Source organism: Lissotriton vulgaris, chromosome 9, assembly GCF_964263255.1.
Source record: "Lissotriton vulgaris chromosome 9, aLisVul1.2, whole genome shotgun sequence".
Taxonomy (NCBI): Eukaryota; Metazoa; Chordata; class Amphibia; order Caudata; family Salamandridae; genus Lissotriton; species Lissotriton vulgaris.
Window position 1 is genome coordinate 852,812,102 of NC_141697.1, and position 121,896 is coordinate 852,933,997.

The 121,896-nt window shown below is 42.3% G+C and overlaps 1 pseudogene; it reads left to right on the plus strand.

Annotated features, from left to right (window-relative positions):
• Window positions 1–55,487: 55,487 nt before the first annotated feature.
• On the plus strand, window positions 55,488–111,713 carry LOC147692359 (uncharacterized; annotated as a pseudogene).
• Window positions 111,714–121,896: the final 10,183 nt, after the last annotated feature.

Below are 121,896 nucleotides of genomic sequence, written 5' to 3' on the forward strand. Positions count from 1 at the left end.
GTTATTCCAAAATCGATTTTTGGGTGCAATTGATTGGTATTTGCATTTGGCCCTTTTTTATGATTGCCTTGTGCAGCTACTGCATCACTTTAAACATGGGTAATAAGTGACGCACTGGTGGCGCAAGGCCTTCATAAATAAGGCCCTGAGTTTGTTTGATGATATTGAGTGGTTGTACATATGTTCTGCGCAGTGTTTCTTACATGTTATTCAAAAATCGATTTTTGGGTGCAATTGATTGGTATTTGCATTTGGCCCTTATTTATGATTGCCATGTGCAGCTGGTGCATTACTTTAAACATGGGTAATAAGTGATGCACTGGTGGCGCAAGGCCTTTATAAATAAAGCCATGAGTTCCTATTGTATAAACTTAAATACGTTGCAATTTATTGTATATATTGTTTGCTTTTTAACATTACTTTGTTGTTTGCTAATAGTGGTCTTTCATGTGTTTTTTTAACAGAACAACAGATTCAAATCAACTTCTGAAAAGGACGCAAAAATGCCTTCAAAGCAAAGAAATATCAAAAATAACATACGGAAAAGGAGAACATCAACAACAGAGTTTATGGAATCCTCTTCAACAAGTACTTCAAAAAACACCAGAAAAGCTTCTGGTAAGCCAATTAAGTCTTTTCTTCGCAACATATGTCGTAGAAAAAAAAATGATATTGCTAATGTGAATATACAGAAAAAGTCAACAAATCTAAAAAGGAAAGAGAAGCCCACAAAAAATGTTTCCATTGGAGCAGGAGAGAAGAGAATGGATAGCAATAGAAGGGTAAATGTTTTTAGGGACATTCGTAGGCGAATTTTTCGCAATAGGGTAGTTTTAAATTTGCTAAAAAATGATAAGAAAAGTAAACTAAAAGCTGCTTTTTACAAGAAAAAGAAAAGTGTAGAAAAGATTGTTGATCAGGCTTTTGAAGTTAAGAAAAAATTATTTATTTTAATAATCAATAGAATTAGGATACTTAATAAGGCAATTGATGTTTTCAAATCGAACAGTAGATGGAAAAGAATTATTAATCGGAGTAATTTTTGTGAAGTATTTTCTGGTGAATGGATGCATAGTTCAAGTTCTGAGCCTTTTTTCAATGAGGAGAGTTACTTTCAGGAAAATGATTTGGTGCATGCAGTTGACACCAGTGGTCGTGCATATGAGGTGAAAGATAGTTGTGTGATGGAAAAAGAGAAACTTGTATCTAGAGATGCAGAAGAGGTGTTAGCTGATGAAGTTTTAGGGAGACGTACTAAGGGTCCAGTGTACACATGGAAATGCAGTAGTATTTGTAGTGTGCGACAGGAATCAATCGATTTGCTTCGAAATTTCTTACGTACATATAGTAAAAAAAGTCTCAAACAAAAAATGAAGATCCTGCAAGAGTTAGATCCTTGCAGAGTGAGAGAAAGCACAGGTTTGCAAGGGCATTCACTAGCTTGTCTTTCTAGAAAAGTTTGTCGGAGTGTTTTTCATCATTTTAGGATGTTAGCAGTGCATCATAATAACGTAAGGAAATTAGTGAGAAAGTTATATTATGCAAAAAGTCCTGCACTTAAGCTTAAACAGTTAAATAGTGCTATTTTGCATGGATCTGAAGTGGATGTGAAGACTATTTGTGAAGAAATTGAGTTTTGTTATTTTGGGAACAAAGAGGACAGTGTAGAAATAGATATAGTAATGGATGGTAATGCAGAAGATAATGGACAAATTTCAAGTATTGAAAAGTTTGATGAGGAAATTATCAAGTTTAAGGTGAAATCAAGTGAGAGGCCTAATTTAACTTGTGTGTGTTGTCGACGGACTCATTATAAAATTCAGACTAGGTTAGTTGATTTATATGCAAAAAGTGAATTGGAAAATAATAGTGAATGGGAGGATTTTGTAAGTTATTTGTTGGTGGAGAATTCTTTTGATTTGAGTTTGGATCAGCGTATTTGTAGTTATTGTTTGAAAAAATTAAATGAAAATAGAATGCCTGCTAGAGCAGTTTATAATAATCTTCAGTTGATAGATATTCCTTCTGAATTGATGGATCTAAATACTTATGAATCTATTTTGATTCAATGTATCCATCCTTTTCAGGCTATTGTACGCATGGAGCCTAAGACAGGGAAATTGCCTCCATCAGATTTACTGAGAGGATTAAAGGGAAGAGTTGTTTATTTGCCTCTAGATATAAAGAAAAATATTAATACAATTGGTGTAGAAAGAGTAGAAGAAGATCCTTTAGTTATTCTAGTTAATGGGGTTCCAACAAAGAGTAAGAAAATTTGGCAAGATTTAGTGGATGTTAAAAAAGTCAAGAAGGCAACGTTGTATTTGGTCAAAAACAATGAGTACTACAAAGATGTAAGTGTTGGAGCAGAGGAAACAGCTATAGAAGAAGATAGTGATTCTTCAGTTGGTCAAATTGAAAAAGTTGATGTGTCTAGAACTGAAGATATATATGAACATTATACTGTTCATCCTTTGCATTCCAAAGAAGTAATGGGAAATGCAATTGACTTGTTTCAAATGAAAGCAGCAAAAGGAAGTCCCATTAGTGTATGGGAAGAAAGTTTGGAAGCTCGTTGTTTTCCACAATTATTTCCAACAGGTTGTGGTGGACGATATGATGATCGACCAGTTCAAATTCCTGCAGCTGAATACCGGACTCTAAGATTATATGCAGAAGATCCAAGGTTTCGTCAATGCATTCCATATTTATTTCATCTACTGTTTGAAAGTGATTTGTCTGGGCTTTCTTATGCAGTTAATCATATATTAAAAAGTGGACCTCATTTGCAGAATGTTTGTGCAAGGGACTTTATGGAGAAAGTTAATCTGCAAGACAGTATTTTGGAATCTCAGCTAATCAATCTCATGGCATGTCAACGTGGAACCAACGAGTATTGGTTTCGTCGTCATGGAGAATTGAAATGTATGCTAAGAAACTTAGGAACTCCTACATGGTTCCTCACTCTTAGCTGTGCTGAGTATGCATGGGACGATTTACTTCAATTTCTACGTGCGGCAAATGAAAACATACCAAATATAGAATTGAAAACACCAGGAGAACTGTGTTCTTTAGATCCAGTGAATGTTTGCAGATATTTTAATCATAGATTTGAAGCTATGATGTCTTTTATTACCAACAAAAAAAATCCTCCCCTTGGAGAGGTTTTGGATTTCTTTTGGAGGAAGGAATATCAAGCGAGAGGTGCTCCTCATATACATATGTTGTTGTGGATTAAAGATGCACCCAAATTTGGATCAGATTCAGATGAAACAGTGATGAGTTTCATTGAAGAGTATTCAACATGTGCTGTTCCAAAATCTACTGAAGAAAACAATTTAAGGCAACAAGTTTTACGTTTTCAATCTCATCGTTGTGGAAAGTACTGTCGTCGAAAATTTAAAAACAAGGAAAAGTACTACACGAAATGTCGTTTTGCATTTCCTCGACCAGTGATTTCTAAGGGAAGAGTAAATAATTTGATGTCATCTCTACGACATACTGTGACGAGGAAATCTCCCAAAAATACATATAATTTGAAAAGAAATGAAGAATCTAAGTACATCAACGATTACAACCCAGTGATTTTGTCCATGTGGAATGCTAACATGGATATTCAGTTCGTTGCTGACAACTCTATTGCTGTGGCTCTATATGTGACATCTTACATCACGAAAAAAGAAAAGACAGAATTGAAGGAAATGTGGGAGGACATTTCACATGAAAAGAGTCTAAGCAAGAAATTATACAGTTTCAGTCTGAAGATGTTGTCGCATCGAGAAATTGGAGCATATGAATGTTCTGATCGGTTATCATCAGCAAGTCTCTATGCCAAATCAAGAACAATCATTTGGGTGAGTCTTGGTCTTGCTGCAACACGAAACCGAGTTTTGAAATCTGTACAAGAAATTGAATATTTGGCGGAAAAAGAACCGAACAGTACAGATATTTTGAAGACAAATATGTTGGATACATACTATCCAAATAGAAGTACTCACCTTGAGAACACATGTTTGTATGAAGTTCTTCAAAACTACAGTTATAAGAGGAACATCACAGAAGATATCAATAATGGAAAATATGCACTCATTGGCTATGAAGGATGTCTAGTGAAGCAGAAAAAAGGCCATTTGATTAATCATCGAAAATTGAGTTGTGAAGTTCCAGACAAAAGAGAATTTTACTATTTAGCTCTTTTGCAACTCTTTAAGCCATGGCGTACAGAAGAGGAACTACTTGGAGATTTTCTCTGTTATGAAGACTCTTTTAATGCAACTAAGGATACCATAGAATGTCCTATTTTTCTAAATTATCTGCAAATGTTGAATGAAGAAATGGAGCAAGAAACTACAATTGCTGAAGAGATAGCTAGAAACAGTTCTCAAGATAGTCAGAGTTCTACTTCATTGAGCCAGGATCCACTAGGAGGACCAATTATCCAAAATGAAGCTGCCACTGCCATGGATGAGGTGGAAAGAGCTATGGAACAAGCTCAGGAGGATGGAGTTAACTTAGAAGATTTGGTAAAGCAACTAAACATTGAGCAGAAAAAGATATATGATGAAGTCACAGAGCAGATTGAACATGGATTCAAACATGAGAAAAAAGAGTGCTCATGTATATTATTTGACCCTGTCCGATTGTACGTAAGTGGAGAAGCGGGGACAGGAAAAAGTTTTCTAATTAAAGCCGTTGCAAGTTATCTGCAGAAAAGGACTGATTCACCACTGTCTTGTGTTGTAACTGCTCCAACTGGTCTGGCAGCACATAACATTAAAGGGATTACTCTACATCGTTTATTGATGCTGCCAGTTGAACATGATAATAAATTGCATTACAACAAGCTATCTGGAAAGGGGCGACCATTCGGTCCCCCCGAACGTATGGCGGAGTACCACGATGCCCCCGGGAAGCCATCTTGGGCGGGAGGCGTGTCTCGGCTGGTATGCCCGAAGCGGCGTAGCCGGGGCGCGCCTTTTCCCGCCCTGGAGTGGGCTGGCCTAGACACTGACGCGGCCGGCCACGCCCCAGGGGCAGGCAGGGGCGGGTTTACGCCCGCCCTGAAGACGGATAAAAGGAGCAACAAGCCAAGGAAGCATCCTCTTGTTCCTGTGCTCTGAAGCTGCACCACCTCGCTGCACGTGAGCTCGAGACAGAACGAAGAGCCAATTTTGAGCGTTGTAATCTTTCTTGTTTGTTTTGCAGATACTCTGTCGGAGAATGCCCAAGAAGGCGGGAAAGCGAATGACTACCGACCAGATGCTGCGTGTTCTTATGAAAGAGGTGACCGACCTAAAGAGGCGAATGGCGGATAAAGACGAGGAAGGGGGGCCGAAACGTCCTTTGGCAGGAGCAGCTCCAGGAGGAAAAGGCAAGAGGCCCAGAAGGGGAGCAGCTGGGGGAGACATCCCGGTTCCCTGTACCCCACTCGAAGCACCAACTCCCGTGCCGGAGGAAGGGAATCCGATTCCCGTGGTGGTCACCCCCGTGTCCGGGGAGGATATGCCGCCCGAGCTGGCAGCACAATTAGCAGCGTGGTTGGGTAAAGGTAGCAAGGGCGCCACGGCTGACGACGCGCAGGTGTTGATGAAGCAACTGCGTGAAACAAGGGAAGCGACGAAGGCACCATCGCCGGCTGCGGCAGTAGAGAAACCACCTGGGACAGGTCCAGTCGCAGATACAGCTTCCGGTTCAGGTAAGCGGCCATTGCCGATTGCGAGGGATGAGTCTGCACCCTCACGAAGGGAAAAGTTGGGTCAACATGTCCCTCTGGCTATCAAAGAGAAGATATGGGCAGAGGAGTATATAAACATCTTCTCGTTGCTTACCGATCATTATGAGATGGAGCATGTTAAGAGCCAGAAGGAGCTCATGCATCCGAGTGTTTGGCGCGCAAAGATGGCCGCCTTTAAGGTAAATGAAAACAGTGGCAATTGGGGCAAAGCATGGGGGATTTTTACATCCATCATGGGTGAACGTAGGCCCGAATTGCTGTCCGAATTGCCGATTTATCAGTCACGGATCATGGGGTATTCTGTATCACACGAGGGCAATCAATGGTTCTGTTACGATAATATTTTCAGAAAAGCGAAAGAACATGATAAAAACTTAACTTGGGATTGTTATGATTCTGTGTCTTGGTCCAAAATGGAAGATACTGGTATGTTGAAGTTGCCATTGGTAGGGAGTAGCGTGGGTGAATCCTCCCGCCAATATGCTGGGACGCCCTTTCGATCAGGTACGAGTAACGACAACCACTCAAGGCCAATCGGCAACGCAGGAAAAAGGGGGATTTGTTGGAACTTTAACAGGGGTAAATGTACCAGGCCCCAGGGGTCATGCAAATTTAGGCACGAATGTGGTGGGTGTGGGCAATCATCCCATCCTGAGTCCATGTGCAGAGCCAAAACAGGTGATAACGGGGGTAGAGGAGGCGCCAAACAGGTCTGACATAGTCCGAGGGGCGCCTTTACCTACTCCGATTGATACCATGGCAATGATTCCCTGGCTCAGCGAATACCCGGATCACGCTTCCGCTGGGGTGTTGCGGAACGGGTTTTCATATGGTTTCCGCATCCCAGTGGGGGAGTTTCAGGGTATAGCGAAATGTAAAAACCAGATATCGGTCTTGCAGCATACGACCGTGGTACAGGAAAAGATCGGGAAAGAGGTTACTCGAGGTCGAGTCGCCGGTCCATTTAATGTGCCACCAGTTGCTAACTTTGTTTGTTCCCCTTTAGGGGTGGTCCCCAAGAAGGACCCGGGTGAGTTTCGGCTGATACATAATTTATCAGCCCCACGTGGTCTTTCCGTAAACGATGCGATAGACCCGGAAGTGTGTTCGGTGCGGTACGCATCCTTCGATGAGGCCGTAGCCATATTGAATCGCCTGGGGCCCGGTGCGCTGATGGCAAAATCTGATATCGAGTCAGCGTTCCGGTTGCTCCCGGTACATCCAGACGATCAGCGTCTCCTTGGTTTCATGTTTCAGGGTCACTATTACATGGATAGGTGTATGCCGATGGGGTGCTCTATATCTTGTGCCTATTTTGAAAAGTTCAGTTGTTTCCTGCAATGGGTCTTCACAAAGAAGACGGGGTTTCAACATGTTATGCATTATCTCGATGACTTTTTGTTTCTGGGGGCAGCCGGGGATCCGGAATGTGGACGGGCTTTGACCGAATTTTGTGTCTTGATGAATCAGTTTGGCGTGCCATTGGCACCAGGTAAGACTGTGGGTCCCTCGACTTGCCTCGAGTTTCTGGGGATCGAGCTCGACTCCGAAGAAGGTTGTTTTAGTTTACCAGGTGACAAAGTGTTAAGATTCAGGGCATCCCTGCAAATGTGTATAAATGAGTCTAAGGTTAAGCTACATCAATTACAACAATTGGTGGGACAGTTGAATTTTGCCCTAAGAGTAATAGCGATGGCCCGCCCCTTTTCCCGCTCGATCGCTCAAGCCATGGTCGGCCTGAAGGAGGGTCATCATCGCACAAGGCTCTCGGCAGAGGTTCGCCAGGACATGCGCATTTGGTTGGCATTTCTGGCGGATTTCAATGGTCGAATTGTCTGGAACAAACCGGCGGTGTCCTCTGAGGAGCTGGGGCTGTGGACAGATTCGTCAGGGAGCATTGGTTTTGGTGCCATATTCGGCACTCAGTGGTCGGCACAAAAATGGCCGTCATGGTGGCATGATAGTGGACTGACAAGTAACATTGCTTTCCTGGAACTTTTCCCCATTCTGGTGGCCCTGAGAACTTGGCCCGAGGGGTTCAGAGATCACTCTGTGGTATTCTGGTCTGATAACATGACCGTGGTTGAGTGTATCAATGGCCAGGCAGCACGATGCAAATGGATTCTGAGATTGCTCAAGGAAATTGTATTACTGTGTATGCAATTGAATGTGCTATTTAAGGCAAGACATGTCCCGGGGGTGATGAACCAGGCGGCTGATGCGCTTTCTCGTTTTCGTATGCAGGCCTTCTGGGGTTTTCTGCCCACAGCGGACCCGGTGGCGGCACCCTTTCCCGAAGCTCTCTGGTCTCTCGGTGCCCCGAACTTCGTAACCTCGTGGGAGAGAGTTTAGCACCCAGGACGAGGAAGGCATATGAAGGGGCGTTCCGTTCCTATTGGGCCTTTTTGGGGGCTGCTAGAGGGGAGCTTTGGGGCCAGGAGGAGTGGGTAGTGAAATTCCTGCTGTCTTTACATCAGGCAGGCAAATCAGTGGCTACGGCCCAGAGGCATCGGGCCGCCATTTCCTTTGTTGCTAGGGCTCATGGGATCCGGGACCCGACAGCGTCTTTCGTTGTGCAAAAGGCGCTACGTGGGTGGCAACGCCTTGAGGGTCGCAGAGTAGATGAAAGGCGCCCGATAGGTTTGGATAGGTTGGCCCTGTTATTATCCGTACAACCTGCAACGTGTTCATCCAAGTATGAAACAGTGTTATTCCGAGCCGCTTTTACGCTGGCATTCCATGGGGCTATGCGGGTAAGCGAATTAGTGGCAAGGAACAAGCAGGATGTGATGGGGGGACTGTGCCGAGAGCACGTTCAGGTCAGAGGGGGGACAATGACTGTCTCGTTTGCCAGGTCCAAGACCGATCAGGGTGCGATGGGTGATTGCATAATCATACAAAGGATTCCCGAGTCCTCCATGTGCCCGGTGAGTTGTGTAGAGGAATATTTAGCACAAAGGGTGGCATCATGGGGGGGCACCTTGTTGAGACACGCTGACGCCACCCCACTGACGAGGTTTCAGTTTCAGCGGGTGCTTGCGATGTCGATTGCCGCTGCGGGCTTGAACCCGGGCGAGTTTGGGACCCATTCCTTTCGGATAGGGGCTGCTACAGAGGCTACAGCCAGGGGTCTGAATGTCGAACAAGTTAAACGTGTGGGGCGTTGGTCCTCCAATTGTTATAAAAGGTATGTGCGGTTGCACATGTTGTGAAGCTGTATGATGTACTCACGCTTCTTGTTTTTGTTTGGTTTCAGTTGCGCAAGCCTGCGAGGCGGGGCGGACTATGCAGTCGACCCATCACCGGGCCAGCGGTCAGACATCACCGGCTGTGAAAAAGGAGGTGTGGGTCGTGGGCCACTCATACGTGAGGCGTGCCGCGGACGTATTCAAAGCAGGTGACATGATTCACGTGGCTGGGGAATACGGGTACAGTGTGTCCTTCTACGGAAGGGGCGGACTCTGTATTGACCAGTTTAAATCATTTTTCGAGGGTTTACTAGGGCGGACAAGGTCACCGCCGTCTATAGTCATAGTACATCTTGGGGGCAATGATTTGGTCACCACTGGTAGACGACTGCTTCTTGAGGCGATGCTTTCCACTGTAAGTTGGTTAGCAAGAAGAGTTCCAGGGTGCACAATTGCATGGTCCCATATGATCCCACGAAAAGTATGGCGGGGGGCTATTTCTGTTTCTGCTGTGAATCATTCAGTAAGGAAAGTTAATAACAAAGTGAGTAGATTGTTCCGTTCCAATACACTGCATTCTATTTCGCATGGTTGTATTACTGGTGACAGTATGTATTTGGGGGATGGTGTTCATTTGTCCCGGGTGGGGAACGAGTTACTCATAGTAGACTTGATAGCTTGGCTAAAGACTTTAAGACATGACCTTTAGGTAGGAGTGTTGTGGGGGGTCCGGATAGCCGGTCAACTATCCGGCCTGTGGGGGTAAGGTCATGATCGGTGAGCACTAATTGGAAGATCCCTATGAGTGGGTGTCACCCATTACGGATGGGAGCGCTCGAGGGAGGTGGCCATTGGACCCTCAACGGGGAGGCGGTCCCTTCTAAGGATGGGCCGCCGAAAAGGAAAGGAAAGGCGGTCAAGGCCCCTTCCTGGGTAGGAGGGGCTACAGCCCCCTCCTGGAGAATTTCCCGGGGCCAGGACATCTGCGACGGCAGATGTGGTAAGTTGTGTGGGGTTTGGGGGGGGTCTACGCTACCTTCTAGATACCTCACACGAGTCCTCGGACGACCTTTAAGTGGCGTCGAGTTTATTGGGGCCCCCGTCAAGTCAAGGGAAATTGGTAGTTGCACTTGAGGTACACCTCTGTGCGGTCGCCCCTCACAAGTGAGGGGGATATTTCTGGTTTAGGGATCTTGACACCGGTTACGACCTTGCCGTTGGCCCTTAAACGTTAGGATGTACAATTTCAAAAATTTTAAGTTAAATGTTTTGTAGGATGTTAGTTCGGCTAGGAGAACCTTTGTATTAGAGAATATGTTAAGGTTAGCCAAACATCGCAATGTGGTAATGAAATTGTACATAATATGAAACTGTTATTTTAATGTTTTAATTTTGTTTCATATTTTAATAAATACGGCCGGGAGGGTCACTCCCTCCCGTCTTCCAAAAGTTCAGAACTGTTTCCGGTTTCCCATCCTTGGGGATTGTGTTGAGAGGGGGTGGCGGGTATCTCAGCCATATGGAAAGGGGTGACCATTCGGTCCCCCCGAACGTATGGCGGAGTACCACGATCCCCCCGGGAAGCCATCTTGGGCGGGAGGCGTGTCTCGGCTGGTATGCCCGAAGCGGCGTAGCCGGGGCGCGCCTTTTCCCGCCCTGGAGTGGGCTGGCCTAGACACTGACGCGGCCGGCCACGCCCCAGGGGCAGGCAGGGGCGGGTTTACGCCCGCCCTGAAGACGGATAAAAGGAGCAACAAGCCAAGGAAGCATCCTCTTGTTCCTGTGCTCTGAAGCTGCACCACCTCGCTGCACGTGAGCTCGAGACAGAACGAAGAGCCAATTTTGACCCACCCACCAGCCCCTGAGGACAGCAAGTGGTTTTGAATAAAGTTTGATGTGGTAACTCTAATTTTGTTTACAGGTTCGGATTACTATCGTGATAACTTTGAATATGCAATAAAGAATGGTCAATTTGTGGTATGTTTTGCAAATAAAGTAATCCTGCTATAGTGTTGATCAGTAAGCATGCTTTTAATAAAGTTGTTGTGTTACTGTCTTTTAAGTAAATTAGTCATTTAGTTTAGAATTGTCGTATTTATTTTGGTCGGGCGGTAAGGTCATGATCGGTGAGCACTAATTGGAAGATCCCTATGAGTGGGCGTCACCCATTACGGATGGGAGCGCTCGAGGGAGGTGGCCATTGGCCCCTCAACGGGGAGGCGGTCCCTTCTAAGGATGGGCCGCCGAAAAGGAAAGGAAAGGCGGTCAAGGCCCCTTCCTGGGTAGGAGGGGCTACAGCCCCCTCCTGGAGAATTTCCCGGGGCCAGGACATCTGCGACGGCAGATGTGGTAAGTTGTGTGGGGTTTGGGGGGGGTCTACGCTACCTTCTAGATACCTCACACGAGTCCTCGGACGACCTTTAAGTGGCGTCGAGTTTATTGGGGCCCCCGTCAAGTCAAGGGAAATTGGTAGTTGCACTTGAGGTACACCTCTGTGCGGTCGCCCCTCACAAGTGAGGGGGATATTTCTGGTTTAGGGATCTTGACACCGGTTACGACCTTGCCGTTGGCCCTTAAACATTAGGATGTACAATTTCAAAAATTTCAAGTTAAATGTTTTGTAGGATGTTAGTTCGGCTAGGAGAACCTTTGTATTAGAGAATATGTTAAGGTTAGCCAAACATCGCAATGTGGTAATGAAATTGTACATAATATGAAACTGTTATTTTAATGTTTTAATTTTGTTTCATATTTTAATAAATACGGCCGGGAGGGTCACTCCCTCCCGTCTTCCAAAAGTTCAGAACTGTTTCCGGTTTCCCATCCTTGGGGATTGTGTTGAGAGGGGGTGGCGGGTATCTCAGCCATATGGAGATGCGTGTTCTGAAGTTTCAAGAGTCTTGAAGAAAATGAAACTTCTTATCATAGATGAAGTAAGCATGGTCTCAAATCTAATGCTTGCTTTTGTGCATTTGAGAATGCAAGAAATTCTTAAAACAGACTATGATGTGTTATTTGGAGGAAAACACATTATTGTTTTTGGAGATCTATTGCAGTTGACTCCAGTAAAAGGACAACCAGTGTTTAAAATGCTCACGCATGAAGATACCAGGAAGTCCCTTGGAAGCATTGGAAATGTTAATATATGGCTAAATTTTAAATATGCTGAACTGCTTCAAAATATGCGACAGGCCAAGGATGAAGATTATAAAAATATTCTACAAGATGTAAGAATTGGAAAAGTGACTGAGAAAGGGAAAAAAGCTTTGCATAGTCGATTAATTTCAAATTTGTATCCAAACGAAAACATTCTTCCAGAGAATATTTTTAAAAAAATGACTGAGAAGAAATCTGGGATATGTTTGATGCCAACTCTGCAAGAATGTTCCATCTTCAACCAAAAAATGTTAGACTTAGAAAATGAAGAGATTGTGAAACTGGAAGCAATAGATAAAATAGAGCATATGGGTGCAACAATTGTTTTGTCAGAAAATTTGAAAACTAAATTGGATTCATTGGAGAAAAGTATTTCAAAAACAGCTGGTTTTGAAAAGACTCTGAATGTGTGTTTAAATTGTCGTATCATTTTGAGAAGGAATTTAAATGTTGAAAGCGGTCTGGTAAATGGAGCAATGGGTTATGTTGTTGATTTTGTGAATTACAGAAATAGAGATGGAATTGAATTTTTAAAAATAAAATTTGATGGCATTGAACAAGTACAACAAATAAGTCGTTGTTCTGCTAGATTTTTACTTGTAAAAGACTTATATGTTCGCCGAAAACAGTTTCCTGTTTGTTTGGCGTATGCGGTGACAATTCATAAATCTCAAGGTTTAAGTGTAGATAGTGCTTTGGTGAACATTGGAAGATCTGTGTTTAAAGAGGGTATGGCATATGTGGCATTATCTCGAGTCAGAACTTTATCAGGATTGTACTTGATTGCGTGTGATGAGACAAAGATTTCTGCAGATCTAGATTGTGTTAAAGAATACAATAGGTTAAGAAGAGAGTATGCTCCACATTTGCCTCAATATCCTCTGTTTGAAAAACGTGTTTTAGGCCGAAAAAGAAGAAATGAGGATAATTGTAGTGAGGTAGTTGCAAAAAGACAAAAAGTAGAGAAAACTGTAATTGAAAACAGGAAGAAAAAGAATTGTGGAGAAAATGTTGTTGGATTTCAGTTTGAAAATAGTTCTGGTGTCAACTGCTATGCTAATGTAGTGGTTAATGTTGTTTTTTTTCTTAAAAGTTTACAAGAACAGATTGTTGAAAATCGGGATCAAAGATTGTGTGGTTTATTGAATTCTGTGTTTCAGAAATGTAGCAGTGGTACAGCACAAATAGAAAGTGTAACAGAAATTCGAAATATTTTAGATTTGTGTTCTGGTCAAGATAAATTTTCACAGAACATTCAGCAGGATTGTCAGGAATTTTTAATGTATATGTTTGGTGTTTTGGAAGATGAAGGTGTAGATGTAGATAATCTTTTCAGTCTTTCTTATCAATGGCAGCATGACTGCCACAATTGTAGTTTATCAAGTACTACTAGAATAGACACTGAAAGATTTATATATTTGAGTTTACCAGACTGTAAATCAGTGTCTTTTAAAAATCTAGTTAAAGCAGCAGATCATAATATGGTGTGTACCCAATGTAACTGTACAATGCTGTCCACATTATTTATACAAAGGTATGGGCAGTATATCATTTTAGTTTTCCAACGATGTAGACCTGATGGAACTAAATTGACAACTTCTATCAAAAATTTTGTGGCTTCTCAGTTATCAATTTCTGGAAGACCTTTACAACTGAAGCTATTATTTATCATGATGGATCTTCGACAACCTCAGGACATTATACATGCTACTTAAAATCTGAAAATGGATGGAGTTACTGCAATGATTCTCATTTAACTTATAAACAACGTTTGCCTTATGACTCTACAAATTCTTATCTAGTGTTTTTAAAACCAAAGTTTTAGTAAAGGGAATTGGCCTTTGAAGACAGGAATAGATAATAAAAGTTAGTTAGTTAGTTAGTTAATCTAATATTTTAAATTATTAATCTCATGTAGATACTTTAAGTGGATCTCAAAGTAAAAAATACTGATATATCTGACACAAATTGGCCGTGAGGAAAGTGTAAGATATGATGTTGTTAGATCTTTTTTCATAGGAAGTCGATGAAATCGAAGTTATAGAGCACAGCAGACTTTTTTTCACTAAAAGGACCTTCACTATCTGCAATCTCATGTAGATACTTTAAGTGGATCTCAAAGTAAAAAATACTGATATATCTGACACAAATTGGCCGTGAGGAAAGTGTAAGATATGATGTTGTTAGATCTTATTTCATAGGAAGTCGATGAAATGGAAGTTATAGAGCACAGCAGACTTTTTTCCACCAAAAGGACCTTCACTATCTGCAATTTGGTTTCACGGAAAAGTAAGTGAATCAAAGATTAGTGTACTTATATGAGATGTATGTTTGAATGGGTTTTTTTAAACACAATCTTTTAGATTGTGTTTTTTTTTTCCCGCTGTTATATGATGAAGACTTTGATCTCACTAATTTAAGTGAAATTCAATATATTCTGAGAACAGCAAAAATAAATAATGTAACATATTGTAGAAGTTATTGTGTAGTTTGCATTGTGTAATTTATATTGTGTTCACATTGTCTTACACTCATTTTCTTTTTCACCCTTATTTACCTCTCTTTACTAATTTACACTCTTTTTTCATCGCTGTTTCTTTAGTGCACTTCATTCACAACTTCTCAATCTAATAGGAACTGTCTGCATTTCCTCTGTTCCTTCCACCACTTTTTATCTTTTTCATATTCTCACAGTACCACTGCTTTAGTTTCCTAACCCTCTCTTTCTTTTTCTCCATTTTTTTTTCTTTCGCACCCATTGTACTGTAGTTCACTTAGTTCTTCCTTTTGTCTTTCTGTGTACTTACTCTCTCACTCCTGTTTTATCCATCGTTCTATACTAACTTCATTCCTTTCATCCCTTCACTCTGTGACTTTACTTCACTCACTCTCAATCATCTTCTATTCCTCTTTTTTATTTATAGTTTCTCAATCAGACTTCTCTCCTTTTCACTCATTTTTCTTTTATTTTCTTATCTTTACTGATTTTGATTTGATATCTTACATTCTTTTAGTATCTTATTTATCTTTAGGAATTTGTTTTCTTTCTATTTCTTTTTCCTTTTTTTTTCTCTTTCTACATTACTTTCTTTCTGTTTTTGTATCCTTCACTATTGCATCATTTCTTAGTAAACTTTTGTAGATTTTTAAATCTCATGAACTGTTGCTTCTATTTTATTATATATTTTTAAGTAATTATAACGTGTTTTTTCTTTTATCTTTCATAGATACAAGTTTGCATTGATTATATGGTAAGTGTGTTTACAAAATCTTTTTTGTTATCACCTTTGGTTTTATTTTCACTATTTTTCTCTCACCCTATCTCACCCCTGTTTCCTTACTTTGCTTTTCTCACTTATTCTTTTCTTCCATGTTTACTTCCTACCACATTCAACTTCTTTCAGTACCTCTGTCTATGCACACTCCTTCACTTACCTTTTTTACTGGTTCACTTAGTTCCTTTGTGACACTCCTTCTTTTACTCTCTTTCTTCTTTCGCTCTATTATTCCCCATGTCTTACCCTTATTCACTTACATGTACCCTGTTTCACCCCTCTTTGCTTATATTCACTGCTATTTACTTTCCCTCCATCACTACTATTCCTTTTCTCTCATTCCGTCACTACCTGTCATTCACATGCTTAACTGTCCTTCCTTTTACTTTCATCATCCATTTACATTCTCCCAGAACCTCTGCTTTAGTCTTCTTCCTATTTCTTCTTTTCTTTTGCTCCCTTATTCATTTTTTTTTCTCAGTTATTTCCTCTTACACTTTTTATCTGTCTTACTATCTATTACACAGTCCCTCTGTGTTCCTCCCTTTAGCTCTCTTTCTCTTAACACCACTCTCTCTGTCCCCATTTCTTATGGTCACTCCTTCATTATTTTTTTTCTTTTTTTTGTTGATGCGCTGACGGTGCGCACACCCGGGCGTTTATCGGTATGCGCACCGGGAGCGCTCCAGAGTCAAATATAAAAAAAAAAGGAAAAAACTATTTTAAAATAAAAATAGTATCTTAATATACATTATAGGGTTCATTTTTAGAAAAACATACCTTTCTCAGGTAAAGACATTTGCGAACAAATAAGCTTAGAAATTCAATAAAACGTACATAGGTATGAAGCCCTACAAAAAGTTAAAAATTAGCATTAAAAAAACCTATGAAATTCACTGAAAAAACCATAGGTTTCACACCAGTTATAGTTAGGAATTAGCATTTAAAAAACCTATGAAATTCACTGAAAAAACCATAGGTTTCACACCAGTTATCGTTAGGAATTAGCATTTAAAAAACCTATTAAATTCACTGAAAAAACCATAGGTTTCACACCAGTTATAGTTAGCTGGAAATTTTACTGATATAAAACCATTGAAATTCCCTTGTTATAGTTAGTCGGACTCACTATAACTTGCGCGTGCAATGCACTGCTGATGACATCACATATTACATCACTCATGACATGGTCAGTGACATCACTCATGACATCACTGATGATACCGTCCTTGTGACAGAGTGACTGACCTCCTTTCACTGTAAAGTAACCCTTGAAACACATATTCAAAAATAGAAACTAACATTTTCAAAAAAGTGAAGATATCTATACCAGTTGCAACAACCAATTCAGTAATTCCACCATCTATATACACATCCACTCATTCATCAACAGTTCTAAATAGTCAGTCATACATATACTCACTCATCATATGTAGTGAGACACCTATACATCTGTTAACACACCGACAGTCTTCCAAAAGTTGCTCATACACATACTCACACATGCAAATAAACTATTGAACATCCAGGTGGGGCTTTCATCGTTTGGGGAAAAAAAATGTTTTAATCCAATGAAAAGTGTTAATTTTAGGTCACATGACCTAGTCTTACATAATTAGGAAAAGAAAAGTAAAATGAACCAATGAAAAGTTTTATTAACAAGTCACATGACCTGTTATGCTTACGTTACGCGCTGCGCGGCGCGCTCTGGATCGTTTCCGGGAAGCTGCGCCTTGCGCACCGGAGCACATCCGGGTGCGCTAACGCGTCGCGTCATATGACGCATTACGCGACAATGCAGGTGCAGAATATAGTCAAAATGTCTCCACCAACCATAGGGTTTGCCGTTATTTTGGGCGGTGTGGGTGGCGGAGTCGAGCTGTTTTGCAGCCCTCATGGTGTGGAGCTCAATTCATTTCACTATTTTCGTATTTCTCATGAAGGGTTATTCCTAATGTTTGTATTTTACCGAGGTTAAAAAGAGATCGAATTAGTGGTCTACTGATTTTGCTCGATTACTTTTATTTTTTTACACGATTTTTCACTATTTGCAAAGACTAAACAGAGTATTGCGACTTTGTGCTTGTTTGTAAATAGAGAATGATCCAAAGAGAACCAATTGTAAAACAGTAAATGCTTGGATAATAATCAATCAAATGGAGAGACAAGCAGGTACGACGGATTACAACAGGGGTAAAGGTCTGCGTTAACTACCGTTCACTATCTGCAAAGAGAGAGTACTACTAAAAGAAAGGAGGGGAGTGGGGGGGGGGCAGCGTTCAAAGCACATCAGCGTGCATAAACACGAAAACGTTTTTACCTATCACGTACTTGACATTTGACAGCTTTTGATGTTTGCTATTAAAAAACCATTGAAATTCACAGAAAAAACCATAGGTTATACTCCATATATAGTTAGGAATTTGCATTTACAAAACCTTGAAAATTCAATGAAAAAACCATTGGTTTTAGGCCATATATAGTTAGGGATTTGCATTTAGAAAACCTTATTTTACTCGCATAAAACCATTGAAATTCCATATATAGTTATAAGCGCTAACTATATATCGCGCACCCGCAATCCACTGCTGATGATGTCACATATTACATCATTCATGACATGGTTAGTGACATCACTGATGACATCACTGATGACATCTCAAATGACATCACTGATGACATCACTGATTACAACATCCAGTGACTGTATGTTTCTGTAAAGTTAAAATATGTTTTACATATTGAAGAATGAGTGGATATATAAGTGTCTGGATGAAGGATTTACTAGGTGCATGACTGACTGACTGATTGAGTGAGTGATTAAATGTGTCTCACTGAGTGCATGGGTTAGTGACTAAACTGTTTTAATTTGTGCATCATTATATCTGTTGTTCTACAAAGTGCTGCATATGTTGATCAGTAGCTATATGAGTAACTGTATGGGTTATTGATTGGTTGTCCAAGTATTTGTATGGGAAACTGAGTGTGTGTGTATGGGTGGCTGGAAGGTGTGTGACTCTGTACATAGATGTGTGAGTAGTTGATTCACTATATGTATAGATTCAAAAGTGCATGTGCAAACAGCTGTATGGGCGGTTGACTGTGCATGAGTGTATTAGTGAGTGAATGGATATCTCAGTGCTACATGTCAAATTAAGTACATATGTAAAACACAGTACATGTGAGAGTTGACATCTATAAATAACTGTGCATAAGAGCCAGTGAATGTGTGAGTGGCTGTATGGATCATTGTGAACATGTATCAGAGATTGTATAAGAGACTAAAGTAAATATGTGTTAGTATATGTTTGAATAAGTAAGGTGTGTATAACTGTATAGTTGAGAAAATGGAAGTGTGATTGATTTTTGGCATAACTGACTAGGTGTGTGAGTAACTCCATGGATGAGTGACAGTCTGTGACTGTCTGTTTACACTGATTGTATCTAAGGTTATATTAGAGTCTGAAGAGGTTCATGGTATTATCACATGAATGATATCATCAGTGATGTGATCAGTCATGTCAAATGAGATGTTATCAGTGATGTCATCAGTGATGTCATTTGAGATGTCATCAGTGATGTCATCAGTGATGTCACTAACCATGTCATGAATGATGTAATATGTGACATCATCAGCAGTGGATTGCGGGTGCGCGATATATAGTTAGCGCTTATAACTATATATGGAATTTCAATGGTTTTATGCGAGTAAAATAAGGTTTTCTAAATGCAAATCCCTAACTATATATGGCCTAAAACCAATGGTTTTTTCATTGAATATATATATATATATTACCTACTGGCGGTCGCCAGTAGGTAGTTATAGTTAGGATTTTTTTCAATGTTAAATCTCAAAATTCTATTTGGAATAACTTTGGCACCGGTTGACGAATCTGCCTGAAAATTTCATGAAAATGGCCTCGTCGAGCTCCGGTCCTTCCCTGAAAGTTTGGGGGGATACAATAAGCGGGGGCCGAGATAAAAGGGGGGTCCCAAAACGCGTTTTCCCCATGTTAATTTCCATAGGGCGGTCGATTTCACTTTTAGCCCGAACGGCTGAATGGATTTACACCAAACTTGGCAAAATTGTAGGGACTGGTAGCCCGATGTGCCTTTGCTATGTCTCAAGATATGTGCTCCAGTGGATTTTGAGTAATTTAGGTTCAAAAAAATATATATATCTATAGCAGCGCACCGGTGCGCGCACCAAGGAGCGCTCCGGGCGCGTGACGCGAGGTGCGCATGGAAAGCTGATTGGCTCTCGGGTGTCTGTAAACATTCCAAACAGTCCAGAGCGGTCGCCATCTTGTGTCTCGGTAAAATCGAGACATAAGAGGTGGCTAAAACAAAGTGGGAACTGACCATAAGGCGTCAGGGATAGACCCCTTTGACCCCCTAGGTTTGATGTGGGGGCTATAAAAGGGCCCCGCGGGGCATTTAAAATATTTTTTTTTTTTTCGTTTTGCGCGGGGGAAGCGCTCGGTGCGCGCACCAGGTAGCGCACCGGGGAGCGTAAAATGAGGGAAAAAGATGACAGAGTTTTAAAAAAATGAAGTTTTCATTTAGAAATTGGAGGTAGTTCTTAAAAGAACTTTTTTTTTTCTTCTTTTTGTTGTTTTATATTTTTTTTGTGTTTTTGGAACTTTTTGAACTTTTTTTGGCTTTTCAAAACAGTTTTATATTTTTTTTGTATTTTTTAGGGGGAGAAACAAAAAAAGGGAATTGAAACTGGCTCAACTGGAGCAAAAAAACAAAAAACCCAAAAAATTATTTCTTTTTGGGGCACTTGTGATTATCACCTGCAAGGACGATGAGCTTAATACTTTGTTCCCCATAGGAGATAAGCTTGCCACAAGCAGTGCAAGTAATTTTAAAATCAGCAAATCTCGGCTGAATGCAAGGCATCACCTCAGATGTTTCTGGTTGCGAGGAAGTGGGTTGGTTTCTTTGGGAGGGGGTCCTTGATGACTGGGGGAGGTTACTGGCCAGTTCCCGGAACTCTGCACGAGAGTAGTTGTTTGGATGCTTTCTTGTCATGTGCCGAATCATGGTATAGTTACCAAAAGAATATTTCTTGTTTGGGTTGCCCCGTGAAAGTTCATCATTGCAGATGAGGCAAGTCACCTTGGGAGCATTCACCTTTTTTTTCCCCTCTGGAATTGAAAAGAACTGCCAAACAATGTGTGGTTTGGGTTTGTAAGGTGTATTTTCTTCTGGCAGCCATCTTCTTCTCCCCTCCTCCTCTTCCTCTTCCTCCTCCTCCTGTTCTTGACCACCAATATAATTTGGAGCTGGTCCTCTTGGTGGTGGTGGTGGTGGTGGTGGGGCAGATGCACCAGCTGATGCCATTATTTGGAGCAAAAAAGTAGAGAGAGCAACAAACAGGTCTTCCTCAGTCAAAGGACAAAGTCAGAATAAGGAAAAAAGGTGGGGTCTTTCATCATTTAGAAAAAAAAACTGTCCTGAACCAATGAGAAGTGTTATTTTCAGGTCACAAGACCAGGGGCTTCATCATTATGAAACTAAAACTGTTATGAACCAATGAAAAGTGTTATTTTCTGCTCACATGACCCGACGCGCTTACGCTACGCGCACGGGGGCGCGCAGCGTAAGCGCGTCGGAAGTTTACGTTTTGCGATCGTATTCGCTCGAGTACTTCCGGGTGCGCTTACGCCGTGCGTATCACGCGGTCGCGGCTACGCGATACGTCACGATCATGTTTTCGTTTGCGATATTGGCGCTCACGAGACGCTCCCCGGAGCGCGCCCGGGGGCGCTTTTCAGAAATACGCTTTTCGGGGCGCACTCCGGGGCGCGCTCTGGGAGCGCTCCCCCCAAAAATTAAAAAAAAAAAATGGGATAATTGTAGAGACAGGTAGCCCTATTCTGAAGTGGTTTGTAAAAAAATTAACTTTATAAAAATATGTATTGTGCTACATTGGGCTTAATATATGTTAGAGCCAAAATGTAGCCCAAATGTAGCCCAAAGTAGCCCAATGTAGCCCAAAGATGGCCACCAGAGATCAAAAATTGTAAATGTAGCCCAAAATTCAACTAGATGTAGCCCAACTGTAGCCCAATGACAGAATGTACCAGAGTGTTAAAAAGAACAACTAGAGTGCTAACAGTCTTATTTATAAAGTGAAACTTATAGTTAGGAATTAGCATTAAAAAAACCTTTGAAATTCACTGAAAAAAACCATAGGTTTCACACCAGTTATAGTTAGGAATTAGCATTTAAAAAACCTATTAAATTCACTGAAAAAACCATAGGTTTCACACCAGTTATAGTTAGCTGGAAATTTTACTGATATAAAACCATTGAAATTCCCACGTTATAGTTAGTCGGACTCACTATAACTTGCGCGTGCAATGCACTGCTGATGACATCACATATTACATCACTCATGACATGTTCAGTGACATCACTCATGACATCACTGATGACACCATCCAGTGAATATGTGTCTTTCTGAAAAATAAATATTAGTGAGTTATGTTTAAATATTTAAATACATATATTAGTGTTTCACTTTGTGTATAAGTGGCTACATGTGTTGATAAGTAGCTACATGCGTATGTATATGGGTTATTTGATATTTTTAGTAGTATCAGTATGAGTGTCTATATGGTTTGGTGGAGGTATTACTTAGCACATAGATGCATGAGTGACTGACTCTTTGTTTGTATGTGTTTTGAAGACAGCATATGTACAGGACTGTATGGGTGGATGAGTGTCTATATGTGTTTGTTAGTGAGTGAATGACTGTCTCACTAGTGTCTTTATCAGTAACTACATATGTTTTAATCTAGTATATATGAATATTGATGTATATAAGTGAGTATATGTGAGAGTAAGAGATTGTAAGATTTCCTGTTTAAATAAGTATGTGTTTCTATAAGTGATTGTTTAAGAGAATAAATATGTGTAATTTTCAGTAGAAGTAAGGTGGAAGTGTGTGTATAACTCTATATTCAAATAAATGGTTGTTCAATAGTTTATTTGCACGTGTGAATATGTGTGTGAGTAACTTTTGGATGAATGTCGGTGTGTAACAGGATATATAGGTGTATCTCTTCATATGATGAGTGAGTATATGTATGAGTGACTATATAGAACTGTTGGTGAATGAGTGGATGTGTATATAGATAGTGGAAGTACAGAATTGCTTGTTGTAACTGATATAGGTATGTCCATTTTTTAAAAATTTCAGTTTCTATTTTTGAATATGTGTCTCAAGGGTTACTTTACACTGAGAGGAGGTCTGTGACTGTGTCACAAGGATGGTGTCATCAGTGATGTCATGAGTGATGTCACTGACCATGTCATGAGTGATGTAATATGTGATGTCATCAGCAGTGCATTGCACGCGCAAGTTATAGTGAGTCCGACTAACTATAGCGTGGGAATTTCAATGGTTTTATATCAGTAAAATTTCCAGCTAACTATAACTGGTGTGAAACCTATGGTTTTTTCAGTGAATTTAATAGGTTTTTTAAATGCTAGTTCCTAACTATAACTGGTGTGAAACCTATGGTTTTTTTCAGTGAATATATATATATATATATATATATATATATATATATATATATATATATATATATATATATATATATATATATATATATATTTATATATATATATATATATATATATATATATATATATATATATATATATATATATATATATATATATATATATATATATTACCTACTGGCTATCGCCAGTAGGTATATATAGTTAGGATTAATTCCCTATGGGATTTCTGAAAATTCTATGTCTAATAACTTTGGCGTTTGTGGACGGAATCGGCTGAAATTTTCAGGAAAATGGCACATTTTGTTTCTGAGCAGCCCCTGAAAATTTGGTGGGGTTTCGTCAAGGGGGGGCTGAGAAAAAAGGGGGGTCCCAAAACGCGTTTTTCCCATGTTAATTTCCATAGGGCGGTTGGCCTCACTTTTAGCTCGAACGGCTGAATGGATTTGCACGAAACTTGGCAAAATTGTAGGGACTGGTAGCCCGATGTGCCTTTGCTAGGTCTCAATATATGTGCTTCAGTGGATTTTGAGAAATTAACGTTTAAATCAAGATATATATCTGTAACAGCGCTCCGGGCAGCGATCCGGTCCGCTTACTTTTCGCGTTTCGGAACTTTGCGCGCAGAAAGCTGATTGGCTCTCCGGTGTCTGTCAACATTCTAAACAGTCCGGAGCGGCCGCCATCTTGTCTCTCGGTAGGATCGAGAGAGAAGAGGTGAAAAACGAAGGGGGAATTTATTGAAAGGGTGCAAGGTATACCCCTCTTGACCCCCTAGGATTGTTGTTGGGGTTATTAAAGGGTCCCGTGGGGAAAATAAAAAAAATATTATTTTTCACGGTAGAAGCGTTTCCCGGGCCGCGAACTGGGCCGCAAACTGGTAGCGAAACGGGAATTCGCCATTTTGTGCTTCGTTTTAATTGTTTAGAGACAAAAATTATCGCCGCACATCGGCCACAATGCATGAATATCGTTGAAAAGTCAGCGATATTCATGCATTATCCAGCAAATGCTCTTAGCCATGTTATCCACCTTCCATTGGATAACAGAAAGCTGATTGGCTCTCCGGTGTCTGTCAACATTCTAAACAGTCCGGAGCGGCCGCCATCTTATCTCTCGGTAGGATCGAGAGAGAAGAAGAGGTGAAAAACGAAGGGGGAATTTATTGAAAGGGGGCAAGGTATACCCCTCTTGACCCCCTAGGAATGTTGTTGGAGTTATTAAAGGGTCCCGTGGGGAAAATAAAAAAAAAATGATTTTTCACGGTAGAAGCGCTTCACGGGCCGCGAACTGGGCCGCAAACTGGTAGCGAAACGGGAATTCGCCATTTTGTGCTTCGTTTTAATTGTTTAGAGACAAAAATTATCGCCGCACATCGGCCACAATGCATGAATATCGTTGAAAAGTCAGCGATATTCATGCATTATCCAGCAAATGCTCTTAGCCATGTTATCCACCTTCCATTGGATAACAGAAAGCTGATTGGCTCTCCGGTGTCTGTCAACATTCTAAACAGTCCGGAGCGGCCGCCATCTTATCTCTCGGTAGGATCGAGAGAGAAGAAGAGGTGAAAAACGAAGGGGGAATTTATTGAAAGGGGGCAAGGTATACCCCTCTTGACCCCCTAGGAATGTTGTTGGGGTTATTAAAGGGTCCCGTGGGGAAAATAAAAAAAAAATGATTTTTCACGGTAGAAGCGTTTCCCGGGCCGCGAACTGGGCCGCAAACTGGTAGCGAAACGGGAATTCGCCATTTTGTGCTTCGTTTTAATTGTTTAGAGACAAAAATTATCGCCGCACATCGGCCACAATGCATGAATATCGTTGAAAAGTCAGCGATATTCATGCATTATCCAGCAAATGCTCTTAGCCATGTTATCCACCTTCCATTGGATAACAGAAAGCTGATTGGCTCTCCGGTGTCTGTCAACATTCTAAATAGTCCGGAGCGGCCGCCATCTTATCTCTCGGTAGGATCGAGAGAGAAGAAGAGGTGAAAAACGAAGGGGGAATTTATTGAAAGGGGGCAAGGTATACCCCTCTTGACCCCCTAGGAATGTTGTTGGGGTTATTAAAGGGTCCCGTGGGGAAAATAAAAAAAAAATTATTTTTCACGGTAGAAGCGCTTCACGGGCCGCGAACTGGGCCGCAAACTGGTAGCGAAACGGGAATTCGCCATTTTGTGCTTCGTTTTAATTGTTTAGAGACAAAAATTATCGCCGCACATCGGCCACAATGCATGAATATCGCTGAAAAGTCAGCGATATTCATGCATTATCCAGCAAATGCTCTTAGCCATGTTATCCACCTTCCATTGGATAACATGGCTAAAAACCGCTCTGTGCGTGAGCTTTTTTTTTTTTTATTTTTTTTTTGCTGCGTGACGTTTGTTAACGTTCGATTCGATGGAAATCAGGAAGTGTTGAACACCATTTTGTCACTGCGAGTAAATATTTTGTTATAAATGAATCCTTATTGATAAACATTGTCTGCGCCATCTTGCGTTTTTGTCCAATGCCACAATTTTGTCGTGCACGGCAGCCATTTTAGATGCCTTGACCAGGGCCACTCTCTGCACGCCGTCGATTCTCAGCATGGCTCCCCACCCTCGCACGCATCTCCCCCACGCAATGGTCACCCCCGCTCTCTCTCTCATGCATGGGCCATATACTTCCCCCATCTGCGCTGCTCTTCTCTGAGAATCACACCCTGTGCCCGTTCGACACCTCCCTTTCACCCTATTCACTACCGCACCCTCTGACACTTCTCTTCCTCTGTGTCCGATTGTCCAGGCCGGACCTAGGCTATCACCTAGCCCTGCGGATGTAGTGTATGGCTCCAGCTGTAGAGTATCCAGACATGCCAACCCTCCCGATTCAGGTGTGAGACTACTGATTTCAGTGCTAGTCTTTCGTTTCCCGATTCCTGCAAGGAAAAACCCGGGGGCATATTTCCAACAACTAGCGGTAATTTTTGTCTCTAACTTGTTTAGAGACAATAATTATCGCCGCACTTCGGCGAATTTTATCGCACATAAACCTTGCTATTAGCAAGGTTTATCGCAAATGCGATAAAAAACGGCCGCAATGCATGAATATCGCTGAAAAGTCAGCGATATTCATGCATTAGTCAGCAAATGCTCTTAGCCATGTTATCCACTTCCCATTGAACAAGCGCATGGTCTTTTAAAGATTTGTGAAGTACTCGGGGCGGGGGGGGCACTGGCAGCAATTTGCAGGCCAGGCAGTGTTCAACACGTGCATCACCCTTTCTCTGCCTGCTATTGCGCTCCATGTTTCGGAAAGGTAAGAAAATGAACGTGCATTTGAGTTTGAAATGTCCGATCTTGTAGCAGTACACTTGCAAAGCCCACACATGACAATAACCCGATTCAAGGCCCCATTCACCCGATTTTTTAAAAAAATATAGTACTCCAAGACAGTTACATTTTAAAACTTTATTAATATTTAAATATAACGAACGCAACAAAAACTGTAAATATATTTAACCATTTTTTGAAATTAACCAGAACTATAACGATAACAACAACAACAACAATAATATAACTTTTATGCCTAAATTACGCAAACATTTAGCTAATCTGCTAAAGGGGGGAGTCGCCATTTCTTTACAATAATCAATAATGAAAAATCCACATCAATAGGGTTGCCCGTTTTGTCGATGCAGCACTATAGTGCAATATACACAGCACCTGGGGTGTCAAGAGTGAACAGGTCTTTCTTTGTTCCTTAAGATGTTATCTGTGTCAACCTCTTCCGAGAATGCTGATGCTTTAGGGATTTCCTTGTGACAGCTGCTTCATAGACAGACGATATCTTTGTTAAGTCATTAGTGTTAAGTGTGTCTGAAACTACAGTGCCCTTCTGTTTTACTTTCCACAGACACTACAGAGTTTTGTGTGTTGTTCTTCTGAGCGACAATTATTCCAGAGGTTTCAGGTTCACTTGTTTTGTTCTGCAGTGAGTTAACAGCTTTAGAGAGTTCATGTTTATTTGCTATGTCCTGCTGTTCGTGAACTGCTTCAGAGACGTCAGCCTCATTTTTTATGTTTCAGTAGATCCTGGACCTGCCCGGCCGCGCCCAAAATGGCGCCGGTGTAAATGGGACTCGTAACTGCTTGTTCTGTACTGGTTGCCCAACCTTGATATCACGAGATACATATGCAGTTTTGAAGCACATGGCGGAGGCTTGTCTGCTGTAGTGGGGCGCCCCTTTATCGTTTCAGTCGCCATTCCGCCCGCTTTTGCTACACTGTGCCTCATCCGCCATTCAGCTGTTTACCGCCCGCTCTTACGGCTACAGCGTCTCGCTCACCATGTAGTTGAGTTGCTCCCACTCTTGCGGTGCAGCGGTAGGCGGCTTCCACAGGACTCTTAAAATGGCGGCCGGCTCTTCGGATTTGGGCCTGGTCCAGTAAAATGGCCCTGGGACACCTTGGAACTCGGACGCTTGTCTGCCAGGGCTTGGGTTCCATTCTCGAAAGCGTCCCCTCAGCCTTGAAGATTGTACAAAAGTCTTGGGGGCCCTCGACTCCCGCAGGCTTCCGGTGGGGAGCGGCTGCCATGATTGCTTGCGGAATGGCCACGACGGAGCTACGAGATGGTGGTGCTCTCATGGTGACGCCAGCTTCAGTCTGAAACATCCAGAAACAAGGTGGGGCTTTCATCGTTTGGGGAAAAAAAATGTTTTAATCCAATGAAAAGTGTTATTTTTAGGTCACATGACCTAGTCTTACATAATTAGGAAAAGAAAAGTAAAATGAACCAATGAAAAGTTTTATTAACAAGTCACATGACCTGTTATGCTTACGTTACGCGCTGCGCGGCGCGCTCTGGATCGTTTCCGGGAAGCTGCGCCTTGCGCACCGGAGCACATCCGGGTGCGCTAACGCGTCGCGTCATATGACGCATTACGCGACAATGCAGGTGCAGAATATAGTCAAAATGTCTCCACCAACCAACGAACATTCACGTATGAAAATCTTATTTGGAGAAGGGGTAGAATCCAAACGCCCCCTGCCAGTTCGCGCCACTACACTGTATGTGGAAAATCTGAAGACATCATTCTACAAACTCTCAACGCTTGTTATCAGTGCATGACTTTCATGCTCGATCGATTGAGCTAGCCGGATCGGGCAATAAAAAGTATAAAATAGTTATGTAAATAGTTATTTAATAAAATGTTTTATTCTGTTTCTTTGGTGGTGTGTTGTGTATATTTATAATATTTGCATAGGGTTTGCCGTTATTTTTGGCGGTGTGGGTGGCGGAGTCGAGCTGTTTTGCAGCCCTCATGGTGTGGAGCTCAATTCATTTCACTATTTTCGTATTTCTCATGAAGGGTTATTCCTAATGTTTGTATTTTACCGAGGTTAAAAAGAGATCGAATTAGTGGTCTACTGATTTTGCTCGATTACTTTTATTTTTTTACACGATTTTTCACTATCTGCAAAGACTAAACATATTGCAACTTTGTGCTTGTTTGTAAATAGAGAATGATCCAAAGAGAACCAATTGTAAAACAGTAAATGCTTGGATAATAATCAATCAAATGGAGAGACAAGCAGGTACGACGGATTACAACAGGGGTAAAGGTCTGCGTTAACTACCGTTCACTATCTGCAAAGAGAGAGTACTACTAAGAGAAAAGAGGGGAGTGGGGGGGGGCAGCGTTCAAAGCACATCAGCGTGCATAAACACGAAAAAGTTTTTACCTATCACGTACTTGACATTTGACAGCTTTTGATGTTTGCTATTAAAAAACCATTGAAATTCACAGAAAAAACCATAGGTTATACTCCATATATAGTTAGGAATTTGCATTTACAAAACCTTGAAAATTCAATGAAAAAACTATTGGTTTTAGGCCATATATAGTTAGGGATTTGCATTTAGAAAACCTTATTTTACTCGCATAAAACCATTGAAATTCCATATATAGTTATAAGCGCTAACTATATATCGCGCACCCGCAATCCACTGCTGATGATGTCACATATTACATCATTCATGACATGGTTAGTGACATCACTGATGACATCACTGATGACATCTCAAATGACATCACTGATGACATCACTGATTACAACATCCAGTGACTGTATGTTTCTGTAAAGTTAAAATATGTTTTACATATTGATGAATGTGTGGATATATAAGTGTCTGGATGAAGGATTTACTAGGTGCATGACTGACTGATTGAGTGAGTGATTAAATGTGTCTCACTGAGTGCATGGGTTAGTGACTAAACTGTTTTAATTTGTGCATCATTATATCTGTTGTTCTACAAACTGCTGCATATGTTGATCAGTAGCTATATGAGTAACTGTATGGGTTGATTGGTTGTCCAAGTATTTGTATGGGAAACTGAGTGTGTGTGTATGGGTGGCTGGAAGGTGTGTGACTCTGTACATAGATGTGTGAGTAGTTGATTCACTATATGTATAGATTCAAAACTGCATGTGGAAACAGCTGTATGGGCGGTTGACTGTGCATGAGTGTATTAGTGAGTGAATGGATATCTCAGTGCTACATGTCAAATTAAGTACATATGTAAAACACAGTACATGTGAGAGTTGACATCTATAAATAACTGTGCATAAGAGCTAGTGAATGTGTGAGTGGCTGTATGGATCATTGTGAACATGTATCAGAGATTGTATAAGAGAGTAAAGTAAATATGTGTTAGTATATGTTTGAATAAGTAAGGTGTGTATAACTGTATAGTTGAGAAAATGGAGGTGTGATTGATTTTTGGCATAACTGACTAGGTGTGTGAGTAACTCCATGGATGAGTGACTGTCTGTTTACACTGATTGTATCTAAGGTTATATTAGAGTCTGAAGAGGTTCATGGTATTATCACATGAATGATATCATCAGTGATGTGATCAGTCATGTCAAATGAGATGTTATCAGTGATGTCATCAGTGATGTCATTTGAGATGTCATCAGTGATGTCATCAGTGATGTCACTAACCATGTCATGAATGATGTAATATGTGACATCATCAGCAGTGGATTGCGGGTGCGCGATATATAGTTAGCGCTTATAACTATATATGGAATTTCAATAGTTTTATGCGAGTAAAATAAGGTTTTCTAAATGCAAATCCCTAACTATATATGGCCTAAAACCAATGTTTTTTTCATTGAATATATATATATATATATATATGTGTATATATATATATATTACCTACTGGCGGTCGCCAGTAGGTATATATAGTTAGGACGGTTTACCATTGGAAATCCCCAACATTCTATTGGGAATAACTTTGGCCCTGGTTGATGAATCTTCGCAAATTTCTCAAAGAAGATGGCTCGCTCCGCTCCGCTCCTTCCCTGAAAGTTTGGGGGGGATTCGTCAAAAACCATAGGTTTTAGGCCTTATATAGTTAGGAATTAACATATAAAAAACCATTGAAATTCCTCATATATATATATATATATATATATATATATATATATATATATATATATATTAGCATTTAAAAAACCAATGAAATTCACTGAAAAAACCAAAGGTTATACACTATATATAGTTAGGAATTAGCCTTTAAAAAAACCAATGAAATTCACTAAAAAAAACATGGGTTTTAGGCCTTATATAGTTAGGAATTAACATATAAAAAACCATTGAAATTCCTCCTATACATATATATTACCTACTGGCGATAGCCAGTAGGTATATATAGTTAGGTTTAATTCCCTATGGGACTTTTGAAAATTCTATGTCTAATAACTTTGGCGTTTGTGGACGGAATCGGCTGAAAGTTTCAGGAAAATGGCACATTGTGTTTCTGAGCAGCCCCTGAAAATTTGGTGGGGTTTCGTCAAGGGGGGGCCGAGAAAAAAGGGGGGTCCCAAAACGCGTTTTTCCCATTCATTTTTCCATAGGGCGGTTGGACTCACTTTTAGCTCGAACGGCTGAATGGATTTGCACGAAACTTGGCAAAATTGTAGGGACTGTTAGCCCGATGTGCCTTTGCTAGGTCTCAATATATGTGCTTCAGTGGATTTTGAGAAATTAACGTTTAAATCAAGATATATATCTGTAACAGCGCTCCGGGCAGCGATCCGGTCCGCTTACTTTTTGCTTATCGGAACTTTGCGCGCAGAAAGCTGATTGGCTCTCCGGTGTCTGTCAACATTCTAAACAGTCCGGAGCGGCCGCCATCTTGTCTCTCGGTAGGATCGAGAGAGAAGAAGAGGTGAAAAACGAAAGGGGAATTTAATGAAAGGGGGCAAGGTATCCCCCTCTTGACCCCCTAGGAATGTTGTTGGGGTTATTAAAGGGTCCCGTGGGGAAAATAAATAAAAAATGATTTTTCACGGTAGAAGCGCTTCACGGGCCGCGAACTGGGCCGCAAACTGGTAGCGAAACGGGAATTCGCCATTTTTGTGCTTCGTTAATTAAATTACTAGGTATAAGGGGGTGCGGGAGACGTATCCTAATCCCCTATGTTTCCTGAGGGTGGCTGAGGAGGCTGATATATGTTGATACATCTCTTCCAGCGGCTGCGCCATCTTGCCTTTTTTCCAATGCCACAATTTTGTCGTGCACGGCAGCCATTTTAGATGCCAGGCTGGTCCCATGCTATCACCTAACCCTGCGGATGTAGTTTATGGCCCCAGCTGTAGAGAATTCAGACATGCCAACCCTCCCGATTCAGGCGTGTGACTACTGATTTCAGTGCTAGTCTCCCGCCTCCCGATTTCTGCAAGCAAAAACCCGGGTGCATATTACGGACAACTAGGGATAATTTTTGTCTCTAACTTGTTTAGAGACAAAAATTATCGCCGTACATCGGCGATTTTTATCGCAGATAAACCTTGCTATTATCGCAGAAAAGTCAGCGATATTCATGTATTATCGAGCAAATGCTCTTAGCCATGTTATCCACCTCCCATTGGATAACATGGCTAAGAACTGCTCAGGGCAGGTGTTAGATTTTGGAGATATCTCCAAAAGTTGGTAATAGAAGGTAGCGATGTTAGGGACTGTTTCCAGTCGCTAACATCTTGGCACGCCACTTTGCATGTCATTAGTGATAAGTATCACTGACATGCAAAGAGGGGCCCAAGATGGTCGCTATCTCCTTTTAGCTGTCACTAACTGGTGTTAGCGACAGCTTGGTAATAGGGAGATAATTTTATCTCCGCTTTCAAGGCTTTTAAAGCCAAAAAAGCGGAGATAAACCCCCTTGATAATATGCCCCACGATTCCTTGGGGGTTTCAGCTGACAGGGCTTGGTATTGTGTTACATGGTAATTTTTCCAGGAAACGTCAGAGGGTCGATGCAGGGGTTCTAGAAGAGGTGATAAACCATTTAAGCCTCATGAACAAGCGCATGGTCTTTTAAAGATTTGTGAAGTACTCGGAGCGGCGGTGTGTGTGTTTCCTCTTTCAGGAGCGGGCGGGGGGGGCACTGCCAGCAACTTGCCAGGTCAGGTAGTGTTCAACACGTGCATCACCCTTTCTCTGCTTGCTATTGCGCTCCATGCTTCGGAAAGGTAAGAAAAAGAACGTGCATTTGAGTTTGAAATGTCCGATCCTGCAGCAGCACACTTCCAAAGCCCACACATGACAATAGCCCCATTTAAGGCCCCATTCACCCGTTTTTAAAAAAATAGATAACACTCCAACAAAGTAAGGTTATAAAACTTTATTAACTATTAACTTTAACGAGCCGCAAACTGGTAGCGAAACGGGAATTCGCCATTTTGTGCTTCGTTAATTAAATTACTAGGTATAAGGGGGTGCGGGAGACGTATCCTAATCCCCTATGTTTCCTGAGGGTGGCTGAGGAGGCTGATATATGTTGATACATCTCTTCCAGCGGCTGCGCCATCTTGCCTTTTTTCCAATGCCACAATTTTGTCGTGCACGGCAGCCATTTTAGATGCCAGGCTGGTCCCATGCTATCACCTAACCCTGCGGATGTAGTTTATGGCCCCAGCTGTAGAGAATTCAGACATGCCAACCCTCCCGATTCAGGCGTGTGACTACTGATTTCAGTGCTAGTCTCCCGCCTCCCGATTTCTGCAAGCAAAAACCCGGGGGCATATTACGGACAACTAGCGATAATTTTTGTCTCTAACTTGTTTAGAGACAAAAATTATCGCCGTACATCGGCGATTTTTATCGCAGATAAACCTTGCTATTATCGCAGAAAAGTCAGCGATATTCATGTATTATCGAGCAAATGCTCTTAGCCATGTTATCCACCTCCCATTGGATAACATGGCTAAGAACTGCTCAGGGCAGGTGTTAGATTTTGGAGATATCTCCAAAAGTTGGTAATAGAAGGTAGCGATGTTAGGGACTGTTTCCAGTCGCTAACATCTTGGCACGCCACTTTGCATGTCATTAGTGATAAGTATCACTGACATGCAAAGCGGGGCCCAAGATGGTCGCTATCTCCTTTTAGCTGTCACTAACTGGTGTTAGCGACAGCTTGGTAATAGAGAGATAATTTTATCTCCGCTTTCAAGGCTTTTAAAGCCAAAAAAGCGGAGATAAACCCCCTTGATAATATGCCCCACGATTCCTTGGGGGTTTCAGCTGACAGGGCTTGGTATTGTGTTACATGGTAATTTTTCCAGGAAACGTCAGAGGGTCGATGCAGGGGTTCTAGAAGAGGTGATAAACCATTTAAGCCTCATGAACAAGCGCATGGTCTTTTAAAGATTTGTGAAGTACTCGGAGCGGCGGTGTGTGTGTTTCCTCTTTCAGGAGCGGGCGGGGGGGCACTGCCAGCAACTTGCCAGGTCAGGTAGTGTTCAACACGTGCATCACCCTTTCTCTGCTTGCTATTGCGCTCCATGCTTCGGAAAGGTAAGAAAAAGAACGTGCATTTGAGTTTGAAATGTCCGATCCTGCAGCAGCACACTTCCAAAGCCCACACATGACAATAACCCGATTCAAGGCCCCATTCACCCGTTTTTAAAAAAATAGATAACACTCCAACAAAGTAAGGTTATAAAACGTTATTAACTATTAACTTTAACGAACGGAACAAAAACTAAAAACATTTAAACATTTCTCAACACAAAAAGCAACAATGGTTAGAAGCTGTCTTTTGTGCGAATAGTCCCAAGGCAGCACAACGTGCAGAGTTCTGGACGGCACCCAGGTGATGTCGCCTGGGTGCCGCACTGGTTTAGGGATCCTACAATGCTGCTCCGAAAATTGGCGTGGGGCGTCCCGGGTGGGGCGGGGGGAGGCCTCGTCAGTAGCGGTCTGTTGTGCAAATAGTCCCAAGGCAGCACAACGTGCAGAGTTCTGGACGGCACCCAGGTGATGTCGCCTGGGTGCCGCACTGGTTTAGGGATCCTACAATGCAGCACAGAAAAACAGCGTGGGGCGTCCCGGGTGGTGCGGGGGGAGGCCTCGTCAGTAGCGGTCTGTGTCCAGTGTCACATGGCTGACACAACATGTACGACAGGCACCCAGGTGATGTCCAGTAAACTGCCGCACTGGTTTTGGTATCCTACAATGCTGCTCCGAAAATTGGCGTGCGGCGGCCCGGGGGGGGGGGGCGTGGGGGAGGCGGCGTGAACGGGCCTCCCCAGGTGGCGGCCATCTAGCTGAGTTGCGCCCGCTCTTGCGGCTACAGCGTCTCGCTCACCATGTTGTTGAGTTGCTCCCACTCTTGCAGTGCAGCGATAGGCGGCTGCCACATGGCTCTTAAAATGGCGGACGGCTCCTCGGTTTTGGGCCTGGTCCACTGAAATGGCCCTGGGACACTTTGGAACTCGGACGCTTGCCTGCTAGGGCTTGGGCTCCATTCTCGAAAAGCGTCCCCTCAGCCGTGAAGATTGTACAAAAGTCTTGGGGGCCCCCGACTCCCGCAGGCTTCCGGTGGGGAGCGGCTGCCATGATTGCTCGCGGAATGACCACGACGGAGCCACGAGATGGTGGTGCTCTCATGCTGATGCCAGCTTCAGTCTGAATGATCCAGAAACAAGGTGGGGCTTTCATCGTTTGGGAAAAAAAAATGTTCTAAACCAATGAAAAGTGTTATTTTTAGGTCATATGACCAAGCCTTCCATCTTTAGGAAACCAAAAGTAAAATGAACCAATGAAAAGTTTTATAAACAAGTCACATGACCTGTTATGCGGCATAGGGCTACAAAAAGCGTAGAAAATCCGTTGGCACGTGAGGCGGCGTCAGTAGCGGACCGATGTGCGAATAGGCTGAAGGCAGCACAACGGGCCGAGATCCGGATGGTACCGAGGTGGTGTCCAGCAAATTGCCGCACTGGTGTGGCCATCCTACAATGCTGCGCCGAAAGACGGCGTGTCCAGCTGAGTTGCGGTCACTGTTGCGGTACAGTGACTCGAACGCGCCGAGATCCGGATGGCACCGAGGTGGTGTCCAGCAAATTGCCGCACTGGTGTGGCCATCCTACAATGCTGCGCCGAAAGACGGCGTGTCCAGCTGAGTTGCGGTCGCTGTTGCGGTACAGTGACTCGAACGCACCGAGATCCGGATGGCACCGAGGTGGTGTCCAGCAAATTGCCGCACTGGTGTGGCCATCCTACAATGCTGCGCCGAAAGACGGCGTGTCCAGCTGAATTGCGGTCACTGTTGCGGTACAGTGACTCGAACGCGCCGAGATCCGGATGGCACCGAGGTGGTGTCCAGCAAATTGCCGCACTGGTGTGGCCATCCTACAATGCTGCGCCGAAAGACGGCGTGTCCAGCTGAGTTGCGGTCACTGTTGCGGTACAGTGAGTCGAACGCGCCGAGATCTGGATGGCCCCGATGTTGTGTCCAGCAAGTTGCCGCACTGGTGTGGCCATCCTACAATGCTGCGCCGAAAGTCGGCGTGGGGTGCCCCGTTGGCTTATGAGGTGATGTCAGTAGTGGACCGATGTGTGAATAGGTCGGAACCAGCACAAGGCGCCAAGATCCGAATGGCAAGTCCTGGATGTTGAGTGCCTCAGTTGAGAGTTCTGAGCAGTGCTTGTAAGACTGTCTGAAGCTTATTTGCACCTGCTGCAGCTTCACTAGGTCCGGCGGAACTTTTTTCCTTTTCCTTTCTGCTTCTTTTCCTTCAATCCGTTTCATCTGAAGACACGATCAGGTCCCTGAATGTGTGCAGGGGGACGCTATTGATTGAATGAAAATGGCGGCTTGACACAAAGCTGACTCAAGCGTTACTGTTGGTGCTATACAGACAAAAATTGGTTTTCAGTTTGTACATTCTTCAGGTTTTTTTTTTCCATCCAAGTCTGATTGAGAGTTTGTAGAAAAATGGCTTCAGATTTTCCACATACTACTCTTCAACATTCTTCCTAAATGTAACAATGTGAAACTCACTAGGAGAACGGCTATTTCTGTTTCCTTTCAAAATGCTGCCAACAATATTTTCTGAATGGAAGACACCATCTTGTAGCATAAAGGGCCGAAAGGGGTTCTGGTCTGGCCGATGGTTGGTGGAGACATTTTGACTATATCTTGGACCTGCCCGGCCTCGCCCAAAATGGCGCCGGTATAAATGGGACTCGTAACTCCTTGCCCGCAAATGTATATCTAGAAAATGTTATTGTAAGTGGCCCTGTTCTATTTTAATTACAAAATGTATGTCCACCGATTCCGCAACTGTTAGACACCTTAGTTCTTGCAACCTAATGGCCCGCTCGTTACGTTCCTCTACAGTGTAAATGTCTCCTCATCATATACGATTTCAGTCTGCTCCGTGGCCGGCCCACGTGGTTATAGGCCCGTATTTGTATACTGACATTTTCACAATAAAGGTTTTTAAAACAAAACACGGTAGTAGTATTTACATTGGTAAAGTTTTTACTTTTAGTCACTGTTTTCGAATCAGTAAAAGGCAAGTGAAATAAAGCAGTCCAATTACATGACGGATAAAAGGTTTTATATGTAGGAACGCAGTAAAGATAAATGGTCAAGGGCAGTTGTGTTTTTCATGTCTGCAACATAAAGTGATCGATAAGAATCTGGTAATCAGGCGTATCGGCGACTAAGACAGCAGGCCGAATCTCTTTTACTCAACGGCTCCGTCATGGAAGGAAGAAACGCCCTTTTTCTCGAAAAAGGAATATATTTTACTTGCAAGACAGTTGTAAATTTTCCGGGAAAGTACATTAGCCTGGAATATTATAACATATGTTTGAAAAAAAAATATTGTTCGAAAATAATAAAAAGCGTAATTTTTAGGTCATATGACCAAGCTTTTCATCATTAAATTAACAAAAGTAAAATGAACCAATGAAAAGTTTTATTAACAAGTCACATGACCTGTTATGCTTACGTTACGCGCTGCGCGCCGCGCCTCGGATCACTTCCGGGTGCGCTAACGCGGCGTGTCATAAAACGCATTACGCGACAACGTAGGTCAAGAATATAGTCTAAATGTCTCCACCAACCAGCGTTCAGAACACAACCCCTTTCAGCAGTCCAAAAAGTTCTGTTAAATGAGAACAGAGGGGACAGGCAACAAGAACCATCAGTCAAAGAGGGGAGGGCAAGTTCTTCTCTTCCGGGTCATGTTGGGGCGCTACCGGAACTGATCGAATTGGTAGTCTATAGTGTTTCTGGATGTTTCAGACTTAAGCAGGCGTCAGCATGAGACCACTACCATCTCGTAGCTCCGTCGTGGCCATTCCACGAGCAATCATGGCAGCCGCTCCCCACCAGAAGCCTGCGGGAGTCGGAGGCCCCCAAGACTTTTGTAGAATCTTCACGGCTGAGGGGACGCTTTTCGAGAATGGGACCCAAGCCCTATCAGGGAAGCGTCCGAGTTCCAAGGTGTCCCAGGGCCATTTTAGTGGACCAGGCCCAAAACCGAAGAGCCGGCCGCCATTTTGAGAGTCCTGTGGCAGCCGCCTATCGCTGCACCGCAAGAGCGGGCGCAACTCAACTACATGGTGAGCGAGACGCTGTAGTCGCAAGAGCGGGCGGTAAACAGCTGAATGGCGGAAGAGGCACAGTGTAGCAAAAGCGGGCGGAATGGCAACTAAAACGATAAAGGGGCGCCCCACTACAGCTTGTCTTCAGGTCAAACGGATTGTGGGACAAGGTCCAGAATTGAAGAGTCATCAAAAGGCAAAAAGTTCCGCCGGACCCCGGGAGCCGGCCGCCTATGTCGGGGGCGATCTCAGGCTACACCAGTGCTATAAGACTTGGGGAGGGTGTCGGAGCCATGCGTCTTCTCCGAGTCCATGGCCATCACACCGCCCCTCAGGGGCCTCCGTCAAGCTGTTTAGGAAGGTAACATATCACATTGTTTTCTAATGCAGTCAGGTCTAGAAACGACACTCACTTACTTTGAGAATAGTGAAGCTGCAGTAGGTGGAAATAAGCTTTAGACAGTGTTACAAGCACTGCTCAGAACTCTTAACTATGGCACCCAACATCCAGAACTTATGCTATTTGAGAATGGCAGTGACATCGAAGCATCTCAGGGACCAAAACCATTAACGTACTTTCACGTATGAAAATCTTACTTGGGGAGGGGGCAGGAGCGAAGCGCCCCCTCCCAGTCAGCGCCACCACACCGTATGTTGAAAATCTGAAGCCATCGTTCTACAAAGTCAACCAAACTTGGATTGAAAAATCTAGAAAAATGTACAAACTGAAAACCAGTTTTGGTCTGCATAGCATCAGTAGCAACGCTTGAGTCAGCTTTGTGTCAAGCCGCCATTTTGATTCAACAAAGCACAGGCATTGAAAAAGGCTGAAATTTAGAACTCTAAACTATGGCACCCAACATCCAGGAGCTTGCCATCCGGATCTTGGAGCCTTGTGCTGCTTTCGATCTATTCACACATCGGTCCACTACTGACATCATCTTATAAAGCAACGTTATGTAAATAGTTTTTTAATAAAATGTTTTACCCTGTTTCTTTGCTGGTGTGTTGTCTATATTTTTAATATTTGCATAGGGTTTGTCGTTATTTTGTGCGGGATGGGTGATGGAGCCGAGCTGTCTTGCAGCCCTCATGGTGTGGAGCTCAGTTCATCTCACTATTTTCGTATTTCTCATGAAGGGTTGTTCCTAATATTTCTATTTTAGCGAGGTCAAAAAGAGATCCAATTAGTGGCCTACTGATTTTGCTCGATTACTTTTATTTTTTTACACGATTTTTCACTATCTGCAAAGACTAAACAGAGTATTGCGACTTTGTGCATGTTTGTAAATAGAGAATGATTCAAAGAGAACCAATTCTAAAACAGTAAATGCTTGGACAACAATCAATCAAATGGAGAGACAAGGAGGCACGACGGATTACAACGGGGGTAAAGGCCTGCGTTAACTACCCTTCAGTATCTGCAAAGAGAGAGTACTACTAAGACAAAAGAGGGGAGGGGGGGGGGGTGCAGCGTTCAAAGCACATCAGCGTGCATAAATACGAAAATGTTTTTATCTATCACGTACTTGACATTTTAAAGCTTTTCATATTTGCTATTAAAAAACCAATGAAATTCATAGAAAAAACCATAGGTTATAGTGGATATATAGTTAGGAATTTGCATTTACAAAACCTTGAAAATTCAATGAAAAAACCATTGGTTTTAGGCCATATATAGTTAGGAATTAGCATTTACAAAACCTTATTTTACTCGCATAAAACCATTGAAATTCCATATATAGTTAGAAGCGCTAACTATATATCGCGCACCCGCAATCCACTGCTGATGATGTCACATATTACATCATTCATGACATGGTCAGTGACATCACTGATGACATCACTGATGACATCTCAAATGACATCACTGATGACATCACTCATGACAACTCAAATGACATCACTGATGACATCTCAAATGACATCACTGATGACATCACTGATGACAACTCAAATGACATCACTGATGACATCTCATTTGTCATCACTGATCACATCACTCATGTGATAATACAATGAACCTCTTCAGACTCTAATATAACCTTACATACACTCAGTATAAACAGACACTCACAGACTGTCACTCATCCATGGAGTTACTCACACACCTAGTCAGTCATGCAAAGAATCAATCACACCTCCATTTCCTCAACTATACAGTTATACACATCTTACTTATTCAAACATATAATAACACATATTTACTCTCTTATATAATCCCTGATACAAGCTCACAGTGATCGATACAGCCACTCACACATTCACTGGCTCTTATGTTCAGTTATTTATATATCTCAACTCTCACATGTATTGTGTTTTACATACGTACTTACTTGCACATGTAGCAATGAGAAATCCATTCACTCACCAACAGACCCATGCACAGTCAACCGCCCATATAGCTGTTTCCACATGCACTCTTGAACTCATACTCCTAGTGAATCAACTGCTTACACATCTATGCACAGAGTCACGCACCTCCCAGCCACCCACACACACACTCAGCCTCCCATTCAAATACTTGGGCAACCAATCAATAACCCATATGGCCACTCTTATAGCTACTGATCAACACATGCAGCAGCTTACACAACAACAAACATACTGATGCACAAATTAAGACAGTTTAGTCACTAACCCATGCACTCAGTGAGACACATTTAATCACTCTTTCATACAGTCAGTCATGCACCTACTAAATTCTTCATCCAGACACTTATACATCCACTCATTCTTCAATATGTAAAACATATTTAAACTTTACAGACACATACAATCACTGGATGTTGTCATCAGTGATGTCATCAGTGATGTCATTTGAGATGTCATCAGTGATGTCATCAGTGATGTCACTGACCATGTCATGAATGATGTAATATGTGACATCATCAGCAGTGGATTGCGGGTGCGCGATATATAGTTAGCGCTTCTAACTATATATGGAATTTCAATGGTTTTATGCGAGTAAAATAAGGTTTTGTAAATGCTAATTCCTAACTATATATGGCCTAAAACCAATGGTTTTTTCATTGAATATATATATATATATATATATATATATATATTAGCATTTAAAAAACCGATGAAATTCACTGAAAAAACCAAAGGTTATACACTATATATAGTTAGGAATTAGCCTTTAAAAAAACCAATGAAATTCACTAAAAAAACCATAGGTTTTAGGCCTTATATAGTTAGGAATTAACATATAAAAAACCATTGAAATTCCTCCTATATAGTTAGCTGGACATTTTATTGACATAAAACCCAATGAAATTCCATATATAGTTAGTTGCAATAACTATATATCACGCACCCGCAATCCACTGCTGATGATGTCACATATTACATCATTCATGACATGGTCAGTGACATCACTGATGACATCACTGATGACATCTCAAATGACATCACTGATGACATAACTGATGACATCTCAAATGACATCACTGATGACATCATGACACACCAATACCAGTTACTACATATGCACTCACTGATTCCTACGTCTACGCACACATTCACTCATTCACCCATACAATCACTCGTACATACAGTCACTCATTTTTACAACACTGTCATATGCACTCATACACCTATGCAGACACTCACACACTGCCACTCATCCATGGAGTTACTCACACACCTAGTCAGTCCTGTAAAGAATCAATCACACTTCGATTTCCTCATCTATACAGTTAAACACAGAACACCTTACTTTTCCAAACATATACTAACACATACCTACTCTCTTATGCAATTACTGATACAAGTACACATTGATCTGCACATACTCACTCGCCTCCCAGCCAGTTACACACACACTCAGTCTTCCATACAAATACTTGGGCAACCAATCAATAAGCTATATAGCCACTCATATAGCTACTGATCAACACATGCAGCAGCTTGCACAACAACAGACATATTGATGCACACTTTCAGACAGTTTAGTCATTAACCCATGCATTCAGTAAGACACATTCATTCACTCGCTCAGTCAGTCACGCACCTACTAAATCCTTCATCCACACACTTATACATCCACTCATTCTTCAATATGTAAAACATATTTAAACTTTACAGAAACACACAGTCACTGGATGATGTCATCAGTGATGTCATCAGTGATGTCACTGACCATGTCATGAATGATGTAATATGTGACATCATCAGCAGTGGATTGCGGGTGCGCGATATATAGTTATTGCAACTAACTATATATGGAATTTCATTGGGTTTTATGTCAATAAAATGTCCAGCTAACTATATAGGAGGAATTTCAATGGTTTTTTATATGTTAATTCCTAACTATATAAGGCCTAAAACCTATGTTTTTTTTAGTGAATTTCATTGGTTTTTTTAAAGGCTAATTCCTAACTATATATAGTGTATAACCTTTGTTTTTTTCAGTGAATATATATATACATATACATAAATAACTTACTGGCAGCGGCCAGTAGGTACTTATAGTTAGGACCTTTTTTCTATTCAGACATCGTTTTTTCTTTTGCCAATATCTTTGGTGCCGTTTGACGAATCTTCATGAAATTTTAAAAACTAATGTTTCACTCAGGTCAGCTCCTGTCTTGAAAGATCGGGGTGATTCGTCAAATAGGGGCTCAGAAATAGGGGTCCCAAAATACGTATGGTATTTATACTGTGATAACCATTTCGAGTTTTACACAAAAATAGCAGAAATTTGCACAGTGATGTACTCTATTGCGTAATTTGCACATGTCTATGCAAAATTGCACAAGTTAACAGATAAAACCATTTGTACAAACTTGTAAAGAGGTCAATTGCAGTCTGGTATTGTACCAATACTACAACTAAGATGTCACAATGTAGCGTTTGCACTAAAATATGAGCACTCTCACTTTAAGATTGCATCACAAAAAATGAAAAAAGTGAGAATTGTTGGCATTTAAGGAATCAGGTGACATCTTTCCGTGTCATGTGATCAAGGTACGTTGAGTACAGAAACGTGTAATGGCCGACAAAACAACAGCTAAATAAATAAGAATTCTGGCACTAACCTGGGTCTGTGCTCCACGTTCTTTCTGGGGAGAGAAAGCGCAAGCAGCCAGCTCGTGGAAGTGGAGTGGTGTGGATATATATATATATATATATATATATATATATATATATATATATATATATATATATATATATATATATATATATATATATATATATATATATATATATATATATATATATATATATATATATATATATATATATATATACATATATATATATATATATATATATATATATATTCCAAACTCAGCCTCAACACAGGATACGAAGAGGGGACGACATCAAATGTGGTGAAACTTTTTTTATTTTCCTTTATCGCCGCTTTTCAACGCGTTTCGCCTGACCCAGCAGGCTTGATCACGAATAAAGTTTTTAAATGACAAACAACATTTAGAGTGCAATGGTGTCACGTGACTCATCACATGGCCCGTAAAAACTATAGAACTGAACAACAGACTAATTAGCAATGTTCGTGATGTAAAATTCCACAATACAAACAAAATTCATTTGCATTAAGAACGCTAATTTGGTGAATAATTGCATGACCATTTCTAGCTAAATAAAGAGTATTTTTAAATTCCAACAGAGAATATCATAAATAGAACACAAATAGTCGCGATCATCATTAAAGCACAATATTCTGGGGAAAAGGTTAATTGTAACCTATTCTTAAAAGCAGTCGAGCCCAAGTGGGCTATAACGTCTAACCTTTTCCATGTACTCATTACATTATCATATAAATGTGCAAATACATGCTTAAATAGCAAAGATATTTTTATATTCACAAGGAATAAAATTTTGTTCTCCCATTCCACTCAACGCTAAATTGCATTCTCAATATTATAGTGTGGAACAACAACAACAAACAGAGTCTAGTAGACTTTTCAGTATTGCCCCAGTGGGCGAGACATTCAGTTCATCTTAAAGTGAAAAAAGGAAAATTATAATTTGTGATATAACAAAAACTTTAAAATTAAGAGATGGCTAACACTCCCTAGGAAGCAGAAATACAGAAATTCTTCATCACTTCAATACTGATTACTATTCATAGGTGCGTATACAGACCCTCTTCAATATTTAATCCATATGGGCTTTTAGAATTTAATTCTACAATGTACCATGATTCAAGCTTGCGTAGCTTCTTAATCCTGTCCCCCCTTCTCTCATTAGCAGGTATTGAATCAATCACATAGTAGTACAGACTGCTTGCATGTTTGTCATGAAATCTTTCAAAATGCCGGGCGACCGGATAGGATCGATCTGCATTTTTTATCGCCCTCAGATGTTGTAGCACCGCTGATGGACGGGCTTAATCGTGCTCCCCACATATTGCAGGTTACATTTACATTTCAAGACATAGATGGCATAATCTGTCTTGCAGTCATATTGTCCCTTTATCTTTTTTATCCTATTAGAGAGACCTGGTTTGTATGTACTCATATTCTTCCCATGTTCACACGCTTTGCATTTACTGCATTTGAGGAATCCATCTTTTCTAGCCATCCAATTACTCTTCTTGCTCTTTTTCTTAATTTTGGTCATCGTGGTTTTTACTAACATTTGCTTGAATGACTTTGCTTTACGGAATGTTATAAGGGGTCTACTGGTTAATGATGGACCTAAGATTGGATCATTTTAATGACATGCCAATGTCGTGACAGTATTTTCCTCACTGAACCATGAAGTTTGTTATAGTTGGTAATCAGCCTACATTCGTTCTCAGCCATACTCTTCATCTTCTCTCTGTGTTTGAAGAGGACATCTTCTCTAGTCTTTTGTCTGACTTTTACAAAGGAGGTGTTCAAACAGTTATCACTATACCCACGCTGTTTAAATCGAGATTTAAGGGTATCCAGTGCACAATCTCTTTCTGTGGGATCACTACAGTTTCTTAGTACTCTCAGACCCTCCCCATAGGGGATACTGTTCACCAAATTAGTGGGATGGAAACTACTGGCATGAAGCACAGTGTTTCCAGATGTTTCTTTTCTATAAAGTTTTGTCTGTAATTTATTATCTTTTATATAGACTGTTAGGTCTAGAAAATTTACAGACTCTGTGCTTACGGTACTAGTAAACTTTCAATTCAAACTGTTTTTCTGTATTTTGGCCAAAAATACATTCAAGTCAGATATTGTGCCTCTCCAGACAACAAACAAGTCGTCAATAAAACGACTCCAATGGAGGATATTGTTGTCCCATTCCTCCTGACACTGCTTCCGGACCACCTGCTCCTCCCACCAGCCCATATGCAAATTAGCATAGCTGGGGGCGAAGCAGGTGCCCATCGCAGTGCCACACGTCTGGTGGAATAGTTTGTCATTAAAGATAAAATAATTGTTTTTCAAGCAAGTTGAAACCATTGACAAGAGCATTTGAGTATGGGCCCATAATTTGATTGGTCTTGTCCCCAGGAAGTATCTTACTGCATTAAGTCCATCACTGTGTTTAATGCTCGTATATAGGGTGGTGACGTCAATTGTCACCAAGACCATATCATCTTCCCAGGGGATATCGTAGATGGATTTCATATATATAAATACACATATATATATACACATATTACCTACTGGCGGTCGCCAGTAGGTAGTTATAGTTAGGATTGGCTACCATAGGAAATCCGCAACATTCTATTGGGAATAACTCTGGCGCCGGTTGAGGAATTTGCGTGTAATTTTCCAAAATTTTGGCCAGCTCCGCTCCGCTCCTTCCCTGGAAGTTTTGGGGGGATTCGTGAAATGGGGGCTGAGAAAAAAGGGGGGTCCCAAAACGTGTTTTCCCCATGGTAATTTCCATAGGACGGTCTGACAAGTCTACAGCCCGAACCGCTGAATGGAATTACGCCAAACTTGGCAAAATTGTAGGGACCGGTACGCAGATGTGCCTTTGCTATATTTGGTGGAAATTGCTCCAGTGTTTTTTTTGAAAATGTACTTCAAAAACACATATATATCTATAGGCGCGCTCCGAGGGCTCACCGGTATGCGTACCGGGGAGCGCACCCGGCGCGCTACGGGAGTGCGCCACGGGAAAGCTGATTGGCTGTCGGGTGTCTGTCAACATTCTAAACAGTCCGGAGTGTCCGCCATCTTGTGTCTCAGTAAAATCGAGACACCTGAGGTGAAAAAAAAGGGGGAAATGAGTAAAAGGGGGCAGGTTAGACACCCCTTGACCCCCTAGGTTTTCTGAGGGGGGCCTAGAAGGACCCTGAAGGGCAAAAAAACATATTTTTTTTGCAATTTTCGCGGGGTATGCGCTGGGTGCGTTCCCATGTACGCTCTCCGGTACGCGTACCCTGAGCACACCACAGGGTAAAACAGTGAAAGAAAATAGTTTTTAATAATAATTTGGATTGCTTAGAGGTAGGGTAGCTCTAAAAAGAGCTGTTGTGTTATGTGGGTGATTTCAGTACCTATAAGAAGGTACTGATGCAGAGTCTAAAATTGAAGAGCAAAACTCTGTTCTCCTCATCTGAGAAATGTATATTGTTTCCTCTGTAGATATCTTGCATGTTGTAATGCAAGTTATTGTGGTATATTCAAATCAAACCATAGTCTCTCAGGAAAGCACAAACAGATCCTTTTGGGACCTCCTGAGTAGGTCTAGGGGGTGAGGGGCACTCTACCCTGCTCCCTTTTCAAGTTTTGAAGTATTTATATTTCACTCTTTTCTGAAACTACACAAAATGGCGGCGATAGGGTGCATCAGAGACAGACAGTGAGAGAAAGGAGGCAGGAGATGAAGAAGAGATGTCAAATATACATTGGTAAAAATACAGTGGGAGAAGGGCAGTAAATATGAGTAAACTTACTATGTAACATAAAAATTTTGCACACTATACTTTAAGTATTACATTATACTACAATCACTTCGCTTTTACCTCATAAATTAGAAATAGAAATGAATAATATGTCAACTAATTTTTAATTTGTAATTATTAATTTATTGTTCTGATTTCTCATAATTTAATAGTACTTGCAGCATGTCCTCATCTGGTATTTCATTTTCATTTATATATTTAATCTCTTCGTGAAAATTGTTCATTGCTGTTGGTTGGCAGTCCATTTGATCCAAACATTGAATACATTCTTAATCTAGAGATTGATCTAAAAAGTCTTTTAAGTTATCTTCTCCATGTGAAATGTTGCTTTCAGTCTCCATTACATTTTCATTATCAAGATCTGTTGAAGTAATTTCAAATGAAATTTCTTTGCTCTCCTCCATTTTAATTTCAAATTTCTTGCTGTAAATAGCAGAAAAAAATAATCACTTTCATTTATCGTTTTTGGTAATACATAACATAAAAGTAGCTTAATCAAGTATGGATTTTTTTCTAATTAATTAGGCAGTGTATAGTATCAGGCAGGAACTAGAAAAAAAAAGCACTGTATGAGTTGAAGCCTATCTTTAACAATAATTATAACATAAGGACTGTAAATAACTAACAGAATACATTTTCAAAATTATATAAAAGTGTACAATATAGTTCCCCTTATAAATTTACAACTCACCTTTTTGGAAGTAGAAGAGTAAGTACTGTGTTTTTGAAAGTTCAGAAATTGTGCACTCAAAATTCCTCTCAAAAGTACCTCTGACAGGAGTTTTACAAAATGGCTGTGTTTTCCTCTCATTTAAGAAATATACTTAACCAATCATACTTCATCACATACAAATTCAAAACATAAGTTAAATTTTGATTGGTTCTAATTTTCAATAGTTTCAAATGTGTTTTCCCCATGCAGTTTTCCATAGGACTTTTAGATACAGCTACAGCCTGAACGGCTGAAAGGAATTACACCAAAGTTGGCAAATAGATAGGCACTGGTATGTAGTAGGGCCTTTTCCTTATTATTTAAAAATTGCTCAAGTGGTTTTTATGAAAAGCAACTTCTAAAACACATATATATCTATGGGCGCGCTCCGAGCGCTCACCGGTACGCGTACCCGAGAGCGCACCCGGCGTGCTACGGGAGTGCGCAAGCTGTAAGCTGATTGGCTGTCGTGTGTCTGTCAACATTCTTAACAGTCCGGAGAGTCCGCCATCTTGTGTCTCGGGAACATCGAGACACCTGAGGTGAAAGAAAAAGGGGGAAATGTGTAAAAGGGGGCAGGGTAGACACCCCCAGACCCCCTAGGTTTTTTGTGGTTGGCCTAGAAGGACCCTGAAGGGTAAAAAATCTGTTTTATTTTGCAATTTTCACGGGGTAAGCGCTGGGCGCGCTCCCAGGTGCACTTTCAGGTACGCGCACCATGAGCGCACCACGGGGAAAAAGAGTGAAAAAAAATAGAGTAAAAAAATAATGTAGAGTGTTTAGAAGTAAGTTAGCTCTGAAAAGAGCTGTTGTGTTATGTTGGTGTTTTTTGTACCTACCAGTAGGTACCAATGCAGAGTCTTATATTCAAGAGGAAAACTCTATTCCCCTCATCTGTAAAATGCACACCTTCTCTCCTGTAGATGTCTTGCATGTTGTAACGCAAGTTGTTGTGGAAGATGGAACCCATAGCATAGTTTCTGAGGAAAGCAGAAACACATTTATTTACATGTTTCCTTGCTTTTTCAATCTGTGGACAAAATTGGTTGGACCAGTTCCATTTTTGCCTTTGGCATATATTAGAAAATACCAAGGCAGTTTTCGGAAAAAGTGACATCAATTGCCAAAAGATGTCCTTTAAAAGCATTTCCAGACCTACCCCAGTCAAAGTGCCTAAGTCATTTCCACCACAGTGCACAATTATAAGGTCAGGGTGTGGTAAATGCATAAAGGATTTTACCAATGGTATCAATTGGTGACTCCTCAATCCTCTCTGTCCAATCCATACAATGTCCACATTTGGTAGATCAAGATTGTAAATACCTCTGTTAGCTGCGTATTTTTGACTCCAGTGGACATAGCTATGACCCACAAACCAGACTTTTTGCATATTGAAGGTAGATGTGCTTGTAGTCAGATGAGTTGTGGAAATGAAATGGCAGTTTGATTATGAAAAAAAAGTGTTTGAGAATCAGTGCAGTTGAATAACCAGAAATGATTGGAGCTTTCTTAAAAATCTCCACTGAAAATTAGGGTGCATGCTTTTTTTTTGTAAGAAGTCATTTCAATGGTTGAGAAAAAGTCATTTAAACAAACATTGCATTTCATTAGCTAATTTGAGAGGTCAAACAGCCTTGATGGATTTTTTTGCAACATAGTATGATGAACTTGTGAACTGTGCGCAGTTACCATGGTTACTTGGTGAATGAGCACTAGGGGGAGGGTGAATGTTATGTGAGTTTCAAAGTCTTGAAATGTACAACCAATTAAAATGTGCAGTTTGGTGTTGAATTTGTGAGGGAATAATTTTCATTGGTTAGGTACAAGAATATGGCTCTGAAATGACAAAGAATCTATGCCAATATTCTCTGGCTCAAGTGAAGGAAGCATTGTTCAGACATTCTGCTTAAGAATATCTGTTGACTGTGACTGACACTGTTTTTCATCTTCCAAAGCATTTTTGAAGGTGAGCAATGATTCTTTTAGAAAAGATAGACAGCATAAGGATTTTTGACAAGTATCACAGTGAGTGTCTGTGTGAATTAAGGAATTATATTTTTACCTTTTTCCATAATGTTAGCTGTGTGTTTATAAGGTAGACTTCTTTTTAAATTGTTTTTTATGCTTGGATTCAATGCTGGTTTAGAAATTGTGTAATGGTTTTATTGGACCTGTAAATATGCTCCTTTTTTTGAAGCACCTTGTGCAACCTTTAACATGGGTGGAAGCAGTGAATGTATGGAGAGGGATAGGAATAGCAGATAGAAAACCATATGAAATGGTGTGGGAGATGCATAAAGTATTTCAGTAATGGAACCAATTGACTTGGAATATAAGATATAGAGGGGCATATTTACCAGCCGTGTGAGCAATGTTTGACATTAATGCTGGTCCAGAGATACTGTAATGTTTCATTGGCATATTTACAAGCCGCGTGCGCAATGTTTGACAATAATGCTGGTCCAGAGATACTGTATTGGTTTCATTGGCATATTTACAAGCCCCTTGCTCAATGTTTTGACATTAATGCTGGTATGGAGATAGTGTAATGGTTTCATTGACATATTTACAAGCCCCTTGCGCAATGTTTGACATTAATGCTGGTATAGAGGTAGTGTAATGGTTTCATTGGCATATTTACAAGCCCCTTGCGCAATGTTTGGCATTAATGCTGGTATAGAGGTAGTGTAATGGTTTCATTGGCATATTTGGAAGCCCCTTGCGCAATGTTTGACATTAATGCTGGTATACAGATAGTGTAATGGTTTCATTGGCAAGTCCAAGTCAAAGTTTATTATGTTTTTGGCTCTCTATGAGGGCCACATAAAATAAAACATACAATATACATCACATAAAAGAATCAACAAAATAACACCTTACAGTCTAGAAAAAGCGATGTGGAACATACAGTCACTAGTCTCGCAGTCCTCAGCCATTCCACGTGCATTATTAATAAATATCTAAAAAGCATTTAAAAAAGTTAAAAATTCTGTAGCAAAACATTTCATTAGGTGGGCTATAAAGGGCATGGAGGAAAGTATATACATTTAAAATTCCTAGCTGTAGACAAATTGGTTTTAGCCATTTGAGGCGAAAAGGACGCAATACCTTACATACAAACAAAACATGATTGCGATTCTGTACATTATTATGGCAGAAATTACATACAGGAGACACACCGTACCATTTTGCGTGAAGAGAATTTAAAGGAAGCAGATCTTGTCTCAATAAAAACCATAGCCTTCTGATTGTATGAGGGATGTTCCAGATGAGATATTGTTGGGGCTGTTTAAACAAGTATGTATTTAGCAAAGGTTGTCTATCTTTTTTCCTTGTTTGGGCTATCCAATCTAGTTTATAACATAGTTCCCAGGATGCATTTTTTAATTTCGTCTTAAGTTCAACGGGGTCTAATAAGAACAAGATGTTTGCATCCAACTCTAGTAGATCAACAGCCATTCTAAAGTTTTTTACCAATAAAGAGAAGTCATTGAGATCCCCCAAAAGTTCTCTTTTAATCGCTTCTCTCAGGGAACCATTTTTTCCTCTAACCAGACAGGCTACCCATCTTACAAGGGCAATCAGCCCCTGCACCCAACCGCTTCTCAAACCAAATTCTAGCCTGCATGAACTGTCGGAGCAGGCCGTATTTAGAGTTGATATTTTCCTTAAGATCTTTCCTTCTACTTTCGACACAAATCCCCAATGTTTTATATCCACTAATTCAATCCCATAAAGGAGAGTGGCAGGTATCTTAGCTTTAAACACATCAAGGAATAATTTAAAGTGTCTCTTCCCTGTAGCATTATACAAAGAGCACAATCCCATCCCATGTGACAATGCTTTACGAGAATTGTGCTCTATATGGGCAGTCTCACTTATGTTTGCTGTAATTATTTTCCCTAAAAAGGTGTAGGTTTTAACTACCTCTAATTTCTGTCCTCCTAATATCCAGTTGTAATTTACAGACCTGCATTTTTTCTTACCGAAAATACACATAATCTTGCTTTTAGTAGCATTGATCTTCATGAAGTGTTTTTCTGCGAAAAGTGATAATGCATGCAGGCGATTTGACAGGCCCTTCGGAGTCAGGTCAAGAACAAGTATATCGTCTGCATACATTAGAACAGATATCGGTACTCCCCCAATTTTTGGGGCTATTCCTCCACTGGATGTTATTTGGGACGGTAGGTCAGCTGTATATAGGGAGAACAGAATAGGGGCTAGTATGCATCCTTGTTTTAATCCATTCGGGGAAGGGATTGATTGGGAAAGTCCCCTTTCCCCACCTAGTAGCAGCTTGCACCATGTGTTGGTGTGAAGGGACTTTACCAATTCTAACAGATATGCTGGCATACCCATTGTGGCAAGTTTTTTTCATAACATTGACCGATCTACCTTATCAAACGCGGTTGAAAAATCAATGAATGCCACATATATTCCGCCTCCTCTAACTCGAACATATTTGTCTACAAGCCCCTGTAAGGCAGTTAAATTATCCAGGGTTCCATGCTCTTTACGGAAACCAGTTTGCTGCATAGGTAAAATATCATTTACGTCTATCCATTTCATAATTAATAATAGAACACATTTTGCAAAGATTTTTCCTATTGAATCTAAAAGTGCAATTAAGCGATAATTCTTAGGGTTATCCCGTTCTCCCTTTTTGAATATGGGAATCAGAATACTACCCCTCCAAGAATTGGGGACTAATTTAGTAATAAAACATCTCCGAAACAGTGGGAGTAATATCTTACTCCATAAAGTAACATCCTGCTTTATCATAGTCATGGGCAATTCATCCGGGCCCATGGCTCCGGAACAGCGCATACTTCTTATCACAGCTGCTATAGATTCTTCAGTAGGAAGATCTATATTATCATCTTTATTCAGGATAGATTCCAAATTACTATCTTCCACTCCATTGGAAGCGTAAAGATTAGAGATAAATGTCATCCATACTTCCTCTGCTATAGAAACTGGAGTCGGAAGAATTCTCATTCCACATCCTTTTCCTATTACAGACCAGAAGTCTCTAGAATTATTATTGACAGATGCCTCTCTTAGCCGTATCCATAACTTGTCTTCTTTTTCTTTCTTTAATTTATTTTTTAATCTGTTCCTTCTTCTTTTAAGTAGGGCTAAGTTTCGTTCGTTTTCTCCAGTTCTATTTAGGTATTGTTGCCTAACGAGTTTGTTTACTTCCTTATTTAAGGATAGCAATAGAGGCGGAGGACGTGGAAGGTTTTTAGGATTACTATTCGTCTTTGCCATCCTTCTTAGTTTCTGTGATAGTAATTCAAACTGAAGGAGTTCTGAACCTTGCCATTCCTCTAGTTCCAATATGGTTTGGGCAAGAATACTTTGAACATTCTTTAGGGATCTAGAATCCCAGAAACATCTTCCTCCATTACACTTAATATTAAATCCTGTATTACTCAAAGACCAGGAGTCAGCCACAGGGGGTTGGAGGGAAATTGTTATATTAATAATTTTATGATCACTCAATGTAGAGTTAGTAATCACAATATCCTGAATAAAGGAGTACGTCTCATAGTCTGTGATAACATAATCTAAAATAGATTTGCCTTTGTAAGACCCATGTGTGAACTTAGCTGGGACATCAGAGGGCATTCTGCCATTTACTATAAGCCCCTCTACCAAGCTTATTTCCTCTAATAAGATCTTTCCTCTTTTGTTGGTTTTTATTTTGTTAGGAAAAAGAGATTGAGGTATATTATACGCTTCTTCCTTTGTCTTATTTCTAAATAGCTCTAGGCTTATGTTAGAGACTTTACAGTTCAGGTCACCCATAAGAAGAATATATGGAGGGACAGGCCCCTCTATCAACTGTTTTATATACAAGAACATTCGCTTTAAAACTGCATTAAATTTATGTTCTGGGGGTATATATGCATTAATAACCACAAGTGACTTTCGAGGACCTTCTAAAGCTAGATTGTTAATGGATATTACTTGAAAGAGTCTACTAATATCAACATGATGAGAGAATCGCCATTTGAAAGCATTAGATAAAAAACAGACAATTCCCCCTTTTGCATGACCTCTATTGGATGGAGTAGCGAGGGCCTCAAAAACAAAATAGTCTTTCCCCCCATATTGTATATCTTTACACCATGTTTCTTGGATACACAGTATATCAGCATTCAGAGAAAGGAGATAGTTCAATTTCTCAGGGGAATTGTATAAACCTGCAGCATTCCAAGAAATGATATTAAGTTGTCTGTTAAAGATGCTGAAATAAGCATTTACTCATCGATGTATTACTCGATAATGCTCCAGGTAGCCAATTCCATTTCTGGGGATCGTGACATTGAGATGAGATCATGTTCTCATTACATGTTTGAATCTTAGACACCATACGCTTTCCCCTTGATACACAGATTTTTAAATCCTTATTACTAGCAGACAAGACATTTTGGTTAATACCCGAGCTAGTTGGTCCTTCTCTATAACAGAAACTAGTAAATGGTAATACATCTATACCTCGACATTGAAAAGCTTCTGCTTGCTGTATAATGATATTAGAGATTATTTTAGAGCAGAATTTGACCCTTGCTCGTTGGCCATTCTCACATGTTATAATTGAAACCAGATCTATGTCACTTGACTGAATTAATTTTAGACTTTCAATATCTTTAAGACAGTTAAGCAACCACGACCTGTTTAAAGTTAGGTCAAAGTCAAACAGTGGCAAAAAGTCCAATGTCAGTGTATCCACCCATACTGGAGCGACTTTTTGTGGCACATTAATTGGTTCTAGCGGTACTTCCAAAGGCAATTGAAAAATAGGAGCAGATGGATTAAGTGCCCGTATTACCGTAGTCTCCTTACTTATTTTTTCTTCTGGTGGTACACGTGGTTCTGACTCGTTAATCTCTGAACTTGGGGCTCTTCCATCAGGAATTTTAGCAGCAGGAATGTCTTTCACAGTCAAGGTGGGGGCGCAAACCTCTGCCACTTTCGTAATGGTGTCTACTATGGAGTTTTCAGAGATTTCTAGTTCCTCCAAAGCTTCATTTACATGTTGTTGAAATATAACTTGCCTTTGGCGTCTCCTTGAATACTTGCGAACTGGCTTCCTGTTCTTTCCTTTATATTTTTTACATTTACCCTTTTTAAATCCCTTAGTATCATGACTAAAGATAGGGAATAACGCATTTCCCGTGGTTTGATTGTTCACTAGAGAACCATTTTCCTCCTTTATTTGACTCTTTGATGTTGTATCAGATGTGTGGCGTGAGCTTTCATCCATCATTATAGAGTCTCTTTGATTCTCATTCAACTTTATTGTGGAGGATGGTATTAAAGTTTCGACATGCTCATGTACTTCTACCTGGAGCATTGGCCCAACCACAGTAGTTGCTCTTAACAAGTTATCGCCTTCCGCAGTAATTGGGTTCACAGGAGTTGTTCTTAACATGTTATCGCCTTCCACAGTGTTAGGCTTTACTGGAGTAGTAGTCATTACTTTTCCATTCTCCATATGCTTTGTCATTAGGACTTTCAAAATCTCAGTTACTGAGTCCATAATACAGTCAGTACTCACAGCAAATCTTCCCAATAGCAGTAAAATAGATGCCAGAAGGTCCTCGAGCGCTATTAAGGAGTCTGAGATCAGTCGATATAGCTGACGGATCCTGGGCGTTGTGAACATTTACTCATTGGATCTGGCACATACAGCCTAAACACGTGCATAGACTTTTATATAGTTTGTGTCAGTCCATTTCAAAATTCTTTATCTTTGATTTTAATTTTTCATAAATTTGAGTCTAATCATAAAACGATTGACAGGTAGCTGCAGAGTGCATTATGTCAGCTAGGAAATTACGTTCTGGAAGAACACTCGAAGGGCGGCCAAATACATTAATAAGATCGAACCCCTTGCAAAGCAAATACGCTAATAGCTTGCAGTTAAAGGGCCAAAGGCAGTTAATGGAAATTTGGGAAAATTCGGCAAAAAAGGAAATGGAAAGATCTCCCCCAAAGGATGAGGGGTCGCTACCACAATTAGACTTTCCCTTTGAGTCTGATTTGTCTCAAGACTCAAACGCAAGGTTTCTACTAATCTCTAAGGAGACAAGTACTATGCCAGCTTCTACTGACAGAGAGCTCCCTAAGTTGACATCTTCAAAGCTAGAAGTAAAACAGCAAAATGAGAAAGTGGGACAGATGGAGCAGGATGCAGTGGAACTATCTATGTTGTCCAGTATTGATTTAGAACTCTGTGGTCGTTACATGGATGAGAGACAGGGGAACCAATCTGAACTGAACAAAACTCCCAACGAAATCCATCCACCTGGACTAACATTATATAGCAGTACTCCATCCATTGCACCCAACGACATTCCGTCTCTACAAAGTGAGATGAAATCTCCAAATCTCAATCTATCAGGGATTCGTGCTTATGTAGAGACTGAATATCCAAGAAATGGTTTCATTGGCATATTTACAAGCTGCGTGCGTAATGTTTGATATTAATGTTGGTCCAGAGATACTGTATTGGTTTCATTGGCATATTTACAAGCCACGTGCGCAATGTTTAACATTAATGCTGGTCCGGAGATACTGTAATGGTTTCATTGGCATATTTACAAGCCGCATGCGCAATGTTTGACATTAATGCTGGTCCAGAGATACTGTAATGGTTTCATTTGCATATTTACAAGCTGCGTGCGCAATGTTTGACATTAATGCTGGTCCAGAGATACTGTAATGGTTTCATTGGCATATTTACAAGCCTCGAGCGCAATGTTTGACATTAATGCTGGTCCAGAGATAATGTATTGGTTTCATTGGCATATTTACAAGCTGTGTGCGCATTGTTTAATATTAATGCTGGTCCAGAGATACTGTAATGGTTTCATTTGCATATTTACAAGCCGTGTGCGCAATGTTTGACATTAATGCTGGTCCAGAGATACTGTAATGGTTTCATTTGCATATTTACAAGCCGCGTGCGCAATGTTTAACATTAATGTTGGTATAGAGATAGTGTAATGGTTTCCTTGGCATATTTACAAGCCGCGTGCGCAATGTTTGACATTAATGCTGGTATAGAGATACTGTAATGGTTTCATTGGCATATTTACAAGCCGCATGCACAATGTTTGACATTAATGCTGGTCCAGAGATACTGTATGGGTTTCACTGGGATATTTACAAGCTGCGTGCGCAATGTTTGACATTAATGCTGGTCCAGAGATACTGTATTGGTTTCATTGGCATATTTACAAGCCACGTGCGCAATGTTTGACATTAATGCTGTTCCAGAGATAGTGTAATGGTTTCATTGGCATATTTACAAGCCGCGTGCGCAATGTTTAACATTAATGTTGGTATAGAGATAGTGTAATGGTTTCTTTGGCATATTTACAAGCCGCGTGCGCAATGTTTGACATTAATGCTGGTATAGAGATACTGTAATGGTTTCATTGGCATATTTACAAGCCGCATGCACAATGTTTGACATTAATGCTGGTCCAGAGATACTGTATGGGTTTCACTGGGATATTTACAAGCTGCGTGCGCAATGTTTGACATTAATGCTGGTCCAGAGATACTGTATTGGTTTCATTGGCATATTTACAAGCCGTGTGCGCAATGTTTAACATTAATGCTGGTATAGAGAAAGTGTAATGGTTTCATTGGCATATTTACAAGCCGCGTGCGCAATGTTTGACATTAATGCTGGTCCAGAGATACTGTATTGGTTTCATTGGCATATTTACAAGCCGCGTGCGCAATGTTTGACATTAATGCTGTTCCAGAGATACTGTAATGGTTTCATTGGCATATTTACAAGCTGTGTGCGCAATGTTTAACATTAATGCTGGTATAGAGATAGTGTAATGGTTTCTTTGGCATATTTACAAGCCGCGTGCGCTATGTTTGAAATTAATGCTGGTCCAGAGATACTGTAATGGTTTCATTGGCATATTTACAAGCCATGTGCGCAATGTTTAACATTAATGCTGGTCCAGAGATACTGTAATGGTTTCATTGGCATATTTACAAGCCGCGTGCGCAATGTTTAACATTAATGCTGTTATAGAGATACTGTAATGGTTTCATTTGCATATTTACAAGCTGCGTGCGCAATGTTTGACATTAATGCTGGTCCAGAGATACTGTAATGGTTTCATTGGCATATTTACAAGCCACGAGCGCAATGTTTGACATTAATGCTGGTCCAGAGATACTGTATTGGTTTCATTGGCATATTTACAAGCCGTGTGCGCATTGTTTAACATTAATGCTGGTCCAGAGATACTGTAATGGTTTCATTTGCATATTTACAAGCCGTGTGCGCAATGTTTGACATTAATGCTGGTCCAGAGATACTGTAATGGTTTTATTGGCATATTTACAAGCCGCGTGCGCAATGTTTGACATTAATGCTGGTCTAGAGATACTGTAATGGTTTCATTGGCATATTTACAAGCATCGTGCGCAATGTTTAAAATTAATGCTGGTATAGAGATAGTGTAATGGTTTCATTTGCATATTTACAAGCCGCGTGCGCAATGTTTGACATTAATGCTGGTCCAGAGATACTGTATTAGTTTCATTGGCATATTTACAAGCCGCGTGCGCAATGGTTAACATTAATGTTGGTATAGAGATAGTGTAATGGTTTCTTTGGCATATTTACAAGCCGCGTGCGCAATGTTTGACATTAATGCTGGTATAGAGATACTGTAATGGTTTCATTGGCATATTTACAAGCCGCATGCACAATGTTTGACATTAATGCTGGTCCAGAGATACTGTATGGGTTTCATTGGGATATTTACAAGCTGCGTGCGCAATGTTTGACATTAATGCTGTTCCAGAGATAGTGTAATGGTTTCATTGGCATATTTACAAGCCGCGTGCGCAATGTTTAACATTAATGTTGGTATAGAGATAGTGTAATGGTTTCTTTGGCATATTTACAAGCCGCGTGCGCAATGTTTGACATTAATGCTGGTATAGAGATACTGTAATGGTTTCATTGGCATATTTACAAGCCGCATGCACAATGTTTGACATTAATGCTGGTCCAGAGATACTGTATGGGTTTCACTGGGATATTTACAAGCTGCGTGCGCAATGTTTGACATTAATGCTGGTCCAGAGATACTGTATTGGTTTCATTGGCATATTTACAAGCCGTGTGCGCAATGTTTAACATTAATGCTGGTATAGAGAAAGTGTAATGGTTTCATTGGCATATTTACAAGCCGCGTGCGCAATGTTTGACATTAATGCTGGTCCAGAGATACTGTATTGGTTTCATTGGCATATTTACAAGCCGCGTGCGCAATGTTTGACATTAATGCTGTTCCAGAGATACTGTAATGGTTTCATTGGCATATTTACAAGCTGTGTGCGCAATGTTTAACATTAATGCTGGTATAGAGATAGTGTAATGGTTTCTTTGGCATATTTACAAGCCGCGTGCGCTATGTTTGAAATTAATGCTGGTCCAGAGATACTGTAATGGTTTCATTGGCATATTTACAAGCCATGTGCGCAATGTTTAACATTAATGCTGGTCCAGAGATACTGTAATGGTTTCATTGGCATATTTACAAGCCGCGTGCGCAATGTTTAACATTAATGCTGTTATAGAGATACTGTAATGGTTTCATTTGCATATTTACAAGCTGCGTGCGCAATGTTTGACATTAATGCTGGTCCAGAGATACTGTAATGGTTTCATTGGCATATTTACAAGCCACGAGCGCAATGTTTGACATTAATGCTGGTCCAGAGATACTGTATTGGTTTCATTGGCATATTTACAAGCCGTGTGCGCATTGTTTAACATTAATGCTGGTCCAGAGATACTGTAATGGTTTCATTTGCATATTTACAAGCCGTGTGCGCAATGTTTGACATTAATGCTGGTCCAGAGATACTGTAATGGTTTTATTGGCATATTTACAAGCCGCGTGCGCAATGTTTGACATTAATGCTGGTCTAGAGATACTGTAATGGTTTCATTGGCATATTTACAAGCATTGTGCGCAATGTTTAAAATTAATGCTGGTATAGAGATAGTGTAATGGTTTCATTTGCATATTTACAAGCCGCGTGCGCAATGTTTGACATTAATGCTGGTCCAGAGATACTGTATTAGTTTCATTGGCATATTTACAAGCCGCGTGCGCAATGGTTAACATTAATGTTGGTATAGAGATAGTGTAATGGTTTCTTTGGCATATTTACAAGCCGCGTGCGCAATGTTTGACATTAATGCTGGTATAGAGATACTGTAATGGTTTCATTGGCATATTTACAAGCCGCATGCACAATGTTTGACATTAATGCTGGTCCAGAGATACTGTATGGGTTTCATTGGGATATTTACAAGCTGCGTGCGCAATGTTTGACATTAATGCTGGTCCAGAGATACTGTATTGGTTTCATTGGCATATTTACAAGCTGTGTGCGCAATGTTTAACATTAATGCTGGTATAGAGAAAGTGTAATGGTTTCATTGGCATATTTACAAGCCGCGTGTGCAATGTTTGACATTAATGCTGTTCCAGAGATACTGTAATGGTTTCATTGGCATATTTACAAGCTGTGTGCGCAATGTTTAACATTAATGCTGGTATAGAGATAGTGTAATGGTTTCTTTGGCATATTTACAAGCCGCGTGCGCAATGTTTGACATTAATGCTGGTCCAGAGATACTGTATTGGTTTCATTGGCATATTTACAAGCCGCGTGCGCAATGTTTGACATTAATGCTGGTCCAGAGATACTGTAATGGTTTCATTGGCATATTTACAAGCCACGTGCGCAATGTTTAACATTAATGCTGGTCCAGAGATACTGTAATGGTTTCATTGGCATATTTACAAGCCGCGTGCGCAATGTTTAACATTAATGCTGTTATAGAGATACTGTAATGGTTTAATTGGCATATTTACAAGCCGCGTGCGCAATGTTTGACATTAATGCTGGTGCAGAGATACTGTAATGGTTTCATTAGCATATTTACAAGCCGCGTGCGCAATGTTTGACATTAATGCTGGTCCAGAGATACTGTAATTGTTTCATTGGTATATTTACAAGCCGCGTGCGCAATGTTTGACATTAATGCTCGTATAGAGATACTGTAATGGTTTCATTGGCATATTTACAAACCGCGTGCGCAATGTTTGACATTAATGCTGGTACAGAGATACTGTATTGGTTTCATTGGCATATTTACAAGCTGTGTGCGCAATGTTTGACATTAATGCTGGTCCAGAGATACTGTAATGGTTTCATTTGCATATTTACAAGCCGCGTGCACAATGTTTGACATTAATGCTGGTCCAGAGATACTGTAATGGTTTCATTGGCATATTTACAAGCCGTGTGCGCAATGTTTGACATTAATGCTGGTCCAGAGATACTGTATTAGTTTCATTGGCATATTTACAAGCTGTGTGCGCAATGTTTGACATTAATACTGGTCCAGAGATACTGTATTGGTTTCATTGGCATATTTACAAGCCGCATGCACAATGTTTAACATGAATGCTGGTCCAGAGATACTGTATTGGTTTCATTGGCATATTTACAAGCTGCGTGCGCAATGTTTAACATTAATGCTGGTCCAGAGATACTGTAATGGTTTCATTTGCATATTTACAAGCCGCGTGCACAATGTTTGACATTAATGCTGGTCCAGAGATGCTGTAATGGTTTCATTGGCATATTTACAAGCCGTGTGCGCAAAGTTTGACATTAATGCTGGTCCAGAGATACTGTATTGGTTTCATTGGCATATTTACAAGCTGTGTGCGCAATGTTTGACATTAATGCTGGTCCAGAGATACTGTATTGGTTTCATTGGCATATTTACAAGCTGCATGCGTAATGTTTAACATTAATGCTGGTCCAGAGATACTGTAATGGTTTCATTTGCATATTTACAAGCCGCATGCGCAATGTTTGACATTAATGCTGGTCCAGAGATACTGTAATGGTTTCATTGGCATATTTACAAGCCGTGTGCGCAATGTTTGACATTAATGCTGGTCCAGAGATACTGTAATTGTTTCATTGGCATATTTACAAGCCGCGTGCGCAATGTTTGACATTAATGCTGGTCCAGAGATACTGTATTGGTTTCATTGGCATATTTACAAGCCGCGTGCGCAATGTTTGACATTAATGCTGGTATAGAGATACTGTAATGGTTTCATTAGCATATTTACAAGCCGCGTGCGCAATGTTTGACATTAATGCTGATCCAGAGATACTGTATTGGTTTCATTGGCATATTTACAAGCCGCATCACACATACTGTTGGCAGAGACAGATATGGTACATTATATGTAACATTCTGATCATGTGCCTAAGATCACACTGTGACTGAAGCTTGATTCGCCCATTTATCTGATCTTAGATACTGTTGGCAGAGACAGACATGGTACATTAGATCTAAAATCCTAGTAATCTGCCTAAGATCACACTGTGAGTGAAGCTTGATTCATCCATCATTGTAATCTTAGGCAGAGTCACAACTACTGTTGGCAGACATAGACATGGTACATTGTATGTAACATTCTGATCATGTGCCTAAGATCACACTGTGACTGAAGCTTTATTCACCCATCACTGTGATCTTAGGAAGAGTCACACATACTGTTGGCAGAGACAGACATGGTACATTATATCTAACATTCTGATCATGTGCCTAAGATCAGACTCTGACTGAAGCTTGATTCACCCATCACTGTGATCTTACGCAGAGTCACACATACTGTCGGCAGAGACAGATATGGTACATTATATCTAACAGTCTGATCATGTGCCTAAGATCAGACTGTGACTGAAGCTTGATTCACCTTACACATACTGTGGGCAGAGACAGACATGGTAAATTAAATCTAACATTGCGCAAGCGGCTTGTAAATATGCTAATGAAACCTTTACAATATCTCTGGACCAGCATTAATGTCAAATATTCAAAATTTATGGCAAATGTGTGACACATCTGAATGCCTTCTTGATGGAACTAAAGTAAACAAGCATTGAAAATGCAATAGATCTCGCCCTTGGTGTCACACATACTGTTGGCAGTGACAGACATGGTACATTATATCTAAAATCTTATTAATCCGCCTAAGATCACACTGTGAGTGAAGCTTGATATAATGAGCAACTAATGTGCTAACATTCTAAATTTATGGCAAATGTGTGACACATCTGAATGCTTTCTTGATGGAACCAAAGAAAACAAGCATTGAAAATGCAATAGATTTTGTGTGATCTTAGGCACATGTCCACGATATTACATGTAATCTACCATCTCTGTCTCTGCAAGCAGTGTGTGTGTCTCTGCACAAATTATTTCACTGTATCTACAGGCCAAAAACAAGCCACCTATATATAAACAAGATATAACATTAATTAGTAAATAATTTTTGACACAAAGCAAAACATATGTAATGTAAATGAGCCTTTTGTTGTCTACTAGTGTTAATATTGTTTACTTATTGTAATTGATATGTAATATGTTTGTAGTGGTCTATAATATGTTATTTTTTGTTTGCCACAGATTCAAATCATCTATACAAACAAACAAAAAGATGCCTTCTAAATCAAGAAGAGAAAAAATGTATAAAAGAAAATTAAGGTCTAAGGCAAAAGAAAGTCAAGAACCAACCAAAATAAAATCTTCAGAGAAAAAGAAAAATGCTCCTGGTAAGCAAACTAAAAATGTTCTCAAGAAATTATTGAAACGTCAAGAAAAAAAAGTTTTTTTAGAAAGATTAATGAAACACCTGTAATTTCAAAAAAGACAGGATGTCCTTCTAAAAATGTTAGACCTGTACAAGGAGATGATATTTTGCATAGCAAAAGAAGATGCAAACAATTTTCAGAAATTCGTAGACGAATGTTTTACAACAGAATTGTATCTAATTTAATAAAAAATGTAAAGAGGTATAAAAAAAGACTGCTTTTTACAAAAAAAAACATAGTTAAGATTGTGGATGAAGCATTTAAAGTGAAAAATAAATTGTTTAGTTTAGTAATGAATAGAATTCGTACACTTGATAAGGTAATCAATGTGTTCAAAACAAAATGTAAGTGGAGGAGAGTAATTAATCGAACTAATTTCTGTGATGTTTTTTCTGGAAAATGGAAGCATAGTTCAAGTTCTGAGCCATTTTTTAATGAAGAAAGTTACTTTCGGGATAATGATTTGGTGCATGCAGTTGACACCAGTGGTCGAGCATATGAGGTGAAGGACGGTTGTCCAGTTGAAAAAGAAGAGATTGTGCCTAGAAATACAGAAGAGGTGTTACCTGATGAAGTTTTAGGGAGATGTCCTAAGGCTCCAGTGTATACATGGAGTCGTAGTAGTATTTGTAGTATCCGACAGGAATCAATTGATTTGTTTCGCACTTTCTTACGGACATATACTAAGAAAAGTAAGAAACAAAAAATGAACATTTTACAAGAGTTAGATCCTTGTAGAGTGAGAGAAAAAACATGTTTGCAAGGACATTCACTGGATTGTCTTTCAAGAAAAGTATGTCAGAGTGTTTTTCACCATTTAGGATGTTAGCAGTGCATCATAATAACGTGAGGAAATTAGTGAGAAGGTTGTACTATGCAAAAAGTCCAGCACTTAAACTAAAACAGTTAAACAGTGCTCTTTTGCATGGAACTGAATTAGATGTCAAAAACATTTGTGATGAAATTGAGTTTTGTTACTTTGGTGAAAAAGAGGTCAGTGCAGAAATTGATACAGTAATAGAAGGTAATGTAGAAGAGAATGTAGAGATTTTAAGTACAGAAAAATTTGAAAATGAAATTATAAAGTTTAAGGTCAATTCAAGTGAAAGGCCTAATTGTTCTTGTGTGTGTTGTCGACAAACTCATTATAAGCATCAGACTAGATTAGTTGATTTATATGTAAAAAGCAAAAAGATAAATAATAATGAGTGGAAGGATTTTGCAACTTATTTGTTGGTTGAAAATTGTTTTGATTTAGGCTCTGATCAATGTATTTGTACATATTGCTATAATAAATTAAACGAAAACAGAATGCCTGCTAGAGCTGTTTATAATAATATGGAGTTGGTAGACATTCCTTCTGAATTGATGGATTTAAATACCTATGAGTCTATTCTGATTCAATGTGTGCATCCTTTTCAGGCTATTGTTCGCATGGAGCCTAAGACAGGGAAATTGCCTCCTACCGATTTACATAGAGGATTAAAGGGGAGAGTTGTTTATTAGCCTCTAGATTTTAAGAAAAATATTGATACAATTGGTGTCGAAAAAGTAGAAGAGGAACCTCTGGTTATTCTAGTTAATGGTGTTCCGACAAAAAGTAAGAAAATCTGGCAAGAATTAGTAGATGTTAGGAAAGTCAAAAAGGCAACGTTGTATTTGGTAAAAAATAATCAGTACTATAAAAATGTGTATGTGGAAGAAGAGGAAACAACTGTTCAAGACTACACTGATGTCTCTGCTGGGCAAATAGAAAAAGTTGATGTCTCTAGAAGTGAAGAAATGTATGAACATTATAGTGTTCATCCATTGCATTCCAAAGAAGTAATGGGGAATGCTATTGACTTGTTTCAGATGAAAAATGCCGAAGGAAGTCCCATTAGTGTATGGGAAGAAAGTTTGGAAGCTCGTCGTTTTCCACATTTATTTCCAACAGGTGAAGGTGGACGATATGACGACCGACCTGTTCAAATTCCTGCATCTGAATACCGGACTTCAAGCTTATATGAAGAAGATCCAAGGTTTCGTCAATGCATTCCATATTTGTTCCATCTACTGTTTGAGAGTGACTTGTCTGGACTTTCCTATGCAGTAAACCATATACTCAAAAGTGGAACACATCTACAAAATGTTTCGGCAAGGGATTTTATGGATAAAGTGAAACTGCAAGACAGTGTTTTGGACTCTCAGCTAATTAATCTCAAGGCATGTCAGTGTGGTACTAACGAGTATTGGTACCGTCGTCATGGGGAATTGAAATGTATGCTAAGAAACTTAGGAACTCCTACATGGTTCCTCACTCTTAGCTGTGCTGAGTATGTTTGGGAAGATTTACTTGAATTTCTACGAGAGGCAAATAAAAATATTGAAAATATTTAATACAAGACACCTGGAGAACTGTGCTCTTTGGATCCTGTTAATGTATGCAGGTATTTCAATCATAGGTTTGAAGCTATGATGTCTTTTATTACGAACAAAATAAATCCTCCACTTGGAGAGGTGTTGGATTTCTTTTGGAGAAAGGAGTATCAAGCAAGAGGTGCTCCTCATATACATATGCTGCTATGGATTAAAGATGCACCTAAATTTGGAACAGATTCAGATGAGAAAGTGATGAGTTTCATTGAGCAGTATTCTACATGTGCTGTTCCGAAAAGTGCAGAAGAAAACAATTTAAGACTCCAAGTTTTACACTTTCAAAGCCATCGTTGTGGGAAATACTGTAGTCGAAAATACAAATCCAAGGACAAGTTCTACACGAAATGTCGTTTTGCATTTCCACGCCCAGTAACATTGAAAGGAAGAGTCAACAATTTTATGTCTTCACTGCAACATACTGTGACAAGGAAATCACCCAAAAATACATACAACCTAAGAAGAAATGAGGAATCCAAATTCATAAATGACTACAACCCAGTCATTTTGTCCATTTGGAATGCTAACATGGATATTCAATATGTGGCTGACAACTCTATTGCTGTGGCTCGATATGTGATGTCTTACATCACAAAATCAGAAAAGACGGAACTGAAGGAAATGTGGGAGGAAATTTCACATGAAAAGAGTCTAAGCAAGAAATTATACAGTTACAGTCTGAAGATGTTGTCGCATCGAGAAATTGGAGCATATGAATGTTCTGATCGGTTGTCATCAGCAAGTCTATATGCCAAATCTAGAACCATCATTTGGGTGAATCTAGGTCTTGCTGCAACACGAAACCGAGTTTTGAAATCTGTACAAGAAATAGAGTATTTGGCGGAGAAAGAACCGAACAGTACAGATATTTTGAAAACAAACATGTTGGATACATACTATCCAAATAGAAGTACTCACCTTGAGAATGCTTGTCTCTATGAAGTTCTGCAAACTTATATTTTTAAAAAGAACGTCACAGAAGACATCAATAAAGGTGTATATGCTGTAATTGGTTGTGAAGGCTGCCTAGTGAAACAAAGAAAAGGCCATTTGATTAATCATCGAAAATTGAGTTGTGATTCTCCAGACAAAAGAGAATTTTATTACTTAGCTTTTTTGCAACTCTTTAAGCCTTGGCGTAGAGAAGAGGAACTACTTGGAGATTTTCTTACTTATGAAGATTTGTTCAATGCAACCAAGGATACGATAGAATGTCCTGTTTTTTCAAATTATCTGCAAATGTTGAACGAGGAAATTCAGCTAGAAACTACAATTGCAGCAGAGTTTGCTAGAGACAGTTCTCAAGATAGTCAGAGTTCTGCTTCATTGAGTCAGGATCCACTAGGAGGACCAATTATACAAAATGAAGCTGCCACTGCCATGTATGAAGTTGAAAGAGCCATGGAACAAGCTCAGGAGGATGGAGTTGACTTAGAAGATTTGGAAAAAGAACTAAACGTTGAGCAGAGACAAATATATGACGAAGTCACAGAACACATTGAGCATGGTTTATGTCATGAGAAAAAAGAGTACTCATGTACATCATTTGTACCTGTCCGACTATATGTGAGTGGAGAAGCAGGAACTGGGAAAAGTTTCCTGATTAAAGCGATTGCAATATATTTGCAGAAAACAACGGAGTCATCGCTCTCTTGTGTTGTTACTGCTCCAACTGGGTTGGCAGCGCACAACAATAAAGGGATTACTTTACATCGCTTATTGATGCTGCCAGTGGAGCATGATAACAAATTACAATACCACAAGCTATCTGGAGAAGCTTGTTGTGAAGTTTCAAGAGTCCTAAAGAAAATGAAACTTCTTATCATTGATGAAGTAAGCATGGTATCAAATGTAATGCTTGCTTTTGTGTATTTAAGAATGCAAGAAATTCTTAAAACAGAGTATGATGTGTTATTTGGAGGCAAACACATCATCGTTTTTGGAGATTTACTGCAACTAACTCCAGTGAAAAGGACAGCCAGTGTTTAAAATGCTTACGCATGAAGATACCAGGAAGTGCTTAGGAAGCATTGGAAATGTTAATATATGGTTAAATTTCAAATATAAATATACAGAACTGCTTCAAAATATGCGACAAGCAAAGGATGAAGATTATAAAAATATTCTACAAGATGTAAGAATTGGAAAACTAACTGACCATGGCAAAGAAGCTTTACATGGACGATTAATTTCAAATTTGTTTCCGAATGAAAATATTCTCCCAGAGAATATTTTTAAGAAAATTCCTGAAAACAAATCTGTCATATGCTTGATGCCAACTCTGAAAGAATGTTCAATCTTCAACAACAAAATGTTAAAGTTGGAAAATCAAGATATTGTGAAACTGGAAGCTATTGATAAAATAGAACATGAAGGAGCAACTATTGTTATGTCTGAAAAGTTGAAAACAAAATTGGATTCTTTAGAGAAGACAATATCTAAAACTGCTGGTATGGAAAAGACTCTGTATGCATCTTTAAATTGTCGTATAATTTTACAACGTAATTTACATGTGGAAAGAGGTTTAGTAAATGGAGTAATGGGTCATGTTTTGGATTTTGTGAATTATCGAAATAGAGATGGAATTGAATTTATAAAAATTAAATTTGATGGTATTGAAGAAATACAACAAATCAGTCGTTGTTCTGTCCAATTTTTGCTTGTGAAAGATGTATATGTCCGCAGAAAACAGTTTCCTGTTTCTTTGGCATATGCAGTGACTATTCATAAATCTCAAGGTTTAAGTGTGGATACTGCTTTGGTGAATATTGGAAGTTCTGTGTTCAAGGAGGGTATGGCATATGTTGCTTTATCTCGAGTCAGAACTTTATCAGGATTGTACTTGATTGATTTTGATGAGACAAAGATTAATGCAGATCTAAATTGTGTAAAAGAATATAATAGGTTAAGAAGAGAGTATGCTCCAAATTTACCTTCATATCCTCTGTTTGAAAAGCGTGTGGTAGGCCGAAAAAGAAGAAATGAGAAAAATTGTAGTGAAGTTGTAGCAAAAAGAAAAAAAGTAGATGAACCAGTAATTGTAAGCAAAAACGAAATGGATTCAGTTAAAGATGTTGTTGGATTTCAGTTTGAAAATAGTTCTGGTGTCAACTGCTATGCTAATGTTGTGGTTAATGTTGTTTTCTTTCTCCAAACTGTACAAGAACAGATTGCTGAAAATCGTGATCAAACACTTTGTTCTTTATTAAATTCTGTATTTGAGAAATGTAGCATTGATAGAACAAAAATACAAAGTGTTTCTGAAATTCGAAAGGTTATAGACATATGTTCTGGTCTAAATCAATTTACACACAATATTCAGCAAGATTTTCAGGAATTTCTAATGTATATGCTTGTTGTTTTGCAAGATGAAGGTGTAGATGTAGAAAATCTTTTTGGCCTTTCTTATAAATGCAAATAAACAAAAAAAGAGAGGTCAGATCGGTCTCAAAAAAGCCACAGAGACGGAGCGAGATAGATAAGAATCACGCACCCACTTTGGGTGGATAGGAAAGCCCTCACACACCGACCTAGTCAGTGTCATGCTTCATCACCGGGCCCCACCAAAGAGGCCGAGTGCCTCTTCGGTGTGCTGCGACGCCAGAAAGACTGCGGAGCTGGTTGTGTGAGAAGGGCGTGCTGTGAGGGTAGCTAAAATTAAAAGTGCCTAAAAGGGTATCAGTAAAAAAAGTTTAATGAGTGATCCCTAAGACAAAAGTGAAGTGTATTATGTGTCTGAATTTAGCTGCCAAGGTTTAAGGATTGGTTAAATTCAGAAAATACTTAAGTCAGTCAACATGTTTCTGCCATATGGGTGGTTTCAAATTACCAAGGCATTCGTCAGGACTAAACCCCGGCGGTATGGACTCTCTAATCGTCCACCCTGACCTGGGGACGTGAAAGTGAAAATCTTAAAAAAGGTGAAAAAAGTGCTTAGAAAAGGTGGAAGAGCGGGTCGCTCATTCCGAAAAATGCTCCAAATTATGGAGTATCTCAGCACTTTAAAACAGGGCATAATTGCACCATGGGTCTCGGGAGGGGGGTTGGAGCATGCCTGGCACATCGCCCTCTACGCTCTCAGCCCGCTGTGAACCTGGGTATCGCCTCAAAACCGGACCCCGACGATGAAATGGCAACATAACTGCGGCAATTGCTCCTTTTCAAGTAGTACTACAGTACACACTGAAAGATGTATATATTTTAATTTACCAGACTGCAAATCAGTAACTTTTTATAATCTAGTTAGAGAAGCAAATCAAAACATGGTCTGTACTCAATGTAAATCTGAAATGCTATCAACTTTATTTTTACGAAGTTATGGACAGTATGTTATTTTAATGTTCCAACGATGTAGACCTGATGGAACTAAATTGACAACATTAATTAAAAAAATTGTGGCTTCTCAATTATCAATTTCAGGAAGAACCTTTGCAACTGCAGCAATTATTTACCATGATGGTCCTTCAACAACATCAGGACATTACACATGTTATTTAAAATGTCAAAAAGGCTGGAAGCTCTGTAATGATACTCAATTGACTTTCAAACAACGTTTGCCTTCTGACTTACTAAATTCTTACCTAGTGTTCTTACAACCGAAATTTTAGGGAAGTTAATTGGCCTGTAAAGATTGCAGCAGTTAATATAACTTAGTTTGCTCTTCAAAATTACTTTCTGAATGAGAGTGATGAAGAAAATGAAAACATGTAGTTCTCATAGAGATAGAATATGTATATCATGTAGTGTATGCTGTGAGTATTATAGAAATTATTTATAAAAAGTAAGCTAGAGGTGGAAATTATACTCTTGTTCCATAATGTAAAAGATGTTGGAGCTTTTCTTTCAGAAAGTCAGGTAAATGAGAAATTACAAATTCTCTGGACTATTTTCCAAAGAAAAGGACTTTCCATATACTATTTGGCCTCGTGGAAAAGTGGATGGATCAAAAGTCAAGTCAAGTCAAATAGGCTTTATTTCGACATAAAAAATATCTCAAAAAGCATACATACATAGTAAATTCAATTTTTAAACATTGCTAGATAAAAAGCATAAAAAACCCCTTACGTACTAGGAATCAGCGTTTTTTCCTACAATTTCTGGAGGGGGAATTATATAAATTACCTAAAAGAGATAGGCCGAAAACAGACCATAAGTTTAAAATCATGATTAAACAATTTGCCTAAGTCTTTTTGACCGAATCCGCCATGCCCACCCAAGGTATTTCGAGGTGGCGCATGCAAAAAATGTGCGAGTGTCTGTAAGTAGTATTCTTAGTGCCACGTTGCAATGTCTGGTGCCCAAGGTGAGACACATTGGTTTAATCCATTTCATACGAGGAACCTTGTAGGCAGGACACTCGAATAACAAATGGGGGACAGATTCACGGCGCTGAGGGCAGAAGGGGCACCATGGAGCAGTCTGATAAGGAATTTTCCAGTGGCATGTGAGCTCCATTACAGGGAGAAGACCTATTCTGAATTTAAAGTACAGGGATCTTTCCCATGGGGCGGAGATAATGTCCAAATACAATTCTCTGATAGGGACATCTTTGAACTCCACAAAGTTTCTAGTCGATTTGCAGGTCGTTGCCGAAGAGTTTCTTTTGTTTGCCACCCATGTCCAATAGAGTTGTTTTAACATAGATTTGGGCGGGGCTGACTGTTGATGCCATGCTTCTTCCAGCCCCAGGTTGGCAAGTAGGGCCTTGATGTCCCTTAGCCATTTTATTTTTGCCCAACCTGTGGATTTGATTATCTCCCGAAGGCCATCCGCATAACTTGAGAGGTCTGGCACTCTCCAGATGCGGGCCCACAGTAGCAGGGGGCGTAACTTTGCTTGGTCTTCAATCGCCCGACAGCCCATGTCCAGTTGCAATGGTAGGATGGGGACAGATGGACCGAGAGACATTAGACTTCTCAAGAAGGTGTTCTCAGCTCGAGTTAGCTCTTTCATATTTGACATCCCCCAGAGCTCTGCCCCATAAAGTGCTGCACTTACTCCTCTGGCCGAGTAAATGTCCATTACTGCTGCTATTGGTTTTGTGGAAGCTGCTCTCTGCTCTTTCAGCAGTACCCCAGTCACTCTTTTCAGGCTCAACAACATTTTGGTCAAGTGACAGTCCCATTTCATGGAGTCCACCAGCCGGATGCCCAGGTAGTCGAACATCTTGGTCCTTTCCAATGCAACGGACCCCAGTGTTGGAGGGGGGCCGAGTTTTTGCGGGGGGTTCAAAATGAGATACTTTGTTTTATCTGTATTGATACAGAGACCTCTCTGCTTGCAAAAATCGTCAAAACCAGAGAGGAGCTGCTGGAGACCCATTGGAGATTTTGACAGTAGTAAAGTATCGTCAGCAAAGAGCAAGGTAGGGATTAGACGGCCTGCCAGACGGGGCGCATCTGCTGGTAACTTGGTCAGGAAGTCCACCACCCCATTTACATAGAGGGAGAATAGGGTTGGGGCAAGTACGCAACCTTGCCGCACACCTCTATTCACCTCAATTCTTGGGGTTTTTTGCCCATTTGGCCCCCAGCGTATTTGGGCGTAGTTCTTTTCATGGAACCTCATGATCAAATGAAGCAAGTAGGGTGGCATACCAAGGTCACACAGTACCTTCCATAGGTTGTTTCTGGGTACCAAATCAAAAGCCGTCCGGAGGTCGATGAAGGCCAGGTATAAGGTACCCTTCCCAATCGTGACGACCTTCCAGTGGATCATGAGCAGCCTTAGCGATTGTTCTATTGTTCCTGTGCCAGCTCTGAACCCAGCCTGGAAGTCCGAGAGTATCTTGTTTTCATCTGCCCACTGCTGAACTCTGGATAAAAGGACCTTGCCCGCTACTTTTTGGGAACAATCTATCAGGCTGATCGGCCTGTAATTAGCTGGGTCGTCTCTTGAGCCTTTCTTGTGCAGGGGGACCACCTCGGCGGCCATCCATGAAGCAGGGAGGGGGGCCCCTGCCATAGCAGCGTTTAGTAACGAGGCGATTAGCATACCCCAATCACCTGTGTCTGCGCGAAGAAGGTCGCCAGGAAGGCCATCAGGACCAGCTGCTTTGCGAGGGACCAGAGATTTTATAGCGATTTCAGCTTCTTTCCTGGTAAACAGGCTTTCCTCATAGCTCCCATCACCGCGAGGGATCTGTGGTAGTGGGAAGTCCGTCGCTTCTACTGTAGATGCTGTGTACAGTTTTGAGAAGTGTGAATACCACAGATCTTCGGTTATATTGCATGTGATGACAGTGTCTAGGGGTCTGTTTTTCTTTCGCAATAAGTCCCAAAAACCTTCAGCATTTTTTTCTACACTGGCGACACGGAGTTCCTGCCAGAAGGCATCTTCCCAGTCTCTCCTTGCTGCCTTTAGCACAGATTTGTAGCACTTGCGTTTGGTAGCTATTGATGTTGCATCACCGCTCTTTACTGCCAGTATTAAGGCTCTCTTTCCAGCACGGCACTCCGACGAGTACCAGCCTGATTTGCCCTGTCGCTTGTCAAGGTTTTTGTTTCCCTTTTTTAGTTTAACCATGAACAAATCCCCAATCAACGTCGAAACCTCGCTAAACATGGCTGAAATCTTGTGCGGACTGGGAGGCTGACTTTCCAGAAGTTCACAAGCTGCAGCAGTAACGGCTTTGATGCAGGATAGTTTTTCTTCATCGATAGCCACTTTGTCCCATTTTAAGCGTCTGAGGCAATTTGAGGGGACCACCCCCCCCCCGATGACCTTAGCTCAGGAACATCACGGTCTCCACAAGATGAGCCACTGTCCCTCCACCAGTATGTTAGGGATAATGAAAGTGCATTATGATCACTATCCAAGGAGGGTAGAACTATCATATCCTTCATGTGGGCCCACAAAGGAAAGTTTAAAAGGATATAATCTATCCTAGATGAGTGACCCACCCTATTGTACGTGTGTGCCCCCGCTAGGTCTGAGCGTGTTCTCCCATTGGCTGCTCTCAAGCCGTACTCTAGTGTGAGGGAGTTTAATTGAACAATTCTAGGGGTCCATCTTTTGACGATTGGAAGATCAAGGGACGGGACGCCTCTCCTTGAATCTTCGTCGTACAGGTCCAAGGATTCGTCGGTCAACAGGGGCTCAAATGTGCAATTAAAGTCCCCCATAACCAGAATTAGGGAGTCTCCACGGCACTCCCCCAAGGCTGCCTCCAAAGCCATGAGGGTTGGTGACGAGGCCCTCCCTGAAACCCCGCGTGTGTAAATGTTAAAAATCTCCAGCTTTTCAGCTTTCCTTGGGCATTTTACAGTGAGCCGCATCAGGTCTGGAGATTTTTGGGGATGATGGTATACTCTCCAACCTAAAGATATGTCTACCCAGACTAGGAGGCCTCCAAATGGGCGCCCTCTTCCCGATGCTGGAATACCTGCCGGGACAGTGAAGGTAGCATAACCTACTCTATGCCTTGGTTCCACACACCAGGTTTCTTGGAATGCACAGACTGCGTGGGGCTCAGTGAGCGCCACCCAGTCCGGGGCATCCAACTTGTTATTTAAGCCTGCCACATTCCAGCTGATGGCTTTCAGGGTAGGGCAATTTGAAAACTCAGCACGTCCAGCTTCCCCACCCTGTGCACCCAAAATGTGTACTCCATCCACGGACTCAGTGGACTCAGTCCGATAGCCTGAGGAAGAGGAAATGGGGGGGTTGGGCGTGGGTTGGGGCACAGGGATGTTAGCTAGTGACGGGGAAGCCCTCCCAGCTATGCATGGTGTAATAACCCTAGGTGGGGGGGCGTTTATTACCACTTTATCACCAAGTCACCAACCCCAACCCTGTGATGGGGCTGCTTGAGTCGGTGTCCATGCCCTTGCTCTAACGTCCAAGGTTGGGTAATGCGGGAACCATGCGCCTTTGCCCCCATCCGGCAAAAACTTCTTGTGCCCCGATGAAGGGGGGGGACGGTAAAAGTACCCCAAGTCCCTAGTTTGAATGTCGCAAAAGTTGTGATGCGACTGCTGGCTGCAGATCATACCTGCTGCTCTAGGATCGCTAAAATTGATCAGCACGCAGTCCCCAGTTAGATCCTTACGTCTATTGCCGATCCACCCCACACGACGAACATAGGCTATTCTGCCATCAATGTGCCCTGGGAGGGGTCTATTTGCTTTGAGCCAGGAGAGCGTCTTGTGTTTAAGATCAGAATACAGCTCACAAGAACCCTCTTCGAGCTCCGGAACTCCCGTTAGAATTACCACATACGGTTTACAACCAGGGGGAGGCTAGCATTGGGTGTGTGCCTTTTTGCCCTATCTGTTGGTGTTTTAGCCGGGGATTTAGCTAAGGGTTTGGCTAGGGGTTTAGGCGCAGCCTGGTTGCCAGGAGTGGAAGGGGATGGAGTTATGTTTCCATTCGACGTGGTCGGCAAATTTCCTGCTGCTTTAGAGTTGGACGCTATAGGCTTGGGATTTGGAGCAAAGTTAACCTTGGGGGCCTTAAGCGCTTGGGTACAGGGTTTTTTCTTTTGGCGGCCCGAGCTGGGCTCAAGAGTAGGAGTTTGTGGGGCAGGGCTCGTTCCAGTGTTGGATTGATGTGACTGAGTGGCCTCCCCCGGTGCAGGCGTTTTTTGGCGAGACATTGACACAGAGGGAACTAAGGTGACAGCACCACTCCTTGACCCGCCATTTTCTTCGCCCTGCGCCTTGGCGTGGAATTTAACCAGTGATTTCACAGCATAAAAGTTATCCAGCATTGACTGCTCAAGGGTAGCTAATTTACGTGTGAGACTGTCAATCTTGTCTACAAGGGGCATCACCACAGACCTGATTATGTTCTCGACATCTAGATCAGTATGCACAGCCTGGGGGAGTGTGGTGGTACCTAGAGAAGCCAACGGGCCTGGTAGGCCCTCAGGTACAATATCTCTAGTGTGGATGGTAGAGGTTTTTGGGTGTGGGACATGGTTTGTAGTGGTACCCCCTTTAGTCACATTGTGCCTACTTACTTTACTGTGCGGCTTTTGACAGCCCCCCCTGCGAGGACTGGCAGGACGCTTTCTCTTCTTTTGTGCAACTAGTCCTGGAGCTAGTTTCCCTAATGGGGTAGTTTCTTGAGCCACTGCTAGGGAAGTGTTAGCTTCGATAGGTACGGCTGTGAGGGGGGGATTTGGGGCTTCGTTGGGCAACGCTGAGGGGCTAAGGGCATTGTTGATCTCGGAATCAAGATCATAATTTTGAGCCCCCGGCGAAGGGTCAGTTTGGTCGAGTGGATTAGGGTGTATTGAGTCATGAGCAATGACTGGTGCAGTGGTAGTTACCCTTTCTAGGCTTGCCCTAATCCGACTCACTCTCTCATCAATGTCCGGGGAGTCAATTACCACCAATGGTGTTGTAGGTACACTTACAGGGCTGGGGGCTAGGGCAAGGGCGCCCAGAGATGAGCGCTTGTAAGATAGGCCCCTGGAGTCCCGGGATAATCTTCGTTCAGCAAGGATTATCTCCTTTTCTACAATGGAGACAGCCCGAGTTATAAATTGGTCCATTGTGCCTATGACAACGTCTCCCGCAGCTTTCCTTGATTTGCTTGCTCTAGTGCCTGTGGCCATGCTTTTGCGATTCACGTGCCTGCTTAGCAGAGCCAAGAGATGTGGCCCGGCCCGGCCTCTTCTGGCCCCTGATGGCCAAAGATGGTCCCGCCCTTGTCCCGGGCTTCTCCCGCGATGCTCCCGCGTGCTCCCGCACAGCGGGATAGAGACGTTCCTTTGTGGAAGCGTGAAGCGAGGGGTGGGAGGGGCAAGAGGTCAGCAGGTGTGCCGGAACGCAGGGGCTCCTGGTTGTTTGAGTCCCTGCAGCGGCAGCGCTGGTGGATAGAGCGTGGCCCTGCTCCCTCGAGTCCTTCCTAAGGGCTGTGAGCAAACGTGCTCCCAACAGCCTCACGAACCAAAACTGCGACGCGGCACCCGCGGAGCGGGTGCGGCTAGTTGTAGCAAAGGGCAGCAACAGCTACAGAAATGTCGACAGCTATCGTAGGAAGACGCCGGTAAGCCCTCGGCGTGCGAGTGTCCCGCTGGAGTGGAGGGTTCTGCTTCTTTTTCACCCTCTGAGCGAGGGGTGGGAGGGGTAAGAGGTCAGCAGGTGTGCCGGAACGCAGGGGCTCCTGGTTGTTTGAGTCCCTGCAGCGGCAGCGCTGGTGGATAGAGCGTGGCCCTGCTCCCTCGAGTCCTTCCTAAGGGCTGTGAGCAAACGTGCTCCCAACAGCCTCACGAACCAAAACTGCGACGCGGCACCTGCGGAGCGGGTGCGGCTAGTTGTAGCAAAGGGCAGCAACAGCTACAGCAATGTCGACAGCTATCGTAGGAAGACGCCGGTAAGCCCTCGGCGTGCGAGTGTCCCGCTGGAGTGGAGGGTTCTGCTTCTTTTTCACCCTCTGAGTGAGGGGTGGGAGGGGCAAGAGGTCAGCAGGTGTGCCGGAACGCAGGGGCTCCTGGTTGTTTGAGTCCCTGCAGCGGCAGCGCTGGTGGATAGAGCGTGGCCCTGCTCCCTCGAGTCCTTCCTAAGGGCTGTGAGCAAACGTGCTCCCAACAGCCTCACGAACCAAAACTGCGACGCGGCACCCGCGGAGCGGGTGCGGCTAGTTGTAGTAAAGGGCAGCAACAGCTACAGCAATGTCGACAGCTATCGTAGGAAGACGCCGGTAAGCCCTCGGCGTGCGAGTGTCCCGCTGGAGTGGAGGGTTCTGCTTCTTTTTCACCCTCTGAGCGAGGGGTGGGAGGGGCAAGAGGTCAGCAGGTGTGCCGGAACGCAGGGGCTCCTGGTTGTTGGAGTCCCTGCAGCGGCAGCGCTGGTGGATAGAGCGTGGCCCTGCTCCCTCGAGTCCTTCCTAAGGGCTGTGAGCAAACGTGCTCCCAACAGCCTCACGAACCAAAACTGCGACGCGGCACCCGCGGAGCGGGTGCGGCTAGTTGTAGCAAAGGGCAGCAACAGCTACAGCAATGTCGACAGCTATCGTAGGAAGACGCCGGTAAGCCCTCGGCGTGCGAGTGAGTTTAGATATGTTTTTTCAAAATTTTACATTATTTAAGAAAAGTTTTTTATGGGTTTTTTAAACACAATCATTTTGATTGTGTTTTTTTTGCCCGCTGTTATATGATGAGTACTATTGAAGTCACTGTTTTAAGTGAAATTCAATATATTCTGAGAACAGCAAAAATAAACCATATTACATATTGTTGAAATTATTTGGTATTTGCTATTAATAAATATATATTATTTTCCCATTCTCTTATGCTCATTTACCTATTTCCACCCTCTAATACTCCTCTTAACTCACCCTCACTGGCCTTTTTTCACTCTCCCTCACCTCCCTTTCCTATTCCACTTTGCTCACTTATTCTCATTAACCACTACTTCACTGCCCTTTCCGTCTCTCCTATTCACTACTTTCCAGCTGTCAATCACTCTACTTCACTCCCCTTCCCCTTGTATTCTTTATTTGTTTCCTCAATAATTACCCTTCTCTCACTCACCTTATTACACTTCACTCACTCCTTCTCCCACTTCGTCTGTCCTCTCAGATCCTCAATTCCTTTCCCTCACTCCCTATGTCTTAGCTTCAGTCTCTCAATCCTCTTACTCTCTCACTCCTCTTCTGTCATCCTTACTCCCTAAAACTCACCCACACTCCCTTACTTTTTTTTCTTTGCTCTATTATTTGGTTTCTTTCTGCCAGTGTTTCCTTCACTACGTCTATGTTCTTACTCTTTCACTTCCTTTGTCTCAAGCTCATTTGAATTTATCATCTTTTTATTTTCCTTTTTTATCAACCCCACTCTCCTGTACTCACCCGCCCTCATCCTTGTTCCCTTACTTCAATTCGTACAGTTATCCTCAATCATCATCTTTAACTACCCTTCTTCTTTCTTTCATCACATACTCACCTTTTCCCAGTCCCTTTGCTTCACTTTTCTTCCCATTCTTCCCTTCCTTTGCTCTCTTAGTCATTCTCCTTCTCTTACTCATCTTACTGCCCTTTACTCACTGTTTGTCTTATTCCCTCTATTCTCTCATATTACATTTTATGACTTTTAATGTCGTACTTTGTCTCTTGTATAGTAAAATATATATTATAAAAATTCTAACTTTTTTTTCTCTTTCACAGATATAAATTTTAATGGAAATATAAAATTAAGTTGATATTAGATATAAGGTAAGTTTGATGTACAAAATGTATTTTCTCTATACTCTTTTCCATAACCTCACTACTTTTCTTTGATGCTCCCACACCTCTATTACCTTATTGCACATGCCTCACTTATTCTGAATCCCCACGTTTACTCTCCTTTTTCCCACTCTTCTCTTACACTCACCTTCTTTCAGACCTTCTCCTTTACTTTCTTTCCTCTCTCTTCTCTTACTTCATTGTTTTACTCTTTTCCCTTCCTTTACTCTCCTTAGTCCACTTCACTTACTCCTTCTCTTTCTTTCTCTGTCCTCTTACTTCTACACTCCCCTTCCCTCAAACTCTTTCTGTTAGCCTTATTCTCTCCATCCCCTTAATCTCTCATTCCTCTTCTGTCACGCTCACTGCCTATAACTCAGCCATACTCCCACACTCACCTTCCTTCAGACCTTCTCTTTTACTTTCCTTCCTCTCCCTTCCCTTCTTTCACTCCTTCACTCTTTTCCCTTCCTCTACTTTCCTTACTCCATTACACTAACTCCTTCTCTTACTCATTCTGTCCTCTTAGTTCTACACTCCCCTTTTCTCATTCTCTCTCTGTTACCCTCATTTTCTCCGTCACCCGGAGCGCTACAAGACAAAATGATACGGGTAAACTCACCGGAGCGCGCACCCTGAGCGCCCCAGGGAAAAATGATTAAAAAAAAGAAAAATACTTTGCAAAAGTAATTTAAAAAAATTAATTAATAATAATAATACTTTTCCAAAACAGCTCAAAAAAAAGTCATAGGTTACAAACTCAATATACAAAGTAATTAGCTTTAAAAAATCCTTTGAAATTCACTGAAAAAACCAGAGGTTTCACAATGGTTATAGTTAGGAATTAGCATTTAAAAAACCTTTGATATTCACTGAAAAAATTATAGATTTAACATTCGTTATAGTTAGGAATTAGCATTTAAAAAACCTTTGAAATTCACTAAAAAAACATAGGTTTCACACCAGTTATAGTTAGCTGAACATTTTACTCATACAAAACCATTGAAATTCCCACGTTATAGTTAGTTGGACTCACTATAACTAGCGAGCCCGCAATCCACTGCTGATGATGTCACAAGAAATGAGTTAGAAAAAGAATAAAAAGCAAGAAAAGGGGGCAGGGTAGAAATGGGCTCCCACACTTTGTTTCTTTAATCCCTCGGGGGAGCAGGTCCCAGGGGCAATGTCCAATGAATTAGCAGCAGCCACAGGGACCCCTGCAGCCCCTGGGACAGCCATCCTCCCGGGGCTTCATCCATCATGTGCGGAGGGGCACACTGCCAGCCTCAGCCTCGGGGACTAACACCTTCCCTGGGGCTTATTTATAATCAAATGCATGGGGGGCTCCTTCCCCCACAAGCCCCATGGACCGCCACCTCCCTGGGATTCCAATTATTTCAAAGTAGTGTGGGGGGCTCCTGTCCCTCCCCACACTGCCCTGGGGACCACCACCTCCCCAGGGCCCAAATTATTTAAATACAAGGTCCAGAGCAGACCCCGGGCTCTGGGGACCAACTCCTCCCCAGGTCTTAAATCAGTTGAGAGGGGGGCCACACAGCCCTCCTCTTGGAGCCCATGATGGCCCTGGGGACCACCACCCCCCAGGGCCAGCTCCTGCAATGTCCCAGGGTGCCCACCCCAGGACATTGCAGTTTGCTTTGGCAGGCCATTGCAAGCACCGCTTTGCTTTCTGGAAGTGAGAGCAAACCTGCTCTCGCTTCAAAGAAGCAAAGCAAAATTGCTTTTGGACAAGGGAAGCTGCATGTTAGCAGCTCTCCTTGTCCATAAGCAATGTTGGCTCCCGCAGACTGCATTGGGGCTCCACCCACAGTCACCAACGTGTGGCCAGGTCCCGGGGGATGAGTCCCTGGGCCAATAATGGCCTCAGGAGGGGGCCGCGCAGCCCCCCTCCTTACAAATAATAGAGAAAATATATATATATTTGGCCATGACCCGGGGGATGGGGTCCCCGGTGCTGAAATCGGCCATGGGAGGGCAGCCCCGCAGAACCCTTTCAATTTTTTTTGTAAAAAAAATGCTCAGGTTCTGGGCATGGGGTCCCCAGGGCCCAAAAATAATAAAGGGAATCAGGGCCACACAGCCCTCTTCAAAAAGCAAATTTGAAAAATGCCAGCATCTCGTGGGAGGCCTCTCCTCCACCCTGCACCACTTTGCAAACGTGCTTCCTGGCACATTCTAAGTTGGTAGATTAAGTCCCCTTGAATCCCTAGGGTCTCTGGGGGCCAACTAGCCCACTAGGTACCTCCAGTAAGCTCCACACAGTGGGATTAGGATTGCTGAGAGGTGGTCCGAGGCCACGCCCCTTTTTACACCACTCTGCAAATACGTCTCTTGGTGCACTGCTGGTGGGGCGATGAGTTCGTTTTTGTCCTGAGGACCTTAGGGCTAAAGTGGACTTCATCCCCCAAGCAGCACTGCGCCAGGAGGCACGTTTGCAGATTGGTGGAGAAAGGGAGCATGGTCTGTGTCCACCTCTCAGCAATCACACTATCTGGCGCTTACTGGAGGAATCAGGTAGGCTAGTTGGACCGTAAGGACTCCCAGCAGTGAAGGGGACTTTAATCCCCATCAAAACGCACTCTAGGTAGCGCGTTTGCAGACTGGTGGTCAAAGGGGGCATGGCCTGCTATGAGTACTTACCAATACTGCTGTATGGGACATACTGGAGGTAATAGGAGTGGTAGTTGGCCCACAATGTTGTCAATGGGGGCCAACTACCCTTCCTCAAATGGGCCTCCTGGCACACTACGGGTCGGGGAATGAAGTCCACTTTACTCCTGAGGGACTTTGGGGGCCAAGAAGCCCTCCTAGTACCTCCAGTAAGTCCTACGCAGCAGAATTCCTGAGTGCTGGTTGGACGCCCAGCCCCCTTTCTCTACCACTCTGCAAACACGACTACCAGTTGAAGAAACATTTGCAATGTAATATGTTTCGCATTTGCAAGAGTTAGAGCTATTGGCGTTGTAAATGTAACAGTGTTTTACTAATTTTTGGGAGTGGAGTAGATGTAGGTTGTGTGCAGTGGAATTATGTGGTATGTGCAGTGAAAATATGTGGATAGAAGAAATGTGGTATTTAATGTATATGAATTATGTAGCGTGGGTTTATGTGTTATGGCGAGTAATTGTGTGGTATGATAGTCTGTGTTGTGGAGTTGTAACTGCAGGTTTAGTCTTTCTTGTTTCCATAGAAGCCAAAGTATAAACTCAATGAGACAAAAGAAAGAAGGAACCACTGAGGAGCACTTTGAACCCATTCAGAGGTATGAGCAGGGCCACTGGAATTATGCGACTGTTTGGCTGCACTGGCCTTTGCACAAATATTAATTTTCCGCATTTGCCACATAATCCATCATCTGCTGCATAACCTGCAGATTTGAACAAAAAACATTGTTTCTGGCTCAAATGGCTCAGAAATTCAGCGACAGGTATTACAGCATGGTGGAAGGCACTTTGCAAACCTAGAATGGTCACCTGTTACTTATTGCTAAGTGTGCATATTAAATTGGTACTAGTGGTGTGTAAACCACTCTTTCTATGACTCTCTTGCCTCTTTTGCATTTCTGTTGCTTCTTTCTGCAACTTCTTTCTGTTTCTGTACTTCTTTTGCCTAATTCTGCTCATCTCTTGCACTTTCTGCACCTCTCTTGCCTCTCTAAGCATCTCTGTTGCCTCTTTCTGCACCTCACTTGCTTCTTTCTTTACACCTCTTGCCTCTTTCTGCACCCTTCTTCCCTCTTTCTGCTCATCTTTTATCTCTTCCTGTATCCCTGTTCCCTCTTTCTACACCTCTCCTGCCTGTTTCTGCACCTCTCTTGCCTGTTTCTGCACATCTCTTGCTTCTTTCTGCATTTCTCTTGCTTCTTTCTGCACTTCTCTTGCTTCTTTCTGCACCTCTGTTGCTTTTTTTGCATTTCCCTTGTATGTTTTGCACTGCTCTTGATTCTTTCTGTACACATCTTCCCTCTTTGTACAACTATCTTGCCTCTTTCTATACCTCTCTTCCCATTTTCTGCACCTCTATTGCCTCTTTGTAAACCTCTGTTCCTTCTTTCAGTACTTCTCTTGCCTCTTTCCGTACCCCTCTTGCCTCTTTCTGTACTTCCCTTGTTTGTTTTGCACTGCTCTTGCTTCTTTCTGTACCTTTCTTGCAAATTTCTGTAGCCCTCTTGCCTTTTTCTGCACTCCTCTTCCCACTTTCTGTATCTCTCTTGCCTCTGTCTGCACCCTGTTCCCTCTTTCTGCACCTCTGTCGCCTGTTTTGCAACTTTCTTGCCTCTTTCTGCAGTTCTCTTGCAACTCTGTTGTTTGTTTCTGCACTTCTTTTGCCTCATTCTGACTCTCTCTTGCTTCTTTATGCACGCCTGTTGTCTCTTTTTGCACTTGTCTTCCCACTCTCTGCACCTCTCCTGCTTCTTTCTGTACCCTTCTTCCCTTTTTTGCAACTCTCTTGCCTCTTTCTGTAGTTCTCTTTTCATTTTCTGTATCTCTCTTGCCTCTTTCTGCACCTCACTTGCTTCTTTCTGTACTTCTTTTGCTTCTTTCTACACCTCTGTTGCTTCTTCCAGCACCCCTGTTCCCTCTATCTGCACCTTTCCTGTCTGTTTCTGCACCTCTCTTGCCTCTTTCTGTACCACTGTGCTTCTTTCTGCCCTTCACTTTCTGCTCCCTTCCTGCTTCTTTCAGCTCCTCTGTTGCTTCCTACACTTCTCTTCCTTCTTTCTGAACCCCTCCTGCCTCTTTCTGCATACCTCTTGCCTCTTTGTGCACCTCTCCTACCTCTTTTTGCACCCCTCTTGCATCTCTGTTGGTTCTTTCTGCACTGCTCTTGCTTTTTTCCGCACCTCTTTTGCAAATTCCTGCATCCTTCTTGCCTCTTTCTGAACCCCTCTTGCCTCTTTCTCCACCTATCTTGCTTCTTTCTGCACTACTTTTGCTTCTTTCTGCACTGCTCTTCCTTATTTCTGCACCTCCCTTGCAAATATATGTATCCCTCTTGTCTCTTTATGCACCTGTTTTCCCTCTTTCTGCACCTTTCTTTCCTGTTTCTGCATTTATTTAGCCTCTTTCAGCACCTCTGTTGCTTCTTTCTATACCAGTCTTACCTCTTTCTGTACCCCTTGTGACCTCTTTCAGCACCTTTGTTTCTTCTTTCTGCAATTCTTTTGCTTCTTTCTGCATACATCTTTCCTCTTTCTATACCCCTTTTTCCTCTTTGTGCACCTCTCTTGCCTCTTTTTGGACCTCTCTTGCCATTTTCTGCAGTTCTCTTGCCTCTTTATGCACCTCTTGTTCTTCTTTCAGCACTTTTCTTGCCTCTTTCTGTACCCTTCTTGCCTCTTTCTGCACCTATGTTGGTTCTTTCTGCACTACTCTTACTTCTTTCTGCACCTCTGTTGCAAATTTCTGCATCCCTTTTGCCTCTCTCAGTACCCCTCTTCCCACTTTATATACCTCTCTTGGCTCTGTCTGCACACCTGTTTTGTCTTTCTGCACCCTTTGCCTGTTTCTACAACTCTCTTGCCTCTTTCTGCAGTCCTCTTGCCTCCCACTGCACCTCCCTTGCTTCTTTCTGCACTTTTCTTGCCTCTTTCTACACCTTTCTTGCGTCTTTCTGCACCCTTTTTCCTACATCTCTTGGTTCTTTCTGCACTGCTCTTGCTCTTTCTGCCCCCCTCTTTCTACACTTGTCTTGCTTCTTTCTGCATCCCACTTGCCTCTTTCTGAACCTTGCTACCCTCTTTGTACACCTCTCGTACCTCTTTCAGCAACTCTCTTGCCTCTTTCTGAACCCCTCTAGCCTCTTTCTGCATCTCTTTTATTTGTTTCTGTTCTTCTTTTGCCTCTTTCGGTACCCCTCTAGCCTCCTTCTGCACCTCTCTTGTTTCTTACTGCACTGTTCTTGCCTCTTTCTGCACCTCTCTTGCACATTTCTGTACCTCTCTTACCTTTTTGGCACCCCTCTTCTCTCTTTCTGTACCCCTGTTCCCTCTTTTTGTACCTCTTCTGCCTGTTTCTGTACCTCTGGTGTCTCTTTCTGAACTTCTCTTGGGTCTATCTGCACATCTGTTGCTTCTTTCTGCACTTCTCCTGCCTCTTTCTCCACCCCTCATCCGTCTTTCTGTACCTCTGCTGCTTCTTTCTGTCCTTTCCTTGCTTCTTTCTGTGCCTCTCTTGATACTTTTTGCACCTCTCTTGCCTGTTTCTGCACCCTTCCTCCCTCTTTCTGCACCTCTCTTGCATCTTTCTGCACCTCTCTTGTTTCTATCTGCACCCACAGGGCTAGTTTTAAACTAACCTCAGGCTCAGCAGTGGGCACATGTGTGTGCAGAAAAGGGCTGCTGGCCTCTAAACTGCCATGCCCTGTTATATACTAGGGACTTAGTGGTAGTTTTAACCCCATGCCCTATTATGTACTAGGGCCTTATAGGGGAGGCCATGCCATTCACAGGGGTACCCCAACCCATAGTACCCTAGTGAATGTAGGTGTTTTTGCTATATTCTAAGTGTCTTTCAGCATAGCACTGGTTCTAGGCCTGGTTAGGCTGAGCCCAGACTCAGTCAGAATAAGTTACCACCAGTAGCAGTTCGCAAAAAGTTGTGGGGGGGTAGAAATTAGAATTTAAAAAAACTTTAGAAATTCCCTGAAAAAACCACAGGTTGCAGGGACATTGTATTTAGTCGGACATTTCACTCGTACAAAACCATAGAAATTACGGCGTTATAGTTAGTTCAGCTAACTATAACTCGCACACCCGCAATGCACTGCTGATGACGTCACATGTTACATCAATCATGACATGGTCAGTGACATCACTGATGACATCACTGATGACATCTCAAATGACATCACTGATGACATCCCTGATGACTTCATCCACGAGAAAATCTGAAGAGCGAGAATTCTGGCTTTCCATAATTTAGAGTCAGCTGTCTTTCAGAGGTGGGGTAGAAGGAGGCAGGAGCTGGGCCAGAAGATCTGTGCTCCACTGGAGGAGTGGCTTAGAGACTAGGTAAAAGGATTGTATTGTTCTATGTAATCTTAGGCCTATTATTTTTTTCTCCTGGTTTTAATTATGCTTTGCTTACTTTCATACCCCCTTTTTTTTTGTCTTCCCTCTTGTCTTGCTGGGATGGATTCGATTTTGCAAAGTTGTGTGAATGTATAATGTGAACCCATGGTTTATTCTTTTTTGCCACTATGTTGTTGTTTTCTTCAAGCTTGAATAAAAAAAAATATATAAAAAAAAGAAAATCCCTGAAAGAAACACAGGTTTCAGGGACGTCATAGTTAGTTGGACATTTCACTCATACAAAACCAGAGAAATTCAGCTGTTATAGTTAGTTGAGCTAACCATAACTCACGCCCCCGCAATGCACTGCTGATGACATCACATATGAGATCATTCATGACTTGGCCAGTGACATCACTGATGACATCACTGATGACACACTCCAGTCAATGTAACAGTAGGAAAAGCGTTGGATTGCTGGAGGGGTAACATTTACTATTCCCACTCCAGTCAGTTCAATAGTAGGAAAAATCGCTGGATTATGGAGGTGTAAAATGTACTATTCCCACTCGTGTCAGTGCAACAGTAGGGAAAGTGTTGGATTGCGGAGAGTTAAAATGTACTATTACCACTACAGTCAAAGTAACAGTAGGAAAAGTATTTTGATTGCGAAGAGGTATCATTTACTATTTCCACCATAGGGAGTACCTCAGTAAGGGAAAGTGTTGGATTGAGTAGGGGTAATATTTACTATTCCCTGTTCAGTCAGTGCAATAATCAGGAAAGCGCTTAATTGCAGAGGGGTAAAATTTATTACCACTCCAGTCAGTGTAACAGTAAAGAAAGTGTTGGATTGCGGAGGGGTAACATTTCCTATTCCCACTCCAGTCAATGTAACAGTAGGGAAAGTGTTGGATTGGGGAGAGGTCAAATTTATTATTCTACCTCCAGTCAGTGCAACATTCGGGAAAGTGTTGGTTTGCGGAAGGGCAACATTTATTATTCCCCCTCCTGTCAGAGCGACATTATAAAGAAATAAAATATCTTAAACAAATTTAATTATGAAACGAAAATCGAAATTAATTAAAATACAATTATGTTGAATACAAAAAACAAATATATTTAATATTAAAAATAAGTAAATAAAAACATATTACAATGTTAAATATGTATTTCAAATACCTGCAAATATTAATATAAATTAAATACATTAATAACTTTCATACAGATAAATATTTTCATTTAAAAAGTATTTAACAAAGAATATATTTATTACATACATTTATTTTAGTTACGTCCCACCCTATATCCACACAAAACTCAAAACCTGGAGCTAAAACTTATCTAAAACAAAAAACTACATACACTAATAATATAAATGCTAATCAGCAAACCAACTATCAATAATTAAATCTTAATTATTATTTATTTTTAATTAATGTTTTTTCCACAGTATGTCCCCAAAAAACACACCAGAAAATCATTTGCACAACTATAATAATACATTATCAAAATAATAATTAAAATTACTTGAAAAATAATTATTATTTACTAAACATAAATTTACTTCCCACCCTATATGCCTACAGAACCCACAACCCACATCTCAAATAAAAAAAAAACAATTTGCACAATTAACATAATTCATTATCAATTAAACAGAAATTTATTAAAAAATTAAAAATGTATTAATTACAATTAATAATCCCCCCGTCACTTACCCCCATAAACCCCACAACCCCCACCTAAAATTATTTTAAAAAAAAATTAATAATTACAATTAATTATCCTCCCATCATTTACCCCTATAAACCCCACAACCCCAACCAAAAATTAAAGTAAAAACCAATTATTAACATAGTTAAAATAATTAATTTACAAATAAATAATTAATAGCATTTAACAATTATTTACTAATTAATTAGAAAAATATTTCCCACCTTTTACCTCTATAAATACCACAACCCCACCTAACATTAAACAAAAAAATATTACTAACACAATTAATTGACAAATAAATAACTAATATGAGTATGAGTATGAAAAAGGCTTTATTTTGATAAAAACATATCTTAAAAGCATCAGCATGAAAACAGCACTTTTGGCTAGCAACTCATGCTCCCATCCGGATTTGCGCCAAATGGCAACTTATTACAATTTTTCTTTAAAAAATACACGTTTACACATCAGATTTAAACACATTACAACAAGATAAAAAGCTATTTACATCATTGAATAAAATCTTAGATTAAATATTTTCTCTCAGTCTTTTAGATCTGATGGACCAGGCCCATCTCAAAAATGTAGCCAGTCCGCATACATATAACGAACTAGTGTTAGATTCAAGAACGTGCAGCGCTACAGAGTGATCTCTAGTGCTCAATTCTCTGCACAATGGCTTGAGCCAATAGCTCTTGGGTACTTTGTATGCCGGACATACAAACAGAATGTGTGCCATTGACTCTACTCTTGAGTCGCAATTGGGGCAAGAAAGACATGTTTGGGAGGGGACTTTCCAGTGGGCGGTAAATTCCCGTATTGGAAGAGTACCAATCCTGAATTTAAAATACAACGCCCTATCAGTGGACTTATGGATAACATCAAGATAGGGCTCGATAAGTGTTATGTCCTTAATCCTCAAAAAGTCATTAGTTATTCTTCCTAATTTGGGATCGGAGTTGCGTTTATTTATTACCCAGCACTAGTAAAGTTTCTTTAATACCGCTTTCGGTGAAGCAGATTTGTTCTCCCATGCCTCACGTAGACCCAAATCACATAAAAGGTATTTAACCTCTTTAAGCCACTTAATTTTATGCCAACCCAGTAAGGACATCACTTCTGACAGGCCTTCGGCATACTTTGTTAACTCCGGGGCTCGGCATAGACGGGCCCACAATAAAAGTGGACGAAGCTTTTCCAAGTCATTTATCGAATGGCAGCCCAGGTCCAGTAGCAAAGGGACAGTGGGAGTACTCTGGGGAAGTGCCATTAAATCTTTAAAAAGACCTATTTTCGGATTTAGACAATTGCTTTATATTACTTAAACCCCAGAGTTCGGCTCCATATAGGGCCGAACTTACTCATCTAGCCTTGTATATTTCGATTGCTGGTCCGATTGGTCTGGTCGATGAAGAGCGCTGCTCCTTGAGGATGGCCCCCACTACCCTTTTATGTCCTAACAACATTTTCTGAATATGAGGGTTCCAGTTCATGGAATCCGAAATGCGTATTCCGAGATAGTCGACTATCATGAACCTTTCTAGAGATGCAGAATTCAAAACTGGGGGCCTGCCAAGTTTTTTAGGCAGATTCATGACCAAATACTTGGTCTTATCTGTATTTATCACAAGCCCCCTCAGGGTACAAAAAGACTGGAAGCTATCCAGAAGGTTCTGAAGGCCAACCGGGGATTTGGAAATGCGGAGGGTATCGTCGGCGAACAGGAGAGTTGAGATTCGCTCGCCCGCCAGGGATGGTGCATCAGATGGACTTTTCAGCAAGTGCTCCACCACTCCGTTCACATAAAGTGAGAACAAAGTGGGAGCAAGAACACATCCCTGGCGGACACCCCTGTTCACCGGAATTCTACTAGTCTTCTGCCCCTGGGTGCCCCACCTCACTTGAGCAAAATTTCCATCGTGGAGCCTCACTAGTAGCGACAGTATGTTTGATGGAATCCCCATTTCAGCCAAAACTCCCCATAGGCGTTCACGTGGCACCAGATCAAAGGCAGTCTTTAGATCGATAAATGCCAAGTAAAGACTGCCTTTTCCTATGTATACCGTTTTCCAATAAATAAGTAGCAACCTGAAGGCCTGCTCCATTCTCCCTGTTCCGGATCTGAAACCTGCTTGGTAATCCGAGAGAATTCTGTTGTCCTTTGCCCATTGTAGGATTCTCTCGAGTATCACCTTCCCAACGACCTTCTGAGTAGAGTCGATGAGGCTTATTGGGCGATAATTGGCAGGGTCGCCCCGGTCTCCCTTTTTGAAGATCGGGACGACCTCTGCCCCCTTCCACGACTCAGGAATAGGAGCCCCATTAGTGATGGCATTTAGTAAGTTATAAATAATCTTTGCCCATTTGAGAGGATCAAAGCGGAGAAGGTCACAGGGAATGCCGTCAGGCCCTGCTGCTTTGTGTGGCACAATGCACTTGATCGCATTTTCCACTTCTCTGTCTAAAAATGGGAAACTAAACGTGTCTCCCGAGAATGGCAGGAGGCTGAAGGAGGTAGGCTCATTTTGACCGCCCTGTGGGTGGGAGTACAGTTTAAAAAAGTGGTCAAACCATGCTTGGCCTGCTATATTACAGGTTATCAGGTCGTTAGTGGGTCTGTTCTTAGTTCGTATAATACTCCAGAAACGGCCAGCATCTCTCCCTTGGCTAGCCTCTTTGAGTGATTGCCAATACTGGTCTTCCCATTCTTTTTTGCCTCTTCAACAGCCCGCTTATATGCTTTCCTAGCTAACTGGATACACCCTTGGGACTTGCTCTTAACTGCTTTTATTAGCGCTGATTTCCATCTGGCGACATAGGGTTGTATACCACCCTTCTTTACCACTAGGCCTGCGGGCCTCTCTGTGCATTAGGCCTCTATATGGGACAAGGAATAAGTTACCCAATGCTTCAATGGTTTCCTGGAAGATATCTGAGGCCCTAGATAGGCCACATTGGTCTGAGGGAGTTATATGCAGCTTAGTCTGTCCTGCACGGAGAATGGTCCCAATCTTCTCAATTTTCCCCTCATCCAGAGCTACTTTGCACCATTTCAAGCGCCTGCCACAATTAGATGGGCACACTTCTTTAGTCAACATTTGTGGAGGAGATATTACAGATCCATATACTTGCGGCCATAATGCATGCAAGCTCAGGGAGAGGGGATTATGGCCACTATTGGTTATTGGACGAACTTCCATATCCTCCACGAAGCGCCATAGTTTAAAATCGAGGAGAATGTAGTCGATCCTTGTAGAGTGGTTTACCCTATTATAGGTTTGAGCCCCAGATGGGTCTGAGGAGGTCCTGCCATTTACTGCTCTTAGGCCAAATTCCATTGCAAGCATGTTCATCTGTATAGCCCGTTGCGTCCATCTCTGTATCGGTTGAATTGAGAGTGTGGGTATGCCCCTCATAATATCATCCTCAGCAGTATCAAGGATATCTTCCGCTGCCAGGGGCTCGAAAGTACAGTTGAAATCCCCTGCAACGAGGACAAAAGCACTCTGGTTGCATCGCCTAAGTTCGTCTTCCAGAAGTGCGGCAATGGGAGATGGGGAACTACCTTGTGTGCCACGAGCATATACATTGAAAATCTCCAAAACTCTCCCTCTCCGTCCACTACTTGCTGTGATTCTTAGGATGTCTGGCGAGTTACATTGGATTTGTTTGCAACTGCATCCCAGTGAAATGCTCACCCAAACTAGGAGTCCGCCTGACGGGCGTCCTCTCCCTGCCCGGGGGGATGTTGCTGGTAGGAAAAAGGTGGTATAACCTACTTTATGATGGGGCACCAGACTCCAAGTCTCCTGGAAAATACAGATTGAATGGGACTCAACCAGGGCATTCCAATCAGGCAGGTCTAATTTCCTTGAAATGCCCGCTATGTTCCAGGACATTATCTTTATAGAAGGATCGACCACGACTGGGTTCCCAGGTGTATAAGATGGCACTGGGAAAGAACTATCTCCTGTCATACTAGAATCAACTGCCTGGTGCTGTGGGATAATTGCCCGTATGGTGGGAGCATACACCACCCCGATGTTTTGATCCAATAAGGTAGGGCTCTTTTCTTGAACTCCTACACCCCAACTCTGAGTGCCTTTTAATTTGGTCCTTATAGCAGTCCCCCTCTGGTTTCTCCCTCTGCTAATACTCCCACTACTTTTATATGGATTTCGCGGTTCTGGAGCCAATCTGAGAGTACGGGGGTCATTATTCCTACTTGAAACACTATTAGCGGCTCCAAAGATCCATTGTTTTCCCATGGGCACCCTGCTGCCCTTTAGCAGAGTCCCAGCTCCAGCATATGATGGCAGAACAAGTGGGCAGTTATCTACTTGTCAGTATCTACAATCCAACCCATAGGGCAAAAAACTTATATTTGGGACGGATGCTAAATATGCAGGATGACTAGAGGAAGTGACAGAAGTAGGAGTTGGAGTGTCCCCTCCCTGGGCCCTCCCCCAAATGAATAACAGGGGTACTGAATGGGGTGGGGTTCGGCAAATTGCAAATGGAAGTGGCCCAGATCATAAGTGCCAATCCCATTGCAATTGGAGACAACCTGTTGGTTACAGATAAACCTAGAGACACGAGCGTCCCTAAAGTTTACAAGGATACAATCCTCGGGAATATCCTTAATCCTGCTACCAACCCATTTTACCCTTCTGACAAAGAGAACCTGACCATCTAGCTCGGTTGGAAGTGGTCTATACCTATTCAGCCAGTGGTTAGCCTTGTTTTTTAATTCATGATAGGATTCAAGTTTCACAGTCTTTAGCTGTGGTACCCCAGTTAGCACCACTACATATGGCTGACATTCGGGCGGTAGACTAATGCAGTCCAGTTTCTGACTATCTAGGGATAACAACTTGGACTTTTGATTTGGCGTAGGATGATCATTACTATGCCCGATTGTTTTGCTTGGGCTACTCTGTTTGCCCTGGACATATATAGAAGAACCACCTGACAGTTCTTTTGCCCCTTTGGGAAGAGTTGAGGACAACGGTTTTTTACCAGGTTTGGAGCTTTTGATTGTGGTATCTAATACTATATGTTTTTGTAAACGCTACGGGCCCCTGCCTTATTGGATGAACCCTAGCAAGGAATGACTAATGTTAGAAAAGAGAGCACAGCAGCAGGTTTTGTGCATACATTTAAAAACTACCCATACGTTGAACACTTCTAATTAAAACATAGAAACTTTCTATGAAAAAATATATTCTCTTTATTAATCTTTACATACATTTTTCTTATTTTCTTTTTTTCCTTTTTAAAATGATTATTTTGTACAGTTTATTATCTTGTCTTTTAACAATCTCATAAATGTTGATGGATTTCCAATCATTGATTGGTTCTGTATAACTATCATTTGTGACTGTAACTGAAATTATCCTGTATTTATCTAGTGGTTGAAAGAACATATATGTAAATGATTGAAAATCCATCAACATTTATGAGATTGTTAAAAGACAAGATAATAAACTGTACAAAATAATCAGTTTAAAAAGGAAAAAAAGAAAATAAGAAAAATGTATATAAAGATTAATAAAGAGAATATATTTTTTCATGGAAAGTTTCTATGTTTTAATTAGAAGTGTTCAACGTATGGGTAGTTTTTAAATGTATGCACAAAACCTGGTGCTGTGCTCTCTTTTCTAACATCTAATACTATATGACCAGCTCCGGGTATAAGCCCAGAAACTGGAGGAGCTTTAGGTGAGACCGCCTCGGGGATAGATGTAAGATCTACCAAGGGTTTTTGCGAGGAAACGCAGTCATACTGATTGTTTCTCGACTGCAATTTGATTAGTGTTTTGAGGGAGAAAAAATTGTCAAGAGTGGCTTGCTCAAAACGATCCAACCTCTCCGCCAACACTTTTACCCTCTCCAGAATTGGCAGCATGAGGGATTTTGCAATCTGTTCTATATGGGCAATGAGAGGGGTCTGGGGTATAGCACCTGTGGCAGAAGATGATTTAGGGCAAATGGTTGCCGGCTCAAAGGCGCTGCCTAGAACAGAGCTATCAGCAAGAGTTCCAACAACAGGTGGAACAGATGTAGATTCTACTACCCACCCTGCCCAATTTTATTTCCTACTGTGTTGTGTTTCTTGCATTTACATTTTTTAGAAGTTAGTGGGCGCCCCCCCTTCCGGCCACTAGCAACTCTTTTTCTTTTATATGTGGCTAGTCTTGGCCCTGCACTGTATAAAGACTCTAGGTGCGCTGGTGTTGCCGAGGATGTGGGAGTGTCTAGAGCAAGTATACGCTACGTGTGTATGGGAACCCTCTGTGATGGAATCGGGGAGTCCATCCGTATTGTGTGGCCTTGTGAGGTGAGCCCATCCAAGCTCGCCCCTGTACCCCTCAAACTGGGTGATGTATTACCCAACTGCGGGCCCTCAGTGTGCACCTGGATATTTACAGGAGAAAGAGCCCGTGCTAATGGCCCCAGCGAGGAACGTTTGCGATTTAGTGGTTCGATAGAAAGGCGCCGCTCAGTAATTGCAATTTCTTTTTCCAGAACTGAGTATACACGGGTGATAAACTGATCCACCATGCCACTCACGCAACCCCCTCCCCCTCCTGAGCTTTCCTGAACGTGTCGACATTGACATTTATGCTCAGTTCAAACAGCGTTTCTAATGCAAAGCACTATAATAGTCAACTGATGAAGTATTCAAATGCCTTATAAAGTACCTCATAGAGATCAGTTCAGTTCGGTAGCAGGCAGTCAGAGGGGTGGCCCTGCCCGGCCTCTACCGGCCTCGGATGGCCGTAGACGGTCCCGCCCTTGTCCCGGGCTTCTCCCGGGACACTCCCGCGCAGCGGAAGTTGTCAGGTGGTTTTATGCACTGAAGCTGAGGGCGGAGACTGCCCCGGGACCAGGTGTGGAGAGCCCAGAGCCTTCTGGGACTTTGAGTCCAGGCTTACAGGTAGGAAGTCCTAGAAGTGCGGTATCAGCCCTCCAAGCCTCAATTTCCAGTGAGGACGATTACAAGCTGCACCCGCTGTTAAGGATAAATTCCAGTTCTAGTTCAAGCGCCCAATCTCCACAGCAGCACACACAGGAACAAGCGCTGCGGCACCCGCGATAGTGGGTGCGGCGAGATTTTAAACAATGTGCGCCAGTGCTGAGGGCGGAGACTGCCCCGGGACCAGGTGTGAAGAGCACAGAGCCTTCTGGGACTTTGAGTCCAGGCTTACAGGTAGGACGTCCTGGAAGTGCGGTATCAGCCCTCCAAACCGCAATTTCCAGTGAGGACGATTACAAGCTGCACCCGCTGTTCAGGATAAAGGTCCCAGCTCTAGTTCAAGTGCCCAATCTCCACAACAGCACACAAAGGAACAAGCGCTGCGGCACCCGCGATAGCGGGTGCGGCGAGATTTTAAACAATGTGCGCCGGTGCTGAGGGCGGAGACTGCCCCGGGACCAGGTGTGAAGAGCCCAGAGCCTTCTGGGACTTTGAGTCCAGGCTTACAGGTAGGACGTGCTGGAAGTGCGGTATCAGCCCTCCAAGCCGCAATTTCCAGTGAGGACGATTACAAGCTGCACCCGCTGTTCAGGATAAAGGTCCCAGCTCTAGTTCAAGTGCCCAATCTCCACAACAGCACACACAGGAACAAGCGCTGCGGCACCAGCGATAGTGGGTGTGGCGAGATTTTAAACAATGTGCGCCGAAGCTGAGGGTGGAGACTGCCCCGGGACCAGGTGTGAAGAGCCCAGAGCCTTCTGGGACTTTGAGTCCAGGCTTACAGGTAGTACGTCCTGGAAGTGCGGTATCAGCCCTCCAAGCCGCAATTTCCAGTGAGGACGATTACAAGCTGCACCCGCTGTTCAGGATAAAGGTCCCAGCTCTAGTTCAAGCACCCAATCTCCACAACAGCACACACAGGAACAAGCGTATAGTATTTAACAACCAATTATAATTTAATTGAAAATAAATTAACTGCCCATCCTTTACCCCTAAAACCTAAAACGCACACCCAAATAATGTAATCAAACAATTAACATAATTATCTATCAATTAAATAATTACATTTAATTATCAACTAATTATTAATTAATTAAAAATAAATTACTTCCCACCCTTTAACCATATAAGCCCCACTTATTATAGATTGACACAATGACCACATTTAATTATCAATTAATTACTTAATTAACAGCACATTATTAATTAATTTAAAAAAATACTTATTCCTCTATAAACCCCACAACCCACATATAAAATGTACCCAAAATGTTAATTCATAATTTACACTTTTAAATATCAATTAAATAAATACGATCAAATAAAAAATTATCATCCATTAATTATAATTAAATTACTTCCCACCCTACTCCCCTATAAACCAACAACCGGCTACAGAGCTAAAAAAACACAATATGTATTACATTTAATTTGATAACTACTACAAATGTAAAACATATATTAAAAAATATGAACAATATATATCTATATACAAAAAAATTACTTCACATACATTTAAAATATATACCAAAATACATAACACTAGTAAAAAGGCGATATTTTAAACAATAATATTTTTGCAAGCGATATTAATGATTTTTATATTTTAGAAATCAATATTATTTACCCTAAAATCAACCTTCTTGTCCACGAATTTCTGTGTCACGATGTTTCCAACTCGATAATTGTGTCAGTTGATATTACTGACTCAATATTTTGTCTGAATACCTTTGTAATCACAGTAGGATCGTGTTATGAATACCATTAGGTAATGTTATGTTATGAGCTCTTGTATAGCGCGTGACTCACCCGGGGGCATCTCAGCGCATACCTAGGAGATAACATAAGGCAGGTCAGGATAATAGTTACATGAGCAAGAAACTAAGTAAGAACAGGAAAGTTTTTTATTGTTTCCTGAAGGTCATGCAGGAAATTAATTTACGCAAGGCCTCTGGTAACGAGTTCCAGTATTTATGTTATGTTATGTTAAAATCAATTTATAAAGCGCTCGTACGCCCGTGGGCTTCATGGCGCTATAGGAAGTGTGAAGAATCCGTACAACATAACACTAAGCTAACAATGGCTAATGGTAGGCTTGAGAGAACAACCAGGTTTTTAGTCCCTTGCGAAAGGTGAGTAAATCCTTACTCTGCCTAATCGGTAAGGGGATGGAGTTCCAAAGTGAGGCTGCTAGATGGCGAAAGCAGCAGCCACCCTGTCGCTTCCTTTTAAAGCGAGGCACCTCCAATAGGGATTTTTGAGCAGAGCGCAGGCTTCTAGTGGGGGTATATTTAGAAACCAGACTGCGAATAAAGGCAGGGCCTTTATCTTGTGTGGCCTTGAAGGTGATACAGCCAGCTTTAAAGGCTATGCGCTGGGAAATCGGAAGCCAGTGTAGCTTTTCTAGTCCTGGTTTAATAGAAGACCATTTTGGCTGTTGTAAAATGAGTCTAGCCGCCTGATTCTGGACTAGTTGAAGTCTCTTCGACAGGCAGCAATTTATTTATTTATTTATTTAATTATTTGGGAGCAATGTATGAAAATGCTCTACCACCTGTGCGACTTAACCGAATGCGTGGGACCTTCAGGAGGGCCAGTGAGTTAGATCTTAAATTGCATTTGGATATCTGCTTGAAATGCTTGTTTTGCAAATAGCGGGAGCCCTCCCCCTTGAGAGCTTTAAAAGAGAGGCAGCAGATCTTGAAAAAAGATCGCTTTTTCACTGGGAGCCAGTGCAGTTCTCTAAGTAAAGGAAGAGATGGGGACCCTGAGGGGCGATTTAGAACCATCCTTGCAGCAGTGTTTTGGATCACTTGAAGTTTAGTTAATGTTGTCTCCCCCACTTCAGCCAGCAACGCGTTCCCATAGTCGAGCCGACTCACAACCATTGCCTGGACCACTGCTCTGCGGTTTTCTAGTGGTGGATAGGGAAGTATTCTACGTAATAGGCGGAGGCTATAATAGCAAGACCCTGAGATACTCTTGGTGTTATCTTTCATAATGAGTTTATGGTCCAGTTGGATTCCTAAACTTTTTACTGAGGAGGAAGGGGTAGGGGCTTGACCCAACTCAGATGGCCACCAGTCGGCTGACCAAGAGTGAGCGGCTCTACCTAGGAGCATTAGCTCAGTTTTTCCCGGGTTGAGCTGGAGACAACACTCCCTCATCCACTCCGAGACTGCTAACATTCCACCTGAGAAGCATAATTTCTTGTCCGAGGAGTTGGAACTGATCGGAAATAGCAACTGTGTATCGTCAGCATACAAGACTATTTCAAAGCCGAAGGGTTGCACAATTTTTGCTAGAGGAGCCGTATATACTATATATATTAAAGAGCGTGGGGCTCAGGCACGAGCCCTGAGGCACACCCTTGTCCAGCAGGAATTTTTGAGATGCAAAGGGACCCAGAATAGTGGTTTGGCATCTATCAGTTAGAAAATTCCTCAGCCACTGCAGGGCCACGCCCCTGATGCCGCACTCATGTAGTCTCTCCGCCAGCAGTCAGTGAAATATGATATCAAATGCCGCAGAGAGATCTAAAAGGATCAATATCATGGATCCTCCGGCATCAAGGGTTAGTCTCAGTGTATCAGTTACAGCCAAAATGGCTGTTTCTGTGCTGAACCCCGGGCGAAAGCCCGACTGTAAAGGGTTGAGAATGTTGTTGCATTCTAAATACTGGCTAAGTTGTTTATTTATGACTGTTTCCAGCATTTTGCCCAACAAGGGCAACAGCGATATTGGTCTGTAATTACCGAGCAACTGGGGATCTGTGGATTGTTTCTTTAGAATGGGGCACACGCATTCTTCTTTCCAGGTAGCCGGAATACGACCGGTCAGAATGGAAGAGTTAAAAAAAAATTGTATAGCAGAAGCACAGGTTGGAGAAAGAAGGGCCATAGTGCCATCACCACCCCCTTTTGTACCGCTTTTGGCCGCCATAAGTGTGGCAGGGTATGCTCAGACGTGAGTCCCTTGCTCACTTTGCCACTGGATTCAAGCAAGCCGGGCTGAAGACGGCTGGAATGCCAGAAACCGTTCCTCGGAAGCTTGTTTCCGGTCCAGGGAAGGCATGGCTTGGCAGTTCGGGCTGGACTGTTCCCATGAGGCACAGGGTCAGACTAATTTGCATATAGCCATGTCTGAACTGGGGTGGCAGAGTGGGCTAAAGAACGGTGATGGATCAAACCCAGATCTTTTGACTGGGTGTGAGTGTTTGATTGGTTCAGATGCTCCATCCATCACCACCGCCTTTTGTACCGCTTTTGCCGCCATAAGTGTGGCAGGGTATGCTCAGACGTGAGTCCCTTGCTCACTTTGCCACTGGATTCAAGCAAGCCGGGCTGAAGATGGCTGGATTGCCAGAAACCGGTCCTCGGAAGCTTGTTTCCGGTCCAGGGAAGGCATGGCTTGGCAGTTCGGGCTGGACTGTTCCCATGAGGCACAGGGTCAGACTGATTTGCATATAGCCATGTCTGAACTGGGGTGGCAGAGTGGGCTAAAGAACGGTGATGGATCAAACCCAGATCTTTTGACTGGGTGTGAGTGTTTGATTGGTTCAGATGCTCCATCCATCACCACCCCCTTTTGTACCGATAGTGCTGGGAGGGCAACAGTCAGCCGGTGAACCTGATTTCGCTGCCAAGAGTAAGTTGTTTGTATCCTCAAGCGAAATGGTTTCAAATTGATTGAGGTGACAGGTGATAAATGTCAAAGGGTTGTCCAGAATTGTAGTGGATCCAGGGTTGTCAATGCTCGTGACAGGGAAATTAGCATAGATCCTAGAAATTTTTCCTTGGAAGAAATTTGCTATAGAGTCACATAATAGTTGAGATTCTGGAGGTGACTGTTTACACGCTGGGGGAGAGGAAAAATCCTTAGCGATGTTAAATAATGCTTTAGCAGAATTTCCAGATTGTTCAATTTGGTTACGAAGGTATGAACATGTGGCCAATTTGATTAGTTGATGGTAGTGGGATAAAGATGATTTATAGGCTAGTTTATCTGCAGAGTTTTTTGTACTCCTCCAGCGTCTCTCTAAAGCTTTGCATAAAGACTTTTTGTTATTAGATCACCAGAATACCAGCGGGCAGAAGGCCGCTGAGTGACTGGGTTGCTATTTTTCACCGGAATAACAGCATCAAACGTCTTAGCCATGGTAGAACTAAAACTGGCCAACATGGCCCAGGGGTCCTGGCAGAGTATCCCCGGATCCATCGAAAATTGGGAGAATGTCTCATTAAAGGCTTCCAGGGTAAATTTTTGCCCGGGTCTATTCCTACTGCTTTTCAATGGCTTCTGATGGCTCATATGGATTGACTTGGATTGTGAGAGGAAGGAAAATTGGATCATACAATGATCTGTCAAGGTGAGGGAAAGGGGGGGTATAATCTTAACCATTCAGAGTTTGTGAAGATAAGATCTAATGTATGGCCTGCACAGTGGGTCGGCCCACGCACCCTCAGTGATAGGCCAATATCGCTCAGACTGGAAATGAGCTTCATCACTTCTGGGTTCGTTACATCTTCTCCATAGAAGTTGAAATCCCCCAGGAGAATAAAGTTGCCGGAGGCTAATACCTGCATGGCAATAAATTCCGTCAGGAAGTTGGCAAACTTTGTTTTGGGTCCGGGTGGCCGATAAAGCAATGCCCCGTCCCAGGATACTGATGGAGACATGGCAACTTTAAAAATTCCCAGTTCCATTGTACTGTTACACGTTGTGGAAATCCATTGTACTTTTAAATGACTGTTGAAAGCGATCCCTATGCCACCTCCTAATTTCCCCGTTCTATCTAGATGGATAATTTTATAGTCGGCGGGAATTGCAAGGTTGATGGCTGGATGATTAGTGGGGGTTAACCAAGTTTCGGTTAGGATACATAGATCAGGGGAGTAAGTGGAAATCAAATCCCAAATCTCAATGGAATGTTTTGCAAGGGATCTAACATTACATAGGATATAGTTTGGAGTATTGTGGATTTGAGTAGAATCTATTATGGACTGATTAGCGGGAGAGCCAACCGAGATACACTGAGATCTACATGACTTGCAGGTTACAGGGCCCTTCAGCATGGCAGGGAAAGAGGAGTAGCAACTACTCGCAAACCCCTGCTTGTTGGATACGGTAGATCTTAACTCCCGCAAAGTGGCTCCATATAGGTAATTGCACTCAGAACATCATTCCTATAACGGTGGCATGATGGACACTGCCATTTGTGAAGTCTGCATTGCACATACAATGACATACAGTTCTAGTACACATTGTACATTTGCATTAGTCTGTACATTGACACTTACCTTTAAAACACATAGATCACTTACAATATTCAAGTGAATTGCACTGTGTGAGTAGCGTGCAATACATTTGAGGGTTCTGGGCATCTGGCATTCTGTACCTCTTCAAACTTCCTCCCTCCCCCTGAACATCACCTAGATTTAAAATTGGGTGACAGTGGCTTTCACCAATGTCCTTTGGTGTATTCGCACCTCTTAAGGATGCTTACTGCCTAAGAAAAAGAGGTGAAAATTACTGTAGTCAGTGCTTTCATACTTGTTTAACCTGACAACAAGGGGGATATTCACAAGGAAGTAGCGGAGAGAGGCATTAGCCTTTTTGGCTTAATGCCTCTCTCCGCCACTTCGGAAATCCAAGGCTGCACCATATTCACAAGGATATGGTGCAGCTTTTTTTTTTGCAGACTTTTATATAGCGCGAACTAGACCTGAACCGATTCGGGTATCAGAGGGCTTTACATAGCACCAGTTACGTTACATGAGGCACACATTCATTTTTAGGCACGGGGAGATTAAGTGATTTGCCCAGAATCACAGGAGGTTTTGACGTCGTTACCGAGACTCGAAACCAGATCCCCAGGTCCGAGGTCAAGCGCCCTAGCCGTTAGGCTTTTCCCTCTGCGATGTCGCTAAGTTTAACAACTTAGCGCCAACGCAGGCACCCTTGCACCAGAGTGCAAGGGTGTCTGTGTGCAGGGGAGGATTGTGTATGCGTAGGAAAGTGTCTCTTCCTGCTCATAAATAATCCTTTATGCAGCACATATTAAAGTGACAGAATGGCATTTTTAAAAATAGGTTGGTTTATGTGCAGGAAGGTACACCTTCCTGTACATACACAAACCATGGCAATTTGCTTTTTCCATGTGAACTGCACAAGGCAGCGCACATAGAAAAAGCAAAAATGAGGAGAAATAAAGCATTTCTCCTAATTTCGGCTGTTTAAGACCAGGATTTTCCTGGTCTTCGTTTTGGCGCTGCTCCTATTTACGCTGCCCTTGTGAATAGGTGCAGCGTAAAATCAATAGATGTTGCGGTGGAAGGCCCACCGCAACACACACTACACACCCCTTTCATGCTAAATACAGCGTGAAAGGGTCTCCTATTCACAAGGCAGCGTTAAGTCACGTTAAGTGGCTCAACACTGCCTTGTGAATAAGGCAAGGCCCGTATCACCATCACAAAGTCACTGAAAGTGGCGTTGTGGTGGCGATAGGGGCTTGTGAATGTGCCCCCTAGTGTTTTAGGCTCCTCAGAAGGTGACCTTGTGAAGGGAGTGTGGGCGACTGACTTAGATGCACCTTTAACATGCAATAATATGAATCCAGACATGGTGGAGGCCTGCTCACAACATTGACAATAGTATTTGTGCTGACCGCAGCCTAATTTAAAAGTTGGCGTAGGCGGTTCTGACACAAGGCGGACAAAACCATAGGCTGTTATTTGTTATGGTTCCCTTCGCTGCTCATAAGAATTAGACCAGCGTGGTACACTTCCAATCCAAATGGAACAAGCTGCATCGCTGACTGTTGGCAATTATGAACCGTGAGGTGGGTGGAGTGTCACACAGCAATCACAGCCATTGGATAAAGTCAGAGGATGTGACTGACGCAGACTAATCTTTTTAACCGCTGTAGTGTTAGGTAGTCTGTCATTCATCTCTACTATTGTATGAGCATGTGCATGTGCATGCTAGCTGTTATCTAGGATTGCATGTTTATATTAGTACTGAGATCTATGTTCTGTGTTACTTCTCCAAGTTGCCAACTCCAGTTGGGGTAGTTGTAGTTGGGAACTGATGGAGAAGGATCCTCAGGATGTGGGCTCCTTATTACCAATAAAGAAACCTGCAAGTTTTGAAATATACATGCTGCCTCCGAGCCTGCTTTACTTGATTTTGCCCACCTTTTAAACCCCCTACACAGAAAACCGCCTATATTGTCTAAATATATCTCATGATTTGCAATACAAGTCACTTGCTTTCAGAAACTGCAGTTTTTCAGACCTCCCCGTCTCTTTGTTGCTGTGTTCATCCACTGGGAACTAGATTGGCACTCTGTACAGGGAACAGGGCCACTGCCTTCACACCTGACAAGCTCAAGTCTCTGGTATACATGTTCCTTCCCCTGAATAAGCAGCTACATGGCACACCAGAGGAGCAGGTGAGTACTATTCAGGCAGAAAGTACTCACCTACATGTTAGGCATCAATTCACATAGGACAGATTGTGGCAATGAGACAAAGGCAGGCTTCTGATTACAATTGTATCAACATGTGTTGGGAAATATTATGAGTGATGCCTACATTGTATGTACACATTTGAGATGTAAGACATGTCACCTGCAGAGATTTAAAGACATCTGAATTGCAGTTCATATGTGCAGGTATTTGGTGCTTGCCCACTGCACCACATACCTCCAATACAGATAAACAGGCAGACACCATAGCAGCAGACACAGCCACTACAGATACCACACCAGCAGACACAGACATATCACATACATCACATCCCTCTTACTCTACAACTCCAACCCTGGTCTCACCTCTTCCCCGCTCTGCCCCAAAATGCTGCCTGATTGCCCTTGATCTCTTTCCTACCAAAACTGACCCATTCCCTTCCAAACCCAAGAAGAAGACTCTGCCACCCCTACCAAACACAAAGCAAGCCTTCCACTAAAACCCAAGCTACAACCAAAATAAACCATAAATGAAAGGGGACCCGTCCTGCTAGCACCCCACCCCCTAATGACACCCAAACATCGTCTTCCCGATCCCAACCCATTTCTTCCAAAGGGGAGAAAGGTAAGCATAGAGAGCATCCCTCCCTAGTCTCTAAGCCACCCTTCATGGGTACAAATTCCCAAAATGATTAAATCCAGCCCCACCCAAATTAATCCTGCCCTCCCACTGACCCGGTCGCCCCTCCCAATCCTGAGACCAGCCCTTCCAAAGACCAACCCAGCCCACCCTAGTTTTGTCCTTTTGGTGCCCGGCTTGGCCCCCTAGATGCCACTTCCTGGGGGGTAACTCTAGCAGTGTATCGGAAGGCAAGTTTGGACGGGCAACAGTTTGCTGGCACACAACAGTATCATTTGGAGTGGCCAATGGCATTTGTTTTTTGAAGAACCAAAGGTATGGATGAATAAAACACTTAGGGGGTCATTAGGATGGAGGGCGGACTTTATCCGCCTGCCATCCCGACATAAAAAGGGACCACCCTCCATGGGGGCTATAAGATGCACCCACCACACTGGCTCGCGCAGCCCTCATATTTAACATTGCCGCGGGCGGTGCTAAAAGCACTACCCACCGCAATGCTAAAAATGCACGTCATGTATTTCAATGCACAACGTGACAGGCACCACCCGGTGCCTGCCACATTGTACATTGATATGCAGGGGGCTACCATAGGTACCCAGCATGTTCACCCCTCAGAATCCCTGGGGGCCCGCAATAGGCCCCTGCAAGAGATTCCAGCATGCTTTGCCGCCACGGAAAGGCATGTGTCCGCCCCATCATAATATGGCTGACGGTGTCTAGCAGACACCGCCACCATATTAAACTCTTTTCCGCCCGGTCGACTTGTCGGCCGGGCGGAAAAGCGGCGGACGGTGGTCCCCCGCCATAGTAATATGGCGGGGGGAAATGGGTGGCGGGCGAGAACGGATGTCGAACGGATGGCCACCGCCATGCGGGCAGTGGCGATCCGCACGACATCCTAATGAGGCCTTTAGTTGTTTTATTCCTGTGCCCAACCATTGCTACTTATGCTAACTGTTATTCTTGTGTAATTTGGGATACGTGACTACAGTTGTGTTTCTTTAACCATGATAGCATATGGTTCTTAAGTAAGTACGTCTATTGCGACCTTGTGTGGAATTATATACCTACAGTGGCTGAGGTTCAATGTCCACAGGAGGTATATGTAGTGGTGTGGGATAAATGGCCGGATATTGCATTGGAAGGTCTATGTCTTCATGGATTTTGCAGCTTTCTTTGGCCAGTGTCCATGTGTGTCAACGGACAGAACTCCATGAGATATATGCTGCATATGTATTGGATGTGTACAATATCGGGATTTTTGTCTGCTCACATGGCAGGGGGGGTTGTGGTCATACATGGTAGGTACCTTGAAAACACATATGCCCAATGCAGTGTGTACATTTCACAACTTCTCTTGGTAGATATGGGTCGATTGCTGGTCCTTCTGTGGCTATTGGTATGATACATATGCCATATGTGAATGCCACTTTGTGCCAAAACCCATTAGTCCCAGATGAGACTAATTCTACATTTCCTGTCCACATGGAGACTAGGTGGTAGGTGCAAATCAGACCGTGCCCTGGCCATGTAGGCTTCCAGATCTCTACCTATTTATAGGAACTATTATATGCAAGCAGTCCATACACTGTGGTCTTCTGATGTTTTGAAAGTTGGATAGTTGGAAACCCTTTCACTTTACTTGCCTTTTTCATGTGAGTGGAGTGTATGGGTCCACTACAGTGATTTGTAAGTTAAACTGTGATTAATTAATTCAAAATTCCATACAGATATATGTGTTAGTTGCAAGAAGACCTAGCTTATAATGCAAGATTGTTTGCCACAAGAGTTGATAGGTATTTCAATAATGGTGCAATTGTCTTGAATGACACTTCATTTTATACACATAGTCCTCACAGCTACACATTAACTTAATTGCATACATATGTATAGCAGCCTCTAGGCTTAACTCAGAGGTAGATTATGTCAATCTGTGCCTGTACATTGTCAGTAACCTGGACATAGGAGAAATAATGCCAATGTAATGTCGATTTGCATTCTGTCTTGTTGCAAATATATCCCCACAATAGATCTTTCACCCAGGGCTAATATGACCTATACTTTTCCATGGTCTCCAGCCTCCAAGGGGATGTATGTGTTATTGGCAATGGGTGTTATTTTTAATTCATGTTGGTGACACAAGTATAGCTTCATTACATTGGTATTTGCATTAGGTTCATTTCTGACATTAGGAGATTGTGATTGTAGTGTTACAGCTATCTTAGCTATTACTTCTGGGGCAGTGGTAGGTGATGCTGCTGCAAACTAGATTTATGTCAGTTCCTGATAGTGCTGTGGTCAATGGAGGGTAAGTGGAAGCCTTCTGTGCAAAATAGTGTTTCTACTACTAATGCTATGAACTATCATTCATGAAACCACTTCATGTCTTGCTACACATCTTGTTGTGTTTTATCTAGGACCCTAATTAAATATTTCATATTTAGTAATTGCCAATGCAAACCAAATGCGGCAAGGCTACTTACTTAGACTCCTAGAAAGCACAACAAGTTCTTACAACATACCAAACCTCCAGCAACCTGGGAATTCCCCGTGCTTTTGTTTTGATTTGTCTTAGAACTCCTGCAAGCACTGAAAGAACGGTCAGTTCTTGGTGACATCTTTAATTGTCGTCTTATGTCCAACCTTACGTCAAACACGGCACCTTCCAGATATAAATATACCAGTGTTTGCCTTAAGCAAGACACGGTGGTGTGGAGCAGAGCGGCTATCTACTTATCCGAAGCCCAGCTGATGCGAGTGCCGAAGGAAGTCGTCCCTCCCATTTGACGTACTGAGAAAGACGCTGTCTTTTTCTCCTGCCGAGAAAATCCAGCTCCGGTGTTTCCAGTCACCCTCGCGGGTTACTGGGAGATCGAGTCCTGAGAGCGAGATACTAGACCTCCTCCATTCTAAAAACCAAGGTCCGGAGCTGATTAGATCCTTAGAGAATTCTTGGGTCCGATACTTGGCAAAAACTAACTTAACTTAAACTGCCGCCCATCTACTACTTCCCACGTACTAGGCTTAGGTTAGGTACACCGGGATAGGCGTATTTAGAAGCACCAGTTGAGTACGTTTAGTCAAGCTTTTATCTTTGTATGTAACTGTGTATATTTTATACCTTTTAAGTATCATATGGCTCAGAAACCATATCAATGCTTTTACAGTATTATTTCGTAATACTCCTTTTACTGTACGCACTTTACTTTATAACAAGTATTGCAATCATAGCAATTCATTTCTCTTGCATGAGAAAGAAGACTGTTCAATAAATAACACCTTTTTATTGAAAACACCCGCCTCTCTATTTCTCTGCACTCTGGTGAAACTAAGTATGCACAACTGACTGAGTGAAATAGCTATCTATTGTTTTCACACGACTCTTGAGATATACTCCTTATTCTGGGGGAGCAAAGTTGTCATGTTTATGCGGTTGTCAGAATCTGAATCCCTTCTTGTCTAATCAGGGAAGTTCACTCCTCCCTGTTCATTCGAGAAAGTTTCTAGTGACCTCTGAGATAGCTGGCAAACCTAAATTAAGTCTAACATATTCAATAGAGACCTAGTCGACCTCAGTCCTACATCTAAACTATCGTTTATGTTATTCCAATGCGCAGAGCCTATTGGGAAAATAGGAACTACACTACAATCTGTTAGTGCTCTGCCCCTCCCATGCACCTTCCTGCCCCCTCATGTTGTACATGTCAAGGTATACCTTCTCACCATGACACTGTGCTGCCACAACCTCCTTCACGGTGCAGAGCAGAAGCTCAGCTTTATCCTCAGTTTTTGATAACAGAAGTGGTGAGGAAGGTATTGGGGTTAGAGAGGATGTTGTGAGGCAGTGTATTGGTATCAGTGGCATACACTTTTCTGTGTGCATTTATGTTATATTGCCATACCATGTGGCACATATAGCAGTGGTGATCTCACAATACATGTATATTCATATTTATGTGTATGGGTACATTTCTAGTCCTACCTTTATGTTGGGCCTGCCCCGGTAGTTCCTTTTAAAAAAAATGTCACCTGATGCAGATATTCCCTCCCTCCTCATGCTCCCCATGCTACAGAGCAACATATTATTGGTTGACTATCGCTTTGTGGCCACTTCAATGTCTATGGGTAGGTATGTCACTTACCGGCGGTGACATCTGCAACGGTTTTGATTTCAAAGACAATCAAGTAGGTAGAACAGTGGTACGACATGCGCAATAGGCTCCATGCCTGCATAGGAAGTGGGAAATTGTGTAGAGGTGACTTTCTGCCTTATATGCCTGCTTCCCACCAGTTCTGATGAGACGGATGGACTGTCACAGACGGCACATTTGAAACACACCCGTAATTGGGTGGGCGGTTCCTATGAAGCAAACACAAGGAGATGATGGACGGAGCACTGAAACTTTTCAGACACTCACCCCCAGTCACAGATCTGGGTTGACTCCATCATTGTGCTTTAGCTCACTTCGTCACCCCAGTTCAGACCCAGCCATCTGCGAATGAGCCTTGACCCTGTTTCTCATGGGAACAGTCCAGCCCAAACTGCCAATCCAGGTCTTACCTGGACCGGCAACAAGCATCCTGGGACCAGTTTTGGAGTAACATCCCTCATCAGCCTGGCTGGCTTGAATCCAGTGGCAAAGTAAGCAAGGGACCCACGTCTGGGGCTACCCAGCCAACTTAGGGAGAACAAATCTAGGGATGGAAAGTACTCCCATCGTCTCCATTGACAGTCTGAAATTTCTGTAGGTGTCGGAAGAACCGCAGAGGTCAGAAAGGCATGTATTTGAATTAAGCATGGGCGAATTTTGCGGATCTCGCGTTCGCGAATTTTGCGGATTTGCGAACTCGCAATCCGCAAAATCCGCGAATTCCCGCGAATTTGCGGATTTTTTTTTTTGTGTTCGCCCGTGTTTCTGCCAGTTCGCGAGGGTTTTTACAATTTCGCAATTTGCGAACTTACCTGTCGGGTCGCAAGTTTTGCGAACTTGTTGTTTCTACGTGTCCAGCCTGTTTGGGACACTCTTCTTCATCACTGCCACTCTCTGTCACCACTGCCACTCTCTGACTACTCATGCCACCCTCTGGCCCACCCATGCCACCCTCTGTTTCATCACCACACCCTCTGGTTGTCCAGTGTACATTATTTTCGGCAAAGCAAAGCACACCTTCCCTGCCTCAAGTGACCTGAATTAATTTGGGGCTGATTAATGTGTCACAGAATATTTTTTTAGCTGGCACCTGCTTCCTTAGTGCGCCCTGATTAGTGATCTTTTGCACTTGCTAAGTGCTTTCATTGTTGCAAAATTAGTTACAACACCTGCCCTGCCCCAACTGACAATAATGAATTAGGGGCTGATTAATGGATTTTAACTTCCAGCCTGGCTCCTGCTTGTCTCCCTTAGCTGTAATTCAGGACCTTTGTGGCATATGTGTAACTATTCTGAGGTTCAGAGCAGGGTCACATAATAGTTGCAACTGGCAACTGAACTCTGGATGGGCCCCTCAGGAAGCACTACAGGAAATGGCTACTAATGATGAGCCTGAACTTTTGAACCTGGCAAGTAGTTTCAGTTTTGCTAAGATCGTATTTCTGCAATTTAGCACTTATTCGCGGGGCGAGAAGTTGTACTGGGAAGCCGCGAACTCACGCGAACAGTGCGAGCAAAATCCGCTGCTCGCGGATTTGCGGATTTTGCGGGAGATTCGCGAATCTCGCGGATTGCGAATTTCCCGAAAATCCGCGAGCGAAACGGATTTTCCGCCCATACCTAATTTGAATGCATCATAATCCGGGGGTCCGAGCGACTGCTTCTGATGAGTCCTATGGCGATCTGACTGCCTCTGAGAGGACCACAGAAGCCAGTCCGCCAGACATCCGCAAGAGGCCCATAGAGATGATTTGCATGGTCCATGTGCAAAATCACTATGACATTGATGTCTTGAAAGTGAGTAAAAGCAAAATTCTGAAACATATGCATGAAAACTATTAGACAATAGAATGAAGAATTGACAGTCTGATATACATGCCCCATCAAGAATGACTCACAAATGTTGTCTGATGGCAATGCGCAGCTGCTTTTGGCCAACATAAGTCCCTTTAAGTCAGAAAAGATCACTGTTAGATCTTACATCCTGAGGGTGGTCTTCCTCCAACTTTTAGCCTGTCTCCCTCCATTTTCTGACCTTTTTTTTGCTGTTGGTAGGACTCTATGCACTTTACCACTGCTAAAGAGTAGTAAAGTGCTTGTGGTCTCTCCCCTAAATATGGTAACATTTGCTCATGCCCAATTGGCATATTTAATTTACTTATAAGTCCCTAGTAAAGTGTGCTACATGTGCCAAGAGCCTGTAAAAGAAATGCTACTAGTAAGCCTGCAGCATTCATTATTCTATGAACTTTAATAGCCCTCTTGTCATATCTCAGGCCTGCAATTACGGAGTCTGTATGTGCAGTTTACACCGTGACTTTGACCTGGCAAGAAAAACCTCTTGCCAGGCCTAAACATCACCCTTTTATACTTATACACCACCCTTAAGGTAGGCTCTCTCTAATTCTGTTAGAAAATGAGTTTCTGGATGTCAGAGTGTTAAAGTTTGCAGGAATTGTTGTTAGCATGAGCTAAAAGCCATTTTGTTCTTGGCAGCCATTTTAGTTAGCCATGTGCTCGCATGTGCTTTCTCCCTCTTCCAGAGCCTTGCACATGCTCAGAAAAACCTGTAGCTGCCAGAATGCACCTGCTCCTAGTGTATAACTGTCAGGCTATTTTTACTGGTGTAAGCAGTTTAGTCTCTCCTCCAACTCTGTTGACTAAGAAATTCTTATGTATCCATATATGTATTTGTGTGCACACTTGTACTGCCTCTTTTTGAGTCTTCATTCTAACTCAGCAATAAACTGGCCATAAAAGGCCCCTGTTCTCTGTACTCCTTAGACTGCCTCATACAGCGGCCTGAGGGTACTGTATGACGCTGTCTCCCTCATGTGAGGTTAATAAATACTTCTTTTGATATTGCAGCTTCCATGCCAATATCTTCTTTGTTGGTGTAAGGACCAGGTGCATCATGAACCCCTTAAAAGGTTTTTATTTCTACAAGAGTGTTGGAGGGAAGATTAATTAAGGGTCTGGAAGGGTGGGGGGCTAGCGCAGGGCTCAGTGCCTGCACCGGGGTGATGGTGAGAAAGAGAGCAAGGGACCTAATGGGACAGCTTAATTTGGACCGGAGCTCCTGGAACGCTTGCTCTAAAAACAGGAAAAACATGGATATATGAGCCTTGGAGACTGTTTCTGAAAGTTGAACAAGTTTTATTAGAAGACACAGCTTCTAGAAATATTCAATAATAGCAGTTTGAATATACAAAGTACCGTTTACAGCTGCTATGAGAGATAGGCTATACTTTAAGTAGACTTGTGAGCTTTGAGGCAGTTTGAATAAAAACGGTTGTGCTAGTTACATAGAAAAATACTCACATCTGCTTGTAAGTGAGAATACTGCCAATACATTAGAATGCAGAGTACATATTATTATTATTACGTACACTCACAACGCTATATCAGTGAGATATTCTTACACCACAATATAAATGCTTAAATGTAAAAAACAAGTTACAAAGAACATATGCAGATATAAAATGTCTTGTTGAAAAGCAGTTAAAACACAATACAGATAATATATATATATATACAAGTATGAACATTTGATCAAGGGCCCTTGGAGACAACTCTCTGCCTGAATACCTACAAACAGACGAGGAGTTGCCCGCCGATATTCTTGTGGGCCTCCTTTTTATAATGTCCAAACCGTGAGACTATAATCACGTCATCTCACGCCATCTTGTATCACATACCCTTCCATCGTCTCTCACGCCCCTGCCTGGTACCTTCCCATCCATAAGTGTAGATGTAGCCCCTTTCTCGTAATTGTGGCACGTACGCCAGTCTAGACTGAGTTCCTGCCATTTTAACTGGAAGTTTGTCATTAATTTATCATGGACGACAGAAATGTGTTATTATTGCTTTGAAGGATTCTATTCATGCGTTTATGTGCCAGTCTGTGATACTAATTTGCCACATTTATTCTCATTTATCGGACAGCTTGAAGTAGCTGAGGCGGGAATTTCCCTTTTCCCCGTTCACAGCTTTTAAGTGGAGGAGGCTTGGGGAGTGTTGCAAGATTAAGGAGGAACTTGAACTTTAATGTTCGTGAACCTAGCATACAATAGGGTGGGGGCCTAGAAGGGGTGCGAGGCCTCGCAGAGAAGTGGAGCTGGGAGAAGCTTGGGTCAGACCTGCTTTCTGCTTCTGCTTTAAGCTGAAAGAAAATGGCAGTGCTCAGGCCAACGTAACTGAGGCCTATAACTTCCAAGCAGCAGGGCCTATGCAGGGGTCATGCTGAGCAAGTGATAAGAGTGTCCTTGGATAACTATGCAGTGAACTTTTCTCCCTCCATCATCCCCCCTCTGGGTCATATTTGAACCAATCAAACATCATTAAACATCATACGAACTGCATAGTTAGCTGGAGATGGGGGAAGTGGCCAGGGCGAGTTGTAAAGAGGCGGCTCCTCCGAATCATTGTCCTGTATTTTTTTAAATCCGCACTGGGTTTCCCTAATTTATCACACATTGTCTCATAGAGATGTATCAAGTCACCCTGTGATGAAAGTGGTGGGACTTTAAGCACCTGGGCCTGGTACTGACTATCCATAGGAACATCTGGTAATGGGCGGGAGTCAGGAATGGTCACCTCCACTATACTCATCACTGTCGCCTCTCCATCATCTCCCTTTTCCCTGCGAATTCCTGTATATGAACCTGAGCCTGCATAGTTCATCCCTATCACCTTAGAGCTGAATCTCTTTACACAGTGTATCAGAATCTGTGTTCCAAAACACAACAATAACAGCACACAGAAAATTGGCATTAAAAATGTGAGTACTGCTGACAGCCATGAAGGCATCCAGTCAAAATTGAACCAGTTACTTAAGACATCGCGCTTGAGCACCTCCCTCCTCATGCATTTCTTTCCCCAGATTGTCCAAATCCTCGATGGCCTTCGTAAGTGTTCCATTGTCAGCATCATTCGCTAATATAAAAGTACAGCAGGACCTCTTTCCCACCTTGGCGCACACACCACCATTCATAGCTTTTAGCTGGTCTAGAACGTATCTGTGCTCTAGAACCATAAGTCGTAGGGGTCGAAGTTCTTCTTTCACGGCGTTGAACCCATCCCGGGTGTTGTTAACAAGCTGCATCAGTTCATATCTGGTCACTAGCAGCCAGCGAGCATTGGCTTTGGTCTGGAACATGGGGATAACTCCCCCAAAGAAAAGTTCGGCATCGTTGAAGAGTCTAAAATCCTAAGGTATTTTATGGAATGGGCCATCTGAGAAGTATTTCATGACTTCTCTCTTCCCATGGTGAAGCAGGGTGACATCGTCTGCCATTGGGTGTGCGTGGATGTGGGAAATGTTTGCTGCTGGGATAACAAGATGCAGTTCATGCATCGTCACGATGGAACAAAGTCCTTGCCATTGGGGGGTGCTGCAGATAGATGTGCTCGCCGCAGGCCCAGTAAATGTCCATGAGACTGGAGGTGCCGTACTGTAGGTCCAAATTAAAAATTGTGTGACTGCAATTTGTGTTTTGACCCACAGGTACTGTTCCGTTACCTAGGCAGCAAAGGAGAGGAGACTTCAGCTTGTATGCTCTTTTTGGTTTGTACTTTGTACCCTCATTGAAAGTGTATCTTCTAGTATCTTGTGCCCATATCTCAGCACACTCCCTCCCCACCTCCTTATTGGTGTCATATTTGTTTTCTTGACCTACAATTGGGTTACCCAAGGAGGCTGCCTTACATGCTAAGTCATGTGGGCCAATCCCCTTGTTGTTGAAATAAATATTGGCCTTTACGCGCAAAATTGGTCTCCATCGGCAAGGGCAGGTGTCATGTGTATGGTTAGCTTGTTGATATTCGGGTGAATGGCATTTCGATGGGGGCGTTGGGAAGGTGAAGTATCCTTTCTTTTTAACCCTTTCGATGCTCATGACGAGCTCAGCTCGTCATGATGCACAGTTGAGCTGTGCTGATGACGAGCTGAGCTCGTCATGAATAAAGTAATAAAGCAATTTCCAGCACAGGGGGGGAAAACGCCTAGCAGCCAAGGTGTTAAAGTCATATTCCCAAACCTGCAATATCTCGGCAGACACTTTCATCTCACGGTAAACCTCCATTCTCCTTTCAAACTCTACTGGATCAGAGACAACTATAAACGTGACATACTTATCATCCCACTCTGTGACGTTTACAAATGCCCCAGTTATTACGGCTGACTGGAGCTGTATCTGACCATGTATGCGGCAAAGAAACAGATGTAAGAGGCATTTGGCAGTGGGCGGTGGAATCTCTTTGGGAAAGAGCAGTTTATCTGCACCTACAGCGTGTGGAATGTGTGAGCACACAAAGCAGGAGTCATTTGTGGCTTTTCTTCCCACCTCCCTCATGTCTCTGTACCACATGTTATCTAACAATGCGTTGTGGATACCATCATTCTTCACTGACACACTAGGACGCTGGGAGTAAAAATCAGGTATAGAGTACTGTTTAAATGTGTACACAACTGTGTCATGGAGATCACTAACCCAGTCTGAAACTCATACAGTGTGTTTCTCCTTACGTTGGGTACGTTTGGTATGTATCCTTGGTATTTTATTGCGACCCGTTTTATACCTGATACTCCTTTTATGCTGACGGAAGCGTCTAGGGACATCTTTCCCAGGGGCTTTCACAGTGATATCAAGTACCCTGTCCCACTCAGTGGGGTCTGCAGGGGTGTGGAAGGTGTCAAGGTGGGTACAGGGGTGATGCAACCATTGCTGGTGCATTCCTCATCAAGTATGTTACCAGGAAGCGTTTTGGGTATGTGATATCCTACTGAGGTGGTAGGCCGAACATTGCTAGATATAGCCTTTCCTCTCTCTGATTGTACTGTAAACCAATGGAATACAGCCATTAAAACAACAAACATAACAAACAATATGAGAGTAACTGTACATATCTTTTTAACTGAAATCTTGGTAGGAGGCGTTGGTCTGTTGCTGTCTCTTATCCCGTAGACTCTCATACATTCTCCATACTGTTTGTCCTAGATCGTCATGGAACTAAGACGCCCTCCTTTCGGTAAATGTTCAAATCTCTGATGGTGCTGGATGGATCTTTACGTGGTTGAGATGGACCCATGCTTTGCGTTCAGCTATTCGGACAGCAGTGGGTGCAGAGTCAATGACCAGGTAGGGTCCTTCGTACTTAGGGTCTCTCCACTTCTGTACTTGCTTCTTTATGAAGATCTGTGTTCCAGGGTGGATAGGCAAAAGTTCATCGGAAATTGTGCCGTCCTTGCTCTTTGTCTTTGATATCTGAATGGAAAGAAACCTGGCAGCACGGGTTAGGGCACACAAGTAGTCAAATAATTCAGCTTTTACAATCTCAGAAGACGTTTCATTGTCTACTTTAGGTCTGGTCGAAGGAACAACCATATTCATTGATCTGCCAGTGACAAGCTGGTGAGGTGTGAGGTGATGATCAGAGCTCGGGCTGTTCCTGAGTGCAAATAAAGCAATGGGAAGGCAATAGAGCCATTTCTTCCCAATTGTTGCACTTATCTTGCTGATCTTGGCTTTGAGCAGTCCGTTGAGGCGCTCGCAAATGCCATTGCTTTGGGGGTGATAGGCTGAAGTCAACTTATGTTTTAATCCCAGCATTGTTGCAATTGTGTCAAAAATGGCGTTTGAAAAATGGCTGCCATTGTCACTGCGAATAGAATCTGGTATTCCCCAGCGACATATGACCTCACAAAGCAGGAAGGTAGCTGCGGCCTTTGCGTCTCAATGGACACATGGTCCAGCTTCAATCCATCGTGAAAAAGGACACACTACCACAATGAGGTATCTGTAATTCTGGCATCTGTCAAGCATGTCAACATAGTCAATGTGGAGCTCTCTAAAAGGACCCTTGGGCCTTGGTATTGTTGATGCAACTGTTTTCAGAGCTGGGTTAGGGGAATATTGTTGACAAATGAGGCACTGAAGAACAAAGAGTTGTATATGCTCATATGCATTTGGGATAAACCACTTTGTCTGCAACGTTGTGGACATGATATCACGAGAGACATGTGTAGGAAGGTGCAGCTGGGTGAGTGCTACTTGCAAAAGAGCCTGTGGCATGACAGGCTTTCCTGTCATTGTCTGTCTGTAAATAAAATCTGAAGCATCCTGTTGTACTCCCCTCTTCTTCCATAGCTCTTTTTCTTCAGGTGGGGCACTTTCTTGTATCTCTCTGAGGTGCAGCTGTGCTATGATGTCATATTGCTGTGTGTCATCAATGGTGTATGGAAGTATTGGATCAGGTGTACCTGGGAGTGATGACTTACTTGGGTCTTCAACTGCATTTTGTATATCTTCCTGCACTATTGAGGATGTATCTCTGGCAAGGAAAATGGGTGCGCAGTCAGTCTGTGTCGGGGATGGTGATAGTGTACAACTTGGCCCTTTCGCTGCTGCTTTAGCAGCCCAATCTGCCATTGCATTTCCTCTGGAAACAAAATCCTGGCCATTCGTGTGTGCTGCACATTTCACTACTGCTACTTCTGCTGGCAATGTCAGAGAATCAATTAATTCTTCAAGTAACTGTTTGTGCATTACAGGCGTGCCATCTGTTTTAAGAAAACCGCGCCTTTTCCATCTCAATATGCTTGAATGAGTTGTTGTGGTGACATATGCTGAATCAGAGTACACAGTAATTCTTTCATCAGCTCCATGCTTCAGGGCTGCTATTAATGCAACCAACTCTGCTGCCTGGGTTGAGTAATGGGGCGGCAATGTTATCTGCTGTACAATGTCCAGAGAGTCTGAGGAGTTATTCTGTTGTGCTCTGACTACAGCTGCTCCGGTGTGTCTTATCCCTGTCTCTTGATCAATAGTGGAAGAACCATCAACAAAGTAAATTATACTGTCTGGTAATGGGTCTTCCTTTGCTGTACCTGACTCATCTGGGCAGTATGTGGCACAATCATGGGTGTCATCATCAGCTGTTGCAATCGGATGGGCAAAGAACGTGGCTGGATTTACAGTGTGACATTTTACAACCTTCAAGGATGGTAATGACAGTATGACTTCATATCCTGACACTCTTTGTGTGGTAAGAGTAGTTTTAGCTATCTGTATTATTGCAAAGACAGCATGTTCAGTGTACAGCGTCAGAGGGGAGCCCATGACTATGGGGGTACTTTTCTCAACAGCAAATGCTGCAGTTGAAAGAGCCTGTTCACAAGGATAGTGGCCTTTCATCACTGAGTCTAGCATGCCACTGAAGTATGCAATTGGTTTGGGGCCCATGGGGTATTTCTGGGTGAGGACTGCTGTCATGACCTGTCCATTACAGTGCGTGAACAGATAGAATTCCTTTGTATAGTCAGGAGAGCCTAACACTGGTGCATTTGTAATCTCATCTTTTAATTTTACAAAGGCTGATGTCATTTCAGGTGTCCAGTCAATCTTGTTATGCCTGTCTTTAGCCGTTTTGACAGCTTTCAGGAGTGGTGCAGTTAGAGTAGAATTATCAAAGACCCATTGTCTAACGTAGTTCACTAGTCCTAGGAACTTCTGCATGTCTTTGACTGTCTGTGTTTCTGGAGTGTTCCTTATTGCTTCTACTCTCCCTGGCGTAACTCTTCTTCCTGATGCTGAAATCATTTGACCTAAGTACTGTACTTCTTCCTGACAGTATTGTAGTTTTTGCTTGTCTACTTTCTATCCTCTATGTGCTAATGTTGTAAGCAGAGCAATTGTATCTTGTCTGCATTCTTGCTCTGTTACGCTGCAGAGGAGTATGTCATCGACATATTGCAGCAAAGTGCTGTCACATTGGAAATTCGATAAATCGTCCTTGACAACTCTGTTGAACACACTGGGGGACTCACAATAGCCTTGGGGTAGCCTTTGATAGGAAAATTGCCTATTTTCCTGTGGGATATCATCAGGCCTCCCATGGTTACCTAAAACTTCTAGATTCTCTACTTCTTTTCTTCTCTTCCCTCTCCAGCGTCCTTCTGCTCTTTTAAGCACATTTTGCAGTTCCAAATTGTCTTTGTCTATCTCTGGTGCTACTATTCTACGTGGTGTGGCTACTGGTGGGGATGCCTGATGTACAGGTGTCTGTGGCAGCGACCTCTGGGGGTTGTAGTTAGGGAATGTTGGAGGGGCTTGTGTTAAGTTAGCTGCTGTGTCGCTCTGTGGTGGGGCTTCACTCTGGGCCTCATAATCTAATTGTATCCATGGCCTCTGCTGTGGCCTCGTTGTCAGGATCCCACCACTGTGTGACCTTACCTCATTTGCACCTCCTGCCAATTCATTGAGTGTCGGTGGTTGTTGCCTTTCTCTAAACTGGCCCAACCCACCCATCAGTTCAGTCATTCTCTCATCTCCTCTACCTTTCTGTAATGGCCGCCGCTGATCAGTTACTGTATTGTCAGTGGCGTTTCTTGAGCAGTGTTCAAGTGGCATGTCTTCTACTGTTCTGCCTGCTCTATGGTGTAAGTCCTGTTCTGTCCACCACCTACTGATGTCTCTATCAGTGATTGCTTCAGAGAGACGTTGTTCGCCATCCCTGTTTTCTTCGTTAAACTGTATCTGGTGTTCTTCCTCTCTGTTGGGACCAGTGTTAAGGGGTCGCCACTCCTCATAGTGTGTTTGTGTATCGCATTGCTGCCGGATGGGGGACAGAAACGGGCCATAATGTCTAATCCGGGCACCGGAGGTGTTGTGTTCCCTAGTAATGGACATTGGGGCTGGGCCATGAGGGCTGGGGAGAGGCATGTGAGAGCTGTGCTGTGAACCGCCTGAGACCTCGTCACTCTCTTGATCTTCTTGTAGCTGGGGGCCTGGGGCACTGGACGCAGGAGTCATCTTTATTGTAAATAGCGCGTCAATTTGACCTGGTATTCCAGGTGTAGCACCCTGTATCACTGGGCTTTGGAATCTCAGGAGTTGGTGGGTTTGTGCACTATCTTGTCTACTGTCTTGTGGACTGTTTGCGATGTCTGGGGAGAAGATATCACGGTCTGGGAGAGAGATATCTTCATGGCCTACGGCTGCCCTGTCATTTGATGTTAGTTCTAGGTCAGTTTTAATAACCAGTTCGGGGTAAAGCAGGATTCACCACTCAGGTCACAGTAGGCTAGATACGTACTAAAAGCTAACCTGTGCTCATCATCAGGCCTATCTAAAGAGACAATGTGTAAAGCATTTCAGCAGCACACACACACACATACACGCACACACACACAGTAAAGCATAGAAAACACCACAAAAATACCCTACACTCAGTTGGACAAATAGATTATAATTTTCCGAGTGAATCAAGGCCACAATGACAAAAATCCAATACGTTGAACCAGAGTTATGAATTTTTATAGATGAGGCATTGGTTCTGATCCATGCAGTCAATGAAATCTTAGTTGGCAAACCCCTTTGGGATGCAGTGGATGCGTCATATTCGAGCCACACAGTCCGTTAGCGCTGAGCCGCACAGTCCGTCAAATAGATGTTTCCAAGCCAAAGCTGGGTCAGCGTCAAAGGGAAATGCGTCAGTTCCGTCCATCGCAATGTTGCAGATGCTGCAGTTTGGATGGATCAGCACAGCAGAAATCACCTTTCAAGGGCCTAGGACTAGATTGTCACCACTTGGCACTGCAGGACTCACTGATGGCAATGTCCAGGTGCTGCTGCAGAGTTAAAGGAGACTTCAGAAAAGGGGGTCAAGCCAGAAACCCTTGGAGTAACTCTGGGTTCAAGTGAGATAAGTCCAGTCCTTGTCCTCAGCAGGGCAGACATCAGCATGCAGCAGGGAAGAACTACAAGGCAGAAAATCAGTTCTTTCAGAGCAGCACTGAAGCAGAGTGGCAAACCTCGAAGCATAGCTGTCTTTACTCCTGGCAGTGTTCTTTACAGGTCCAGTAGTGTACTGTCTTGGGAGATTCAGAGGCCCAGTACTTATACCCAGTGTGCCTTTGAAGTGGGGGTGACATCAAAGCAGGCCCTTGCAATGCACAGGTCCCACTTTCTTTCTAGCCCTTGTTCCAGACTTTTAGGGTATAATCAGCCCTTTGTTTGGGAAACAGGACACTGCGTATTTAGGTGTAAATGTCAACTTCCCCCTCTCTTCCTGTCCAAGAAGAGCTATCAGAATGTAAATGAATTCTCTGTCACACCCAGCTTTTCTGTGTTTGGGGCTGCCTAGAGGGGATGCACAAGGAATAGCTGTCACCCACCTCATGAAAGGCACACAGAGCAGTAAGAGCAGAGGAATGTCCACTTTCTAAAACTGGCATTCTTAAAACAGTAATGTTTAATAAAACTTTACCATTAAGGAGGATTTATCAATCCTATTCCAAAGATATACAACATGATACAGCTACTCTTTTCTGATCACGAATTACAGCTTAAAAATTCTTTAAGGAATTCTCAATGCTAGCATATAAGAGGAGGAGACCCCACAGTGGTGAAATTCAAAGGTGGGTGTTTAGCACTACCAGGAGTTTCAAAATGAACCAGTACATGTTCTACCTTTTACTTACACAACACCCTGCCCAATGGGATACCTAGGGCCTACCTTAGGGGTGACTTATATTTAATAAAAGGGGAGTTTAAGGATTGGCAAGCTATCAAAGGGTGAGTAAAGGTTATCTTTTACTGTGTATATTGCTTACCCTGACTAGGATTGTGGTCCCTACTTGGACATGGTGCATGCCTCTGCCCAACTAGAGACCCATTCCAACACACACCAATTTGGAAAAATAGAGAACTGTTTAATAAATTATTTGACACCAAAATGGCAAACATTCTGTTAGTAGAAACTGCATGAATTTTACAGGTTTTAAGTAAAAACTAGCTACTAAAAGATCAAAGCACCAACCGCTGACTTCTAGTTGGGTGAAAACGGGTCAGAGTGGAAAGTTATATCTGACTGCAACAAAGTGTGTGATGTACACATGAAGTCGATTGGGCCCCATTGATGCTTACCTTTGAACTTAGAAGAAATTTTGCAAAAAATGTTTTGAGAAGGTAAAACTCTGAGGGGCAAGGCTGCAGGTGGTTTCTGAGGAGGAAGGTTTGTCTTCAGGGAGGCACTGGAGGATGTCGTTTTTAAGTTTTTATGTTTGGACGTATTCACTTTTTTGTAAGTTGAAAATCTCCAGCGGGAAAAAGCAGGAGACTGTAGCTAACAAAAGTTCCAGGAGGATGGATACCGCTTTGGTGAAGGAGTGCTGAACAGGATTTGCTGCTGAGGATAAGAACGTAGCTGGAGCTGCCACAAAGTCAGGCCAACTGGCAATGCACCTTGGGTGGATAGACAAGCAGGTTGGCACCAGTCTTCTCTAAGTTCCCAGAACAGTTTTTTGCCAAAAGTTTTCCAAGTACCAAGTTTTGGATTTTGGCTATATGGGCACCTTTAGCACTGCCACAACCAATGGTCCAGGACTGGAGGGGCAACCCTTGGGGGGTTAGAACTCACTCAGGCTGGATTCAGGTATGGGTACAAAATTATGGGGGTCAGTTATGTCCCTGTGGCTTAAACCAAGAGATAAGCATACTATGCCTTAGAGGCACTGGTAGTCCTTGTTTCAGGTGATGTATCAGGGCTCAAACAGCAGGGCAAGCCTCTGATGGTTCAAGGGAGTGTCCAGGCACAGGAGACTTTCTAGGTGCAGAAAAACAGTCCTTTAGGGTATACAGCAGCAGACAGTCCTCCAAGAGTTCTTCAACAGGTCCAGAAAGTGAACTGAAGAGTGGGTCTGAAGGCCCTATTTTTCGAACTGGTGCCTTTTTGAAGTGCTTGAAATTTCCTGACTCCCCTGCCCTGGGTCCAGGCTGACTGCAGGGACAAAGCAAGCCCTTTGCATGAAGGCAGAGCACAGCTTATTCTGTTGCAAGTGGGGCTTTGCCCAGCTCCGCCCCATTCTTGCCAGCAGATGACCCTTTCAGGCACACCTAATCCCTCTATTGTGTGACTGTCTGAGTGGAATTCACAAAGTCTAGCTGTCAACTACACTCAGTCCAGTGCCCTAGGACAGGCTACAGGCACCAAATGGCAACGGGGAGGAAAAGGCCAACTTTCTACAAGTGGCATTTTCAAAATTGTAATTTAAACCCCAACATTACCATTAAAGACGTTTTTTTATTACAATTTCATAGCTACAAAACATATTATGTTTTACTGTCCCTAAACAAAACTTAGCAGTAATAAGGCAACACAATGTTGTCCTATGGGAAAG